Source organism: Papio anubis, chromosome 6 (assembly GCF_008728515.1).
Source record: "Papio anubis isolate 15944 chromosome 6, Panubis1.0, whole genome shotgun sequence".
Classification (NCBI taxonomy): Eukaryota; Metazoa; Chordata; class Mammalia; order Primates; family Cercopithecidae; genus Papio; species Papio anubis.
In genome coordinates this window covers 95,159,886-95,304,064 of record NC_044981.1, presented here as the reverse complement: position 1 = coordinate 95,304,064, position 144,179 = coordinate 95,159,886, and the positions used below count along the sequence as shown (strand labels likewise).

The window sequence follows — 144,179 nt, the reverse complement described above, 5'->3', positions numbered from 1 at the left end:
AACCGTGCTTAAAATGTCATTTTTGTTTTTAGCACCAAGTTATTGCTAGAGGTGTATTCATTAAGAGAACTCGATTCAAATGAGTTTCCCTGGTTACTATGCAATTCATAGAGTCACAATTATTTTCTAATAGAAAAATAAGGCAATGAAAGCCACAAAGATATTGCTAAGCTTAATCCAGGTGATGGTATATTATTCACCTCTATTTAAAAAGAAAATGTTGGGGAATTGGGGAAGTAATATAGGCAACTATAGTATATGCTTTCCTTGCATACAAAAAAAAAATCACAGAAAGGTTATTTCAATATGAATTCTATATATTTTACATATATTATACATATATAAGATTGATGTCCTCTTATGAAAAATGAAGAGACAAGCAACCAACTCATGTACTATTAAGGTTGTCAGATTTAGGGAGGATAGAGACAGGATGGACAGTTAAATTTTGATTACAGTGAAATATTTTAGTATTAGTATATCCCAAATATTACAAAGGACATACTTATACTGAAAAATTATTCATCCTTTATCTGAACAATCATATTTAAAATACAGAATACATATTCTGTATTTTACCTGGCCATCCTATTTACTCATTATAATAACCCTGTAAGGTAGGTTTTATCATCCTCATTTCCAAGTAAGGAAATTGAGTCTCAGACAATTTAAATAGATCAAGATCATACAACTAGGAGGTAGTAGAACCCATATTAGAATCTAAACTCCCTGGTGTGATTCCGTGCTGCATGGCCTTTCTCTGGAGCAGTAGTCATTTATCTCTGTCTGCCTTCTCTCCTACCTAAGTGCATGCCACCATCCCATGGAAGATTTGATGGACATAGACATGAGCCCCCTGAGGCCCCAGAACTATCTTTTCAATTGTGAACTAAAGACCAACAAATATTATCACTTTAAGGTGGATAATGATGAAAATGAGCGCCAGTTATCTTTAAGAACGGTCAGTTTAGGGGCTGGTGCAAAGGATAAGTTACACATTGTTGAAGCAGAGACAATGAATTATGAAGGCAGCCCAACTAAGATAACACTGGCAACTTTGAAAATGTCTGTACAGCCAACAGTTTCCTTTGGGGGCTTTGAAATAACACTACCAGTGGTCTTATAATTGAAGTGTTCAGGGTCAGTGCATATTAGTGGACAGCACTGAGTAGTTGTGGAGGAAGATGCAGAGTCAGAAGATGAAGAGGAGGAGGATGTGAAACTGTTAAGTATACCTGAAGGGCGATCTACCCCTGGGGGTGATAGCAAGTTTCCACAGAGAAAAGTAAAACTTGCTGCTGATGAATAAGATGATGATGATAATGATAAAGATGATGATGATGGTGATTTTGATGATGAGAAAACTGAAGAAAAACTCCAGTGAAGAAATCTATAGGAGATACTCCAGCCAAAAATGCCCCAAAGTCAAACCGGAATGGAAAAGACTCAAAGCCTTTTGAGTCAACACCAAGATCAAAAGGACAAAAATCAACACCAAGATCAAAAGGACAAGAATTCTTCAAAAAAACAGGAAAAAACTCCCAAAACACATAAAGGACATAGTTTTGTAGTAAACATTAAAGCAAAAATGCAAATATAGAAAAAGGTGGTTCTCTTCTCAAAGTGGAAGCCAAGTTCATCAATTATGTGAAGAATTGCTTGTGGATGACTGACCAGGAGGCTGTTCAACATCTCTGGCACTGGAGGAAGTCTCTTTAAGAAAATAGTTTAAACAATTTGTTTAAAATTTTCCATCTTATTTCATTTCTGTAACCATTGATATCTGGCTGTCTTTTTTTATAATGCAGAGTGAGAACTTCTACTGTGTTTGACAAATGTTGTCCAGGTTCCATTGCCAAGAATGTGTTGTCCAAAATGTCTGTTTTAGGGAGGGGAACATCACACACCGGGGTCTGTTGGGAGGTGCTGGGGAAGGGAAGGGAGAGCATTAGGACAAATACCTAATGCATGCGGAGCTTAAAACCTAGATGACGGGTTGATAGGTGCAGCAAATCACCATGGCACATGTATACTTATGTAACAAACCTGCATGTACAGCACATGTATCCCAGAACTTAAAGTAAAATTTTAAAAAATGCCTTTTTAGTTTTTAAAGATGGAACTCCACCATTTGGTTGGTTTTATGTATGTATGGAATATTATGATAGGACACAGTAGTAGTGGTGGTCAGACATGGAAATTGTGGGGAGACAAAAATATACATATGAAATAAAACTCAGTATTTTAATAAAGTAGCATGGTTTTTATTTTTAAAAAAAAATCTAAAACTCATGTTTCAATTCTACATTGTGTTCATATACTAACTGAAATTATATCTAATGTATTTAGCAAACATGTAGGCCAAGTTCTACATGCCTTATAAAAATTGACTTAGTTAATTGTCACTATAAACCTATGAGGTAGGCATTATTATTATTTCCTTTCTACACATGAGAAAAATGAGGCATGGTGAGGTTAAACAACTTTCTTAGGCTCACATAGCTAGTGAATGGTAGAGTCAAGTTTCAAATCCAGGCAGTTTGCCTTCAGAGTATACCCTCTTCTCTCCATCCATCCGTAGGTAGTATCACCCTAATAAAGTCTCATTTAACTTTTGAATAAAAAAAATGGACACAACCCAGCCTTAGAACACGGTTTTCAAATACACTAGAGAAACCTAGTTACAAGAACATAAGGATGTTTCAGGTCATATAAGACATCAATGGCAGGAGTAGGATAAATATATTAGTAATTTGAACTTAGATTTTTATTTATTTATTTATTTTAAGATGGAGTCTCGCTCTGTCTCCCAGGCTGGAGTGCAGTGGCGCTCTCTCGCCTCACTGCAAGCTCCGCCTCCTGGATTCACGCCATTCTCCTGCCTCAGCCTCCCAAGTAGCTGGGACTACAGGCACCCACCACCATGCCCAGCTAATTTTTTGCATTTTTAGTAGAGATGCGGTTTCACCATGTTAGCCAGGATCTCCTGACCTCGTTATCTGCTTGCCTCGGCCTCCCAAAGTGCTGGGATTACAGGTGTGAGCCACCGCGCCCAGCCTGAACTTAGATTTCTAAAAGACCAAGAAATATTAGGAGTTTAAATATATTTATTGAATTAGTTAAATATCAAGACATTGAGCTATTTTTAAAGTTCTTAAATGTAATAGATTTTGAAGATGATTTAGCATCACATCATTTCTAAGGCAAAACTTAACTTTAAGGAAAAGATTTTCCATGAGGTCATGTTTCCTTATTGGCAATAGTGTGAAGTAAGTGAACATATCTGCAGTGTCCAGTCCTTTTCCTTTTTTGCCCTAGACACAGCTCCAGTTGCCTGTGGCACCATTATTATGCCTGCACCATCTCTACCACTCTCAAAGTTCTACTCTTAGACCCTTATTAAGCAAACTTACTTAGTTCTCCCTTATAGAGCATATATATCTTAATATAAGCATTTAGAAATAATGCCTTAATGCCAAAATAACTTAATTTTAATGTTGAGAATTTTAGACATATGGGCAAGTTGTTAGGGGAGAAAATTTTTTATTAGTCCACTTTTTGGATTAGCGTTCTTAGCTTTTATGTGACATATCAGTTAAAATTATATTCAGCAGCATGTAACAGAAAGAAAAAATAACAGTAGCTTAAATAAGAGAGAAGTTCATTTTACTCTAATCTAAATGAAATACAGAGATAGAAAGTCTAGGTCTGGTTTGGCAGCACAGGAGATGCACAGGAGATGGTGAAGCATAAATATTAGGAGCCCAGGCTCCACCGTCACCTGTGCATGGTTTCCATATTCAAAGTCACTTCAAAAACCAGATAGTTACTAGAGCTTCAACTTTTATGTCTACATTCCAGGCCAGTACCTATGCTTTCAAAGATCCTTCCTGGAAGTCTCACATGCTTCTACTTACATCTCATTGCCTGGAATTTAATCATATGGCCACATAATGCTGAAAGAGAGTTTGGGAAATATGGTTGTCCTAGGTATAAGGTATACATGGGATTGGCTCCAAGACTCTCCCACCCCCAATATGAAAATCCACATATACTCTAGACCCACATTTGCCCTGCAGAATCCATGAACACAGAAAGTTAGTGCTCTCTGTACTCAGGTTTTGCATTCTGCCAATACTGTATTTTCCATCTGTGTGTAAGTGCAAGTGAGACCTGTATTGTTCAAGAGTCAACTATACAGTCTTTTAGCTGGCCACATTTTTCAAGATTATGTTATAAAGAAAAATGGGGGAAATGTACATTAGAAGGAATGAATGCATGCAGAGTGGGACCAGCTATTTTACTTCCCAGTGAAGATGAACTTCCTGTGACAATCTAAAGTCTAAGATCAACTGGGTATTTTATGTGCCCTTTCAAACCCAGATAGCTCCTGAGCTTTACTAAGATCTCCAACTATTAAAGAATAATGCAAGGTGGTCACTTAACAAAAACATATCCCTTTAGATTTTGTTATGGGAATTTGTGCATGTGTCTGTATACACAATGGAAGGTTATCTTACCGAAGCATTACTTGACAATGGCAATAGCTAAACATTCAAATGAAATTTCTCAGACTCTCTAAGAGGTTATTCTTGAGAGATGGTTAAACGTAGCACAGACATTTATTATGCTGAAGAGAATTGAGAGGATAGTGTGGGGCTAGTTGGGGCAGGGACGTGATTCAACAATGTACTTAGCTTTATCATGTTATATGTAGATTCCAAGTGAAAGACTGACATGTTTTTAAAAACAAGTTCTTTAAAACATAATATTGGATAATCAATTTTCAAAATCATACATAAAGGTGTTTACTACAGCTAATACATATTATTTTAAAACCTAGGCTCTTTGGAGATTTATCAAAACTTACAAGAGCTCTGTTGTCACTGTCATATTCTAAAATCTCAATCTAAATCTATATGTTTAACACATTTCACGTGAAATGAGCATAGAGTTGCCCTGGTTTAAAGACTTTAAATAATTGTATTTCAAGCCTGGTTTTAGTTCTCTAGGAACCACTTCTTTCTCCAATCATACTCTGATAATGATTGACATCTCAAAGGTCTAGGCCACCTGTGAACAGAGTTTTAATATCACATTTTTGAATTAAATATGCATAAAGCTCAAAATAGGTTTGGAAGGTACCTACTGAAATAGAATTAAATCAGGAAGGAAGTGTGGTGGCCACAAAACTGTGTTTATCTTTTATGTAGTAGGCAATTATCAGCATTTTTATTAGCAACAATAAATTAAAATATACACAATTAAATTCACATATTTTGTGCTATGTATATCAGTTTGTGAAATATTAATGTATGAATATCATACATTGTAACAAATAAATAAATACAAATTAAACAAAAGTAATGATCCTTGTCCTTCAGAGATGTGCAATGTGCTAATAGAGAATCATAAACATGAAGGAAATGCAAACATACAAACCGTAAGCACTTAGTTAATTTAGATCTAATTCATTCATGTTTTAAGGAAATCAAGTACAATATAATAAAATTTTTAGAAGAATGTCTTAATTTGAATTTATATTTTTATATATCATTTTTCATGTTTTCATGAGTTACTTGTTTTCATTGAATTTTATCTTAGCTTTAACATCTACTTTTATTACTTGAAATCACATTGCTTTAGTTTATAGTCATACTTTTCACATCTTTAGATAGACTCTTATCTCCTGCATGCATTCATATTTAATCAACATATATTTATTGAGCTTACTGTGTACAAGACATTGTTCTAAGGACAAAGAATAATTAACTTTTATTTTATGTTCTGTCCCGTTTGTAGGAAAAAATCCTACTGTTGAATCATTGATGAGCCATCATCACACCCCAGGAAATTTTTAAGTCATTCATTTACTTACTTCTTTTCATTCCTCAGTCTATCCTATGGCTTCAAATTTTCCCTCTAAGAAAATAATCTCTGATTCTTTTCGTCTTTGATTCAGTTCCACTTAACTTCTATTCTCTCGTTACTAAATACATACAAAACACTTCCCCTCCTGTTTTGTATGGTTAAAATAGAGATAATCAAAGCATGATTTCACAGATCACATGGTTTATTGTCATATAAAGAGATTTCTTTCGGTTCACAATGCTTAAAGAGGGGGTGAATTATGTAAACAAATTTCACAGAGAACATACTTGATAGACCAAATACATTAACCACATTGTGAGTGAGTTCCAAAATATTAAAGTCTAGGTGCTTAATTAGGATGGACGCAGGCTTCTGTGGAAAGAAAAGCCTGTGGAAATTAACGTTTGAGGTGTACCTTTATGTGGGCAGTTCTCTATGAACACATAAGTTTCCTGTATGCTAGAGGGCAGTGCCAGTACTAGAGGGCAATGCTTTGGAGGTTAGTTCAGAGGCTAACTGGGTGTGATCCTGTCAAAGTCTGAGCTCTGGGTCTTCTTAGAGGTGCTAAGTGTAACCTGCCACAGCATAAGCTCAAAAAGTGTCTGTCAACTCGAATTTATTTGTAATTTTTTTCAAGCTTTATTTTTATTTATTTATTTATTCACTATACTTTAAGTTTTGGGATATGTGTGCAGAACGTGCAGGTTCGTTACATAGGTATACACGTGCCATGGTGGTTTGCTACACTCATCAACCCGTCATCTCCATTAGATATTTCTCCTAATGCTATCCCTTCCCTTGCCCCCCAGCCCCCGACAGGCCCCGATGTGTGATGTTCCCCTTCCTGTGCCCATATGTTCTCATTGTTCAACTCCCACTTATGAGTGAAAACATTCAGTGTGTGGTTTTCTGTTACTGTGTTAGTTTGTTGAGAATGATGGTTTCCAGCTTCATCCATGTCCCTGCAAAAGACATGAATTCATTTTTTATTATGGCTGCATAATATTCCATGCCACATTTTCTTTATCCAGTCTACCATTGATGGGCCTTTGGGTTGGTTCCAAGTCTTTGCTATTGTGAGTGGTGCTGCAACAAGCATTCGTGTGCATGTGTCTTTATAGTAGAATGATTTATAATCCTTTCGGTATAGCCCAGTAATGGGATTGCTAGGTCAAATGGTATTTCTGGTTCTAGATCCTTGAGTAATCACCACATTGTCTTCCACAATGGTTGAACTAATTTACACTCCCACCAACAGTGTAAAAGTGTTCCTATTTCTCCACATCCTCTCCAGCATCTGTTGTTTCCTGACTTTTTACTGATCACCAGTCTAACTGATGTGAGATGGTATCTCACTGTGGTTTTGATTTGCATTTCTCTAGTGACCAGTGATGATGAGCATTTTTTCATATGTTTGTAGGCCACATAAATGTCTTCTTTTGAGATGTGTCTGTTCATATCCTTTGCCCAATTTTTGATGGGGTTGTTTGTTTTTTTCTTGTAAATTTGTTTAAGTTCCTTTTAGATTCTGGATATTAGCCCTTTATCAGATAAAATTGATTGCAAAATTTTTTTTCCATTCTGTGGGTTGCCTGTTCACTTTGATGATAGCTTCTTTTGCTATGCAGTAGCTCTTTAGTTTAATTATATTCCAGTTGTCAATTTTGGTTTTTGTTACTGTTGCTTTTGGTGTTCTGGTCATGAAGTCTTTGCCCATGCCTGTGTCCTGAATGGTACGGCCTAGGTTTTCTTCTAGAGTTTTTATGGTTTTACGTCTTACTTTTAAGTCTTTAACCCATCTTGAATTAATTTTTGTATAAGGCATAAGAAAGCGATCCAGCTTCAGTTTTCTGCATATGGCTAGCCAGTCTTCCCAACACCATTTATTAAATAGGGAATCCTTTCCCCTTTTCTTGTTTTTATCAGGTTTGTCAAAGATGAGATGGTTGTAAGTGTGTGGTGTTATTTCTGAGGGCTCTGTTATGTTCCATTGGTCTATATCTCTGTTTTGGTACCAGTACCATGCTGTTTTAGTTACTGTAGCCTTGTAATATAGTTTGAAGTCAGGTAGCGTGATGCCTCCAGCTTTGTTCTTTTAGCTTGGGATTGTCTTGGCAATGTGGGCTCTTTTTTGGTTCCACATGAACTTTAAAGTAGTTTTTTCTAATTCTGTGATGAAAGTCAATGGTAGCTTGATGGGGAAAGTATTGAATCTATAAATTACTTAGGACAGTATGTCCATTTTCATGATATTGATTCTTCCTATCCATGAGCATGGAATGTCCATTTGTTTGTGTCCTCTCTTATTTCCTTGAGCAGTGGTTTGTAGTTCTCCTTGAAGAGGTCCCTCACATCCTTTGTAAATTGTTTTCCTAGGTATTTTATTCTCTTTGTAGCAATTGTGAATGGGAGTTCACTCATGATTTGGCTCTCTGCTTGTCTATTATTGGTATATAGGAATACTTGTGATTTTTGCACATTGATTTGTATCCTGAGACTTTGTTGAAGTTGCTTATCAGTTAAGGGAGGTTTGGGGCTGAGACAATGGAGTTTTCTAAATATACAATCACGTCATCTGCAAACAGAGAGAATTTGACTTCCTCGCTTCCTATTTGAACACTCTTTATTTACTTCTCTTGCCTGATTGCCCTGGCCAGAACTTCCAATACTATGTTGAATAGGAGTGGTGAGAGAGGGCATCCTTGCCTTGTGCCAGTTTTCAAACGGAATGCTTCCAGTTTTTGTCCATTCAGTATGATATTAGCTATGGGTTTGTCATAAATAGCTCTTATTATTTTGAGATATGTTTCATCAATACCTAATTTATTGAGTGTTTTTAGCATGAAGAGGTGTTGAATTTTATCAAAGGCCTTTACTGGACCTATTGAGATAATCATGTGGTTTTTGACATTGGTTCTGTTTATGTGATGGATTACATTTGATGATTTGCATATGTTGAACCAGTCGTGCATCCCAGGGATGAAGCCAACTTGACTGTGGTGGATAAGCTTTTTAATGTGCTGCTGTATCAGTTTGCCAGTATTTTATTGAGGATTTTCACACCAATGTTCATCAGGGATATTGGCCTGAAATTTTCTTTTTTGTTGTACCTCTGCCTGGTTTTCGTATCAGAATGATGCTGGCCTCATAAAATGAGTTATGGAGGAGTCCCGCTTTTTCTATTATTGGGAATAGTTTCAGAAGGAATGTTACCAGTTACTCTTTGTACCTCTGATAGAATTTGGCTGTGAATCCATCTGGTCCTGGGCTGCCTCAATTTTAGAACTTTTTATTGGTCTATTCAGGGATTCAACTTCCTCCTTGTTTAGTCTTGGGAGGGTGTATGTGTCCAGGAATGTATCCATTTCTTCTAGATTTTCTAGTTTAGCTGCATAGAGGTGTTTATAGTATTCTCTGATGGTAGTTTGTATTTCTGTGGGACTAGTGGAGATATCCTCTTTATCATTTTTTATTGAATCTATTTAATTCTTCTCTCTTTTCTTCTTTAGTAGTCTGGCTAGTGGTCAATCTATTTTGTTATTGTTTAAAAAAAAAAAAAAAAAAAACCAGCTCCTGGATTCATTGATTTTTTTAAGGGTTTTGTGTGTTTTTATCTCCTTCAGTTCTGCTCTGATCTTAGTTATTTCTTGTCTTCTGCTAGCTTTTGAATTTGTTTGCTCTTGCTTCTCTAGTTCTTTTTGGTTTGTTTGTTTGTTTGTTTGTTTTGTTTTGGTTTGGTTTGGTTTGGTTTTCGACAGAGTCTCACTCTGTCACCAGGCTGGAGTGCAGTGGCACAATCCCAGCTCACTGCAACCTCCTCCTCCCAGGTTCAAGTGATTCTCCTGCCTCAGCCGCCCGAGTAGCTGGGACCACAGGCGTCTGCCACCACATCCAGCTAATTTTTTCTATTTTTAGTAGAGATGGAGTTTCACCATGTTGACCAGAATGGTCTCAATCTCTTGACCTTGTGATCCATCCACCTCGGCCTCCCAAAGGGTTGAGATTACAGGTATGAACCACCAAGCCCAGTTGCTTCTCTAGTTCTTTTAATTGTGATGTTAGGGTGTCAATTTTAGATCTTTTCCACTTTCTCATGTGGGCATTTAGTGCTATAAATTTCCCTCTAAACACTGCTTTAACTGTGTCCCAGAGATTCTGACACATTGTGTCTTTGTTCTCATTGGTTTCAATGAACTCATTTATTTCTGCCTTAATTTCATTATTTACCCAGTAGTCATTCAGCAGGAGGTTGTTCAGTTTCCATACAAATGTGTGGTTTTTGAGTGAGTTTCTTAACAGTGAGATCTAATTTGATTGCACTATCATCTGAGAGACTTTTTTTTTTTTAATACTTTAAGTTCTAGGGTACACGTGCACAACATGCAGGTTTGTTACATATATATACATGTGGATGTTGGTGTGCTGCACCCATTAACTTATCATTGACATTAGGTATATCTCCTAATGCTATCCTTCCCCCCCCACCCCTCCCCACATAGGACCTGGTGTGTGATGTTCAACTTCCCATGTCCAAGTGATCTTATAGTTCAATTCCCACCTACTAGTGAGAACATGCGGTATTTGGTTTTCTGTTCTTGCAATAGTTTGCTGAGAATGATGGTTTCCAGCTGCATCCATGTGCCTACAAAGGACACAAACTCATCCTTTTCTATGGCTGCATAGTATTCCATGGTGTATATGTGCCACTTTTCTTAATCCAGTCTGTCACTGATGGATATTTGGGTTGATTCCAAGTCTTTGCTATTGTGAATAGTGCCACAATAAACATACATGTGCGTGTTTCTTTTATTATTATTATTATTATTATACTTTAAGTTCTTGGGTACATGTGCATAACATGCAGGTTTGTTACATATGTATACTTGTGCCATGTTGCTGTGCTGCACCCATCAACTCGTCAGCACCCATCAACTCGTCATTTACATCAAGTATAACTCCCAGTGCAATCTCTCCACCCTCCCCCCTCCCCATGATAGGCCCCGGTGTGTGATGTTCCCCTTCCCGAGTCCAAGTGATCTCATTGTTCAGTTCCCACCTATGAATGAGAACATGCAGTGTTTGGTTTTCTGTTCTTGTGATAGTTTGCTAAGAATGATGGTTTCCAGCTGCATCCATGTCCCTATAAAGGACACAAACTCATCCTTTTTTATGGCTGCATAGTATTCCATGGTGTATATGTGCCACATTTTCTTAATCCAGTCTGTCACTGATGGACATTTGGGGTGATTCCAAGTCTTTGCTATTGTGAATAGTACCGCAATAAACATACGTGTGCATGTGTCTTTATAGCAGCATGATTTATAATCCTTTGGGTATATACCCAGTAATGGGATGGCTGGGTCATATGGTACATCTAGTTCTAGATCCTTGAGGAATCGCCATACTGTTTTCCATAATGGTTGAACTAGTTTACAATCCCACCAACAGTGTAAAAGTGTTCCTATTTCTCCACATCCTCTCCAGCACCTGTTGTTTCCTGATTTTCTAATGGTTGCCATTCTAACTGGTGTGAGATGGTATCTCATTGTGGTTTTGAATTGCATTTCTCCAATAGAGAGTGATGATGACATTTTTTCATATGTCTGTTGGCTGTATGAATGTCTTCTTTTGAGAAGTGTCTGTTCATATCCTTTGCCTACTTTTTGATAGGGTTGTTTGTTTTTTTCTTGTAAATTGGATTGAATTCTTTATAGGTTCTGGATATTAGCCCTTTGTCAGATGAGTAGATTGCAAAAATTTTCTCCCATTCTGTAGGTTGCCTGTTCACTCTGATGGTAGTTTCTTTTGCAGTGCAGAAACTCTTTAGTTTAATTATATCCCATTTGTCAATTTTGGCTTTTGTTGCCTTTGCTTTAGGTGTTTTAGACATGAAGTCCTTGCCCATGCCTATGTCCTGAATGGTATTACTTAGGTTTTCTTCTAGGGATTTTATGGTTTTAGGTCTAACATTTAAGTCTCTAATCCATCTTGAATTAATTTTCGTATAAGGAGTAAGGAAAGATTCCAGTTACAGCTTTCTACTTGTGGCTAGGCAATTTTCCCAGCACCATTTATTAAATAGGGAATCCTTTCCCCGTTTCTTGTTTTTCTCAGGTTTATCAAAGATCAGATGGCTGTAGATGTGTGGTATTGTTTCTGAGAATTCTGTTCTGTTCCATTGGTCTATATCTCTGTTTTGGTACCAGTACCCTGGTGTTTTGGTTACTGTAGCCTTGTAGTATAGTTTGAAGTCAGGTAGTATGATGCCTCCAGCTTTGTTCTTTTGACTTAGGATTGTCTTGGCGATGCGGGCTCTTATTTGGTTCCATATGAACTTTAAAGTAGTTTTTTCCAGTTCTGTGAAGAAAGTCATTGGTAGCTTAATGGGGATGGCATTGAATCTATAAATTACCTTGGGCAGTATGGCCATTTTCACAATATGGATTCTTCCTATCCATGAGCATGGTATGTTCTTCCATTTGATTGTGTCCTCTTTTATTTCACTGAGCAGTGGTTTCTAGTTCTCCTTGAAGAGGTCCTTTACATCCCTTGTAAGTTGGATTCCTAGGTTTTTATTCTCTTTGAAGCTATTGTGAATGGGAGTTCATTCATGATTTGGCTCTCTGTTTGTCTGTCACTGGTATATAAGAATGCTTGTGATTTTTGCACCTTGATTTTGTATCCTGAGACTTTGCTGAAGTTGCTTATCAGCTTAAGGAGATTTTGGGCTGAGACAACGGGGTTTTCTAAATATACAATCATGTCATCTGCAAACAGGGACAATTTGACTTCTTCTTTTCCTAACTGAATACCCTTGATTTCTTTCTCTTGCCTAATTGCCCTAGCCAGAACTTCCAACACTATGTTGAATAGGAGTGGTGAGAGAGGGCATCCCTGTCTTGTGCCAGTTTTCAAAGGGAATGTTCCAGTTTTTGCCGATTCAGTATGATATTGGCTGCAGGTTTGTCACAAATAGCTTGTATTATTTTGAGATACATTCCATCAATACCGAATTTATTGAGAGTTTTTAGCATGAAGGGCTGTTGAATTTTGTCAAAGGCCTTTTCTGCATCTATTGAGATAATCATGTGGTTTTTGTCTTTGGTTCTGTTATATGCTGGATTATGTTTATTGATTTGTGTATGTTGCACCAGCCTTGCATCCCAGGGATGAAGCCCACTTGATCATGGTGGATAAGCTTTTCGATATACTGCTGGATTCAGTTTGCCAGTATTTTATTGAGGATTTTTGCATCGATGTTCATCAGGGATATGGGTCTAAAATTCTCTTTTTTTGTTGTATCTCTGCCAGGCTTTGGTATCAGGATGATGTTGGCCTCATAAAATGAGTTAGGGAGGATTCCCTCTTTTTCTATTGATTGGAATAGTTTCAGAAGGAATGGTACCAACTCCTCCTTGTACCTTTGGTAGAATTTGGCTGTGAATCCATCTGGTCCTGGACTTTTTTTGGTTGGTAGGCTATTAATTATTGCCTCAATTTCAGAGCCTGCTATTGGTCTATTCAGGGATTCAACTTTTTCCTGGTTTAGTCTTGGGAAAGTGTAAGTGTCCAGGAAATTATCCATTTCTTCTAGGTTTTCTAGTTTATTTGTGTAGAGGTGTTTATAGTATTCTCTGATGGTAGTTTGTATTTCTGTGGGTTCGGTGGTGATATCCCCTTTATCATTTTTTATTGCATCTATTTGAGCCTTCTCTCTTTTCTTCCATATTAGTCTTGCTAATAGTCTATCAATTTTGTTGACCTTTTCAAAAAACCAGCTCCTGGCTTCATTCATTTTTGGGGGGGGGGGGGTTGTGTCTTTATCGCCTTCAGTTCTGCTCTGGATCTTTGTTATTTCTTGCCTTCTACTAGCTTTGGAATTTGTTTGCTCTTGCTTCTCTAGTTCTTTTAATTGTGATGTTAGGGTGTCAATTTTAGATCTTTCCTGCTTTCTCTTGTGGGCATTTAGTGCTATAAATCTCCCTCTATACACTGCTTTAAATGTGTCCTAGATATTCTGGTATGTTGTATCTTTGTTCTCATTGATTTCAAAGAACATCTTTATTTCTGCCTTCATTTTGTTATATACCCAGTAGTCATTCAGGAGCAGGTTGTTCTGTTTCCATGTCATTGAGCGGTTTTGATTGAGTTTCTTAGTCCTGAGTTCTAGTTTGATTGCACTGTGATCTGAGAGACAGTTTGTTATAATTTCTGTTCTTTTACATTTGCTGAGGAGTGCTTTACTTTCAACTATGTGGTCAATTTTGGAATAAGTGCAATGTGGTGCTGAGGAGAATGTATATTCTGTTGATTTGGAGTGGAGAGTTCTGTAGATGTCTATTAGGTCTGCTTGGTGCAGAGTTGAGTTCAATTCCTGGATATCCTTGTTGACTTTCTGTCTCATTGATCTGCCTAATGTTGACAGTGGGGTGTTAAAGTCTCCCAGTATTATTGTATGGGAGTCTAAGTCTCTTTGTAAATCTCTAAGGACTTGCTTTATGAATCTGGGTGCTCCTGTATTGGGTGCATATATATTTAGGATAGTTAACTCTTCCTGATGAATTGATCCCTTTACCATTATGTAACGGCTTTCTTTGTCTCTTTTGATCTTTGATGGTTTAAAGTCTGTTTTATCAGAGACTAGTATTGCAACCCCTGCTTTTTTTTTTTTTTTTTCCATTTGCTTGGTAGATCTTCCTCCATCCCTTTATTTTGAGCCTATGTGTGTCTCTGCATGTGAGATGGGTCTCCTGAATACAGCAAACTGATGGGTCTTGACTCTTTATCCAATTTGCCAGTCTGTGTCTTTTAATTTGACCATTTAGTCCATTTACATTTAAGCTTAATATTGTTATGTAAACTTGATCCTGTCATTATGATATTAGCTGGTTATTTTGCTCGTTAGTTGATGCAGTTTCTTCCTAGTATCAATGGACTTTACATTTTGACATGTTTTTGCAATGGCTGGTACCTGTTGTTCCTTTCCATGTTTAGTGCTTCCTTCAGCATCTCTTGTAGGGAGGCCTACAAGATCTAGGCATTTGCTTGTCTGTAAAGGATTTTATTTCTCCTTCACTTATGAAACTTAGTTTGGCTGGATATGAAATTCTGGGTTGAAAATTCTTTTCTTTAAGAATGTTGAATCTTGGCCCCCACCTTCTTCTACTGTGGAGAGTTTCTGCTGAGAGATCTGCTGTTAGTCTGATGGGTTTCCCTTTGTGTATAACTCGACCTTTCTCTCTGGCTGCCCTTAACATTTTTTCCTTCATTTCAACTTTGGTGAATCTGACAATTATGTGTCTTGGACTTGCTCCTCTCGAGGAGTATGTTTGTGGCGTTCTCTGTATTTCCTGGCTTTGAATGTTGGCCTGCCTTACTAGGTTGGGGAAGTTCTCCTGAATGATATCCTGCAGAGTGTTTTCCAATTTGGTTCCATTTCCCCCCTCACTTTCAGGCACCCCAATCAGATGTAGATTTGGTCTTTTCACATAATCCTATACTGCTTGAAGGCTTTGTTCATTTCTTTTTCCTCTTTTTTCTTTAGACGTCTCTTCTAGCTTCATGTCATTCATTTGATCCTCAATCGCTGATACTCTTTCTTCCAGTTGATCGAGTCAGTTACGGAAGCTTGTGTATTTGTCACGTACTTCTTGTGTCATGGTTTTTATCTCTGTCAGTTCATTTATGGCCTTCTCTGCATTGATTATTCTAGTTATCCATTCATCCATTCTTTTTTCAAGATTTTTAATTTCTTTGCACTAGGTATGTAGTTCCTCCTTTAGCTCTGAGAAGTTTGATTGACTGAAGCCTTCTTCTCTCAACTCGTCAAAGTCATTCTCCATCCAGGTTTGTTCTGTTGCTGGCAATGAGCTGCGTTCCTTTGGAGGGGGAGATGCACCCTGATTTTTTGAATTTCCAGCTTTTCTGCACTGCTTTTTCCCCATCTTTGTGGTTTTATCTGCCTTTGCTCTTTGATGATGGTGATGTACTGATGGGGTTTTGGTATGGGTGTCCTTTCTGTTTGTTAGTTTTCCTTCTAACAGTCAGGACCCTCAGCTGTAGGTCTGTTGGAGTTTGCTTGAGGTTCACTCCAGACACTGTTTGCCTGGGTATCAGCAGCGGAGGCTGCAGAAGATAGAATATTGCTGCACAGCGAGTGTTGCAGTCTGATTCTTGCTCTGGAAGCTTCCTCTCAGGGGTGTACCCCACCAAGTGAGGTGTGAGGTGTTGGTCTGCACCTAGTGGGAGATATCTCCCAGTTAGGCTACTCAGGGTTCAGGGACACACTTGAGCAGACAGTCTGTCCATTCTCAGATCTCAGCCTCCATGCTGGGAGATCCACCGCTCTCTTCAACACTGTCAGACAGGGGCATTTACCTCTGTGGAAGTTTCTGCTGCTTTTTGTTTAGCTATGCCCTGTCCCCAGAGGAGGATTCTACAGAGGCAGGCCAGCCTCCTTGAAATGCGGTGGGCTTCACTCAATTTGAGCTTCCCATGGCTTTGTTTACCTACTTAAGCCTCCGCAATGGTGGGCGCCCCTTCCCCAGCCTCGCCACCACCTTGCAGTTAGATCTCAGACTGCTGTCCTAGCAATGAGGCAGGTTCCGTGGGTGTGGGACCCTCTGGGCCAGGTGTGGGATATAATCTCCTGGTGTGCCGTTTGCTAAGACCCTTGGTAAAGTGCAGTATTAGGGTTGGAGTTACCTGATTTTCCAGGTGTTGTGTGTCTCAATTTCCTTTGACTAGGAAAAGGAATTCCCTTCCCCCTTGCACTTCCCAGGTGAGGCGATGCCTCACCCTGCTTCAGCTCTGGCTGGTCGGGCTGCACCCATGGACCAGTTCCAATTGTCCGACACGACCCAGTGAGATGAACCTGGTACCTCAGTTGAAAATGCAGAAATCACCCATCTTCTGTGTCACTCACGCTGGGAGCTGGAGGCTGCAGCTGTTCCTATTTGGCCATCTTTGAGACTGCTTTTTACTATTTCCATTCTTTTGCATTTGCTGTGGAGTATTTTACTTCCAATTATGTGGTCAATTTAGAATAAGTGTGATGTGGTGCTGAGAAGAATGTACATTCTGTTGATTTGGGGTGGAGAGTTCTGTAGATGTCTATTAGGTCAGCTTTGTCCAGAACTGAGTTCAAGTCCTGAATATCTTTGTTAATTTTCTGTCTCATTGATCTATCTAATATTGACAGTGGGGTGTTAAAGTCTTCCATTATTACTGTGTGGCAGTCTAAGTCTCTTCTTAGGTCTCTAAGAACTTGCTTTATGAATCTGGGTGTTCCTGCATTGGGTGCATATATATTTAGTATAGTTCACTCTTATTGCATTGATCCTTTGATCCCCCTACCATTATAAAATGCTCTCCTTTGTCTTTTTTGCTTTTTGTTGGTTTAAAGTCTGTTTTATGAGAGACTAGGATTGCTATCCCTGCTTTTGTTGTTTGTTTGTTTTTTTGCTTTCCATTTCCTTGGTAAATCTTCCTCCATCCCTTTATTTTGAGCCTATGTGTGCACATGAGATAGGTCTCCTGAATACAGCACACCAATGGGTCTTGACTCTTTATCCAATTTGCCAGTCTGTGTCTTTTAATTGAGGAATTTAGTTGAGGAATTTAATTTAATTTAGTTTGAAGAATTTAATTTAGTTGAGAAATTTAATTGAGTAATTTAGCCCATTTACATTTAAGGTTAATATTGTTATGTGTAAATGTGATCCTGTCATTATGATACTAGCTGGTTATTTTTCCCATTAGTTGATGCAGTTTCCTCATAGTGTCAATGGTCTTTACATTTTGGTATGTTTTTGCAGTGGCTGTTACCAGTTTTTCCTTTCCCTATAAAGTGCTTCCTTCTGAAGCTCATGTAAGGCAGACCTGGTGGTGATAAAATCCCTCAGCATTTGCTTGTCTGTAAAGGATTTTATTTCTACTTCACTTATAAAGCTTACTTTGACTGGATATGAAATTCTGGGTTGAAAATTCTTTTCTTTAAGAATGTTGAATACTGGCCGCCCATGCTTTTCTGGCTTGTCGGGTTTGTGCAGAGAGATCTGTTAATCTGATGGGTTTCCCTTTGTGGATAACCCGACCTTTCTCTCTGGCTGCCCTTAACATTTTTTCCTTCATTTCAACCTTGTTGAATCTGATGATTATGTTTCTTTGCGTTGCTCTTCTTGAGGAGTATCTTTGTGGTGTTCTCTGTATTTCCTGAATTTGAATGTTGGCCTGCCTTGCTAGGTTGGGAAAGTTCTCCTGGATATATCCTGAACTGTGTTTTCCAACTTGGTTCCATTCTCCCAATCACTTTCAGGTACACCAATCAAATGTAGGTTTGGTCTTTTCACATAGTCCCTTATTTCTTGGAGGCTCTGTTCATTCCTCTTCATTCTTTTTTCTCTGATCTTGTCTTCATGGCTTATTTCATTAAGTTGATCTCCAATCTCTGATGTCCTTTTTACCACTTGATTAATTAGGCTATTGATACAAGGGTATGCCTCACATTTCCTTCCTCTACTGCCCTAGCAGAACTCCTCCATGAAGGCCCCACCTCTGCAGCAAACTCCTGCCTGGACATCCATACTTTTTCATACACCCTTTTAAATCTAGGTAGAGGTTCCCAAACCTCAATTCTTGACTTCTGTGCACCCGCAGGCTCAACACCACATGGAAACGGCCTATGCTTGGAGCTTGCATCCTCTGAAGCAATGGCCTAAGCTGTACTTTGGCCCCTATTAACCACAGCTGGAGCAGCTTGGATGCAGAGCACCAAGTACCGAGGCTGCACATAACAGGGGGACCCATTAAACCATTTTTCCTCCTAGACCTCTGGGCCCATGTTGAGAGAGGCTGCTGTGAAGGTTTCTGACATGCCCTGGAGACATTTTTCCTACTCTTTTGGTGATTAACATTCAGCTCCTTGTTACTTATGCAAATTTCTGCAGCAGGCTTGAATTTCTCCTCAGAAAACGGGTTTTTCTTTTCTATTACATCCTCAGGCTGCACATTTTATAAACTTTTATGTTCTGCTTTCTCTTGAATACTTTGCTGCTTAGAAACTTCTTCAGCCTGATACAAAAAAAAAAAAAATCTTTCTCAAGTTCAAAGTTCTACAGATCTCTAGAGCAGGGGCAAAATGCCACCAGTCTATGTGCATAGCAAGAGTGACATTTACTCCAGTTCCCAAAAAGTTCCTCATCTCCATCTGAGACCACCTCAGCCTGGACTTTATTGTCCATATCACTATTAGAATTTTGGTCAAGGCTTTCCAACAAGTATGTAGTGAGTTCCAAAGTTGCCCACATCCTTCTGTCTTCTGAGCCCTCCAAGTCTCTAGGAAGTTCCAAAGTTTCCCACATCTTTGTGTCTTCTGTGCCATCCAAGTCTCTAGGAAGTTCCAAAGTTTCCCACATTCTTTCCATCTTCTTCTGAGCCCTCCAAACTGTTCCATCCTCTGCCCGTTACCCAGTTCCAAAGTTGTTCCCACATTTTTCGGTATCCTTATAGCTGCACCCCACTCCTGGTACCAATTTACTGTATTGGTTCCATCTCATGCTGCTAATGAAGACATACCCGAGACTGGGTAATTTATAAAGAAAAGACGTTTAATTGATTAACAGTTCCACATGACTGGGGGGTGCCCTCAGGAAACTTATAATCATGGCCAAAGGGAAAGCAAACACGTCGTTCTTCACATGGTGGCAGCAAGTAGAAGTGCTGAGTGAAGGGTGGGGAAGCCCCTTATAAAATCATCAGATCTCATGAGAACTCACTCACTCTCATGATGCCAGGATCAGGGAAACTGCCCCCATGATTCAGTTATCTCCATCAGGTCCCTCCCATGACACATGAGGATTATGGGAGCTGTAATTCAAGATGAGATTTGGGTGGGGACACAGCCAGCCATATCAGTCGGTGAGGAATCTATTGGAAAACTCCAGGAAAAGATGATGGTGTAGCACAAAGGTGCAGCAGGGAGGTTTTACAAGATGAAGAGAGCAGAAATGACTTGCCTTCCAGGCTTAATTTAGAATCTGAGCTCTTAACCACTGTCTGCTGCCTCCCACTGAGACCACTTTAAGCTCAAAAAATATCTAAGGAAGTAGGTATAAACTGCCTTTAAAATGGCTGATCATTTCATGAAGTGAAGCTTCAGATTGTTAAAGAAAAAACTACTTTCATAGCCAAATTTTAAGTCCTTCCCACCCTTCAAAGCCTTTACCAAGTTTGAAGAGTTATTCTGGCTCTAACTTGAAATCCTGTTACATTATATTTAATACTGCATGGTCTCTTTCACATCTTTGTGTAAGTTTTATAATTCCTCAACTGTATTATGAACCCTTTAAGGCAGAAAACAAGATTGCATTTATTCCCAACATTGCCTGAAATATATAGATGCCCTAAAGTAAAACAGATGTACTGAAATTTTTAAAGATTGTCTGATTGGTTGATTTTCACTGAAATCTCACCTAGAAAGTGGCTTACAAATAATGCAGATGTAAAGTTATTTTTAAATTTTGATGTAGAAAGAAAAGAAGAAAACAAAATATTTGTGCTATATGTGTAAATACATGCAGAACAATAGGAAGAGGAAATAACATGATTTTTTAAAAAAGAATTTATTATAAAAGCAAAATTCTTCATATTTATATAGCACATTGTTGTTTACTTAGTCCTTTTACTCAATTTATTTAATTTTATCAACTCCCCATGATTTTATTCTCATATTGTTTTTTTTGAAAAGATCAAAATTATCTGATGAAAGATGCATAACGTATCGAGGGAAAAATCGATACATGTATTTAAATTTCATGCACTGTACCTTTAGGATTTATATTTTATATGAACTAGTGAAAAGCAGAAAACATAATTAAGCAAGAGTGCATTCTGCTAACCTGAAAGTAGTGTTAGTTCTACTATAAGTATTTTTACTTTTTTCAGATATGTTCCATGTAAAGGTCTGCACACATTGCTTCTCACAGGTGAATTAAGCACATCCTTAAAGATGTCCTATCTGTCCTTCTTCAGGATCTCACCATTTGGTGTTGGTTTTAAATGTAATTTACTAGTATATCCTTTTTTTCCTCAGCCACACAAAGACCACTAATTATGCTCATCTGTGTGCAACATTGCACAGTGTCATATTAACTCCCATGCATGTCTGTAGCTCCAATGGCTCTCGGATAGAATTACCACATCTAGGGTCTCAACACTTCTTTAGCTTTTCACCATGCATCCCTTCCACTGAACTCTTAATACCTTAATACAGTTCTCTCTCTATTATCTGTGCTAATGGCACAGCAGGGTAAGTGACAGCCACAGAAAACTTGTAACCTCAATTTAGCCTTTGATCCTCCCCCTTACTGCCCTTTACATGAGTTGCTAATGAGCAGTGAAGTTGACAGATTGAAATGTCACCCCTTTCTGCCCTCTGATACAAGTGTTAATAAGAATGAATATGACAAGGGTTTAACAGGACATTAGGAAGAGGAAAGCAAAGTCCTGGCTGACCTATATGACTGTCAGCTCTCCTTCATAATTAAGTTTATTTTAGATATTTCCTTTACAAATTATCCCCTAAGTTGGGGTTGAATATTGCACTCTTCCTATTTCTGACTCTGTGACCGAATAAGTCATTGAGTACTTCCAAATTACAGATTTTTCATCTATTCAGATCAGTCAACTAAAATATTCATGGCAATTTCATGACTCAAAGTATAGGACATGGCTTTCCATTTCAGATTTGTTCTCTTCCAATTTCTCACTAATAGATTCATAAAAACACAAAAAAGGATTGCAAGTCATAACAGAAAATCATGACTCAAAGCCATCTTATTGCCAGGAAATGAGAGGATTTTCTACTAACTGCATGATCAATGGAGCTGACTTCAGAATCCCACATGGTTGCTTATGCATATTTTGCTGCCATAAGTGGAACATGTCTACCAGGTTAAAGACAAACAAAGGGAAATGTTGTACCCTCGTAACTCCCAAAATCCTTTACAGAGACTCAGAGGATATTGCAACAGGAAATTCAGCAGCTATTCTTCAGAACAGGATACTTTTGGAAGCAACCCACTTCCCTAATGCCTCTTTTTCTACTTCTCTTCAGAGACTAACCTGGAAACCAACACAACAGGAAATATGAAATAAAGAGAGCTAACAATGATTTACGCCACATTAGAGATCTAGCATTTTACTTCTTTGAGTCATAACAACACACGGTAGAAACAGACTCTGGAAACAATGTATATTTATATGTCCCTCTCAGGAGAAAATACCACTAAATTCAGAGCTATTCTAAAGTGATGCCTGTTGGAGCATGGAATTTGAAGAGAAACTGTAAAATATCAACCAGTCTTCCAGTTGAAGATCTGAGAAGGTCCAAGTAGCCAGGAAGCCAGATGGGGAAGAAACCACTCACTCTGTTTATTGGTAAATATCAGGATTGGAGACAACTCATGCCATTTCAGCATGAGTAAATGAAAATAACATGGAATTCTGAAAATATGGAGCAACAGAAGAATGGGAAGGTCATCCTGAAAATTTAGAGTAAAAGATACTTTTCAAAATAATTTACTACCATAACCAGAGAACATTTTTTAAAAGAATAGTATTATCAAAAGAGGCTATAAGATTTTACAATTTCATTTATGAAAGAAAATCATGAAGAAAGAACATGTCGATTGAAGACAACACAATAAGTTATAAAGACAATATGCTGAGGTATATTGTCTGATCTGAGTGAAATAAGGATTAAAAGGAATTAAAAATGCAAAATGAGAAAGAAGATGATGCTAAGAAGCGGAGACAATAGAGATTTGGTCCTCAAGTGATAGGTATTCTCAAGGGAGAAATCAAGATATTAATGAGGAGGGAATCCCTAAAACTGAAAAAGCCTTGTCTAAATGTGTCAATTTAAATCATTTATCTTATTTCTTGAAACGTTATTGAGAATAGACCCATATTTAGATACATGTGTTACTTAAATGTTTTAAATACAATATTTCAAGTGTACAAAAAAATAAAATTATTATAGTGAATACCCTAGTACCCACTATGCAGATTTAGCAAAAGCAAACATTTTGCTATACTTGCACAAACACTTTTCTTTAAGAAGCAGAGCTTTATGTGTACTATTAAAGCTTCCCAAGCTTATTTCCTTCCTCCTCAGAAATAACAACTATCCTAAAGTTGATATGTATCCATGTTTTATAATGTCCTATAACTATATGAATTCACAAATTATACATAGGACTGATTTTTATATTTTAACATTACATAAATATCATCTGTGTGGTCCTTGTAGATTATTGTAAGAATTTTGTTTTTCATGTTGAATGAGACAAGAAAACATTGGAGGGCTTTGGGCAAAGGAATAGCATGCTCTCACTCAGTTTTAAAAAGATTCTCTGACAAACTAGGAAGCTAAGGGTAGAGGTGGATGAGATTAGCTTGGACCAAGAGTGATACAAGAGTAAGAGTAAGAAGTGAATATATTCTGAACCTATTTTCAAGATAGTGCCAAAAGCATCATTTCTAGCCTATTCATACTTGTATCCCCAGTGCCCATCACAAGGTATCGTACATAGTAGGCTTGAAGTGTGTTTTCAATCAATACTCCTTCTATGCTACCCCAAATTTTCATCCTGCATGTGGTAGGAAGGATTAGCAGGAGGCGAGAACTGCTAACTGTAATGTAGTCTATATCATACTCTGATGTAGATGAACTTTCTCTTAATTATAGTCCACATAACAGTGATACTATCAGATTATATTGATTAATTATTTTGTGGAAAAGCTGACCATTTAAATTAGATAAATTAGAATATTCAAAATATACTTTATGTAGACTCAATTATCAATGATACCTGTATAGGTTAGCTGGCTGCAGTTTATCCTGGCCCTTAGGCTCTTGGAAATGTTTTCTGTAGTCTTGATACTTGAAGCTTGATACTTGAGCTTGGCTGAATATATAATGTCATTCATACTTTTCTTGAGTGTTTTGAAAAGGCTGCTTCATTGTTTGTTGCCTTATTTTGATTTTGAGAGGTCAAATACAGTATATTATCTTGCCCTTATAAATTACTTACTTATTTATTTATTTTTTTGGCCTGGAGATGCTCAGGACATTTTTAAAATCTAATAATTATATTAGAATATGTCTCAGTGCTGATCTCTGCAGGTCAATTTTCCCTGATACTGGGCCTTGTTTTGTTTTGTTTCAAAACAGGTCCCACTCTGTCACCCAGGCTGGAGTGAAGTGATGCCACCTTGGCTCACTGCAGCCTCGGCCTCTAGGGCTCAAGCAATCCTCCCACATCAGCCTACCAAGTAGCTAGGAGCCCAGGCACATGCCACCATGCCCAGCTAAGTTTTTTTGTTTTGTTTTGTTTTGTTTTGTTTTGTTTTGTTTTTTGTTTTGTTTGTAGAGATGGGGTTTTGCTATATTGCCCAGGTTGGCCTTGAACTCCTGGACTAAAGTGATCCACCTGCCTTAGCCTCCCAAAGAGCTGGTATTACTGGCATGAGCCACTGTGCCTGGCCACTTTTCTCTTTCATAAAATGGAAACAAAGATCAGTTTGTAACTTCAGATCTTTAAGGAGAAAATCACAAAATTCATTCACAGAAAAGAGCAGTGACAAGAAAGTGTTGGGAATGAGCATTGACTGTTTTCTGGACAAGACCAGTCCATGAGTGAAACATGGCTCTGAAATGAGGCAGCATCTTGGAAGAGCAATTACTGAGAAAATGGAAGTTCCTGTCATTAGAAAAGAGAAAAAAATGCTAATTTTTTATTCAGACTTAACATTTTCTTTCCAAAACCACAAAGTCCTGCCTACTTAGCATAATTGGGTTTATCACATCTTATATTTTAACACCAAATTTAGAAAACTCATATGTATTTGAAAAAGTAAAAACCATCATAAAGACCAAGATAGAAAATCCTCTAATGTCTTGTTTAATAAAGTTTATGGCACATAATTTTTAAACATTTTTTCAAGTTCAAAGAAATTCTTGGGTATAATATCTAATTTGTGGTGCCTTTTTAAAAAATCTAGTGAGATAATTGATACCTTTAAGATAAATAGTGGATTTTTCTGCATTTTTAAGTACTTTAGGTTTGTTGCTGTATTTATTAGGTTCTTTTCCTAGCATTGCCAATGCCAAATAGTTACTTAAAATATGTAACTCTCCCCAGTAAACTATGCTTAGTCTTTTTTATTGTGGTAAAATATACATTACATAAAATATACCATTTTAACCATTTTTAAGTGTACAGTTCACTGGCATCAAGTAAATTCGCATTGTTCCATGGTCATCACTGCCATTCATCTCCAGAACTTTTCATCTTCCCCAACTGAAGCTCTGTACCAATTAAACACTAACTTCTCATTCTCCCCTCCTCCAGTGCCTGGCAACCACCATTCCATCCTGTCTATGAATTTGACTGCTCTAGGTATCTCATAAAAGTGATATCATACAGTATTTGTCTTTCTGTGACTGGTTTATTAACTTAGCATTATGACTTCAAGATTCATCAATGTTATAGCATATGTCAGAATTTCCTTCTTTTTAAAGGCTGAATAACCTTTCATTGTATGTGTATATCACATTATATTTGTCCATTCATCCACTGATGGACACGTGGGTTGGTTCTGCCATTTAGCTATTGTGAGTAATAATACTATGTACACGGATATGCAGATATCTGTTTGAGCCCTTGCTTTCGATTCCTTTGAGCATATACCCAGAAGTGGAATTGCTTAATTGTGTAATACTTCTGTTTAACTTTTCTGAGGAATCATCATACTGTTTTCCATGCAGCTGCACCACTTTATATTCCCACTAGCAATTCACAAGGGTTTCAGTTTTTCTACATTCTCACCAATATTTGCCATTTTCTGGTTATTTTCCTTAACAGTCATCCTAATGGGTATGAAGTGGTTAGTCTTATATTTCAAATGTCATTAGCAGTCATTAATATATCTATTCAATGAGTTTACATGTAATCAAAAATTCTACCAAAATAGCTGACAAAATTTTTTTGATTTATGGAATTGTATTATTAACTGTAATTGAAATTTGCTCAACATTGAATCACATATACTCCAGCACACTGCTATTCCAGATCTACCAACGACATTGCTGAAGACGAAGCAGACAAAAATAATTACTTACGTTTTTCAGATAGCAAGGTTACTGAGGCATCAGTGCCAGAATTCTTGCTTTGTTAATTTAATTCAATAGGCAAAATATACTCAGGGTAAAATGAAGCCAATTAAATCCTAATGTTTCCTTTCTGTGACATGAGAGTATTCCCACTTTAATCCTAGTGAGTATATTTATTAAGACATTTCCGCTCTTGCTATCATTATTTATTTTATATTCTTTTCTCAAACTCTTTCCAAAGACCAAGTCTCAAAATTGGCCAGACTTTGCCTTATTTCCACCTTAAGCCCAAATTGTTTTTTAACTAGAGAAAGAACGCCTGTCAAAGCTGAGTTAAGGAATAGGCCTTTAAGGTGAACTAAAACATCACCTAAAGAAATTAAAATTATGCTCTCACATCACATAGTTTCTTCATTCACTTTCTTATATAAAGCTGACAAATTGTAAATTGGTTCCTTTCCTACCAAAGTATGTGGCGCTCTTGAGTTGGGGAGGGAAGATAGTGGCTCTAAACTCTCTCTGCTGAATACTCAATTTGATACTTGCTAAAGTCAATAGCTGCAGTCAATTGAAATTCTGAAACCAAATAATGCATGACATAAACCTGTTTACTGGTGATTCAGTGGGTTATTTGTTATATAAATTAAAATTTAAAAGCCTTTATTACCCTTCCTTAGAAGTTTCCTGGTTTCACAAAAGAAACTGAAGAGATTAAGAGACACAAAATATACAAAATGTTTTGCACACATGGAAGCCAGAGAAAATATGATTTAGACGTGAACTTGATTTGAAAATGACTTTGTAACTAAGGTTATGAAAGACACTATATCAGTTAAAGACCATCAGGAAAGAGACTGCACACTCAAACTGGGTAACTGAAAAGGATTTAATAGAGGGAATATCTACAAGTTTGGGTAAGATTTAGGGAAGCCAATAAGAGATTTTGCCATCCAGCAAGGCATCATCACTCCTAGGCCTGCATGGGCAATGAAAGAGTGTTTTCCAAAAACCAGGGCAAGGATGAAGCCCCTCTGCAGCAATCAGCAGGGAGTAATCTAAGGGAACAGGTACCCCAATTTTTCCTCTTGGTCTCCCATTAGCTGTTGATGCTTCCTGTTGTCTGAATCTAATTGGAAGCCAGAGGACAAAGTAGCCCATGGATGTAGTCCATTAGCTTCCTGTAGCAAAGAGCAAGGGGTAGAATGGCGGTGAGTGTATCCAGCAGAGCTGCCTCTGTTTTCAGAGATTGTGTGTAATTAACACTATTCAGTTATAAGTAATAATTGAGAAATAACTACTGAGAAAAAAGATTATCAAAATAAGTTAAAATATATTTTATATTCCATGGCTACTATACATTTTTAATGCTCAATACAAAGAGATATGTAACTTCTATCACATAAAAAATACATTTTTTTCTCCCACTGGTAAACAAATGTAGAACCAATATCTAAGAATGGGAATTAGAAACAGTCCCAGTTATCATTCTGCCTGAGACACTCATCTACTGAAATCCAGTTCTGGTTGGGCTGATCTAAAAACAATTGGATGGTCCTTCTACTTACTTCTGATAAATGTAGGTACATTATTTTAGCACCTTTGATGTAGTAAGGTGAATATTTTTCATAAATGTTTGTTAACAGTAACTCCATTTTGATAGGCCAACAACAATATTTCTTCATTCTTAGCCTATAATAAAGTTTCACCTAGACATTGTGGTTTGCATCTCTAGATGTTTAATTGGTCTCTTCTCTGTATCTTCTGTCTCCACTTAAATTTTTAAACACATAGAATACAATTAAAATAGCTTTCAATGTACTTGTTGGCTAATTCTAACATCTGTGTCAGGTCTGATTTGGTTTCAAATTGATTGGTTATTCTCAATATGGGTTTTATATTCAAATATGTATACCACTACTTTTTTGCATGCTAATAATTTTTTATTGGATGCGAGAATTTGTGGATTGTACCTTTGGGGTGCTGAATACTCTTATACTCCTATAAATATTCTTGAGCTTTGATGTAGGATATAATTAATTTACTTGGAAACAGTTTGATCCATTCAGATCTTGCTTTTCAGCTTTATTAGGTAGGAACAGAGCAGTTTTTAATTTTGATCTAATTTTGCCCCACTACTGAGGAAAAACTCTTCTTAGTATCCTACACAATGTTTGATTTATGAGGTTTTCTACTCTGGCTGGTGGGAAAACAGGAATTATTCCTGGTCCTGTGAAATCTCTAAAGATAATTACTTGTAGTTCTTTCCAGTGGTTTATGTCCCAGCCTTGGTGTTTTTCTCACAAGTGTGTGATAGTCAGTCTTCAGATGAAGATTCAGAGACCCTCTGCAGCTCTCCAGGGTGCTCTCCTGTGCAGCTCTCTCCTTTCAACTACTCCACAAACTCCGACTACCTTGGCCTGCCTGCAGTCCCAGCTCCATCTCCCAGTCCCAGGGATACTGCTGGGCTCCACCTGGGTCCCCCATCCCTGAACCATGGCCTGGAAACTCTCTTGGAGAGGGGTAGTAAGCTGGGGCAATCATGCCTCATTAATTTCCTATCTCTTTGTGATTACTGTTCTTCATTGCCAGATGTCTAAATTCTTGAAAAATAATTGTTTCACATTTTTCCCAATTTTCTAGTTATTTTAGGTGTAAGAATAAATTTAGTCCCTGCTACTTCATGTTAGCTAAAGGTGGAATTTCTTGCTACTGCTACGCACTGCTTTTATTTTGATTAAAAGAGGATTTTTAATGTAATTATCAATATTTCTTTAGGCTTCATATTTTTAAAATATAATACAAATTACTTTTCCCATGGATGACTTTGAAACTACAGAAAACAAGTACTAGTAGCCATTATTATTGGATTTCAAGTCTTTTTTATATAAACGTCAATCTGAGGACATTAACTTTTTTCTGATACGTACAAGAAAATTATGCTGCTTCCATCTCCAATATTTTAGAACATTTAATTCAAGCGGTATTTTTGAACCCAAAGGAGAAATTTTGAAATAGGTGCCTTTCATCCTTGTGCCTTGACCACAGCCTTCAGCTTCGCCAACATCACTTTTATTTATCTTAAAGATAAATTGTCTTCTGGTTTGTGATGCCTGCTTCCACTACAAGTAAAAATTAGAGCTCTCACAGTCTTTTCCAAGGCTATCAGATGACACTAGCTACAACTGTAACCAAAGGACAGTTTAATGCTTCAAAGTAATGCCAACTAATTACATCATGGGCTAGCCAGCATTCAAACATTCCATGCATCCTTTCTTCTCTAACATTCCAATGTGTACTGGGACTTAGAAAGTATAGATGTGGTCTGTCCCTGGAAAATGATATACATTATTCAAGAATAAGCAATCTTTACATGAACACTGATTCTAAATGATGCTTAAGTACCTGCTGTGGTCAATAAACACAGGATGTGCTGTATATATATTAGAATCACATCCATAATCAAAATTCTTTAGTTATGTCTACTATAGTATTAAAGATTTTGCCTTTTAATCTAGAATTCTGAGATTATCAGGGATTCGTCAGGAAAATCTACTTATTTTAACCAACACATGGCATTAATTAGGATTAAACTATTGAAGATGATTTGAAAATAAAACAATACATTTTTGTACTAAAAAGTATACATTATTCTGTTAAATTTCTCCTTTCTATATTGATGGAATCATAAGAAATGAAAAAATATTCAGTTTTGCAATAAGCAATAGATAAGGGGTGACTGGATCTCTTCTTTGGTAACTATTGAAAAAATAAACAGGAGAATCCAAATTGTCCAATTCTTTAAAATGGGGCCTGTTTAATTTCCTTATTTGCTTATACTCTAAACAGAATTTTTTACATGTAATAAAATCTGTATTTTACATTTGCATGGAGTAGGCAACTATCTTGCAAAATAAGAAAACAAGTGAGGACACAAGATAATCATTAATGTATGTTTTGAAATTCCAATAAATAATGTTTGCTAAATGCTTTAAAATAAGACAGATGGAAAAATGATTATTTCTCTGAAAAAGGGAGAAAATGGTATCGGAATCTATCAATCATGGCTTTTCATCCGGGAAATTTCTATCAGAGGTTCCTTCCTTCCTGCTGGGACAGACCAGGCCTTCCTGCCACGTGATGTGTGTTCTGACCCCTACATCACATTCCCTTCCTTCCCTCTGCACTCAGCCTCCCAGTGAGCTTCCTAGTCTCAAGAAGTCTGAACTGACACAGCCTCCACCCCTCTTCCTGGCTGAATGGGCTAGTATTCCCAGTTTGCTTGATTCATTCTCCCTTTTTCCTCCCTTTAGTGCAGTAGTCAAATGTAGAATTTTCATAATCCTGGCCCACCACCTCACCCCCTCAACTATTCCACCAGTACATCACTCACTACTCTGTCACCTATTGTCCATTGGCAATTAATGCCTTCAGAACTTTTTTCATTGTTCAGTTTCCCAGGGTATATGTAGATTTTTCCCTTCATAAAAATCTCACCCAAATTCCACCATTGCAGTTGTAATAAATTCAGAAATATACAAGTGAGACCAGAATGCAAGAGTCAGGGATGTCCCGATTTATGCAACTCAAAGGTTGTCAGACTATAGGCCTCTTGAGGACTTAAGTCAGTGTCCAATGACAGCTGTTGAATTATGCAATTAAAGCCAATAATTTAATACTTTAATTTTCATCTGGTTACTGACATCATGTAAACACTGAATTAGATTGATGTAATAAAATGTTATAAAACTCTAGTTAAAGTCTAACATCTAAAATAGCTTAAGCTAATTAAAACAATACATTTCAAAATCTCTAAAGACATTTGTGCACTGTAGGAAATAACTGGAGACTGGAACAATGCTATGTATAAGTCAGTCTGTAGTTAAGACAAAGATTAATTTGTACTTATTAAATATAGCATTTTTCCCAAGTAACATAGAGAACATTTTTTTGGATTAATCTCCTCTACCTCAGTTCTTTGACCTCTTCATTACCTGGCATTTCCAGGCTCTAGTGTCTATATTCAATAAATTATTACACTCTGTAGAGTGTCATCTATTCATTTTGTTTTTCATAGTACTATTTTTTACATCATTAGAATTAGTATTCTATTTTTTCAATCTAGCTAAGATAATTTCTCTTTTAAATTGATCCTATATGGCTTCTATATACTATGTTAGCTGTTAACTTCCTATTAAACTTTTCATAAAAGTAGCAATAACCTTCCATGTGTCTTGGTTCTCAAAAGCACCTATGACATAGTACACACCTCACTCCAGCCTTACTTGCATCCTAGCTTATAAATGATTCCTAAGCGGTGCTAGGATTGCTGCAGGTCAGCCTGGACTCGGGGTTTCCATGTCAAATTATTTATCTGTAACCAACCCAGTGCCGTGCATTTTCTATACTTTTCAATCAATGTCTGCTAACTGAATTAAAGGGAAATACAAGAATTTCTCTCATAAAGCAATATGCAGAATTAGGCAATATGCAGAAATTTATCAAAGCCATATGCAAAAATGTGTAGTGTAAAATGTGCTTGTTTCTTAGGGCATTAAAGAATACTGCCTTACTAGTTAATTAAGGAGAGTGGAAAACTTTGAAAATGTAATTTTTATTATGTTGATGTTTAAATTCAAGATACTTTCTGAAAAAATATGAAAAGTAAGTGTATCAATGTCGAGCTTTTGACTATGTACTTTCCTGGAGGTGTGACGTATCTATAAAGCATTGTTCTGTGAATGTATAACTTGGGATATATAAAGAGTTTTCAAATGTACCCAACACTGCTTAAATGGTTTATGTGCAATAATGTTTTTTATATACATGTTGCTCTGCCTAAATGATTTCTATTATAAATGTTCAGATCTCAAAAAAAGTCATTAGTAAAAATAAACTGTTGACATTGTAATTAATAGTAATAGTCTGCTATAAATCATTAGCTTATATTACTAAAGTTAAAATCACAGATTTTATTATTATGGGTTATTCTAGTAAAACTGCCCAAACTACCTAGAGCAGAGTAGGTGGCCTGTAACTCCAGCACAGCCCCTCCAGACCACAGGCAGGCAGGAGATATGCCTTCAATCTCCACAGCTGACGTTTGAGATTTTTCTCATCTCAAGAGTTTCTAATTTATTTATTTTTATTTTTTAATTTTTAATTTTTGTGGGTACATTTTATATATATAACACATACATATAAATATCCTACGTACTACATATATTTTTTGATACAGGCATATGATGTGTAATAATCACATCAGGGTAGGTGGGGTATCCATCACCTGAAGCATCTTTTCTTTACAAAAATCCAAATGTACCATTTTAGTTATTTTTAAATTCATAATAAATTATTGTTGACAGTAGTCATCCTGTTGTGCTATCAAATACTAGATCTTATTCATTCTATCTAACTATATTTTTCTACCCTCTAATGAGCACCATTTCCCCACCATCCACTACCCTTCCCACCCTCTGGTAACCATCATTTTACTCTCTATCTCCATGAGGTCTATGTTTTTAATTTTTAGTTCCCACAAATAAGTAAGAACATGTGAAGTTAGTTTGCCTTTCTGTGCCTGTCTTATTTCACTTAACATAATATGTCCCAGTTCCATTCATATTGTTGCAAATGACATTATCTTATTGTTTTTTATGGCAGAATAGTACTCCATTGTGTTTATGTAACACATCTTCTTTATTCATTTATCTATTGATGGACATTTAGATTGTTTCAAAATATTGGCTGCTGTTAATAGTGCTGCAATAAACATGTAAGGGAAGACATATCTTCTACATTCTCATTTCCTTTCTTTTGGGATATACCTAGCAGGGGATTGCTGGATCATACAGTAGCTTTTTGAGGAACCTCCAAACTGTTCTCCATAGTGGCTTTACTAATTTACATTCCTACCTCCAATTCCCTTTTCTCCATATCCTCACCAGCATTCATTATTCCTCTTTTTTGAATAAAAGCCATTTTAACTGGGGCAAGGTGATATCTCATTGTAGTTTTGATTTGCATTTCTCTGATGATCAATGATGTTGAGCACCTTTTCATATACCTGTTTGCCATTTCTATGTCTTCTTTTGAGAAATGTCTATTCAGATCTTTTGCCCATTTTAAAATCAGATTATTAGGTTTTTTTCCTATAGAGTTTTTTTGAGCTCCTTATATATTCTAGTTATTGTTCCTTTGTCAGATGGGTAGTTTGCAAATATTTTCTCCCATTACATAAGTTGTCTCTTCACTTTGTTGACTGTTTCTTTAGCTGCACAGAAGATTTTTAACATGATGTGATCCCATTTGTCTATTTTTGCTTTGGTTGCCTGTGCTTATAGGGTATTTACTCAAGAATTCTTTGCCTAGACCAATGTTCTGGAGAGTTTCCCCAAAGTTTCCTGTAGTAGTTTCATAGTTTGAGGTCTTAGATTTAAGTATTTAGTCCATTTTGATTTTTTTTATACGGTGAGAGATAGGGGTCTAGCTCCATTCTTCTGCATATGGATATCCAGTTTTTCAAGAACCATTTATTGAAGGGATTGATTGTCTTTTCCCCAGTGTATGTTCTTGGCACCTTTGTCGAAAATGAGTTCCCTGTAGATATATGAATTTATATCTGAGTTCTCTATTCTGTTCCATTGGTCTAGGTGTTTGTGTTTATGCCAGTCCCATGCTGTTTTGGTTACTATAGCTCTGTAGTATAATTTGAAGTCAGATAATGTGATTCCTCCAGTTTTGTTCCTTTTGTTTAGGCTATCTTTCACTATTCTGAGTCTTTTGTGATTCCATATAAATTTTAGGATTATTTTTTCTATTTCTACGAAGGAGGTCATTGATGTATCTTTGTATGGTTTGGGTATCAGAGTAAAATTGGCCTTGTAAAATGAGTTTGGAAGTATACCCTCCTCCACTATTTTTCAGAATAGTTTGAGTAGGATTGATATTAGTTCTTCTTTAAATGTTGAGTAGAATTCAGTAGGCCCCAGGCTTTTCTTTGCTGGGAGACTTCTTATTATGGCTTCTATCTCATTACATGCTCTTTGTTCAGGTTTTGGATTTCTTCAGGGTTCAATTTTGGTAGTTTTATGTGTCTAAGCATTTATCTATTTCTTCTAGATTTTCCAATTTGTTGGCATATGGTTGCTCATATTAGCTTATAATGATCCTTTAAACTTCTGTGGTATCAACGGTAATCTGTACTTTTTCATCTCTAGTTTTGTTTGGGCCTTCTCTCTTTTTTTCTTAGTCTGGCTAAAGTTTGGTCAATTGTGTTTATCTTTTCAAAAAAAAACAACTTTCCATTTTATTGATTTTTTTATTGTTTTCTTTGTTTCAATATCATTTATTTATGCTTTGATCTTTATTCTTTCTTTTACTAATTTTAGGTTTGATTTGCTGTTGCTTTTTCAGTTCTTTAGATGCATCATCAGGTTGTTTATTTGAAGTTCTTCTACTTTCTTAATGTAGGTGCTTATTGCTATAAACTTTCCTTAGTATTGCATTTGCTGTATACAATAGGTTTTGGTGCATTGTTTTTCCATTATCACTTTTTTCAAGAAATTTTTCCTTCTTAATTTCTTCATTGACCCACTGGTCATTCAGGAGCATATTGTTTAATTTCCATGTGTTTGTATAGATTCCAAGGTGTTTCTCCTTCATGATTGAGGGATATTTTTTCCAGATATATTATTCTTGTGTAAAAAAATTTTCCTTCAGCACTTTAAATACGTCATGCCACTCTCTCCTGGCCTGTAAAGTTTCCACTGAAAAGCCGGCTGCCAGACATATTAGAGTTCCATTGTATGTTATTTGTTTCTTTTCTTTTGCTGCTTTTAGGATCTTTCTTTATCCTTGACATTTAGAAGTTTGATTATTAAATGCCTTGAGGTAGTCTTATTTGGGTTAAATCTGCTTGGTGTCCTATAACATTCTTCTACTCGAATATCAGTATCTTTCTCTAGCTTTGGGAAGTTATTCATTATTATCCCTTTGAATAAACTTCTTACCTCTCTGTCTTTCTTTACTTCGTTTTTAAGGCCAACAACTCATAGGTTTGCCCTTTTGAGGCTATTTTCTAGTTCTTGTAGGCATGCTTCATAGTTTTTATTCTTTTTTCTTTTGTCCCCTCCAAATGTGTGTTTTGAAATAGCCTGTCTTCAAGTTCACTAATTCTTTCTTCTGCTTGATCAGTTCTGCTGTTAAGGTACTCTGATGCATTCTTCAGTATGCCTAGTGTAATTTTCAGTTCCAGAATTTCTGCTTGATTCTTTTTAATTATTTCAATATCTTTGTTAAATTTAACTAATAGGATTCTGAATTCCTTCTCTACGTTATCTTGAATTTCATTGAGCATCCTCAAACAGCTTTTGAGTCATCTGTCTGAAAGGTCACATATCTGTCTCTCCAGGATCAGTTACTGGTGCTTTATTGAGTTCATGTGGTGAGGTCATGGTTTCCTGGATGGTTTCCATGCTTGTGAATGTTTATCAGTGTCTGAGCATCAAAGAGTTATTGGAAAGTTATATTATTAAAGGACTTCAGGGAAAAGAAGTTTTTGTTTAGTAATTCCATGGGAGAAAATTGGATTCGAAGAAACCTAGAAAAAATGTAGGATCCAGTTCAGTCTACAGGTAGATAATAAAACTTGAAAACATAACATGTTTCAGACTATAAGCCAATAATAAGTATATTGTATTCATCTCAATTTTTGCCAAATGTAATCAGATTAAGACTAATTTGCTCTAAATAAATTTAATTTTACTAGATTTGGTCTTATAGTTTACATAAGTATAATAATAATAGTGATTAGATTTCATATTGGACTTAGAAAAATTTTCAAAGCTAGGAAGACAAATCAAGCTGGGCTTTAGGTTTTATCTGTAGTACCTATAAACTGTTTTTTGTTTTTTAAAAATCTTTTTTGTGATTATAATTTACATACCATAAAATTAACTGGTTTCAAGTATACAATTCCATAGCACAATATCTACAAACAACCTTAAATACAACAACCTAGTTAAATCTTGCCACTATTTTAAATTATATATTGTTATAAAGAAAATATTTATATTGAACTTATGTAAATAAATATATGGTTATAAAATAAATATAGCCACAAATAGTTTTTGAATTTTGAAGGGACCAGATAGAGAGAAAAAGCAAATATTTTAATTCTGTTCACAGTATATGTTACCAAATTGTTGTACACTGGAGGAACCTTATGAGTTTCCTCAAATCTAAAAAATAAAGAACCATAATTCATTAAAGAACCATAAATATTTTAAATGAACATTATAAAATCATATTACTTTATCAGTTTAGTCCATATAATTAATTCTTGCTTTGTCTGATCTTGGTTAGCAGTTTCATGAATTCCTCAATGTTTTTTAATAAGCGTTGGACATTTTTACTTTTTGGACAATTTTGGACATTTTTACTTCATGCATTGATTTTAAAGTCATCAGAAACTGTATTCAAAAGTACTTGTTAGAGTATTTTCTATGAATCTGATTGGAGATGTCTTTACAGAAAAATCAAAACTGTAAATGACAAAAACTTAAAATAGCCACAGTTAAAAATCTGATGAGAATTCTTTGTAGCTAACACAAAGAAATTGGGTCACTTCTACCGTATTTTAAGATGGCCAGAATTATGATTGACAGTGTCACAGAAGGACTATCAGACCTTTATAAATATTAAATAATTTTTAAAACATCAACATGTCTGCATAAATAAATTTTAAGAAAGATTTAGCATCACTAATTAGAGATGATTCAATTTTTCTAAGTAATCAAAAACCTAATAAGGACAGCAGAAAGCGCAAGAAAAGCACAAGAAACTATATGAATAAAACAAAAAAAATCCTGTTTCTTAGGCTTATTACTTAAAACATTAAAAAGCAACCACACACACACACACACACACACACACACACACACACACACACAGATCTCCTGCAGTATTAGTGCTTCTCTGTATTGGAAGCCCATTTACATAACCTTGAAGTGGAAGGCTGTTGAAAAGGTACTTCAATTAAATTGGACACTGAAAGAGTATATGTCCATGATTATCAGTGTATACCATATTATAAAATAACAGTGTAAACAAGAGAACCGTTACCTTGAGCAGGGGAATCTATAGCTTTCAGAAAAAGTAAAAGCAGGTAAAATTGTCTGGTTACCTAGAACAATTTAGAGGCATCAAGAAAAGCAAAGAGTGTAGAATCAAGTTATAACGGAAAAAATATTGTTTTCTTAGTCCTTTAAGACAAACTTTCTCAGTGTTAGGCCACAATAGCACAAAAGCTACAGAAATGGATGAAAAAGCTAAGGAAGACAGTAACCACTCTAGTTAAGCAAACTATGTACCTTTTCAAGGAGATAAGGAAGAAAAGCAGAAAGCAATGACACATGACCTGTGAATCACATGTAGTGAGATGCAAACCCTAGGCATGTGAATCTGAAGGGCTTTAAGACGAAAAGTCTACTCAAAAAATGTAATTATCATTTTAAGTGAAAACAGCACTTCCAACTTGAAATTAGGTAGAAGCTGTAAAACAAGAAAAGCTGTAGGTCAGAAGATTGTTGAAAATTTAAAGAAATGGATTTGAGATTAAAATCCAAACCTCTTGCAATTTATTTTTTACTAAGAGTAGATCAACATTCTAGGAAAACCTTGTTGCTTCAAACACAGAGAATCAGATTCTGGTCCTGTATCAGTGCACCCCTGACATTAATGCTCAGTTCTTAGAAAAACGTATAATCAATTCCCTTCTAATCCCAGCCAACCCAATTACACACAAAATTCTCTTTACAAGATTTATAAACCCCCCATGACTTGTTTATACTTTTCATTATTCTCTTAAACCCCAATCTTTGTCCTATACTGTAACAGTTCATAAATTAGAACTGTATAGGTCTAGAAGATTTCTTAGTAAAAAGAAAATATTTTCTCTTACCTATCAGAATGGCCAAACCGCAAGCTCATGGGAGAAATTCAATCAGCGGTATTCTTAGGACTCACCTGATTCTAAAACTCTGGTAGTGACTTACTGGGTACTCCCATAAAGACAGAGTTTCAGATGAAATGTCCATATACTTTTGGACTTTTTGGTAGAGTATAAGTAGTGTGAAAGGAAAAAAACTTGGGACCCCAATTCACTATGCCAAAAGGAAAGAATTAAGCCAAAAGCTGTCACACAAAAAAACTGCCTTTCCTATTGTTCCTAAGCAGAGAGCTACAGATAAAAGGTTAAATATCTCCACCAGCAGCTACTCTATGTTCACCTTATCTTATGTAAAGTGCCGATTTACTGAGCTTGAGACTATCACATAATTCACAATTCCCCTATCTGCTTCTTTTCTCTTACAACATGTGGATTCCTGTACCACTCCTCTTTTCTCTCCAGCCTGCTTTTCCTCTTTAAATACTGAAGCCCTCAGAATCATCTTTGGAGAAAGGCACAAACCACAGACTGTTTCTGTGATGTCATGTTCTTTTCTTCCAGGCATGTCCTTAACCTTGGCAAAATAAACTTCTAAATTGATTGAGACCTGTCTCAGATACTTTTTGGTTTAGAACAGACAGGCATTTATTAACACTTCCACCTTGTTTCTGAGTTATTCCCAAACAAAGCCACCAATAGAGTTAGAACAGCTAAAAAGGTTTTTAGTGACTTTTTGTTTCACATGTGTATAAGGTGAGGCTCAGAGTCACAAGAATTTTGGTGCCAGAGTCATCCTGGAAGTAAGTGGAGCAGGACCCCTCAGGGGAGCCAGGAGATTTAAGGTGATAGCACTTCTTGCCAACTTGGTCCCCAAACATTTAATTAATCTAAAACATGGTAGTCACTACAGTCTTACAACTAAAGGATTTGGCCTTTGTTATTAAAAATCAGAATAAATGATGGAGATATCTAAAAGGAAAGGTGCAGACAAAATAACATTTATCAGTTCCATTATCAAAAAAAGAAAAAAAAGATCTGAGTGTTTGAAATTGTAGATTACAAGTCAGCCCACTTTCTTTTGCACAGCATTACTTCTTTTCCTAAATGACAACATTTCATCTGTAAGACACCCTTAGGTCTCTCAATTGCTCATTACAATATAAAGCCTCTGTGGTGTAAGAGACAGTACATTCTGAACTGAGAGATACTCCACTTTGTCACTTTGCCTGCTCCCAGTAATCTCTGGTCTGCCTCAGCTCCACATGTGAATGACAGGAAAGACAAAGGCAAGCCAGGGGATTGAATGGGAAGTACAGCTAAATAGTTATGTTATTCATCTTCACTTTATGTCCAGGGTTAACAGAAAATGTAGCTGTCCTATGTCTTGGATTTAACTCTTTTCACAACTGAAGTGCTCCTTCACTCCATAATCCACTTTCCTACACTGACTTATTTATCCTTCTGTCCCCTTTGATGACAACGCAGCTCAGAGGAGAATGGTCAAGAGTGCTCTGAAGGAAAACAGTCAAGAATACCCTGGAGGAAAATGGTTGAGATCTTTCTAAGGTGGAAGTAGGATCAGCTACAAGTAATACTGGCTCCTCCACAACTGGCTGAAGGTGAAAAAGAGAAACTACCCAATAAGATTCACAGGTGTACTTTGGGAGGCTGAGGCGGGCGGATCACCTGAGGTCAGGAGTTCAAGACCAGCCTGGCCAACATGGTGAAACCCCATCTGTACAAAAAATACAAAAATTAGCTGGGCGTGGTGGTGGGCACCTGTAATCCCAGCTACACAGGAGGCTGAGGTAGGAGAATCGCTTGAACCTAGGAGGTAGATGTTGCAGTGAGCTGAGATCACACCACTGCACTCCAGCCTGGGCAACAGAGCAAGACTCCATCTCAAAAAAAAAAAGATTCATGGGTAGAGGATGGCAGAGGAGTGGAGGAAGCTCTTGTGTGTATTGGTTGTGATGGGCTGAATAGCTGGCACATTCTAACTTTCTGTAGGTAGGCAACATAGTCCAAGAGGTGCCCACCTACTGAGTTAGACAAAGCAGCAGGTTCCTCTAGCCCCTAGCTGTGTGAAAAACAAGCAATCTCATGATTCATGATGGTTCAGTGATTTGGTAGTTTGGACCCACATTCGGGCCACACAGTGGCTAGCATGAAGAAAACAAATCCAGCCCGGGGAGGGAACCAACCAATTAGTAGGCAAGATCAGATCTGAACCTAGGCCTTGAAAAACTCCAGGAGCACTATCCAAATTATACTCTTTGCAAATGAGCTCACATCAGCCAAACAGAGATCGAACCTAATGAAGAAGAGCAGACCAAAGGACTGGAAAGCATAGGAGAGATGGGTTCTTGGTATTCTCTTATTCAGACATACAGGATACCAGACTTAAGACTATTTTTGGAGACTACTGGGTCCTTTGTTGATCTAGAAAATTGAATTCAATATAAGGACTTATCAAAGTTAATAAAAAATAAGTAGGACATTCATATAATAGAGTATTAAAAATATATCATCTTATATTTCATTAGTGACTTTCATTAATTCAACACACATTTATTTACCATTTACTATGGTTCCAAGAACTGTCCTAGACAATAAGATACAGGAGGAAGAAGAAAGATAAGGTCTTCTCCCACCAGAAGCTTCTATTTTAGTGGGGAGACACCAAAATAAAAGGAAATAAGATTATTTTAGATACCAAATGCTATGAACAAAACTAAACAGATTAGTAGTATAGAGAGTGGCATTGATCAGAAGAAAAATGAAATTGAGTAGTTAGGGAAAAGTTATTTGAGGAAGCAACATTTGAGTTGAGACCTGAATGAGAAGAGGATATCAGCAATTTAAGATCTGAAGGAAGAGCATTCTAAGCAGAGAAAACAGCAAGTGTAAATCTGAGATTAGAGTAAACCTGCTGAATTTGAGGCATAGAAAGAATTCAGGGGTATCTGTAGTGTAGTCAGAGAAAGGGTAGGTGGCAGCCACAGAGGTCAGAGAAGTTAACATCTCATTATATAGCTTCCTGTCCAATTTAATTAAGAAGTTATAATTTATCCTAAATTCTTAGCAGAAAATTTTAAGCAAAGATGTAACATAGTCTGATTTATGTTTTGAAAATATCACTCTGTCTATAGCATAGATAATAAAGTCATTAGGAACCATTATAAGAATCCAAAAATGACTTAGAAGGGATTTATTAGTCCATGTTACTGAAAGTTCAAAGGAAGAAAGGGCTTTAGGCATGGTTTAGTTGGGGATTTTACTCCACTTCTCTGAGATTCCAATGGCTTTGCCTCCTACTTGGTGGCTTCTATCTCAGGCTATCTGGGCAAAATGGCTACCAGTCTGCATACCACATCATGCTTTCTCCTTCATATCCAGAAGCAGAGAACAAGACGGCTCCCTCTGTCCATTTGACAAATGCCCTAAGATTTGCACAATTGAACTACCTTGAACCAATCCTTTGGCCAGATAAATATCAGGAGCTGCTTGGGTTAGTCCTGGGCTGTCTGAACCGAGTGCTACAACAACAGCACATGGATTTTCCTGATAGGCTTTAAGTCATCAGGGTACTCCCTAGAGATGGTAGTGGGGTCAATCCCACACAACCCACACAGCTGCCACAATACAAAGAGTTGACTGGAGGCTGTCAACACAATCACCATGTGTACAGGGAGAAATGGCAAAAAAAAAAAAAAAAAAAAAAAAGGCAGAATCAGATAAAATACTTTTTTTTTTTTTTTTTTTTGAGACGGAGTCTCGCTCTGTCGCCCAGGCTGGAGTGCAGTGGCCGGATCTCAGCTCACTGCAAGCTCCGCCTCCCGGGTTCACGCCATTCTCCTGCCTCAGCCTCCCGAGTAGCCGGGACTACAGGCGCCCGCCATCTCGCCCGGCTATTTTTTGTATTTCTTAGTAGAGACGGGGTTTCACTGTGTTCGCCAGGATGGTCTCGATCTCCTGACCTCGTGATCCGCCCATCTCGGCCTCCCAAAGTGCTGGGATTACAGGCTTGAGCCACCGCGCCCGGCCATAAAATACTTTTGACACAGTTGTCCATTTACAAGATAAGAGTGGGCCAGGCACGGTGGCTCATACCTGCATTCCCAGCACTTTGGGAGGCCGAGGCAGGTGGATCACCTGAGGTCAGGGGTTCAAGACCAGCCTGGCCAACATAGCAAAAACCCATCTCTACTAAAAACACAAAAAATTAGCCAGGCATGGTGGCAGGCACCTGTAATCCCAGCTACTTGGGGAGCTGAGGCAGGAGAATTGCTTGAACCTGGGAGCTAGAGGTTGCAGTGAGCAGAGATCACACCGTTGCATTCTAGCCTGGGTGACAGAGCAAGACTCTGTATCAAAAAAAAAAAAAAAGTAAAAAAAAAATGACTTGACCTGGGATGGTGGCAGTGGAGGTGGAAGAAGTGAATAGACAATATATTTTGAAGGCAGAGACAAGAAGACTTACTGCTAGATTGGGACTTGGGAGTTTATGCTACATTTTTAAGTATGATAAAACAGGTTAGAAAACACTGTATCTCTCCCACATCTACTCCAGTTCCTCTTTCAGAGCAAATAAAGATCAGGAGAGCAATGAATGGCAAGCCTAGGTTCCAGTCTACTGACACCAGAGAACAAGCGTCTGCACTTGCCAGCCTAAGTCCCTTCTAGGCAGCAGTGTAAACAGACAAGTCAGGCATGAAAAACTTAACAATTGGCACTTGTATCTTTAAAACAAAGGAAAAATAGAATGTGGGTTTTACTCAGATATTCTTGATCAAGCAGCCTCAATTCAGCCCTATTACACACAGCACAGGTTATTTTCCTCATGACCTAGGTCTCTGTCTGAGCCACAGACTCCTTTGATTTTTCTCCTCCAGCCCCATCTCACTATGTTACCATTACAAGACTGAAGCCTGAATGAATTAATTACATTCCACATGCCAAGCTCCTTGCTGGAGTTTTCATACATTGTCTCATCAATTTGAATATTGCCTCTATAAGTGTTATTTCCTTTCCAAAAACGAGGAAATTCAAGGTGTGTGGGCTGTCCATTTTGAGCAAAGTAAACTATTTTCTAAAAGCCCCCTGTGTATTGCTTCACACATTCTATGTTACACAACTGACTAACAATACTAAGGTTGTTACACAAATAAGAAAAATAAGACTTGAAAAGATTCAGTATTGTGTACCACACACCAAATTAAATATTGATATGGTTTGGCTCTGTGTCCTCACCCAAATCTCATATTGAACTGTAGTCTCCAATGTTAGGGGAGGGAGCCGGTGGGAGGTGACTGGATCATGAGGGTAGATTTCCTTGTTGCTGTTCTCGTGCTAGCCAGTGAGTTCTCAAGAGATCTGATTGTTTGAAAGTGTGTAGCACCTCCCCCTTCACTCTCTTTCTTCCTCCTGCTCAAGCCATGTAGAACGTGCTTCCCTCCTCTTCGCTTTCTGCCATGGATTGTGTTTCCTGGGGCCTCCCTGCCCATGCCTCCTATACAGCTGGTGAAACTGTGAGCCCATTAAACTTCTTTTCTTTATAAATTACCCAGTCTCAGGTATGTCTTTATAGCAGCATGAGAACGGACTAACACAAAGGTGGAGTCAAAATTCCAGCCCTGCTGTTTTATTTGTTTTTGGAGTCTTTCCACCACCTCATAATGTTTTCTGGGTGGGGATGCACACCACTAAGTTGGACAGGAAAATACTGAACTGGGCTTTGGTGGATGTAGAGAGAGTGAGAAAACTCCTTTAAGTAGCCAATAGAGCAGCCCTCTTTCCTGACTTCAAAGTGTTCCAGGCCACTCCTGGGAGATGTTCTGACCCTAGTGAATAAACTTTCATCCTTTCTCCATCCAGGGATGTGAGTCATATACAAACATATGAGCTGAAGAGGCAGGTAATAGTAGTAACAACACATTTTTTTTTACTTTCATACACATTCATTTTCTCATTTGATTTTTCAGCAACTCTGAGGGATAAACATAGTGAATATTTTTACTCATTCTCTACTTATGAGGAAACTAAATCTCATAGAGGTGAAGGGACTGATTCAACACTGTTTGGTGCCAGAAGGGATACATTTTATCTAAATGTATGAAAATATATGCTACAGTAAGACTTCCGCATAAACAAATAAATTGAGTAATTTTAATTTTTTTCCTCCTCTAACAACAGTATAATAGGTTAGGTAGTTACTTCATGAGCAGTGCTTTAGAGAAAGATGCACATGTAAGTGGCATTATAATTATCATAAAAACCATCTAAAAATGCCCAGATTTCCCGTCTGCAGATGACATTGGAGGAGGCAACGATTTGGTGTGGATGGCTCTGAATGCTAATGTAGTTATTGTTTTCTACTCCTGTGTACATCCTGGGACCCACCAGCCCAGCACGGATGTGCTGGGGGTGCTGTGTGAGCCGCACACTCCCGCTGTCTTTCAAGGGCAGCCTTAAGGTCACAGTATTCTCCCTCAGGCTGGCACAGCTTTTCTTCTCACCCTGCAGGGCCCCACACTGTCATCTGTCAAGAGTTTCCTCCACATTTCAATGCAGATGAAATTCACTCAGACCATGTGTGACATCAATCTGAAAATAGCAATATGCATGGAACAAATTTGAGTTCAGTTGTGCGAAAGGCATTTATTGAGTGCCTACCATTTTCTGTACAAATTCTGAAAGAAGACTTAAGGCCATGGATAATGAATCATTTATAATAGTATCATATATATATGTATATAACATATATATATAATATTTAATATATACCAAAAGGTGGAAAGTGAAAGAACATGTATCAGCATGTTTCTCTTATTTATACTATTACAAAACATCTTCCAAAGCAGGAGCCATATTTGCTATCTTTTCTTTATCTATTCTCAGCACCTAGTAACTGCTATTCATTGAGTCAATACAACAAATCAGTCTGTTTTAATGAAAGGAGAATCGATTTGGATTGGTGCCTATGCCTGCTTTATTCCCTGCCCCCCCCCCACAAAAAAATGCAGAGTTAATTTGCTAGTAAGAGTGTATAGAAAAATGGAATAAAATTTAAAATACCTCTTTATCACCCTATTTTGTTGTTTATTAGCACAAATGAAAATTAACACGTGGTAGCAGGTCATTTAACTTTAAATGTACTCACATATAACGTATGTGGAAAACCTAAATTAAAATCATGCCTTAAATGTGTAAAATATTTCTTTTCAAATGTAGTTATTGTGCTTCAGAAATTGCTTGATGGAAATTTTACCTAATATTTTTGAGAAGTAGTAATTATCAATGAATTCTAAATGATTACTTCTTCAGTGAAATGGCTGGATTTTTTCCTTGACTATATGGAAAGGAGCCCCTAAGTCTTGTATGTTAAATGAAATCTCTCCTCATTCTCTGACTAGCATTTTTGCCTAAAAGCCCATCTCCTTAAATCATCCTTGTCTAGTAAAAGAGAACTTGGCCATATGTTCTTAATTCACTTTATAACATTTGAAAAACTAAAGAGTAGACAAAAGGCCAGTCTGCAAGATTTGTCGAAAAAGCCAGGGATGTGAAAAATGAACAATAGAAGGCAGGGACTGTTCTAGATTAAAAGAGATAAAAGAGACACAGACAAATGCAGTGCCTGAAACTTCATTGGATACAGGTTTAAAGCAGCTAAAATAATATCTGGGGGACAATCAGGAAAACTTAAGTGCATGTTTGACAGTATAAAATTATTAATTTTCTGAAGTGAAAGAAACATGGTTGTTACCTATATTCTTCTTTCAATTTTTTGTTAGATTTTAAAAGCTTCAAAAGAACAATATTGAGGCTATAGGAACCCCAAAAGGAGGGAGCAGCTGTGAGAGATGGATGAGGCGCTCCGCTCTGCACCTGGGTTTCCACGATGCAGCACCTGTTTAGGGTTCACCTAGGTGTTAAAGGCCCACATGCTGCTGACAGGAAAAGCATTCATGTCAAGCTTTGCTACTGCTTACCTTTCATTAGCAGCAGCACCATTGAACACTCTGCAGGACAAAACGTACATTCATTTATTCATCCCTTCAATAAACCTGTATTAAATATCCCCATGCTAGATAATGAAGGTACCACAATGAATAAGAAACTGTTGCCTGTCTGCAGGCTGCTCAAGGATATCTATATGTTAAGTGACCACAGAATTTATCCACGTGAAAGCATGTTTGAGAGTGAAAGAGAATATGCTAACACAATCATGAAAACACATATAATTAAAATATTTATTGAGCAACAAATTGTAGTTTTACTATATTGGTCCTATTGTATTACATTGGTAGTTCTATTAAAAACTTTTAAAAAATAAAATTACTTCTAAAAATTGAAAATAACATACATTCTTGCACCTTAAATAATTTTTAGAATTATTTTGTTATATTGACTACCTGAATGCTTTAAAAATGAAATAAACAAAACAATGACTGTAGTGCATATTCGGTTGCTTAGCTGCATCTGTCTCTGTTACTAGTATTTTCTTGAAGAGTGCATTTTTTCCAATAAGCATCTTATTATTTTTGTTCATCAAATTGTAATGTGCAAAGTGTTATTTTGGTGGTTAATATATTTGAAATTGTTGACACCCGAAATTGACACTTCTCTACTTTTTTTTATTGGATAATATGTTCTCCCCACAGGCACTGAGGTTCCTGGCAAACTCAGAGCCAGTTATGAAGAATAGTCTCAATTCTAATTTCTTTTAATTGAGATGTATGAATGTTTTACCCCAATACTGTCACAAGCAATGCTTTTTGCTTTCCTTCAGAGTACAATTTCTTTGACAAATTATTTCGTATGAAAAAAGAACTTGTGAAAAAACATAGCCTGAATTTATATACTTTTGAATTTTTTGCCAAATATAAATCCTGCAAAATCTAAGCGTTCTCAATATCTTTCAATTCCAGATGTCAATATAAATTATCCAATTAAAAATTGGCACTCCATCAAAATATTCTTTCTACAAGCCAAGATACTCAAAATTGATTCCTGTGCACACTGTTTGAGTTCCCCATAATTTCTTCAGTTTCTCCTTGGTTTTGTAGAAATAAGAAGTTTTTTGGTTTTTGTTTTTGAGACAGGGTCTCACTCTGTCACCCAGCCTGGAATGCAGTGATGTGACGTAGGCTCGCTGCAGCCTTGACCTCCCAGGCTCAAGTGATCCTCCCACCTTAGCTGCCTGAATAGCTGGGACCACAGGTGTGCACCACCACGCCTGGGTAATTTTTAAAATTTTTTGGTAGAGATGGCATCTCCCTATGTTGCTCAGGTTGGTCTCCAACTCCTGGGCTCACGTGATCCTTTCACCTTGGCCTCCCAAAATTCTGGGATTAATACATTTAACATTTTCCATATTATAGGCTTTCTTTTTTAAACCAACTTTTTCTTTTAGAATAATTTTAGAGTTACAAAAAAACTTTAAAAGTAGTGCGGAGAATTCCTGTATATCCTTGACCCTGTTTCTCCTTTTGTTAACATCATGCTTTAACCATGGTACACTTTTCATAACTAAGAAATCGACTTTGGTACGTTGCTATTAACTAAACTCCACCCTTTATTCTAATTTCATTAGTTTTTCCCTAATGTCATTTTTCTGTTCCAGGGTCTCATCCAGGATACCTCATTACATTTAGTCGTCATATCTCCTTAGTCTCATCTTAGTCTGTGTCTTTGTTTTGTTTTTGACGACCTTGATAGTTTTGAAGAGTACTGGTCAGATATGTTATAAAATGTTCTTCAGTTTTTGTTTGATGTTTTTCCTGTGATGCACTGGAGTTATGGGTTTGGGAGAATACCACAAAAGTGAAATGCCTTTCTCATCACAGGATGTCAACATACCGTAGCACTAGTGATGTTAACCACGATCACTTGCTAAAGGTAGTGTTTGCCAGGTTTCTCTACAATAAAGTTATTATTTTTCTTCCTTTTCATGCTCTATTTTTAGAAGAAAATCACGAAGCCCAGTCCATACTCAAGGAGGAGGGAATTATACTTCCATTCCAGGGGAATTGTATATATATATTCAGTGCAGATTCATGTATAATCATACTATGCTTTCAGTTATAATCCAACATTATTATTATTTTGTTTTTCAAATTATTCCAATGTGGCCACTGGGAGCTCTTTCAGGTTGGCTCTTTTGTCCCTTCGGCGTGCCTTTATCCTTTGTTTAAGGGGTTCTTCCTTGCTTCCTGGGGCTACAAATGCTTCAAGCTCATCTTATATTTTCCGTGTTCCAGTCCTAACTGAAACTGAGAGTTGCTGACATCAACCATTCTCAAAGGATCCCTGGTTGCTTTTATTGGAGAATGATGTTTAGAAAAGCAACATCTGGGATCTGGGTGCAGGCTTTCTTTATAATAATTTCAACTCAGTAAATGCTGCCAAAGCTGACTTTTTGACATTACATTCACAGAACGGTTTAATGATTGATAGATTTACAGGTGACTTTTTAATATACTAAAAGGTTAAAAAGCTCATTTACAAAAAGTTGAACGCTGTTGTAGAGCATTAACATCTATTTGCAAAGTAGTTCTTCAAAGGCTAAAACACTTGTAAAATTCAATTGATGATGGGAAGAAAAGAGATAAAATGCAATTTGCCATGTCAAAGCTTGTTTTATGATTCAACATCAACTTCATCGCAAATATTTTATGACATTAACCATGTGAGATATGTTAAATTCTTTAAACTGCAACAACTACAGATTGTATTTTAACAGATATGATATCATGGTTTGTTTGAATACAATTATGGTTTATCTGTACACGACAAACAGCTTTGAATTTATTTCTTCTCCATAGATGTTTATGTTAATACAAATGTTATATTTACCACAAAGCCTTGCTCCACCAAAATTTAAATTCACATCATTACCACAAAACAGATAGTTTCTCTTTAATATTAAACATTTTATCTAAGTTTCCAGTAGCTTCAGAAAGTTGTCATTTGTTTCACTTTTTCAGAATGCATTTCCAAAACTTTATGCTTAGGAGTTTATGCTGAATAATATGAAAAACCAAAAATGAATTTAAGCAAATCACATCTTCCTGTTTGAAATTCCCTCTTGCAGGAGTTTGGAGAATTGGTTTGTTGGGAGAAGGAATGAGCAACTTATTCAGTAATTTATGGGGGAAAATGAAGACAGCCTGAGCTAAGGCAGTGGTTATGGAGATGGAGAAGTGAGCTATCTCAGTAGATGTAAAGGTACTACATTTAACTGAATTTGGTGCCTACACAGATTTGTGAAGTGAGAGAGAGGAAGGAGTAAAGCATGACTTCTAGGTTTCCAGTTTGATAACTAGGTGGTTAACAGAACCATTAATGAGATGAAGAATAAAGGAGGAGAAGACTTGGTAAAAGACTGTAATCTCAGCACTTTGGGAGGCCGAGGTGGGCAGATCACTTGAGGCCAGGAGTTCGAGACCAGCCTGGCCAACATGACAAAACCCCATCTCTACAAAAAAATACAAAAGTTAGCAGGGTGTAGTGGGGCACTCCTGTAATCCCAGCTACTCGGGAGGCTGAGGCACGAGGATCACTTGAACCCAGGAGGCAGAGGTTGCAGTGAGCTGAGATCATGCCACTGCACTCCAGCCTGGGCAACAGAGTGAGTAAAAAAATAAAATAAAATAAAAAATTTGGTAGAAGACATGAAGGAATGAGGAGTTCAGGTTTAGACAAGCTGTCTGAAGATATTGTTTTGGGAGTATATTCTTTAGTATATAATTGATAATTGAAGCCATAAAAGAGATCACATGGGGTTGTATAGAGAGAAAAGAAATCTAAGGAAGAATTCCAGCAACACTTAAAGGGTTGTTAAAGGAGCCTGGGAAAGAATGGGCCAACACACAGAGAGGAAACATCTCTGAATAAGAAAAAAAAAAGAAGGTATTTGTGTCCCATCTGAATGCCTGCCAAAGGGTAACCTCTGCAGAGGAGAATTTTAATAATCAAGTAGATAGAATGAGCTGTCCTGTGGATACCAGTCAGTTTCTTTCTTTCCTGCCACTTTTGTCATTGGCCAATGGTGTCATTAACAAAGTGGTCCTGATGACAGAGATGGTGGTTATGCATGAGCTCCGCAACATGGACTTCTACTCACGAAAGTCAACTTGGATATGGCCACAGTTGAGTGCCCAATCTGCCAGCAGCAGAAACCAACACTGAACACCAACATGACACCATTCCCCATGGTTATCATCTAGCTACCTGGTGGCAAGTTGATTACACTGAACTACTTCCATCATGGAAGGGGCAGTGTTTTGTCCATACTAAAATAGAAACTTACTTTGGATACAAACTTGCCTTTCTTGCATGCAATGCTTCTCTGCCAAAGCTGTCATCTGTGGATTTACAGAATGCCTTATCCATCATCATGGTTTTCCACACAGCATTGTTTCTGATCAAGAAACTCACTTTACAGCAAAAGAGGTGCAGCAACGAGCCTATGCCCTCACCAATGCAGGTGGACATTATCCCATTCATTGAGGGTTTGCACAGAACAAATAAGTGGACTAATGGTGAATTCACTCTCCCCATTTGAGTTGGGGCATTTGTCTTCTCCTGCCCCTGGACATTGGAGCTCCTGGTTCTCTGGCCTTAGGAATTAGAACAGGAGTTACACCACCAGTTCTCCTGGTTCCCAGCTTGCAGATGCCAGACTGTGGGACTTTTCGGTCTCCACAGTCATCATATAAGCCAATTTCTATTATAAGTCTTTATCTCTATATCTATCTATCTCTAATCTATCTAATCTATATATCTACCGTCTACATTCTATTCATTCTGTTTCTCAGGAGAACCCTAATACAGAAGGGTTGCAGGATGGGCTATTGAATCTGGAAAACAGGAAGAAAGAGAAGGGCTCAAGAGACTGTGATCTCTGAGAAATCACACCTTTGCGATAACAGCAAAGAGGGAGAGATAGATGCTTGTGGTCAGAGAACAGAGTTTAAGATTTATGAGGTGGAGAAGTTCAGGATAATAACCAGTTCTGGGATAGGACCTGGATTATGTTTGACCTATGTGTGATGTCAAGGTAGAGATTATTAAAAGACACTGAGGAAATTGCCATTATTCACCTTTTTAGGTGTAACCTAACTGGGGGCCTAACCTAATGTCATAAATCAGGGTAAGAAATTTATTTTAAAATTCTTATATAGCCTCTTTGTCAGTAAGCAAAGTTTACCTTAGCCCATGTGATTTACCAGAAACCCCTTGTAGGTTCTAAAATTTGAATAGAAGTTGGGAATCACATGCTTGTGTGCACGCTAATGGCTTGAGCTGGCACTTAGTTGGCACTGCCACCAAGTGGCCAGTAGGGAGAACTGCATTTGATGCTACGCTGGTTCTCAATGAGGTATTTGCCGTTCTGAGATCCAACTCTTCAAGCTCCGGAGCTACCAACTCTCCAGGGGAATATTTGTGTGACAGCTTTCCAGTGAAATGTGCAATCTGTCAATCCTTTAGATGAGAAAGTACTTAAAGGATGTAGCTTGATGGATGAGCTACTCTAGCATAGTCACAGTGTTTTCTTTGACAATTTGGGAAAACGTTGTTTTCAGAATAACTGAACACTTATAAAAACAGAGACTCCAAACATTGAAAAACAGAAAAAGTATGCATATTTGATGATATCATTTCTATATACAGACTTGAGGCTTCAGATCCTTGCAAATTTCTCAATAGGGAAGGACATTGCAGCATGGCAGACCACGTGAATATACACAGGGAAGCATCATGAGCATGGCCTGTCCATTGCCTTTTGCCTTTGTCTTGTGTAACGGTGCCATTTTTACTATATATATGAGGACACTGTGTACCTTTGAAACACATATTTGAAAGACAAAAAGGTGAAATTGGTCAGAATTGAGAAGCAAAGAGTAAACCAGTGGACCCTGTCCAATATCTCCTTGACTTTATGGTGGCTCTTGATTAAAATTAAGAAAAAAAAAAAAATGGTGATTGGGAGATGAATAGCTACCTTCATTTACTAAACAAATTCCACAACTATTAATATTTATTGAGTACTTACCATCTATGTAAGATAACGTCCATAGTGCTTACCATGTTCTAAGTGACGGAGACACAGTAATAAACAAAAGAGGCCAAAGGCCCTTGTAAAGCTGACATTCCAGCAGACTGAGGTAGATATTATTGCCCCTGCACCACAGATAAAGAAGCTGAAGCTCAGAAATGTAGCAAGTAATTGACCGAATGAGGTATTAGGCACTGGTCTGTTCTACAACAAAATCTGTGCTTGTTATTTTTATAGGAGCAAGGAGGTGTAATCTCTGACCCTTTGTTACACCTGAGAACTGTGCCATAATGATTATTACAGAAGGCTTTCTGACATACACAATATCATTGACACCTGAAATCTTTCTTTAAACTTACCTTATGAGAGTCAGGTTTACTAAGTGTCTCCACATTCTTCTGTGACTTTTTTAAAAATTACACTGTTTATTACATTATATTGAAATTAACTTGTGTATGTCTATCTCTCTCATTGGATTGTGGGCTCCCTAGAGCAGAATCATATCTTATTTATCTTTATAACCAAATCAAGTTCAGGCACTGGCAGGAGTCAAAACCCAGTGGTGCAGAGTAATTCTTGACAAATTCTTGTTGGCTTGAACTTGTTTGAGCTTTAGTCTGTATAGGGGGAATGGAATTGCCAATGGAAAGAGAGATAGACTAAGAAATCTCACCTTTTAAGTGGATATATTTTCTTCTGTGAGTATAATACCTCTAAACAGCCTGAAGGACAGTGCTCTCTGCTACCACTTATGATCACATAGTACTTTACATTTGGTAAGTTATTTTACACTCATCACATTTGTTTGCCTTATGAAGTGGGTGGGGCAAGTTTTACTTTCCTCATTTTAGCCATAATGAAGTTGAGGCTCCCAAACAATAAATTACTTCCCTCAAAGCACACAACTTACACAAGGGGCCTTTAGACTTGATTCCAATCCATACCTAGACCCATTACATAGATCTGTCTTCCCTACAGTGCTGCTACTATGAATTTTATCAATTCCACTATAAACATGCTTTATAATCTGGAATTTGTCACAGTACGTCTTTGTTATTAGATAGTGGAGCTATTTTTACTCAATACACAAGGACACAATGTATCTGAAATAAAGAGATGAAATTCACCAACATTGAGAAACAGCAAACCAGTGAGTTCTTTTCAATTTCCCATTGAATTTATGGCAGTGCTACACTAAAATTGAGTAAATTAGATCATTTTTCTGAATAGCTATTACAGTAAAATGAAGGACATTTATAAATTATTTATAAATCATATAATTCAAAAATTATTCAAAAAGCATAAATGTAAATATTAAATGTAGGCATTTAAACATTTCACTCGCAAAGAATGAATGCATGGGAGGTGAAGGATATGACGCTAATTCGATGGGGACATGAAATGTTAAAACCTTAGAATTCTGAGCTACTGCCCCCCAAGAAAGACATTAATGTGCACACAGGAAGTTTCATGGCACCCACATTTCTGCTCTGTTTTCAGCTCTTATCTCAAAGACAAAGGGAGCAGACTATAACACTCCCATCCCTTTCCCACAGGGTGAGCAGGACAAATAGGTGGTTGCCCCATTAATCCATTACACTGGCATAAGATGCAACTAATAGTCACATCAGAACAGTAGGCATTAATTGGGATTGTCTCAGATAAACTGAGATATATGGTAACCCTTGTAATAAGAGCATGCATTTCCCAGAGCATTTGGGGAGGCAATTATCCCTACAAACTCTGAAGCCAAAGTGAAACTTGTGCAAATTAATTGAGACTGAAAACCAGCCCTGGCATTTCTACCTTAGCCCAAAAAGCACTGGAGACATAGCAGAGGGTTACGGAACCTGATGCAGCAGGAGAAATACAGAGTGGATTAAGCCAAAGACAGTTCATTGAAATTTGTTTCCTCAAAGTTTCTCATAATTCCTAAGGATGGAGTTGGATATTAACATCCACTTTCTCTTTTTATATTATATATAGCTTATTATCTATAACTAGCCTTAGGGCAACTGTTTAGTAGAGTACGTAGTTCTCATTCCAAATATTAAAGATGGTAGTTCACAGTGAATCCTGGCGATTGTCTGTCTTAGAACCCAAGGTAAAGCACCCTTCATGTTTTTTCAAAGAATAAAAACTAGGCTGTATACCTCAACTCACTAACCCATCAAAATTCTGCTACCCAACATGAGCAAACTCATAAAAATGACTTCCTTTAAGAATACTCAATTAACATGTCTTACTTCTATCTTACGAATGGATATCATACTTTCATTTCATTTGCACTGTATCTATTCATGTGTTTATTTTCACCACAAGATTGCAAGGTCCTCATTGGCGGGGATGATATCATCTTTGTACCCCTAGTATCTGGAATAATACTCCAAGCATTTTATTATTGGGAATAAATGTCTTTTAAAAGTACCACTTTTAAAATAAAAGATTTTTAAAATGAAATAATTTTACTGACACATTAGTTAATAGATAGCACCGTACCATAGACCAGCCAGTCAGGGGCTAATATAGTGGGAAGAAAGAAGTCCACCTAGAGTAAGGAAAAAGTATAAAAGGTCAACTGATTTTTCACTTTGTTTTGAGACATTCCAGGTCATAATGTTTTATGCTTACTGAGACAGCTTACATGATAAGCTGTGACCATTCCTCAGGAAGTTGGAAAGAAATAAATTCTTGTACAAACATCACTCCCAATGGTAGTTGTTCAACATGAGCACATGTATTTGAAATGAAAGCATAGGCCAAGGCCCCTTAGGGAATATAAACATATCAACAATGATTCATAGTTACCAAATTAAATGAAAAAGGAGGTGTTTTCTATATGTTTCCTGCAACCCCTGTGTTTTCTTTTGTGCTTGAAAGCAGTTCCAAGCCTTGGCATTGTGACTAAGCTTAAAAAAGAGTTCTCCTGAAAGTGCTCCCCATTTCTCAATAACTAAGAGAAAAAGAGATCAGCCAGTATTTTAGGTTATTCATTCTCATTTTTAACACCAACATAGCTGCTAAGCAACTTTAATGGCAAATATTAGATTTGTTATTTGAAAAAATGAATTTAATTAAAATGAATCAATATAATTCATTGGTCATTTATTTAAAAATGAATGTTCTTTATACTGATTATAAAATCATTCTGAAATTTGGCTAGCACTAGAAGTGGAAAATAATTTTTAATCATTTAGAAATTTAGAGTCGTACCAGACAAGTCACTGATGTGAAATTTAGCAGCCGTGAGAAAGTAAATGGGAATTTACTAATAAGCAAACTTTTTGAATCTGATGGATTGGTAAGGCTTGAAAATCATTGTCAATTGTTCTAAGAGTTTATCCAGGTTTCTTAATAACAAGTTTAGGACTTAGGCAAAACTGCTCTTTTTTTAAAAAAAAAATCCAAAGTGCATATTTTATATGATATTATTATAATATAAAGGTAAAAAATGAAATGAGTTTGGGAAGTAATGAATTAATGCAGTCCTTCTCAGAGCCTTTAATATATTAATGTGGGCTATGACTCTGAGAAGAGGGAGTTATATGTGGCCCAAACTCTTTTGACTATTTTATTAGTTATCTACTGCCACAATAATTCCAGATGGTAAACCACACCAAAACTCAGTGTCTCCGAACAATCATCATTTATTCTTACAGAGCTGAAGTTTGACTGGAACACTTCTGGTTCAAGCAGCAGGCCTGGGAATTTGTGTTTTCTATGCTTCTCTTATCCTCCCTGGCTTAGCAGGCTAACCAGGACATGTTCTTCTTGGACAATGCCAGAGGTACAAAAGAGGCAGTGAAAAGGCAGTAAGTTTCTTAAGTCCTACTGCTAAAATTGTCATACTGTTTCTGTAATCCCTATTCAACTAGACAAAGCAAGTCACATAGCCAAGCCCAAAGTCAAGGAGTGATGAAATATGCTCCATCTGTGATGAGGCCATTGCAAGGAGCGGATCCAAGGAGGGGTTAAAGAGCTAGGACCAACAATTCTCTCACAACAAAACCCTTTGTTTATGGATCATCTCATGGAACTAGTGCTCCACAGGACACACTTTCGGAAACACTGCAATATCTCACTGCTTTTTATGCAATGCTTATGTTAGTGGGCACAAAATGACATCTGACTAACTTCCTGAGAATTTCTTAATTCAGGCTAATTTCCTGAGATGCTGCAGCCTGAGAGACATTTTAAAACATTATAATCTAAATGGAACCCACTACTAGATTCCTAGCAGAAATTCTTCATGTTAATTGGTCTTTAAAATCCCTTCTGTTGTCAAAACTCAATGAAAATTCAGTTCATAGAATCAATATGGACACAGTGGGTTCAGTTTAGAGAGAAATCATTTTCCTAGAGAACCTCAGTCAGGATTCTGTAAAGGATTTTGGAGGGAATCAGATCCTTTGATAGGAGTGGATGATTAAGACTAAGTTCTCAGAGACTGTACTTCGAGGAAGTGCAGAGCCAAAGACCAAGCTGGGTAGCAGATGATTGCAGAGACAAGTAATATCCCAGCCCAGGCTAGTGAGGAGCTCAGGAACAGCCTGGGTCCTCAGAAGAAAGCCATGCCAAGTCAGCACAGAGATGTTCCTGAACAATCCCTTAATGAGAAGGAATAGAGATCAGAACCCACTGCGGGCACTCTGCAGTCTATGGTATATATACGTGTGGAACACAATAAGCCTCATCCTCATCAGCATGTGGGGTCAGTCATTGCATCAATCTCTTTTATTTTCATAAAACCATAATTAATGAGACTCACCAAAAATCCTTGAACCAAATGAAAGTTTTTCTGATAAGCATAGTCAGAAGTCTGTAGCCATAGTAGGACAAAACCAGGTCAGCAGGAGCTCTGCCCACAAAGCCACCTCCCAACACATAAATTGCCAGTAAACTGAAGTGCTTTGTCTGACAAACTTCCCAGTTTCCAGCTGAGAAAAAAAGGCAGGGACTTTACAGAGGTGGGATTTTAACTGGGCATTCTGGCTCCCCTACCGTTATCTAAACCATGTGACCTCATCAGAAAGCTCAAGGTCCTGCGTGAGAATTGGGTGGGATTCTATTTCCGGTTCAGCCTCTGTTTCACTGTCTATGGTTTACTGTAACTTTTAACCTCAGTTTCTTTATTAGTAAAATGGGATAACACCCATCTTGTGTACCTTCCAATTATTATAAAAATAAAGAATGTAATGATACTTTTTAAAGTATACATAAAAAGTGGCACTAAAATGTAAGATGAGGCCACATATCCTCCATTGACATCAATGGAAATTGACAAACATAAGCAAGGATGCGATTAGGCCTCATATGCTAATGTTTTCCTAAATAGTGATCTCTAGCACAGGCTTTCTAGCCACCAGTGCCCTATAAAACACAATACAATATATTGGGCTAGGAAAAAAAATGTATTCTTCACTTTTCAATTTGGCAACAACAACAAAACGATATTTATTCATCCTTCATTGAGAGTACATAATTAGATAGAATTTGTCAACATCATCATCCTCATCATTATCAATCACTGGAACAAAGAATTGAAGCAGCAAAAATTGGCATTACCAATATCCCTGTCTTTTTTTAAAATAGATTGCCTACAAGTGAGAACTTCAAGACAAGCCACTCTGAGTTTTCTTTGAAATGACTTAACATTTGGTCACGGATAGAAAAGTTGAACAGGAAAATATACTTCAAGATTTTAACTTGGAAAAAACATGAGGTGTATAAACTCATAGTGGGCTGAATTTTTATATTATCGGAGAACTTGAAAAAGGCTTTTCCACAAGGGTATTGTAGAGGGGGTTTAGATAATCAGACTGATAAATGGGTCAGGTGTTTCTTCTTGTTTTTCTTTCCGAAGAGATGGTTTGAAATCTCCCACTTTGAAATCCAAATTCTCTTTGAATTTAATCTCCCATACTCATATCTCCTTGGTTTTTCTGAGATATTTTAGAGATGATGTCTTTTTGCACAAACGCTAACTCTAAGGCGACTTCCAGTTCTGAAATCTATAATCATTAACTCTACACTTGCTTTAAAAATTTTGAAATTTTAACCAATGTCACTAACCTTTCAAGTTTTTCTCGTTTTCCTAACTTAATGTGAAATACAGGACATTTTGCCATGCCACTCTGACTACTCACACTATAGATGAAGGAAGGATTCTGAAAGGTGCTATAATGACTATAATTATCATAGGACCACATATTGAGCACTAACTACATGCCAGGCCTGATTTGAGGGCTTTTGCATATGTCAAGCCAGTGAAGCCTCTTAGCATCCCTGGGAGGGAAGTTTTACAATTCTGGTAGTACCAAATGAGCAACTGAGGATTAGAAACATTAAAGAATCTGCCCAAGGTCATATACCTAACAGTAAAGGATAAAGCTGGGATGGAATGCGGGGCGGGCTGCCTGTCTCCAAAATCGTATGAGGCTCCCTTGGGTGGGAAGTGATCCAACTCCAGCTTCGTCCTTGTCACCTTATTTGCTAAGTAGCCACTAAGGACAGCAGATTTGATCAGGGTGCAAGCATGAAGCTCAAGATCATTATAGCAGTTGTACTGGGTGGATTAAAACTTCGTGAAAACAAAACAAGTTCCTTGGTGGTATTATAGGTTTCTTCTTTCCTCTTTCCTTTCCCCCTGCCCTTCCTTTAAACCTTTGGTACATCAATAAACATTTGATCATATAAAAAGAAGGTCGGGTTTCTATTACTGCTTAGCTGAAAACACCTACAAATGTTCACAGGAACTTTAGAGACTACCGAAGTCAAGAAAAAATAATTTTGAAAAAAAATATTGAAAATAAGAAAAAAAAGCAAGCTCCGCGAGAGCAGAGATGCCTTCAGATTTTATTCGCGAAGGCACCCCACGCTCCTAGAAAAGAGCATGATGCACCCGATGCTCGGATTGGATGAAGTGACAAGGTAGCCCCGCTGGTTCGGGCGTTTGGCTGTTCCTGTGTCTTGACTCCCGCTTTGGAAATAGAGGTAGGGCTGGCTCCCAATCGGTCCCAGAGACCCTCCCACTCCTCCCCCACCTTCCCGCAGCTGGGACCCGCTTCGAGCTGTTTTTGGCCACGCGCGCTTATCGGATAGACCTGCAGTCCCGCAGAAAGGAAGGGCGCCCGGGCCGCCCGCCGCGCGGAGAGGACGCCAGCACCCAGGTGACGTCCCGCGGGCCGCCGCGAGGGGGGCCGGGCTCGGGCGTGGGCGCGCCCCAGGGCCCGTAGGCTGCGCGGCGGAAACGGCCTGGCGCCAGCTCCACCAGTCGCCCCTCCCCGGGGCTGGCTCGCCGGTAGTGTCTGATTATTGGGGGATCCCTCTCCATCCCAGAAGGTACAAAGTTTGGCTCTGTGGAGGCACCTCCGCCACGGAGCGGGGCGGGTGGGTGGCCGGCTAGTTTCGTACTCGGCAAAGAAAATGGAAACACAGGTGGGAAAAGAAAGAGGGAGTGGCTTTCCGGGAAGCAGCCGCCCGGACCGAGACCGCTGGAGCGCGCGGGGCTAGTTCATCCCGGCTCTCCATGGGGACTAAAGAGGCTGAACTAAAGTGGTGAAGGAGAGGAGGCGATCACTGGCTTGTTTGCTAAGAGTTCGGGAAGGCTTTTTTGAACTACAAAAGACAAATTTAGTTCTTCCTCCAGGTAGATCCCCGTGTCTCCTGTACGCGCCTCCGGACAGACTTCTGTGAAGCCCCCCTTCCCACTTAGTTAACTTAGTTAATATTACTCCTCTGTCACAGGACTCCTGCATGGTCAGGTCATCTGCACTCCTCAATGGCCCTAGGGAAGTTAGCTGTCAGAGAACTGGGGAGGGGGGCAGGAGGTAGCCTAGGCCCTTGCAACTCAGCTGCGGTTTCTGACAGCCTTTGAAAAACTCTTTCTAAAAATGTGCTTCTTGTATTTTTTTAATGAGGCTTTGCCCCAAAGCCTAATATCTTTGTTTGAGGTGGAATCTTCTTGTTAAAATGGTCCTGAAGCTACCACTAAAGAATCAGGCATGAACATAAAATCGTCTGGATTTTAGAAATGTGCAGGTATTTCATAGAACTTAGCTCAGCGCAAATGCGGAGGCGGTCTGTTTTCAATGAATGTTTTCTAACTTCTTAATATTGCATTTTTCTACTTAAATAATAACCTGTTTGTTAGTATAACTTAGTGGGTAGAGATGAGGGGGGAATACTGACTGGCTGGAAATGACTGAATTTGGTTGGTAACCCATTATATGTGTTTCATTTGGATCACAACATCTGTTTAAGGTCACAATTGAATTGGCCTTTTGCAGAGCAGACACGCCCTCACTTATTGTCTCATGGCTGTGACAAGATAATTACAAGGGCAATGTTATTCGACTCTTAGCCTAACACAGACTATTAGACTGCACAAAGCATTCCAATTCCAAGAAAAAAGTTTTTCAAGCCTGGGGAATAAAGTACCACCAATGTACAGGCCACTGAATGTTTCTGAAATATTAATGTAGATAGTTAGACAGAGATTGAATAGGGAAGGAAAAGCCACCAGGCACTTTAAAGAGGAGCCAGGAACAATCCTACAGGTCCAAGATGCTGTGAGAGAACCAGTTTCATTTTTAGTGTCAGCCTGGCTCTCCTCAAAAACTAGAAATAGATTTTGAGGGGAGGTCTGTTATGTATACTGCTAAGTCCAGTGTCTATTTTGAGAGGCGAGCCTGTAGATTTAACCCAAGTCGTGGGCTAAATGCACAAGAGGCAGCAATTATCCTACCAGACACCCAAACTCCCCAGCCTAGCACTTTAGTCCTAGAGTTGGGTGGGCAGGGTGGGGAGCCTCCTCCTTCACAGGACCTTTGAATGCCCATTAGACCTATGGTCCAGGACTGTCCAGTCAGAGGTCCTAGATGCCCTGCAAGGGACAGTCACAGCTTCTACTCCACAGGGATGGAAAATGCCCCTGTGCCCTCAAGATGCCGGGATGCCTCTGCCTTCCGCAGTGACACCCCCTCACCCAGCATGACTTCTCTTCCTTCAACCCAGCCGGAAGAAACCCAAGCCATCACTTATTCAGTCTCCAATTTACTCATCTCCAATCCCTTATGTATTTATTTTTAACATTCTGATTCTAAAACGTGAAATGAAATAAATACCGGTGGGGAAAATAGAGCAAAGTTGGAAATGAGAAGAAGAACCTTCTTCATGCCTCAGGGCTGAAGAAAAGAAAAACACTTTTGTCAAGAGCCTGCTCTGTTTTAGGCAATGTTCGGATGCTTCATTTCATTAAATCCTCACAATAACTGTGTAGAGAGTATTATTCCCACCTCACCTATGGGGAGACTGAGGCTCAGACAGGTTGGTGACTACCTAAAGTCACACTGCTAAAAATGACAGAGCTAAGATTAGGCCTAAATTTGTCAAATTCTTCTAGGAAGGCAAGTATGCTTTGCTGGTGAGGGCTGTCAGGGAAAGCCCAAGCAGCTCTGTCCTCCAGCTCCATCTGTCTTCCAGCTTCCCTGAGGAGGATGAGCTGAGGCTGAATCTGCCAGAAGCTGTGCCTGGAGAGCATGTGTTCACCGCTAAGGTCTCCTACGGAGATCCTGGGCCCCACAGGTTGCTCTGCTCCCCTCTTTTCCCCACTCTTTATCTCCATGCCTGCACCTTCTCACTCCTCTGACCCCAAACTGTTTGATGCTACAATTCCAGAATCATTGGCATATGCCCTTTCTCTCCCTAAGGTTACCACCCTTTCACCACATGCCTGGGTCTCTCCTTTCTGTCCCATCCCAACATTATTGGGAATGTCATAAAGACGCCTCCAAATAAAGCAGGAGATGCATATCTAAGGACATGCTAGATGTGGCTCCAAGGTGTGAAGAACCGAGGGCCTGGAGCTTCCAAGCCGCTGATGCCCTGATCAGGGTGGGAAGGAGGAGAGGTGAATGCTGAGGCCTTGGGCAGGGCCCAGTATTGGGGCTCCTCTATCTTGGTGAAGGGCAGGAAGATAAGGAAAAAAAATGTAGAGAGACAGAGAGAAGAGGAGACAGAATTATGCAAATGGCTTTTATCCAGGGAAAAGTTTATGATTATAGAAAAGTTTTTAAAAATTAGATTGATTGTGTAAAATTAATGCTGATGAAATGACAGTCTTTTGTAAATTCTGTATGACTTACAGCTAACTGCCATGCAGCTCAGTAACAATTGTGTATTTCATTAAATACAGTTCCAAATAAGTTCACCGTACATTTTACTTAATTAACATACATTTTTAAATCTTTCTATACTCTCAGGACTAATAAAGTTTCTCTTGAATACTAGCTTCTGGCATGATTATCAGATCATCATTGAGGTAAATAAATACACGCACACACATACAGGGTAAATAATGTGTTTATCCTATGACTCTAACATTCAGAGAGACATAGATGGAAATCACATTTTATGAGAAAAAGTTTTATCTTTGGGATTTGTATTAAGCATGTAAAATATTGGCAAAGTTTTTACTGTGCTGAACTCAAGTCTGATACATTTAGTAGCTCATTACTCCAATTTTAATGTAGGGTTGCAGAACACTGAAGTCTCATAACCTGGGTCCTACCTTGTTCTAAATATACCTGACATCCCACACCTTCTAAATAATTGAGCTAATTCATTTACAATGCTCTGCTCAATTTCAGTAAGATGGAATTTAGTTTTTGTTTTGTTGTTTAAAGCCAATGAACTTGCAAATGTACTTGGTTGAAAATGCCTTTTAATCTTAGAAATGAAAAAAAAGAATATGTATTGCTACTTAAAAAATCTAGGTGAATTTTTTTCTCCAACTAAAATTCTTCAGAAATTTAAAAGAAGCTGCTGTCTTTGAGGGAGATTATTTCACAGAACACACATAAAAACATTTTTTAAATAAAAATGTTATAAAATTGTGAACTATTAAGGCATTTATTCCATAAATTCTGCCTAAAATATTTTATATTTCCAAAAAGTGGAAGGAGAGTACAGTTTGTTCTTTATAGAGAGCCTCTATATCAGAGACATATGTAATGTTCTCGAAATATTTCTTGATTCTTTCAAGCAGCAGCTACAAGGTCTATGTAGCTCTACAGGAGCAGTTTGGGACCCTAAAGAGAGAGGAAACATTTCAGGGGGACCATTGTTCCCATTGTCTTCTCAGGGTAGAGGTCAAAGGTCAAAACATAATTTTAGAGCCTGACACAACTGGGTTTAATTTTTGGCCCTACCACTCACTTACAGAGGAACCTGAGCAATATCCTCACCCTCTTAGCCTCAGTATTTTCTTTGGCAAAATGAAGATAATACTAGTATTTGCCTTTGATCTGACTGTGAATTTTGAGTGAGGTAATGTACATAAGGTACTTAATACAGTATCTGGCACATTATAAACATTCTATAAATCTTGCTTAAAATTGGCACTTTACCTCTTTATCTTGGTTTTAATGTCTTCCTTCATGAAAATCTAGGCAATATTTTTTTAATTTGATATTTTTTTAAATTTAATTTTGATTTGATTTTAATTTAATATTTTTTAATTTGATTTGATTAATAATTTTTTAATTTATTTTTTTAATTTAATATTTTTTTTTAAATCTGAGGCTCAAGTGATCCTCCTGGTGGGTAGTAATTTTAAACCTGCGGTGTATTTCATATGATCTTAGACCCTCTTTCAGCCATTTGAAATGCTTTTTTTTAACCTGTGTTTAATATTTATTTTTCTCGTAGGAGTCATAGGTGTTTTCATGAATATGACTATCTACATGCATGTGGGTAAACATCCATTTAGCTCATGGAGACATTCAAGCTGGTCTCTTAATTGACTCATAAAGGCCTTGAGAAGCTAACATTAGTCATAAATAAATACTACCTGATGGCCATTCTGGAAGAGAAACCTAGTGTGCCATTCATTATATGGAAAAAGGTATACGCCTGCTGGTAGCAACGTATCCCCAATAACAATCAACTGTTAGAAGATGCATGTAAAAAAGATGGACTGATGTGTCTTCTCATCCTCCATAGTATTTAAGAATGTTCAAAAGTGAGAGGTAGAGGGTAAAAGGAAGGTCTTTCTGTTCTATTTCTACCTATGACAAATGTTGTTGGTTGATAATCTCATTTTTCCTTGCCTTGAATTTGGGTGGCTCTGAGCTTCAGGCAAGTCTGTGTCCATTTCTAGCCCCATGGGGGAGGATGAATTGAGATTACTTTAGACCAATTACTGTAATTGCAGTCCTCCTACCAATGCAATGATTGGTGTGGCAGAGAGCATGTGACACAATTCCAGCCATGATACTTGTGGGCCAGTGTGCAAAACAGCTGCTGGGAAAGGATTGCACTTTCTCTAAAATGTCCACAAAGAAGGGATGGTCCTTTCTGGCTTTTATTGTGCTTACATGACAATGAGCATGAGCTGCTGTAATCATCTGGTATCCCTGTGGGGACCATCCTTGGAAAATATTTGTGTGCTGAGGATAGCTGCAGTGGAAAAGAATGAAAAGACCTGGACTCTGATGTCACTATTAGGCCACTGAAATAAGCAATCTTGAAAGTACCACCCTATCTTCCCCTGTGAAAGTCTACCCTATGGACTTCACTGTTACGTTTAAGCTATTTAGGGCTGGTCTTCTGTAACTGACAGCTGAAGACAACCCAAATGATTTACACGCCAGCCACAGAGAACCAAATCAGAAAACTCTTGCAATGAATCCATCCCTTGGGACATCAAATGAGTTAAATATTCTGCTGAAGTCTATGGCTGCCTTAGTTCCAGAGATGCAAATAATCCCTAATGATTTTTAACTTAGCCTCCTGTTTTAATGCCTTTTTGAAGAAATGATTAACCCTCTATAGACTTGTTGGTCTCTTGTTTCCTTTTCTTTTCTTTCAATATTGGCCTGCCAATCTTATCAATAAAAAAAAATAACCTTTTGTGCCCACATGAAAAATTTTAAAACAGTGTTTATTTTGGGGTGCTAATGAAGTGAATTCAGTCTCTTTTATGTGTTTATCCATTTATTTCAATTTTTATTGTTTCTTTTTAACTCTTAATTTCTTATATTTTGCTTACTTTTTCTGTGTACTGTCTTGATCTCTTTTGCTTTCAGTGTAGTTTTAAGTGTATGTGTGTATGTGTGTGTATGTAGACTTTTGGAAGAAGCATAATGTAGTGGAAAAAGCATGGAATGTTGTGTCAAACTTTGGTTTAAATCCTGACTCTGTTACCTAATTTTTGTATAGTTTTTGACAAATTCCTTAACCCAAAGTAAAAAGAATGGTGGCGAGCATGGAATGTATTTAATTGTAGAACTAATCCTAAAGCAAGGGTGGGGATTTGGATGGCATATTATATGCTGTGAAAAATTTTAATTACCTAACCAAATAAATTGGTTTAAATACCTAACCAAAACTGGAAGAGGAAGAGGGAAAGAAGGTGAAAGGTAGAGTAAATTCACTTATGGCCTTGTGTAATATGTCTGAGTCAAAGGATATACTGACAAAACAAGCATTTAAAGTATAAGGATTAGCCGGGTGCAGTGGCATGGGCCTGTAATCCAAGCTACTCAGGAGGCTGAGGTAGGAGAATCGCTTAAACCCAGGAGGTGGAGGCTGTGGTGAGCTGAGATCACGCCACTGCACTCCAGCCTGGGCAACAGAGCAAGACTCCCTCTCAAAAAATAAATCAATATTGTGATGTTAACACAATACAATACAATACAATACAATACAATACAATACAATACAATACACTACAATACAATGCAAACACAATACAGTATAAGATGTACAAAGCTAAAACTAAAAATATATTATGTTGACCAAAATTCAGCAGTGGAGGGCCAGAGGAAAAAAGCAAGGAAGGGGAAATATGCCAATGTTATCATTTCCTTTTTTTATTTTTATATATTTAGGGGTCCATGCAGTTATGTTACGTGGATATATTTCATAGTGGTGAAGTCTGGGGCTATTAGTGTACCCATCACCCAAATAGGATATATTGTACCCAATAGGAATTATTTCATCCCTCACCTATCTCCCACCTTCCCACCTATTAGAATCTCCATGTCTATTATTCTTCTCTGTATGTCCAGGTGTACCCATTGTTTAGCTCCCACTTATAAGTGAGACTATGTGGTTTTTGACTTTCTGTTTCAAGTCATTTCAATTAGAATAATGGATTCCAGTTCCATCTATGTTGCCATAAAAGACATTATTTCATTATCTTTTGTGACTGAGTAGGATTCCATAGTATACATATATACCACATTTTCTTTATCTGCCCATCAGTTGATGGACACTTAGGTTGACTGCATGACTTTGCTAATGTAAATAGCATTAGATAAACATGCAAGTGTAGGTGTCTTTTTGATACTTGATTTCTTTTGGGGCGAGGGGTAGATACCCAGTGGTGGGATTGCTATATCAAAGGGTAGTTCTTTTTTTAACTCCTTGAGAAATCTTCATACTGTTTTCTGCAAGGTTGTACTAATTTACATTTCCACTAACAATGTATAAGTATTTCTTTTCTCTGCATCCTTCCCAATATCTGTTGGTTTTTGACTTTTTAACAATATTCATTCTGGCTGGTGTAAGATGGTATCTCATTACGGTTTTAATTTGCATTTTTCTGATGATTAGTGATATTGAGCATTTTTTTCATATGTTTTTTTGCCATTTGTATGTCTTCCCTTGAAAAATGTCTGTTCATGTCCATTGCTTGCTTTTTAATAGGGTTATTTTTGTTTTTTGTTTTTTGTTTTCCTGTTGATTTGTTTCAGTTCCTTGTAGATTCTGAATATTAACCCTTTGCCAGATGCAATGTTTGCAAATATTTTCTCCTATTCTGTAGGTTGTCTGTTTACTCTGTTGATTATTTCTTTCGATGTACAAAAGCTTTTTAGTTTGATTAAATCCCATTTGCCTATTGTTTTTGTTGCATTTCTTTTTGAGGACTTAGTCATAAATTCTTTGCCTAGGATAGTCCAGGATAGTTTTACCTAGGTTTTCTTCTAGGATTTTTGTAGTTTCAGGTCTTACACTTAAGTCTAACCAATTTTGCATTAACTTTTGTATATGCTGAGAGATATGGGTCCAATTCCATTCTTCTGCATATGATTATTCAATTTTCCCGGTACCACTTATTTAATAGAGTGTACTTCCCTAGTGTATGTTTTTGTCAGCTTTGTCAAAGATTATTGATTGTCGAGGTATGTGGTTTTACTTCTGGGTTCTCTGTTCTGTTCCATTGATCTGTGTGTCTGTTTTTATGCCCATATCATGCTGTTTTGGTTACTATAGCCACAGTATAATTTGAAGTCAAGTAACGTGATATCTCTAGATTTATTCTTTTTTGTTTAGTATTACTTTGGCTATTCAGACTCTTTTTTGGTTTCTTATGAATGTTAGCATTGCTTTCTCTAATTCTCTGAAGAATGATACTGGTAATTTGACAGAAATTTCATTTAATCTGTAGATTGCTTTGGGCAGTTTGGTCATTTTAATGATACTGGTTCTTCCAATTCATAAGCATAGGATGCTTTTCCATTTGTTTGTATTATCTCTAATTTCTTTCATCAGTGTTTTGTAGTTATTTTTGTAGAGATCTTTTTAACTCCTTGGTGAAATCTATTCCTAGGTATTTTATTTTATTTTGGTAGCTATTGTAAATGGGATTGAGTTCTTGATTTGGTTCTCAACTTGATCATTATTGGTATAGAAATGCTACTAATTTTTGCACATTGATTATGTATTCTGAAACTTTACTGAAGTCATTTATCAGATCTAGGAGTCTCTTCAAGGAGTCCTTAGGGTTTTCTAGGCATAAGATCATATCATCAACAAACAGAAATAATTCAACTTATTTTTTTCTGATTGGATGACTTTTCTTTCTTTCTCTTGACCGCTTGCCCCAGCTAGGACTTTCAGTACTAAGTTCGAATAGTAGTGGTTAAAGTGGGCATCCTTGTATTGTCCCAGTTCTAAGGGGGAATGCTTTTAACCTTTCCACATTCACTATGATGTTAGCTATGGGTTGCCATATGTAACTTTTATTATTTTGAGGTAAGTTCCTTCTAAGTCTAGTTTTTTGAGGGTTTTTATCATGAAGTGATGCTAGATTTTACTGAATGCTTTTTCTGCATCTATTGAGATTATCACAGGGTTTTTAAAAATTCTGTGTATGTGGTGAGTTACATATGAAAGAACTAAAAGATAATATCTAAACAATTAAAGTCTAAAAGTAGCATGTAAAATTAAACAAAGGTAACCTATAAAACAAAAATATACATTTTCCTAAACATTGTTAAAAAACAAAAAGACACCATGAAAAATGTAGAGAAATGAATGTTTCTCTTTCATGTATAAGTGTGTATATATATGTATATGTATACATGTGTATGTGCATGCATGTGTGTATAACAAGACAAAATATGAAATATTTCTGGACGTCTTTATTATGGCAAGATAATGAATACCCTTTATGTTTAAGCCATTTGTATAGAGTTTTTTGAAACTAGCAAAGACATCCCAAATGATTCACCTGCCAGCTAAAGGATACCTAATCAGAAGCCCCTTGTAAAGAGTCCAATCCTTCCTTCCAGAGCTAAAAACAAACATATCTGTTATTATGATAGATGCAAAGGAGTTAAATTCTATCTCTATTATTGGAAAAAGAACTTCAAATTGGTTTATAATGGAATATCCAACCCTATGCTGTAGATAAGAAACATCCCTTAAATAAAGCAGTTCAGAAAGGTTGAAAAATAAAAATATAGGCAAAGGTGTATCAGATAAATGCAAACGTAGGCACACTTTTTAAATAACAGATGAGCATCGTGTCAAGGAAGTCAAGAGAAGAGAGTGTTTCAAGGAAGACATTTGCAGTGATGTTGGATGTTGCCAGGAAACCAACTAAAATAAGGACAAAGAAGAATTACTTGGATTTAGCCAACAGTAAGATTGGGTAACCTTGAAAACGATGGTTTTATTAGAGTGGTGAGACAAAAGCTTGAATGTGATGATTTCAAATTCTTTTTGGGGGAACAATTAGGATCAGGCTTGCTTCAGAAAGTTCAGAGTAGTGGGCAGGTCCATTTAATGAAATAGTATGTATAGGGCCTAGTAAAGGAAAGATAATTGACATGCATATTCTGCTAGCTCAGATGACCTTTTGAGACCTAATTCTACTTGTGACATCCTCTATAGACAAACATCTAAGTATGAGGACTCAGGAGTGAAAACAGTTCTTTTCCAAGAGTTGTTGCTAACCCCATGGCAGGGACTGGGCACGGTGACTCGCACCTGTAATCCCAGCACTTTGGGAGGCCAAGGATGGAGGATCACTTGAGCCCAGGAGTTTGAGACCAACCTGGACAACATGGTAAAACCCTGTCTCTATAAAAATACCAAAAAAAAAAAAAAATTAGCTGGGCATGGTGGTGCACTCCTGTAGTCCCAGCTCCTCAGGAGTCTGAGGTGAGAGGATTACTTGAGCCTGGGAAGTTGAGGCTTCAGTAAGCCATGATCGCACCACTGCACTCCAGCCAGGGCAGCAGAGCAAGACCCTGTCTCTAATAATAATAAGATAAAACAAAACAAAACAAAAAAACCAAAAACATCATGGCTGGCACCAGCCACATATACCTTAAGAAAGACCAGTCTCACCAAGACAGTGCTCTGTCTTGAGTCCGAAAGGGAGAAAGGGAGCATCTAGTGTCACTTTTCATTTGTCTCAGCATCTAATAAGTAACTTCTTTCCCTAACATCTAATGTTTGAGTGCTCAGTTTGATCAGCCTGCGTCAGAGGTTTAGGGAGAAAGGAAAAAGCCACTTCCCCATCAAAAGTTCATCGTCCAAATCATGGCACCCATAATAGCACCCCAATTAAAATTAGGTTTTTTTTTTTTTTTCCTGGAGAGTAGGTCTCAATCTGTTGCCGAGGCTGGAGTGCAGTGGTGCAATCTCAGCTCACTGCAACCTCCACCTCCCGGGCTCAAGCGATCCTCCTGTCTCAGCCTCCTGAGTAGCTGAGACTACAGATGGGCACCACCACACCTGGCTAATTTTTTTTTTTTTTTTTTTTTTGTAGAGACAGGGTTTTGCCATATTGCCCAGGCTGGTCTCGAACTCCTGACCTCAAGTGTTCTGGCTGCCTCAGCCTCCCAGAGGACTGGGATTATAGGCATGAGCCACTGTGCCCGGCCCCAGTTAAAATTGTTTTATACATCAATGTTAGATTTCTGAACAGCCATCCTGAGTAGGGTTGGGGAAGGTGGGTTGATGTGAGTCATTAACTGAGGCTTAATTTAGGAGGCGATTTGAAATGGACCACGAAAGACTGAAAAGGAATTTTGTCAAAGTGGGAGACAAGGCTGCCATAACTGCAGTGAGAACTAATGAAGGAAGCAGTGAAGCTGTGAGGAGGAAAACCTGAAATTCCATCTGAATAGAACAGAGACAGGTAGGGAGCAGAGGGTTTAGGGAGATGTGAAATCAGAATCTAGAATATGGAATTAGATACAAGATATATGGGAAGTTGTCGGGAGGGATAAAGTCGACAAGCATTGTGTTGAGCTTACACCATGTGTTTACAGTAGCTAGCAGTTTTGGGGAAGTGCATGTAAACACACAACTAATAATTATGAGGTATGTGTAAAACCTGAGAGTATATAGAAAGGGGAGACTCACAGAGCTGGAATTAATCACCGACTGTTTCTTAGAGGTGAGCCATTTCTGAAAAGAAGAGCTTTCCACATCAACAAGGAAGGAAAGAGACTTTCATGCAGAGAGAACTTGAGAGAAAGCACAGCTATGAAATGAATAGTAACAGCAGTGATAACCAACACATTTCCTAGTTGTCGCGTGCCAAGTGCCTTACATCTCATTTCCTCGCAACAGCCTCATGCAATGAGTTATATTATTCCCATTAAACAGATAGGAAACTGAGTTCACAAAATAGGTTAATGAATTTGACACTGTTCTCAATCCTTGTAGCGTAGAACCTGGATTCATCCCCAACATCTCCATGTTTAACCACACATACCACTTGCCAGATCCCCACAGAGAAAGAAGATTTTCCCAGAGGCCAGACTCCAGTTTTCAGGAAAACAGCTCCAGTCACAAGCCAATGTCCAGTAGTGAAACATGTTTTTTCTTATGGCCACCCTCTTCTTTGTGCTTGAAACTCTTATCCCACAGGGAAGTGTTTAGCAGAAAAGTACCAGTCAGTTTTATCTCAACTCTAATAAGACATTTTTGTTTTTTGCCTTCAATCTAGAATGTTACATGATAGACATAGGATTGCTAAGTACATGCTTGGACCACAGCGTAGGACAATCTGTACTTTTAAAGTAAAAATAGTAACAATAATAATAATAAATTAATAAGCAAAAGGACTGACAGCTAGAAAAACCTCTAGGTGCTTATTTTTACTATGGTTGATTTCTGATTGTCAAAGTAAAATGTCTCTTATTTTATAAGCATTTGACCTATTTGAAAGATATGAAGATTATCTAAGGATTTTTCTTTTGTTAAATTTGCAACCCTGCTTTGACATCCACTCAAATATGTAATAACTTTTTATCATAAAACCTGAAGCAGAAATGAATGCTAATATTTTCATGCAATCCTTCTGGGATTGCAGTGTCTGAATGGATATATCTTTTCTTTGATGCTTTTGGAGCTAGTTTCATGTAATCAGTACCTGTCAGTGGAGCACTGAATATTGGCAGAATAAAAAATTATTCCCCTTTCTCATTGCTATTAAAGGCCTCACTCCCAGTTTTAAGTCATCCATAATTTGATTCAGCAGTGAAGATCCCAATACAGAGGGTATTTTATGTCGATGGTAGATCTGGTCCTTGGAAAGGTTATATCTCGAAAATTATGTTTCTCTGTCTCTGTCACTCTCCTCTCTTTCACTCACTCTCGCGCACTTGTGTGCATGTGCGTGAGCGCGCGCACACACACACACACACACACATGCTTTCACATTGAAGTTTTTCAAGTCCATCCCATTGACTATGTGGGCAGCTCTTCCCTGCCTCTCAGAAGGCTAGTGGATGAACCATAGTTCTATAGAACTATCTTGACCTCCGAAAGCTTCCCCCAGGCTCTCAGAACTGGATCCGACCAGGACATTAGCAGAAACAACTTCAGTCTCAGCTTGCCCTGACTTGGCAACCAGATGGTCCCAAGTAAAATTATTTTTCCTTAAAGTGAGCTTAGTCCAGATTCAGTGGAGCACATTGCCTTCTTTTAAAACATCTCACTCATCCCCATAGGTGAGACTGTGATGCTGGGAAAATTTATATGTGTACCTGAGAATTAGTGTTTAACAAGGGCCCATAGCGGGTCGAGTAAAGTGTGCTAGTGTGCTTTTAGAATGTTTACTTTCTCATTAATTTATAGAAAAACTACAAAACAGAATAATCATCTTGTAAGTTGAAATGATCAAATTAAACAAAGATCTTTAACAAGAATGTGTCACCAAGTTCATATGAGAGTACTTTAATGCTAGCAAATTTCAACAACAAACAACTCACTTCACAAAATAAAGGCTTGTAGATCAGTTGAGCAAAGTGCGAAGTCATTGAAACATTTTTTTTCTTCTTAATTTAACTGTCTCTGCAAAGGAGCATACATTTTTCAAAAATTTTCTTCTTTAAACCTATTAAAAGATCCCTCCTCATGGAATTCTTAAAAGCGATATAAGGTAAATCAGAATTAGATTAATTAAAGGATATTAAATTAGCAACAATGTAAATAATCACTGTATGAATTGTTGTCAAGGATATTCTCTGTAGTCAGCTTTCCCAGGCAGCTTTGCCCAAGACAAGTAGGAGGCACAAATACAAATCACATATGTAATCTTAAATTTTTTAGTAGCCACATTTAAAAGTAAAAAGAAACAGGTGAAATTAATTTTAATAATACATTTAATTTACCCTATTCTAGTAAAAATTTTATTTCCATGTGTAATCAATATAAAGTAATTATTAAGGATTTATTTTACATTTTTTACACTTAGTCTTCAAAATCAAGTGCGTATTTTATACTTACTGCACACCTCAATTCAGACAAGCCACACTGCAAGAGCTCAATAGCTACATGTGGCTAGTGGCTACTGTGGTTGTAGGGAAGTTCAATGGAACATGCATACTGTGCTGCTATCTTAGGTGATAGGAAAAAAGAAAGATGAATAAAACATGACTCCTGCCCTCAGTGAGGGCGAAGTACAGGGATTCTTTCAGGCTGGGACAGTTTCTTTCCTTGGGTGTACAGTGCTGCGTCTATGGACCTTTCTGCCAATTAGAGACTCTCTGTGTTCCCAAGTCACCGGACTCCCATAATGTCAGAAAATGGGCAAAATGTGCTGATTTTATTAAAACAAGACGCTCTACCACTATCAACTGAAAAACTGTTTTAATAAATACACCAACCTATAATGTCTGTGAAGTAAATGATATTCCCCATCCAACCCACCTCCCTCCGTCCCACCTCCCACCACTTGGATGTGGCACCTTTGAGCAGTGCACAACCTGCATCGCCATACCAGAAGACCTGCTTATTCCCTTTGCCTAGTACTGGCCATGGCACCTTTTCATTTCCCCAGTTCTTCCCCTGCCTGTACTCCAACCAACATCAGAACAGGGCTGTCTAATTAAAAGCCCACTAACGATCTCACACTGACTGCGGCACAAACTGTGAAGCAGGGTACATTTTTTTGGTGTCCTAGCCTTTTGTAGCCACCCCCAATGTGCTATCATCCTCTTTCAGGGAGGGCCAACGGATGAGCTGTTCTCCTAAAGAACTGTCTTGACCTCCCATAGCCTCTTCCAGAATCTGTAAGATGGGCAAGTCTAGGAAATGTCCTCTTAACACAACCTGCTTTCAGAGGAGAGTCAGATGGCAGTCCTTAATTCTATATCATGCATTGAATACAATACTTAATCATTCTCAGGGGTTTTCACATTATAAGCACCATTTGTACTATGGAGATGAAAGTCTACATTCTCAGTTAAATTAATGTCAGATAAGTAAGAGGTGGGGCATCTCCCTGGAGCTGCTGAAATGCTGCTAATCAAGTGGAAACTTACCTTGCCTCTGATTGTGGCCCTGCCAGAGAGGCCCATCAGCTGCACTTTCTTCCTTTGCGTTCCTCTATACCTTTGCCACATGATGTTGGGATCCCTGTTTATATTGATTCTTAAAGTGTTTTTTCCCCTTGCCTGCTCAGTTCGTGGGTATAATTTTTGAGTTTACCTCATATTCGAAGTATTTATGTTGTTTGTACTAGTTTCCAGAAAAGCAGTGATATGGTCAAAGATTGAATATTAACATCATAAATTACACTTATTATCTAGCAAACTTTATTATGGTTGAATTAGCTAGCAGTAGCCTTTTTTTTTTTTTAAGTTTTAGGGTACATGTGCATAACGTGCAGGTTTGTTACATATATATACATGTGCCATGTTGGTGTGCTGCACCCATTAACTCATCGTTTACATTAGGTATATCTCCTAATGCTATCCCTCCCCCATCCCCACAATAGGACCCGGTGTGTGATGATCCCCTTCCTGTGTCCAAGTGATCTCATTGTTCAATTCCCACCAATGAGTGAGAACATGCGGTATTTGGTTTTCTGTTCTTGCGATAGTTTGCTGAGAATGATGGTTTCCAGCTGCATCCATGTGCCTACAAAGGACACAAACTCATCCTTTTTTATGGCTGCACAGTATTCCTGGTGCATATGTGCCACATTTTCTTAATCCAGTCTGTCACTGATGGACATTTGGGTTGATTCCAAGTCTTTGCTATCGTGAATAGTGCCGCAATAAACATACGTGTGCATGCGTCTTTATAGCAGCATGACTTGTAATCCTTTGGGTATATCCCCAGTAATGGGATGGCTGGGTCAAATGGTATTTCTAGTTCTAGATCCTTGAGGAATCACCACACTAATTTCCACGACGGCTGAACTAGTTTACAATCCCACCAACAGTGTAAAAGTGTTCCTATTTCTCCACATCCTCTCCAGCACCTGTTGTTTCCTGATTTTTTAATGATTGCCATTCTAACTGGTGTGAGATGGTATCTCGTTGTGGTTTTGATTTGCACTTCTCTGATGGCAAGTGATGATGAGCATTTTTTCATGTGTCTGTTGGCTGTATGAATGTCTTCTTTTGGAAAGTGTCTATTCATATCCTTTGCCCACTTTTTGATGGGGTTGTTTGTTTTTTTCTTGTAAATTTGATTGAGTTTTTTATAGGTTCTGGATATTAGCCCTTAGTCAGATGAGTAGGTTGCAAAAAGTTTATCCCATTCTGTCGGTTGCGTGTTCACTCTGATGATAGTTTCTTTTGCTGTGCAGAAGTTCTTTAGTTTAATTAGATCCCATTTGTTAATTTTGGCTTTTGTTGTCATTGCTTTTGGTGTTTTAGACATGAAGTCCTTGCCATGCCTATGTCCTGACGGGTATTACCTAGGCTTTCTCCTAGGGTTTTAATGGTTTTAGATCTAACATTTAAGTCTCTAATCCATCTTGAATTAATTTTCTTATAAGAAGTAAGGAAAGGATCCAGTTTCAGCTTTCTACTTATGGCTAGCCAATTTTCCCAGCACCATTTATTAAATAGGGAATCCTTTCCCCATTTCTTGTTTTTGTCAGGTTTGTCAAAGATCAGAGGGCTGTAGATGTGTGGTGTTATTTCTGAGGGCTCTGTTCTGTTCCATTGGTCTATATCTCTGTTTTGGTACCAGTACCATGCTGTTTTGGTTACTGTAGGCTTGTAGTATAGTTTGAAGTCAGGTAGCGTGATGCCTCCAGCTTTGTTCTTTTGGCTTAGGATTTTCTTGGCATTGCGGGGTCTTTTTTGGTTTCATATGAACTTTAAAGTAGTTTTTTCCAGTTCTGTGAAGAAAGTCATTGGTAGCTTAATGGGGATGACATTGAATCTATAAATTACCTTGGGCAGTATGGCCATTTTCACAATATTGATTATTCCTATCCATGAGCATGGTATGTTCTTCCATTTGTTTGTGTCCTCTTTTATTTCACTGAGCAGTGGTTTGTAGTTCTCCTTGAAGAGGTCCTTTATATCCCTTGTAAGTTGGATTCCTAGGTATTTTATTCTCTTTGAAGCTATTGTGCATGGACGTTCATTCATGATTTGGCTCTCTGTTTGTCTGTTACTGGTGTATAAGAATGCTTGTGATTTTTGCACATTGATTTTGTATCCTGAGACTTTGCTGAAGTTGCTTATCAGCTTAAGGAGATTTTGGGCTGAGACAACGGGGTTTTCTAAATATACAATCATGTCATCTGCAAACAGGGACAATTTGACTTCTTCTTTTCCTAACTGAATACCCTTTATTTCTTTCTCTTGCCTGATTGCCCTAGGCAGAACTTCCAACACAGTGTTGAATAGGAGTGGTGAGAGAGGGCATTCCTGTCTTGTGCCACTTTTCAAAGGGAATGCTTCCAGTTTTTGCCCATTCAGTATGATATTGGCTGTGGGTTTGTCATAAATAGCTCTTATTATTTTGAGATATGTTCCATCAATACCGAATTTATTGAGAGTTTTTAGCATGAAGGGCTGTTGAATTTTGTCAAAGGCCTTTTCTGCATCTGTTGAGATAATCATGTAGTTTTTGTCTTTGGTTCTGTTTATGTGCTGGATTACGTTTACTGATTTGTGTATGTTGAACCAGCCTTGCATCCCAGGGATGAAGCCCACTTGATCATGGTGGATAAGCTTTTTGATGTGCTGCTGGATTCAGTTTGCCAGTATTTTATTGAGGATTTTCGCATCGATGTTCATCAGGGATATTGGTCTAAATTTCTCTTTTTTTGTTGTATCTCTCTCAGACTTTGATATCAGGATGATAATGGCCTCACAAAATGAGTTAGGGAGGATTCCCTCTTGTTCTATTGATTGGAATGGTTTCAGAAGGAATGGTACCAACTCCTCCTTGTACTTCTGGTAGAACTCGGCTGTGAATACATCTGGTCCTTTCCTTTTTTTGGTTGGTAGGCTATTAATTATTGCCTCAATTTCAGAGCCTGCTATTGGTTGATTCAGGGATTCAACTTCTTCCTGGTTTAGTCTTGGGAGAGTGTAAGTGTCCAGGAAATTATCCATTTCTTCTAGGTTTTCTAGTTGATTTGCATAGAGGTGTTTATAGTATTCTCTGATGGTAGTTTGTATTTCTGTGGGTTCAGTGGTGATATTCCCTTTATCATTTTTTATTGCATCTATTTGATTCTTCTCTCTTTTCTTCTTTATTAGTCTTGCTAGTGGTCTATCAATTTTGTTGATCTTTTCAAAATACCAGCTCCTGGATTCACTGATTTTTTGGAGGGTTTTTTGTGTCTCTATCTTCTTCAGGTCTGCTCTGATCTTAGTTATTTCTTGCCTTCTGCTAGCTTTTGAATGTGTTTGCTCTTGCTTCTCTAGTTCTTTTCATTGTGATGTTAGGGTGTCAATTTTAGATCTTTCCTGCTTTCTCTTGTGGGCATTTAGTGCTATACATTTCCCTCTACACACTGCTTTAAATGTGTCCCAGAGATTCTGGTATGTTGTATCTTTGTTCCCATTGGTTTCAAAGAACATCTTTATTTCTGCCTTCATTTTGTTATGTACCCAGTAGTCATTCAGGAGCAAGTTCTTCAGTTTCCATGTAGTTGAGCGGTTTTGATTGAGTTTCTTAGTCCTAAGTTCTAGTTTGATTGCACTGTGATCTGAGAGACAGTTTATTATAATTTCTGTTCTTTTACATTTGCTGAGGAGTGCTTTACTTCCAACTATGTGATCAATTTTGGAATAAGTGTGATGTGGTGCTGAGAAGATTGTATATTCTGTTGATTTGGGGTAGAAAGTTCTGCAGATGTCTATTAGGTCCGGTTGGTGCAGAGCTGAATTCAATTCCTGGATATCCTTGTTAACTTTCTGTCTCGTTGATCTGTCTAATGTTGACAGTAGGGTGTTAAAGTCTCCCATTATTATTGTATGGGAGTCTAAGTCTCTTTGTAAGTCTCTAAGGACTTGCTTTATGAATCTGGGTGCTCCTGTATTGGGTGCATATATATTTAAGACAGTTAGCTCTTCCTGTTGAATTGATCCCTTTACCATTATGTAATGGCCTTCTTTGTCTCTTTTGATCTTTGATGGTTTAAAGTCTGTTCTATCAGAGACTAGCATTGCAACTCCTGCTTTTTTTTGTTCTCCATTTGCTTGGTAGACCTTCCTCCATCCCTTTATTGTGAGCCTATGTGTGTCTCTGCATGTGAGATGGGTCTCCTGAATACAGCAAATGATGGGTCTTGACTCTTTATCTAATTTGCCAGTCTGTGTCTTTTAATTGGACCATTTAGTCCATTTACATTTAAGGTTAATATTGTTATGTGTGAACTTGATCCTGTCATCATGACATTAGCTGGTTATTTTGCTTGCTAGTTGATGCAGTTTCTTCCTAGCATCGATGGACTTTACATTTTGACATGTTTTTGCAATGGCTGGTACCTGTTCCTTTCCATGTTTAGTGCTTCCTTCAGGATCTCTTGTAGGCAGGCCTGGTCATGACAAAATCTCTAAGCATTTGCTTGTCTGTAAAGGATTTTAATTATCCTTCACTTATGAAACTTATTTTGACTGGATATGAAATTCTGGGTTGAAAATTCTTTAAGAATGTTGAATCTTGGCCCCCACTCTCTTCTGGCTTGGAGAGTTTCTGCCGAGAGATCTGCTGTTAGTCTGATGGGCTTCCCTTTGTGTGTAACTCGACCTTTCTCTCTGGCTGCCCTTAACATTTTTTCCTTCATTTCAACTTTGGTGAATCTAACAATTACGTGTCTTGGAGTTGCTCTTCTCGAGGAGTATCTTTGTGGCACTCTCTGTATTTCCTGAATTTGAATGTTGCCCTGCCTTACTTGGTTGGGGAAGTTCTCCTGGATGATATCCTGCAGAGTGTTTTCCAACTTGGTTCCATTTTCCCTGTCACTTTCAGGCACCCCAGTCAGACGTAGATTTGGTCTTTTCACATAATGCCATATTTCTTGGAGGCTTTGTTCATTTGTTTTTACTCTTTTTTCTCTATACTTCTCTTCTCGCTTCATTTCTTTCATTTGATCTTCAATTGATGATACTCTTTCTTCCAGATGATCGAGTCGGTTACTGAAGCTTGTGCATTTGTCACGTAGTTCTCGTGTTATGGTTTTCATCTCTATCAGTTCTTTTAAGGTCTTCTCTGCATTAATTATTCTAGTTATCCATTCATCCATTCTTTTTTCAAGGTTTTGAGTTTCTTTGCTCTGGTTACGTAGTTCCTCCTTTAGCTCTGAGAAGTTTGATTGACTGAAGCCTTCTTCTCTCAACTCGTCAAAGTCATTCATCCAGCTTTGTTCCGTTTCTGGCAATGAACTGCATTCCTTTGGAGGGGGAGATGCACTCTGATTTTTTGAATTTCCAACTTTTCTGCACTGCTTTTTCCCCATCTTTGTGGTTTTATCTGCCTTTGGTCTTTGATGATGGTGAATACTGATGGGGTTTTGGTGTGGGTGTCCTTTCTGTTTGTTAGTTTTCCTTCTAACAGTCAGGACCCTCAGCTGTAGGTCTGTTGGAGTTTGCTTGAGGTCCACTCCAGACCCTGTTTGTCTGGGCATCAGCAGCGGAAGCTGCAGAAGATAGAATATTGCTGAACAGCGAGTGTTGTTGCCTGATTCTTGCTCTGGAAGCTTCCTCTCAGGGGTGTACCCCGCCATGTGAGGTGTGAGGTGTCGGTCTGCACCTAGTGGGAGATGTCTCCCAGTTAGGCTACTCAGGGGTCAGGGACCCACTTGAGCAGACAGTCTGTCCATTCTCAGATCTCAACCTCCATGCTGGGAGATCCACTGCTCTCTTCAAAGCTGTCAGATAGGGGCATTTACCTCTGTGGAGGTTTCTGCTGCTTTTTGTTTAGCTATGTCCTGTCCCCAGAGGAGGAGTCTACAGAGGCAGGCCAGCCTCCTTGAGCTGTGGTGGGCTCCACCCAATTCAAGCTTCCCAGCGGCTGTTTACACCTACTTAAGCCTCAGCAATGGCGGGCGCCCCTCCCCCAGCCTCACTGCCACCTTGCAGTTAGAGCTCAGACTGCTGTGCTAGCAATGAGTGAGGCTCCGTGGGTGTGGGACCCTCTGGGCCAGGTGTGGGATGTAATCTCCTGGTGCACCATTTGGTAAGACTCTTGGTAAAGCGCAGTATTAGGGTGGGAGTTACCCGATTTTCCAGCTGTTGTGTGTCTCACTTTCCTTTGGCTAGGAAAAGGAATTCCCTTCCCCTTTGCACTTCCCAGGTGAGGCAATGCCTTGCCCTGCTTCAGCTCTGGCTGGTCGGGCTGCACCCACGGACCAGCGCCAACTGTCCAACATGCCCCAGTGAGATGAACCTGGTACCTCAGTTGAAAATGCAGAAATCACCTGTCTTCTGTGTCGCTCGCGCTGGGAACTGGAGGCTGGAGCTGTTCCTATTTGGCCATCTTGGGCGTGCCCCCAGACGACTGTTCACCTTGTTTTTAAGTAGATGAGTCTTCTTAATTCTGAAGCTGAGGAAATAGCATGACATTTCAAGTTTTTAATTTAAAACTTTGCTACATTTTCTTAAAGGATAAGAATAAGAGGAACTGACTTATCCACTAGGCATAGTAGCCATTATGCCCAGGACCCATAGGACCTCTAGGGACCAATGGAAATGTTTACATTTCTTTTATATTCAGAAGGGAAAAAAATAAATGTACTGCAAACTGGAGTACATTTGCCTTTATACCGATGCAATGGTAAATATGATTTTTTTTTTCTTTGTAGAGGAAGGGACTCACAAAGACAAAAGTGTCTAGAGCCCATGAAAGTAATGAAGCAGCCCTACTCTGTATGGTATCACAACTCCTGTGAACAGTCTCAGGAGCAGGGTACATTTTCTTCTGTTCTTCCTAAGCAGAGTAAATTTTCTTCAAAATTTGTCTCCCACTAAATGTAAAAACTTATCTAGCAAAATGATGAACTGGAGTTTTCCTAAGAATCTAATATGTCTTAGAAGGCATAAAACTTGAGTCTGAGCTCCCTAACTTCTTTTCAAATCCTCAAAGAACATTCCCTTCCAGCTAATACAGTTCAAGGTCAAAGGAGATTTTGAACATGCTAATTAAAATGTTAGATACTGCTTGAACAGAAGAAAATTAACTGTTATGCACACATTTTGAGAGTGATTCATGAATGAGTAGGATAACATGTCAGACTACATCTCAGACCCCAGTTGCTTATCAAAAGCTAAGTATTAACTTACACCAAACCAAATTCACTAAAATATAACTTTGTTATAAAAATGAAGTCAAAAGAAAATCAACAGGTCAGGTAAATATTGGCATTCTGGCCTCCATATGCCTAAGGTAGCTTTGGATGCTCTGGAATGTATGAGTTGCTGACAAAGAAATATCTGTGGCAAGGAGCCAGCAAGTGTGTGAGGCAAGAATGGCAGCAAAGGATGCCAATTTCTTAAAGGAAAAATTGGAATTTGAGCAGTAGGCCCTGGTTCCTAGTCAGCAAGCCTTACCTTAGCCTTAGACAGTCCCTATGCAGGGCTGGATGGGGACGGTACAAAAGCAGGTCTCAGAAGGTGAACTGAAGTAGGAAACAGGGTTTTGAAGATGCCTGGAGGTCAGGTGGGTGCATTGGTAAAGATGAGGTAGCTGGAGAGTGCTATAAAAAAGCCCCAGGTGGTGCTCCGTCAAAGTAGACAGATGCAGCTAACTTGCAGCAGCCACACCTGGAGTAGCTTGACCAAAAGGCATATATAGATGGTGGATTGAAAGACGAGCTGTGGCGCAACTGTGGCTACACAACCAGAGCCTACAGCAGTCCTGCTCCTTCACACCATCAGTAACCATCCATGGCTTCATCTGCTAGGACATTAATGCCATCTGGAGATGCTCCAAACCTGCACATAATTGGTACCCACCAGATTATGGCTGGTTTTCATATAGGCTGAAAATGCTCAGACATAAAACGGTTGAGACTTATGCAAAAATCACATAGTTTCCTAAGGCTATAGATTCTGAACTGTGAAATGGATGTTATATCATCATTGTCATTTGAAGAGATAACTAAAGATTATGCAACCCAAACTTGTAGAAGAAAGATAGAGGTTTGTTAGGCAGTTAATCAAAATATTATATTATTTTCCTGGATTTTATGTTTGGGATATTTTTAACTTTTTAAAATTTGTAATGTGCTGTCATATCTTTCTTGCCCTTAAATTTGTGTTTGTAAATTTGTGTTTTTCCTAAAGACCTTCCCCTAGTTGTATAAGCTGAAAGATCCACAAATCCTGCACCTGCTCCTGACTGTCTGCATACCCACCCTCAAACCGTGATTTTATTTTATTTTATTTTTATTTATTTTCTTTTTTTTTTTCTTTTTGAGATGGAGTCTTGCTCTGTCACCCAGGCTGGAGTGCAGGGGCCGGATCTCAGCTCACTGCAAGCTCCGCCTCCCGGGTTCATGCCATTATCCTGCCTCAGCCTCCCAAGTAGCTAGGACTACAGGGGCCCACCACCTCGCCCGGCTAGTTTTTTGTATTTTTTTTTTAGTAGAGACGGGGTTTCACTGTGTTAGCCGGGATGGTCTCGATCTCCTGACCTCGTGATCCGCCCGTCTCGGCCTCCCAAAGTGCTGGGATTACAGGCTTGAGCCACCGCGCCCGGCCCCAAACCGTGATTTTAATTCCTGCATCATTCCAGTGAACAGAAATTTCTCTCTGGTCACTTAGTAAAAGAATTCAAATGAAGGATGCTACGAATGTTTGCAATTGAAAAGTGAAATGCCTGTCAGTCAGTCAAGAATTATTACAAAGTTCAGTTGTTTCAGCTATATTGATTTAAGTGTTTAGCCACTACTTATCCTAGGGAGGTGGGTAAGAGGCAGAAATGAAGTAGTATGTTTAAAATACACTCCCAGCCAATAAGACTGTAATATTACATCATGATCACCAACTCATGGTGTATTCCTCATTAAGATAAACTCCATTAGTCTTTTCTGTCTAGCTTCTCCTTGTCACTTAGAGATATGTGGGCAACTGAGAAGTGAGAGGTGGAATGACCCCTAGCTTGCTTTCTAGCTATGAGAGGTGACCAAGCCTAATTTCCCCATATCTAAATCCAGTCACTCTAGCTGCTGTCTAAACAATATCAATATATAGAAATGGGATCATGGGAATGATCCACTTTCCTGTGGTTCTCTTCACTGTTTGAAGTGTTTTGAACTAAAAGCTGGTGCTATGTTTCTAAACCCATTCCCTGTAGATTAAGGACTAAAACCTGAGAGCCTTAACCTCAGCCCTGTCTTGGTTCACAACTCATTCCTACAGTTCTTACCACCTCCTCTCCATCCCAGGGTTCCATACCCCTAGTAAACAAAATCGAGTGCATAATGATGATCATGATGATTATTGTAATAACTGATATTACATGAACACTTACTAGAACACATTATTCTCAATACCTTTTTTGGATTATCACATTAATCATCACAACCTCACTATGAGATAGGTACTATTTTTTTACCAACGGGGAACCTGAGACTGAGAGAGATTACTAAACCAAATTCTTTGCTATAGGCACTAGAATGTGTGTTAAGTGAATGAATGACATAAAATAGAGTATGCCTGCAGATCATTGAAATAGAGATTTCACAAATAAAGTCTGAATAGAATGTAAGGAGATGGGTGGATCAGGTGAAAAATGAGATCCTCCAGTTAGTTGGGACATAACTTAGAGAGCAAATGTATAAAACTTGGATCCATAGGTGTGTATGGAGGGGGGATTGTTGACAGGTAAATGTAATTGTGAACATTGTGGCTATTGACATGTCTTCGGTGGTTTTCCTAGTTATTCGCAGTAGGTATTTTTCCCCATATGATTTTTTTCCCCTGATATTTAACTTGAAAATAGTAACAAAACAAGTGGCCAAAAGCTGGCTCACCAGTTCACTTAATCTCATCATCATGACTGTTTACTGAAATAAGTTGAAGATAATTATTTTAGGGTTTATGTTTAAAAAATAACCAAAACTATGAAATTATCACTACAGTGTAAATAAGCTCATCATCTGTTAGTTCTCGATTTAATCTCTGCATCATATTCCTCTTTGCCATGTATTTTTATTATCACTTTTCAGACTTCTTAACACTGGCTTTTTGCTTTAAAAAGCCTAATGTTCTTTAAATGCATTTCCCCTTTTGCTTGTCCTAGTCATCATGAATAAATTGTGTATGTATGAAGATGTCAGTGTATATAGATGAACGATGTGAATCAGAATATATTAAACTGACACTGTCAGTCTTCTTTCAACACCAACCTCACAAGCATACATTTCTCTCTTTTTTTTTTCCTTTAAGAAAAACAATCTTGCTACCAAAAGGCTCAACTGTTTAAGACCTGTTTTCTGGGGTCATATTTCAAGTAAGTGTCAAAACTTGCAATTTAAGGAATGAGAAAAAGGTTCATACTTTGAAAAGTATCAAGAAAAAAAGTACTTTTTTCTTTAATATTCAGGGTGATTGGGTTCAACCCAAAGGTACCACATGAGCACAGATGAAGAGACAGTGCAAGGGGGTTTTTGCAAAGGGGTTTTTATGCAGTTAATCTTATTTAGCATTGGCTTTCATTATAAAATTAGGGAGAGTTTTCCTGGATGAAAATGGCCCCTAGATATAATGAAATCATACTGAAGAATTGAGAGATTCTTTATACAAAAGATTCTTTAAAATAACCTTTTGATTAAATATTAACAATAATTAAAATGAACATAATTTAAATACTAATTCTTAAACTTTTTCAACAGCTAATATTTAATAACCATCAGTGAATTAATATTTTGTTTCTGTATATTTAACTAATGAAACAGTCTATTAAAAACACAAAGATAAGAATATGGTACTTGCTGAATCTGTGAAGTACCAAATATTGTTGGGCATTCACTCTTCAAGTTTAGCAGCCATGCACCTGGAGGGAAGGCAGCCTGCTACCTGCCACAGTTCACAAAACAAGATGAAAGACAAGTAGGTTATTTTTCTTGACACGGATTTATTATTTGATTTGGAGAGTTTCCCAGTTTGAAATTATATTAAGTTAATAAAGCAACGAATTTCTTACAAATATGACAAGGATTCACAAAATTCTACTTATGACGAATTTCCATTGGTACACTAATTTGCCTTTACTTTAAACTCCAGCATTTACAGGAGATGGTAAACATGAAGTTTTAATTGACACTGAAGAAAAACAGTGACAGCTAAGGTAAATGAGCTCTACTTTTTCAGGTATTTAAGGATAAAAAGGTTACAGTTTACTTTCAAAGTCCTTTCCACACACAGTATTATTTAGCATATTTCTTTCTTTTCTACTCTTTGAAGCTCCCATCTTCCTCAAAGGACTTGAGAGCTGGAAAATAAATAAAGCAAGTTGTATAGAGAGGTGGAAGGGTGAGGCTACAAAGCTTTGGGCTGAGATTTCATTAACCTGGGAGTTGTCAATAACAAGTAAGTCTTCTGACTGCAATTCTTTTTGGTTAAGCATTAAAAGAAATTAATATGTAGCCAAATAGATTATACTCCCAAATCTTATGACGTGAAGCCATTAGTCTTAGAAACACATGTGGGGAGCTATCTTCCTGTAGATTATATTTGGAGAAGAGATATTGAAATTCATAAATGATTTGTGAGATCATAAAAAATTGCTATCCATAATTCATTGGAAAAAGTTTGCCTATGGCTTAAACTTAAGTAATCATTTTCAAAAATGCATATGGCTCCCAAACCTATTCATTTGCATATATAATCTATATTTTCTTTTTTAAACTTATAGAAGTGCTTAAAAGGCAAGTGTCATAAAAGTTAACTTTCTCTATTTATCTTACATTTTATAATTACAAAACACTAGATTTTTGTGTATCCTAAATCTCTCTTAACACTAATATTTCATTATCTAAAAATGAAATGAAAATTAAAATAAATTAATCATTTTGGCTTTTTAAAAGAGCCACATCAGTTATTTTTAAAACAACATGAGGTAACTAACTGAATATGTTTCTCCATACAAATTTCTTCAATGAATTCAGCCAGTCAGTCATATTTATTGGTGTTCCCTGAAAATAGCTGTTTTGCTACATTTTTGTAAACACTTTGGCATTAAATTTTCGTATAACAGAACCACAATCAAAGTTAACATCATATTAGATGATTTTTAAAATTTGAAATAATCAATTTGGAAAGTAAAACAGAGCAGTGGCAGAAAATTAAGACTAAGCATTAATAAAGGAGAGAACAGAGAGTTAGATTATTGCCTTGGAACCGTATGGTCAGATGTTAGACTGGTTTTTTAACAATACTTTTACTGTTATTATAACCTGCAGAACCATACAGAAAACACTGGCTATCAAGGACAAGAAAGCCAGAACGTTTTTGGCTCATCAGGGTCCCTCTGAACCACTTACCAATCACAAGTTGCTCTCTCTTCAGAGGTGGCCAACAATCTGACATTTGCAGTTATCACTTCTTTGCTTTTCTTTATATTTTTACCATCATTATATGTATCCCTATAATATAAATTCATTTTGCCTTGTTTTTTATTCTATAAAAATGGAATCATACATATGAATTTCTGCTTTTTGCCCTTCCTTATGATTTTAGATCCATCCATGTTGCTGTGTGTACCTAGAATCTGTTCCCATCGGTGCTATATAGTATTTCATTGTGTGAATATATCACAATCCATTCCATTGTAAATGGACATTTGGTTAATTTCAGTTATATAATTTGGCTGTATCCCACCCAAAATCTCGTCTTGAGTTGTAATCTCCATAATCCCCATGTGCCAAGGGCCAGAACAAGGGTGGAAGTAATTGAGTCATAGGGGCAGTTTTCCCCATGCTGTTCTCATGATAGTGAGTGAGTCTCAGGAGGTCTGATGGTTTTATAAGCATGTGGCATTTCTCCTGCTTGTTCTCACTCCGTCCTGCTACCCTGTGAAGAAGATGCCTGCTTCTCCTTTGCCTTCTGCTATGACTGTAAGTTTCCTGAGGCTTCCTCAGCAATGCAGAATTGTGAGTCAACTAAACCTCTTTCCTTTATAAATTACCCAGTTTGGGGCATTTCTTCATAGCATTGTGATAACAGACTAATACATTCAGTTTAAGGCATTTTAAATGAATATTTCTGTAAACATTCTGGAGCACATATCCTGGTACATATAAACTTGTGTATCTTTAGGTATATCCCACCTAAGGGGAAGATTCTGGGTCATGCAGCAATATGTAGCTACTCAACTTCAATAATGCCTCCTTGTTTTCCAGAGTGATATATCCATTTATACTGCCACCAGTGGTGGGAGTTTCTGTGGCTGCAACACTTAGAACTGTTAGACATGAATATTTTTACCAATCTGATAGTTAAGCAAAGGTATCCACTTGTGCTTTTAATTTGCCTTTTCCCTATCTTCAATGAAATTAAATACCTTTTAAATATGTTTATTCACCAGCCGGATACCTATTTTATAAATGCCTACTGAAGTCACTTGCCATTTTTCTGTAGGCTTCCTATCTTTTTTTATAGATTCATATAGATAGTTTATATATTTTGATCAAGAGCCTTTTGTTGGTTATATGTCTTAGAAATATCTTCACTCTGAGACTTGACTTTTGGCTTTCTTAATGGTGTCTTTTTTTTAATTCCCATGTTATTTTTTATTTTTTGCAAACATAGTTTACCAATAGGACATTGAATGGAATATTCCACCTAGAACATGAACCACTAAACGCTGCATCATTTCTCAAACATTCATTTTTGTCCTCTACATGCATTTCTTATTATGATTAAAAAGAAAACTATAACATGATAACCACCCCCAAACAAACTGATAAATGAACAGTACAGTATTAGGAACTATAAACACAGTATTTTACAGCAAAGACCTAAACTGTTTTCACTTTGCATGATTGAAACTTTATACTTATTCAACAATTCTCCATTTCCTCATCCTCCAGCCCCTGGCAACCACCATTCTACTTTTGGCTTCAATAAGTTTGATTAATTTAGATACTTCATGCAAGTGAAATCATATGGCATCTTTCCTTCTGTGACTGACTGACTTCACTCATTATCATGCCCTCAAGGTTCATTCATATTGTGGCATATGACAGAATTCCCTTAATTTTATGGCTGAATAATATTCCATTGTATGTGTAAACTTTGTTTATACATTTATCTATCAGTGTTCATTAAGGTGGTTTCTATCTGTTGACTTGAGGAACCTCCACACTGTTTTCCATAGTGGCTACGCTATTTTACATTCCTACCAACAGTACACAAGAGTTCCAATTTTTCCACATCCTCAATACTTATTTTCTGGGTTTTTTGTTTTGTCACTTTTTTAAATTGTCATTTGTATGTTTTTATTGTTTGTTAGTAATGGTCATCCTAACAGGGATGAGGTGATAGCTCATTGTGGTTTTTATTTGTATTTCCCTGATTAGTGACATTGAGCATCTTTTCCTGTATCTGTTGGCCATTTCTATGTCTTCTTTGGATAAATGTCTGTTCAGGTTACTTGCCCATTTTTTAAATTGAGTTATTTGCTTATTTGCTATCCATATTAAGTTATAGGAGTTCCTTCTATATTTTGGATATTAACCATTTATCAGAATTGTGGTTTGCAAATTTTTCTCCCAGTCTGTCAGATGTAGTTAGACTCTGTTGTTTCCTTTGCTGTTCAGAAGCTTTTTAGTTCAAGGTAGACTCGTTATCTATTTTTGCTTTTCTTACCTGTGTTTTTGATGTCACATCCAAGAAATTATTGTCAAAACCAATGTCATGAAGATTTCCCCTATGTTTTCTTCTAGGAGTTTTACCATTTCTGGTCATACATTTAAGTCTTTAAACTATTTTGAGTTAATTTTTGTGTGTAGTGAAAGATAAGGGTCCAATTTCATTCCTTTGCATGTAGATACCCAGATTTTTCAACATCATTTGTTGAAAAGTCTATCCTCTTCCCATTGTATACTTTGGTACCCTTGTTGAAGATCAGTTGACCATACACTATCCCTTCCTTATCTGTGGTTTCACTTTTCAAGATTTTAGTTACCTGTGGTCAACCACAGTTAGAAACTAATAAATAGAAATTTCCAAAATAAACAATATGTAAGTTTTAAATTGAGCACCATTACTGGAACACAGTGAAATCTCATACTATCTAACTTCATTTCTCCCAAGACATGATTAATCCCTTTGTCTACCATAACCTCGCTGCATATGCTACCTGCCTGCTAGTCACTTAGTAGCTGTCTCAGTTATCAGACTAACTGTCACAGTATAGCAGTCCTTGTGTTCAAGCAATCCTTATTTTACTTAACAACAGACCCAAAGCACAAGACTAGTAATGCTGGCAATTTGGATATGCCAAAGCAAAGCTATAAAGTGCTTTAAGTGAAAAGGTAAAAGATTTTTACTTAATAAAGAAATTTTAAAAATCATATGCTGAGTTTGATATGATATACCATGAGAAAAAAATCTCTCTGTGAAATTGTGAGGAAGAAAAAATAAATTCATGCTAGTTTTCCTGTCATAGATTTCATTCCATTGTGGTTGGAAAAGATACTTGACATGATTTTCCTAATTTTTTTGTTATTATACTTTAAGTTCTAGGGTACATGTGTACAATGTGCAGGTTTGTTACATAGGTATGCATATGCCATGTTGGTTTGCTGCACCCATCAACTCGACATTTACATTAGGTATTTCTCCTCATGCTATCCCTCCCCCAGCCCCCAGCCCCCAACAGGCCCTGGTGTGTGATGTCCCCCACCCTGTGTCCTTGTGTTCTCACTGTTCAACTCCCACCTATGAATGAGAACATGCAGTGTTTAGTTTTCTGGCCTTGTGATGGTTTGCTGAGAATGATGGTTTCCAGCTTCATCCATGTCCCCACAAAGGACATGAACTTATCCTTTTTTATGGCTGCATAGTATTCTATGGTATATATGTGCCACAGTTCTTAATCTAGTCTATCCTTGATGGACATTTGGGTTAGTTCCAAGTCTTTGCTATTGTGAATAGTGCCGCAGTAAACATACATGTGCATGTGTCTTCATAGTAGAATGATTTATAATCCTTTAGGTGTATACCCAGTAATGGGATCACTGGGTCAAATGGTATTTCTAGTTCTAGATCCTTGAAGAATCACCACACTGTCTTCCACAATGGTTGAACTAATTAACATTCCCGCAAAAAGTGGAAGAGCATTCCTAAAACACTTTTTTGAAAAAAAAAAGCATTCCTAAAACACTTTTATTTTCTTCTTTTGAGAAGTGTATGTTCATATCCTTTGCCCACTTTTTGATGGGGTTGTTGTTTTTTCTTGTAAAATTGTTTAAGTTCTTTGTAGATTCTGTATATTAGCCCTTTGTCAGATGGGTAGATTGCAAAAATTTTCTCCCATTCTGTAGGTTGCCTGTTCACACTGATGATAGTTTCTTTTGCTGTGCAGAAGCTCGTTAGTTTAATTAGATCCCATTTGTCAATTTTGGCTTTTGTTGCCATTGCTTTTGGTGTTTTAGTCACGAAGTTTTTGCCCATGTCTGTGTCCTGAATGATATCGCCTAGGTTTTCTTCCAGGGTTTTATGGTTTTAGGTCTTATGTTTAAGTCTTTAATCCATCTTGAGTTAATTTTTGTATAAGGTGTAAGGAAGGGGTCCAGTTTCAGTTTTCTGCATATGGCCAGTTTTCCCACCACCATTTATTAAATAGAGAATCCTTTCCCCATTGCTTGTTTTTGTCGGGTTTGTTATAGATCAGATGGTTGTAGAGGTGTGGCATTATTTTTGAGGCCTCTGTTGTGTTCCATTGGTCTATATCTCTGTTTTGGTACCAGTACCATGTTTTGGTTACTGTAGCCTTGTAGTATAATTTGAAGTCAGGTAGCATGATGCCTCCAGCTTTGTTCTTTTGGTTTAGGATTGTCTTGGTAATGCAGGCTCTTTTTTGGTTCCATATGAACTTTAAAGTAGTTTTTTCCAATTCTGTGAAGATAGTCATTGGTAGCTTGATGGGGATGGCATTGAATCTATAAATTACCTTGGGCAGTATGGCCATTTTCACGATATTGATTCTTCCTATCCATGAGCATGGAATGTTCTTCCATTTGTTTGTGCCCTCTTTTATTTTGTTGAGCAGTGGTTTGTAGTTCTCCTTGAAGAGCTTTTGTTTTCTGAAAAACTCTTTATCTCTCTTTAATTTTCAAAGAATATTTTTGCTGGACGTAGTAGTCTTGGTTGCCAGTTTTTTCTTTCAGCACTGTGACTATATCATCCCACTCTCTCCTGGCTTTCAAGATTTCTGCTGAGAAATCCCCTAACAGATGTATTGGAAGTCCCTTGTACACAGTGAATCATTTTTCTCTTGCTGCTTTTGAAATTTTCTCTTGCCTTTGTGGACTTCTTTGGATGTAGCCTATTTGAGGTAGGCTGGTCTTCTTGAATCTGGGTGTTCATTTCCCTTCCCATATTTAGGGAGATTTCAACCATTATTTCTTTAAATAAGCTTTCTGTCCCTTTCTTTCTCTTCTTTTTCTGAGATTCCCATAACATGTATATGGATCCTTTCAATGGTGTCCAGTAGCCTTTTAGGCCATTTTTACCCTTCATTATTATTATTATTGTGTCTTTTTGCTCCTCTGCCTATTTTATTTCAAATCACTTGTCTTCAAATTTTCTGATTCTCTCTCTTGCTTGATCAAATCTGCTGTTGAAACTTTATAGTGAATTCCTCATTTCAATTTTTGAATTTCTCAGCTCCAAAATCTGTTTGGTTCTTTTTTATATTTTCTATCCCTTTGCTGAAATTCTCATTTTGTTCCTGTATTGTTTTGATGAGTTTATCAATCACCTTTATGGTGGTTATTTTGAACTATTTGTCAGGCAATTAGTATCTAACTGTTTCTTTAGTATCAATTTCTGAAAACTTGCTTGGCTTATTTGATTGGGCCAATTTTCTCTGCTTCTTTGTGTTCCTTGTAATTTTGCATTAGTATCTACACATTTTAACAATATAGCTACCTCTCCCAGTCTTTGTAGACTGGCTCCAAACAGGGAAACATCTTCACCAAGCAGCATAGCTACAGATTCAGGGGACATCGCAAACATTTTCTGTGGATGTGTCTCCTCTGGATGTCTGTGTCTAGGTTCCTAATTAGAGAGATTTACCAATTTTTTTTCCTGGAACTCGTAATTTCTTTCTCCATTGCTATCTATCTTTTGTACCACAGGTTCTCCAAAGTAGCAGCATGCCACCCGACTCTTTTTGTGTTCCCAGTGGCCTTCCAGGCATCCAGAGTACATGAGGTCTCATCAGTGCCCCAATTTGGACTACATAGAAACCAGTACCTCTGGAAACCCCCCAAAAGCCAGAACACTGCATATATGCTCCACTCTTCTCTCCTTGAAGGAAGAGACTGCCAAGCAGCATTGACCTCTGTCAGCTATACCACAGGTCCTCTGGAGCAGCAGCACACTGCCCAGCTCTTTTTTTCTGAGGAGCCCCCAGCTATCCAGAATATGCCATTTCCTGCCAATACGCTGAGATAGATAAGACAAAAGCCTGTCCCCAAAGAAGCCCCTTGAAAGTCAGAAAAATGGACATATGCTCCAGTTTCCTCTCTCTCCCCAGGGAGAAGCCAGGAGCTGGAAGTTTCCCCGCAATCACATGGCACTGTGCCAGAGAGATATACTATGGCAAGAGGGTGCCACAGGTTCTTCTACTGGCTTTGATGTAGCTGGCTTCCCCTTTGCCTAGGATGCAAAAGTTTCTTAACTGGTTTCTGGGTTTCTCACAAAAGGAATTGTTCCATGTATGGCTGTTGAATCAGTGTTGCCATGGGAGAAAGAGGGTCTGAAATTTCCTATTTTACTGTCTTAATGGTGTCTTTTAATGAACAGATTTTTTTTCATTGTAATCAAATTTTTCAGGTTTTTATTAAACATCTGTGTTTTCTGTGTCTTGTTTATGAAATTTTTTACTCCAAGGACATAAAGATATTCTATATTCACTTCTAAAAGCCTCTTACATTTGTTTTTAAGCCACATGGAGTTTATTTTTATGTATGTATAGATTTTAAATCAATGCGCATATAAGTGTAAGTAAGCATATATGAATTCATATATATGTGTGTATAATATATATTTATATAGGTGAGATTGTTTTTTTTCTATTTAGATAGGCAGTTGTCCCAGCATCATTTATGGAAGAGTCCATTCTTTCCTCACTTCTCTAAAGTGACATCTTTTCATGTATCAAGTGTAATGTATATGTGTGGGGGCTCTCTTTAATGTTCTCTTTAATGTTCCCTTGATCTATTTGTCTATCCCTATTCAAATATCACACTATGTAGATTACTGTATCTTTATAATTTGTCTTAGTATCAAATAAATTAAGTCCTTCTATCTGGTTCTCTTTTTTCAAGAGTTTACTTACTATTCTTAGTCTTTTATGTCAGAAGTAGTATGTTATCATCTTTCACAGACAATAAAACTTGGAATTTTATTGGAATTGCATTGAATCTATAAGTCAATCTGGGGGAAATTGACATCTATAGAATAATGAGTCTTCAAATTCATTAACTTGGTATTTTTCTCCATTTACAAATGTTCTTTAACATCAGTTAAATGTTATAACTTTTCCAGTAGAGTTCTTACATATTTTTGCTGGGTTTAGCATTAGGTATATATATTTTTAACAGTTAAATGTTAACTCTTTTAAACCTTCTTTTTCTAATGGTTTGTAGAAAATATATGGAAATGCAATTTTTTTGGCTTGTTTTCATATCCAGCAAACTTACTAAATTCTCTTATAGCTGCACAATAATAACACTGAGACTTTCTTACTCTCCAAGTCTCATACATCCTATTTTTTTTCCCTCATTGTGCTAGAGAAGTCCAATATTGAAGACAAGTGGTAATAGTGGACATTCTTTCATGTTTTGAAAGGGAAATGTTCAGCATTTCATAATTAAAGTTTTCTTCAGGAGAGATTCAATTATCAAAGTAACGTGACAGACATGAAAAAGAACCAAATGAAAATGAAGAACATTTTTTAAAAATCACATCACTCTCTCAATTGATGGAAAAACCATCTTTAATATTAAACTAATAACCTGCTGATGAACTGGGAATAGAAGGGAACTTTCTTAATCTGACCAAATATAATACACTTAATCATGAAGCCCCTGAGGCTCCAGCTCAGAGGAGTGTATCTCCTGTAAGATTCCCCAGCCTCAGTAGGCCCTGGACCCTAATTTTTCTCTGGACTTCTTGTAGACATGGAACCAGACTTCAAATGCTATGTCATCCCTAAATGTCTTCTAAATCAAGATAGCATTGGTGCTTCAATATTCCACTTACCTTTCAAGATCTCATTCAAAACCCAGCCAGGGAAGGCCTATTGATTTTTCAGACCTTGAATATTTTTAAGTTGCTGTATACACACACATGGACATACATAAATATAAATACACACACACATATTTTGTCCAGCATATTTTATTTTCAGTGGGAAGATTAATCTGAGTAATCCAATTTATCATTACCAAACACCAGACTTAGATGGCATTTTTAAAATGTCTTTTATCAAAACAGATGATCAAGCAAATAATTTTCTAGTTCTATTTGGCTTTATTTACTTGTTTATTTTTTGGCAGTGAGCATTTCTCCTTGAATACTTCTTTGCACATGGTGCCTCCACTGGCTACAACACTTTTCCCTTCCCACAACTCTACTTTGCTCAGCTAACTCTTCCTCATGCTTCAGGATAGTCCAATAATCACATCAGGAAGTCTTATCCATTCCATTTCTAAACAATCTGAGTTCAGTAGATCCCATGCATTTTATAGCAGACAGAGAGGATATATTTAACAACATAAGTGTTACAAGAATACTAGCCAATATGAACAGACCTACAGGCCAATAAGAATACCAGCGATCTGTAAACAACCAACCAGTATATACTAGGTAAATATCACCTATGCTCAAAGCATATAGTACAGTAAGATGTCGTAAGATACCAAGATTATCATGGTGCTTCTCATGTTGTTCTGTAACTTGCTGTTTACCTGTCTCTTATGGTAATCTGTGAGATTACTATGAACAGGGACAAATCATACTCAACCTGGAATCCTGTGTTCCATGGAATCTTGGTTTAAAAAAATAGGTCCCAAAAAATATTATTTGAATTAGGTAAAGGAAGTTATATTGAGAGAATGTTCACTAAATAAATCACTTCCTATTACTTGACAGCTTTAATCCCTGGAAGTCCATGAACAATGAATCCATTTCACTCATCTTGTTGGAACACCTCTGCCGAACTTTCAAACAAATCCTGGAATAAAGAGTTTGCTTATCAAACTGCCAGTGTTGTAGATACAGTCATCCTCCCTTCCATGATTGGGATTATCTGTTCAACAGGACTGGTTGGCAACATCCTCATTGTATTCACTATAATAAGGTAAGTGCTCCTTTTTTTTTCCTTCTGTACTTTAGGAAACTACAGTCAAAGCTCCCTAAATGAATCCTTTCCCCTGTAGCATTTTGCTTAATGAAATGCAATTTCTTAAATATTTGCTTAAGATAATTAAGATAATTAATGAAGATTCTACAGATACTTTCATCATGCATTAGGTAACATCTCAGTTGGAAATCTCAACATGCTAAGACCTAGGCCAATGCTTACTGCTGGGTCAGTGAATTTTTAGGGCAATGACTCTCAGTCTTAGCTGCATATTAGAATCACCTGGGGAGTTTTAAAAACTCCTGATATGTAGTTTCACCCCAGACCCATTAACTCAGAATCTCTAAGGGTAGGGTCCAGGTAAGATTTGAAACTGCAATGCAACATTTTATTTTCCAGCAATAAGAATTATCCTAAAAAGCTGACCTGTTTAGGCAGGTGAAAGAGATTCTTTTACTCACTTGGGCAAAAGAGAGACTTTATCTGATCACCAGAAGATGCAGGGAGTCATAAGTAGTGGGCTGTTCCCTTTTGTGTAGACCAGCCTATATAGACCAAACTGAGAGACATTTGCCCCCCAGTACCTCCTGCATGGGCACCACGTATCTCACCTAATTCAGGTAATTCCCTCCTCTCAAGTAGAGACTAAAGTTTTACTTGGAGAATAAGAACTGATTATTTGTTTTCTAGGGACTTGATAAAATGGATTCAGAATTAGTGCACACAAGCCCTATGACTACTTGGTATATTTGCTATCTTGATTTTCACATATAAGTTTTGCTAGTTTTAATAACTATAGGATGTTAACTTTTTTTCCTAGTTTCTGATTATACTTAAAATTGCCATTTTTAAAATGTTTGTGCATATTCATATGTTATAAAAGATATCCTAGACTGCAGGTTTAATATCCCTTATCCAAAATGCTTGGGACCAGAAGTGGTTCAGATTTCAGATTTTTCTGGATTTTGCACTGTTTGTATATGCATAATGAGATATCCTGGAGAAGGGACCAAGTCTAAACACAAAATTCATTATGTCTCATTTACACCTTATACACAAAGCCTGAAAGTAACTTTATGTAATAATTTTAATAATTTTATGCATGAGACAAATTTTTGTAAACCAAACCATCAGATAGTAAAGTCATCACTCTCTCTGCCACCCATGTGGACATCTGTGGTTGTCTGGCATCACCATCATTCCTGACTCCAGATTTACATCTAACCAATGAACAATCACTTTCTTAAACTTATTCACACAACGGTACTTAGCAGTAAAAAATATGGCCATTAATACCACTAATACAGTGAAAAATAATGTGTTCAGGGCAACTAAGCAGCCCAGTAACATCACCAGAACACCGGCACCAGCTGCGAAACAACAGCAGCTGAAGGGGGCTGGGAGGGTCATTTTTCCCTTGGAAATGCTGTGTGTTGTGCAGCAGCATTTTGACTGCAACCCATCACATGAGGTCAGGTGTGGAATGTTCCACTTGAAGAGTCATGTTATTCCTCAAAAACTTTCAGATTTTAGAGCATTTCAGATTTTGGATTTCCAAGTTAGGGATGCCCAACCTGTACTACCTAATAGGTGTTTTCAGCATCATATTAACACATAACCGCAAAAAACTTTTGTGGAACATACTACACTAAAAAGCACAGCAGTACTATTATTATACTAGTACTATATAGCATTATATAGTACTTATATATATAGTACATATATACACTATATATAGTACATTATATATAGTACATTATATAGTACTATATATGTAGCAGTACTATTATATATACAGTACTATATATTTAAGAAAAGAGGCTCAGATGAGTAAATAACTGGTCCAGCATCACAGAGCTAGTAAGTAGCAATCCTGGCAATTGAACTCAGATCTTATTCCAAATTCTAGGCTATTTCCTCCACAGCTAATGAAAACAAAGAGGTCATCAAAATTATAGAGACAGTTGTTGGATTTGCCATAAAGATAAAAGAATCCTCACAGCCTTAATTGAGAGCAAGAGGAGCCCTCAGGATGGTCATGCAGATGGTGCTCATCACTCCAAGAAGACTCATAACTTGTCACTTCTCCGGGTGGCGTCTCATCAGCCAGCCCTCTCTCAAACTTTCATTTTCGCTCTCTCTGCAGTTAGAACTAGAGGATCAATGGTATTTTTTATACCAGTCACAGCTGAAGATTTATTTAGTACATAGGGATTCTACTCTTAATAAATTCAGGCATTCCTTATTGTGTCCTGTAAAGCCATTTGTGAATATCAAGCATTTTAAACTTTTCTTTAAGTGCTAGAAGAATGTCCATTCAATATATATTAGTAAATACCTATTGCATGCCCTGCATTGCCCTAGGGTGTATGAAAATATCAAAAAAAAAAAAGCAGCATCTGTTTAAAAAGTTCATATTCTAGTGGAGAAGATGAGATTTAAATTCATGGAATAATTTGAAAAATAATACAAGAAAGACAATAAAAACAATCAATTGCGGGGGGAAAAAGATGGCTCAGATGAGTTCCAGGAAAGAAAATGGAAGTAATCAAATATTCTTAGGGAGCCTCAAAGAGGCAATAGTGCTGAGTAGAGAGTTAATAGCCAGATACTTGAGAATATTTCTAGCTCCCTCCTGTTGGCCTGTTGGACCTGCCCAGTTCTCCTTCCATCTCTCCCTCATGGCCTCCAGTATTTCTGCCCTGCTCTTCTACAGATACATATAGTGTGTCCTACACCCAAAAGCCTTGGTACCACCATTGAAAAACCAAGTCCTTATTAGGTCTTAGCCCTTCTGAAATGTTTGCATTTTCACAGGTGGCTTTTATATGCAAAACCTTTGCAGTGTGGGATTCCAGGCCTTGTGACAAGCTGTTGAAGAGATGTTTTGAGCCAGAGAAATTTCTTGGACCCCTCAATTTATACCAGTAGATAACAGCTTAATCCCGTCTACTTATACAGAGACAAAGTTGAAAAAAAGGAAGACATGTGCAATGTGAACTCTTCTAAAAGTAAATTCTGAGCTATGATTTATGGAAACAGATTTTCAACATGAAGTCAACCATCATTTAACTGGGGAAAAAAACACTTGAGCCATTATATGGACCAATTTGTTTGCATTATTGTGAAAAATCTATCATTTCTTCATATTATCATTTTATACATAACGTGAGAATATACATTAGATAAAGAAATGCTAATGGAGCTTTTAAAATAAATATTTTAATCTTTCAAAAAGTATAGGGAACAACTTTTAATTAAAACAACAGTTTTAATTTTTTTGCTAAGATTTTAACACTTTTCCTTGCAAATTGCTCGCCAAAACTTTATTAATCTTTCAAAAGTCATTTAAAAGCAACTTACATTTATTTATTTAGTTAGTTGGCTAGGAATGTATCAACATTTTGCAAATTGCTCTCTAAATATTTTAAGGCAATTTGTATTAATGTTTTCACCCTGCTTTGCCATGATCTTTTGTTACTTTCTGAACAGACAGGTGAATTAAATAAAATATTAAGACTACAGTAACAATAAGGAGAAATAAATAACATTTAAACAAGATTTAATGACTTTTCCTTTTATGGTAGTAATTGTATCAAAACCAGTGTTCATCAATAGAACTAAGAGTCATAAGCAAGCAATGAACCAATTTCTGACTTTGCCAAATGAAGACTAGAAACATATATAAAATAAATATGTTTAAGGAAGGTGGAGCTTCAATAATAAGATGTTCTATGTGCCTTTTGTAAAAGCAAGAAGCAACTTGTGTATTAGGAGGGTGACTTTAAAATAATGAGGCCAGATCATCACTAGTCTGTTGTACATTAAATTTGTAGCAGGTCAAAAGAAGCCAGTTTAGAAAAGGTAGGCAGAAAATTGAGCCAATTATAATATTTTCCTCTTGTGTTCCCAGGAGACCGATTAATGAACTCAACCCCATTACTCAACTATTCTCCACAGGCACAGCAGGCCCTGGGAATCACCTGTCCTTCAATAAAGGCACTGACTTTTTTTTTTATCAGACCCCCACATCCACCTTCTGAACACATCTTCCTTCTGTTTACTGATAGATTCCCTTCAAGTGGGCAGAGTCTCTATAAAAGGTGCCCTATCCTCCAAAAATAAAGAGTTCCCATTTTGTCACTTCCTGCCTTCATCTGCCTGTCAGGTCAACTAATTAATACTAAGTCATGAAATCATGAAACAGAGGTTACAAACAGAGGTTAATAAATGTATTAACCTAGAGGAATACTGTCTAATGGCAGAATTCCAGTTGCTGACAGGGATGGGAAATGTTTTAGAACACAGGTCTCTTTTTTCCCAACCCAGATTAAATAATAACTAACAGCTCCCTCTGACCCAGCCCTCTACCATTCCAAATGTCAGCCATACACAGACTTTTGTTGGAATTGACCCATACCCTTGGCTGCACAGATATGTTTTAGATGCCAGAGTACCTTGCAACCACATTTGTTCAGATCTGTGGTCCAGTTGGCCAATATGCTAAGCCGGCTTGGGAATCTAAAGAAGTTGAGTGGCTTGCCTAACGACACAATGAGTGAGGGCATAGAAATGAAAATAAAATTCCCAATTAAGTTGTCTTTCCACTATATCACTCTATCTGTGTAGGGAAGGGTTGGCAAATATGTGACTCTACTGTAAACTCTCTCACCCTTAGCAGTCATCTCTAATCACACAGGTCTGTCCTGTGTAGCATCTGTTTTGTATAGGTCTGTCCTGTGTGAGGACTCAGAATTCTTCTCAGCAAAGTGCTTCAGGAAATGACTACTAATCCATTGGCATTGGCTCATGATAGCAATTTAATTCAACTAGAGTTAAATGCCAGACAGGATGGTGAGGCAACCCAGAGATTAACAAGAGCAGGAAGCCAGTTCTACACCCTACCCCATCCCTCACCCCAACACCACCTTCCTCTCCCTGCCCCAAGCTGGAGGGAGAAAGGGAGAAAGAGGTTTTACAGCCCTCCGCAGTCTGGGCTGCCTGGTGGGAGCTGGAGCCCCACTGGTATCTTGGATCATGGAGTGAGGGCTACATTCTGGCTTCTCTTCTCCTCCTTACTCTCCAGTTCCCACCAGTGCTTCTGATTGGCCAAACCTAATCAGAAGCCAGTTGGCAAAGGGGCCTGAGGACAGGCTAGCGAATGACAAGCACAGCAGCCTACATGCATAGTGTTGTGTTTTGTTAGTTTTACTGAATCCATATCATATGTTGTTATTTCTGATTGCAAAAGGTAAGCATGGTTTTAATAGAAATTTTGAAAAATTGTCAGAAAATGCAAACAGTAAAGTAAAAAAATCAGTCATACTACTACCAAATAGATGATCACTGTGATCACTTGACATATTGTTCCTGCAAATTTTTTAACAAATGTTTAAATAAATTTAGAGTCATGCTCTACACGAGTATTCTTTCTTTTTTTCCCAATGTGATTAAATATTCTTTCAAACTATGACTTATAACAGCTATATCCTATTGAGTGTGGTAGTGTAGAATACCATAATTTATTTTGTCATTCCTCAAATTAATGAGCATTAGATATGACCACTTTAACCATATGGAACACATGTTAGCCAAAATTATCACAAGTCTTTGTATTTTATTTTAAATGTTTGCATCATAAGAAACATAAATCTCATGAAGTCTGACATCAGGAAATCTGAAGATAAATTAGACCTAAAATGGGATATAATTTATATAGTTAGAAATTTTACAATTTCTATTTGTTTTTAATTTCGATGCTGTTGCTTTCAGTAAAGAAGACAATAATAAATATAATGTGTTATTTATATTGCCCTAGTAACTTATGTCCAGATAAATTTATCAATTGCTTCAGAATTCTCTTTGTACTATTCAGAATATCGACACACTTTTATTTAATTCTTTTTAATTGGCAGTTAATGGCCTGCACTGTCTCCACAATATAATTACCATAATTCATTATCAGTAAATGATGGGTACCCCTCTAGAGAAAAACAAGGGCCATGGATCTAATTGCTGCAATTGAGACCTAAGCAACTGCTTATGGTTTATATCCCAATTCACATGCAAATAACGTCTATTTATAGACCAAGATTTACGATTTTTTTTTTGTCTTTTTTTTTTTTTTAGTTTGGAGCTCTTTCTATCTGACTGCTAATATCTGTCCCTCTTCTCTATCCCCTCTCCATTTCCCACTCTAATGGCCTGGAGAGGACAGGGGATGAGAGACCAAGGACAGTCAGCTGGCTGGTCTTTTGTTTGACATGATCTTTTCTTCATGTCATCTCTCCCTCTTGGTCATTCTGGTGTGAGGCACTAAGTTCCTGAGAGCAAGGAACCAACCTGTTTTTTTAGTGGCAGCAACAATGCATACAGTATGGTTGCTGAATGAGGACTCCATGGCAGTAACTGCCCCACATAGTGGGTGCTGCCAAGGCCTGGAGAAGAGACGGCCTCACCCAATCTGATGTTTCACATGAGAATCTGACAGCTGAGAAATGAAGCTCACAGGTTATAGAAGTTGTAGCCAATGAATAATAAAGACACACACGAGCTTCCAAACAGCAGAGCATTAGCCCTGAAATAGGAGCATATACACCATGGAATACTATGCAGCCATAAAAAAGGATGAGTTTGTGTCCTTTGTAGGGACATGGATGCAGCTGGAAACCATCATTCTTAGCAAACTATCACAAGAACAGAAAACCAAACACCGCATGTTCTCACTCATAGGTGGGAACTGAACAATGAGATCACCTGGACTCGGGAAGGGGAACATCACACACCGGGGCCTATCATGGGGAGGGGGGAGGGGGGAGGGATTGCATTGGGAGTTATACCTGATGTAAATGACGAGTTGATGGGTGCTGACGAGTTGATGGGTGCAGCACAGCAACATGGCACAAGTATACATATGTAACACACCTGCACGATATGCACATGTACCCTAGAACTTAAAGTATAATAATAATAATAAATAAATTTAAAAAAAAAGAAATAGGAGAAAACTAGCAATTGTGGCATAATCTTAGGACTGGTTCTTATATGCTCTTTAAATTCTTATTTGTCCACATCTGCCAAGAAACCTGTCTTGACTGTGCCCAAGAAAAAGGAGAGGGCCCCTTCTTTGTGCTTCTTGACCTTGTACTTGTCTCTAGTTTTCTCTCATCAAATTGTAGTGTGATCATTTATTTATGCAAGTCTAGACTATAAGCTCCTTGATGACAGGGTTTATACATGGTTTAGCTTTACAGCCTTAGAGCACAGTATTATGCCTGCCATGTAATTGGTGCTCAACAAAATGTTTGTTGAATTAATAAACAGCATCTCCCAGATAAAGATGATACCTGTTTATTATTGAATGTGCCAGCTCCTTGAAAGAGGAACCAACTGAATTTTAAATTTCTGCTCTCAGAAATGTATTTCACCTGCTGATGAGAAGGCCACTTCTAGATAGCACTGAATTCACTTCTCCCACCCCCAGCTCCCCACAGGAGACATGACATCATTCTCAGTGCCATCTACCAGCTCCCTCTTTTCAGATGACTCTCTCTGTCTGGATCTCAGGGTCTTTATTAATAGTCTTTGCTATTTGTTAGATTTTACTGGAATATTTCTAAGTCATTGTTGAAATCTTAACAATGGCCTAAGCTACAACAGGAAAAAAAAAAAAGCATTAGACAACAGAAATCATTTATTTTCAGTCTTCAGCTGTTTTAAATACTAGGAATGAGTAAAGACTAAATCTTTTGTCTGAGTGTATTTAAAGTTGGTATAACTTGTTGCTGCATTAAAAAATTACCCCAAACATACCGGATTGAAACAATAAACGTTTACTGTCTCATGTGTGTCCAGTGGTCATGGATTCAGCAGCAGCTTAGCTGGTTGGTTCTGGCTCATGAGCTGTCATAAAGTTGCCATCAAGCTGTCTTCCAGGGTTACAGTCATCTGAAGGCTTGGCTGCAGCTGGAGGATCTACTTCCAAGGTAGCTCATTCCCATACCTCGAAAGCTGGTACTGACTGGTTGTTGACTGGAGCTTCAGCTCCTCTCAACGTGGACCTCTCCATAGTGTTGCTTGAGTATCCTCACAAGATGGCAACAGGCTTCCACCAGGGAGAGCAATCCAATAGAGAGCAAAGAGAAAACCCTACAATAACTTTGTGACCCAATTTCAAAGTCATACACTGTGACTTCTGCCATATTCTCATTGTTAGAAGCAAGTTAATAAGGTCAACACTCAAAGAGAGGGAATTGAAAAAAAAAGAGAGAGAGGGAATTAGGCTACACCTATTGAAAGGAATATCAAAGATTTTGTGGACATATTTTTAAACCACCACAGTAAGTTATCAAATAAATAGTTCAAAATGCTTAAATATACACAAGACTAGGCATTTCCTCTATGCATTTGTGTAGGTTTCCTTTAACATTTTAAAATGCATTATGGCAATTAAAAATTGTATCAGGTAGCATATATTGAATAGTCTGTATACATTCAATGTCAAACCTCAGTTTCCTCTATCTCTTTCAGGTCCAGAAAAAAAACAGTCCCTGACATCTATATCTGCAACCTGGCTGTGGCTGATTTGGTCCACATCGTTGGAATGCCTTTTCTTATTCACCAGTGGGCCCGAGGGGGAGAGTGGGTATTTGGGGGGCCTCTCTGCACCATCATCACATCCCTGGATACTTGTAACCAATTTGCCTGTAGTGCCATCATGACTGTAATGAGTGTGGACAGGTAAGTGAAGGACTTTGAAATATCTTAATATAATTCAGAGGTGCCTGCGCTTCCCCAAGCTCATTCCAATTCCAACATCAGTTTTGGTTTATAACAGCAAAGCTTTTCTTCCTTTGCTTGTTTCATTGTAGGATTGATTACTTAAGAATATTTTGTTCAACTTTCACAGAGGTCTATTTTTAATGGAAAACATAAAACACAAAAATCTCCTTTTTTCTAATCATTCTTTTCAACTCAGTTTTATTTGCAATTCACTGCATGAAAAAAAATCACAAAACCGTGAAATATTAGAAACCAGAATGAATTCCCCCCATCAATTTCACAGTAAGGAAGCTGAGGCCCAAAGAGGTGAGGAGATCTGCTAGAAGCACATAGAGAATTAGCAGCAGAGCCAAGAATTAAAGTAGGTTTCCTTAGTCTCTGTCCAAGGCTATTTCTGATATGTCCACTGTCTCATACACTTGTTATTGCCTCATAGCTCTAAGGAATCAGTGGAGTAAATAGAGGTTCTTATATGACCATGAAGCAATTTCCCAGTGCCAAGAAGATCATCTTTCACAAACATTATTGTGATTGGTTAATACAAATGCTGTCATTTTATATTATTAGAAATGTATACTACTATGTCCTGGAATGTGCCATAGCCCCTTTCACCATCCATGTAAGCTAATGTTATTTGAGGAGATGATGGTGATAGTGAGTACTTATTGAGCCCATAAGTGATAGAATCCAGTTCAGACCCAAATCATCTGACTCTAGAGATGGCAGGTAGTTGTAACTGCTTCAATCTCTGGCCTGTCTAGGAAGCATGCAAGCTAGGATGTGCCCTGCATTATCCAGATGCCAGAATGTCCACACCAGGTCCTAACAGCTCACCTCAAACAGAAACAGGGCCTAAAGACAACCATAGTACTTCCAACAGTGTTACTCTGTCTTTCAGAACAACCCACTTAAAATCTCCATCTGCCTTCTTCCCAACCCAACCCCAGCCCAACACATTTAATCCTCCTTTCTCTGATCTACTGTCTTTTTCCTTTGATTCAAATATATTACATAAATCACGTGTGTGTGTGTGCGTGTGTGTGTGTGTGTGTGATTTATTGTCTAGTTCCCTTGCACCTCAAATGTAAATTCCCCAAAGGCAGGTCTTTGTCCATCAATATATCATAAATGTGTGTGTAACACTGCCTGGCACTCAGGTGCTAAAAAAATATTGATGAATGAATGAATGAATGTCTTGAAGGGTATGTTAAATTTCCCCGGGTCCATCCAGAAATCTTCCTGAACCCTGCCTCTTTCACCCTTCCAAATGGGACTCTTGGGTGGGGAAGTGATGAGCCATTCTTTAGATGAACAAAAAAAGAATGACAAGGTTCATATAAATCATTCACTCTGACAAAAATGAATAATAATGGTAAAATCTTAAATATACTTTTATTTTTTTGCAAGAGAATTTTCAAAATATAGACTTTCCTTCTCAACTTATAATTCACACATTTTTAAATCAATATACTGCATAGGTCTAGTTAGCTCAGCTGATGCCAGCCACTGTGACTGTGTCATAAGAAAAGCCCCATAAACATGTCAGGGTTCCAATACCAGGAAGAGGGCCTTGAACAGGCCAGGCTCTCTATGGAAAAGCAACCTAAGGTATAGACCATACCACTAGTAATCCCATTCTTGGGGATAATACAAGCTTCTTTATACACTGTGCCTTGGATGCAGGAGAATATTGCCTTTTTTTGAAAAAAAAAAAAAAAAAAAAGAGGGGTATACTCCTGTAAATCTTTTACTGTAAATGAAGTGAATGGGCATTTTCTGCCTTGGAACAGACAAACTGTGTATATTTTTTAATATTGACAGATTTTTCTCTGTATGTATAACATGTACACACATGCATGCGTGTGTATCTTACTCGTAGTCTTTTGTTTTGTTTGGTTTTAATCCAATTGACATAGTATGCTAAAATTTCATTTCACATTTAAGACATCTGCCCTTTCCTTCCCCTCGCTCTGGAAAATCAGGTGGTAAGAAACAAATGAAGAGGCTATAAAACTGAACCATTACCTTCCTCACATTTCTTGTAATTCTAACTCTACTAAAATCATTAAAGTTTAACAAAATCTGCAATTTTGTAAGAGAGAAATGAGGCTTGCTTTGTAAGATCATAACTAAATGTCGGTGCCATCAGTATGCTTTAGTGTTTACATATTTAAATCATTTTAATTGCCAATTTAATGGATCATACATTTCAAGTGTTTCCAATAACTCATTTTGCTTTCCCTAATTAGTGATAACTGCAAGTGTGTAGAATATCTAGTAGTCGGCTCCTACCTCCATAGCCATACAAAAACAATATATAAACACCCAAAATGTCAAAAATGTTTGCTTTCAAATGAAAGCTACCTAGACTTTCATTAGTGGCTACTTTTATAAATAAATTCTCTAAAACATCAGGAGTCAGTAAGTAGGAGCCAAAATTTGCAATTTATTCATTCATTTATTCAAAAAATATTTATTGAGCATGAACCATATGCCAGAGATTGTTGGACACAGGGGATACAGTGGCCTTAAACTAATAGTCAAGGCTCCTGCCCTCGTGGGGCTTTCATTCTAGTGACATAGACAGACATTAAGTGAAGAGTCCCACAAGTAAATGTTTATTTCCACATAGTGATAACACACTAGGAAGGAAAAATAAGAGTCTCCTTATAATATTCTTTTACAGTCATGGTCCCTTGTATAGAATGGGTGGTCAAACAGGTCTTCCCTAAGAGGGAGATAGTTAAATAGGGTCTTGAAGGAAGAGCAGGAAGAAGCAGAAGCAGATCCTGCCAGGCAGGTAGCACAGCATATACCTGACCTTGAAAGGGGAAGAGCTTGAGGAAGTCAAGGGAGAGACTGGCACAGGCTCCAGCTTGAGCAGCAGGCAGAACCAGGTGGGAAAAAAAGACCTGTGGAACATGGGAGGAATTCTGAGAATTTATAGAAAACCATTGAAAGGTTTTCAGCTGGGGAGGGATGCTATCAGAGAAGATTCCTTAATTGCTTGATCCCATGACTTCATCATCCTATAATTCCAGTAAAACTGATGGCTGGGCTGCTATGCAGTCACTACGGCATCCACTTCCCCAGCAGGGAGAAAAGAGGCCCTTCTCTCCTTAGCCACAGGGAATGCATGTGCAGTGTGCAGAGGATGGGTAGCTGAGGAACCCTGGCCAGAAACCACTCTCTGCAACCAAAGGCCCCTTAACTGAATACAAATGTCCTGCTTCTGGTGCAAAATTGAAAGGGCAAAAGAAGAGGAAATTTTTTTATTTTTGTGAGTCTTCATTAAGTAGCTTTACAAAAACTTGGAGAAATTTAAGTGACCATAAAAACCATTTTTACATTTGTTTAATTTCTGCTGATACTATCCTCCACCACCCCCCAGCCCCCAGCAAAGCTGTGCTTTTTCAAATAGGCCTTCCTTCTGAATCTGAGCTCTTGTTTCTCATTCTTCAGTTTTCATTTTGCTCTGAAAAATTCTTTGGATTTGCTGGAGGACTAAATATATTAGATATGTCAGAATTTCAAGTTTGATTAATGATTACCGCTTTTTTCCTGGCTGTAAAATGAAAAGAAAAAAAATAAAGAAAAATGCTTCCCCATGAAATTAGCCCATTTCTTCCCTCTGGCTCCTAGCCTAAGTTCCTTAAGGAATTTGCATTGTCTATACTAGTCACACTTGTTCATCCTCACTGTGACTTCTGTGAGCTGAAACTCCATGAGCGTGGTGACTTTAGTATAAAGCCATCGGGGCAAAATGTTTGTTCTATGTTCCTGAATCCCTTTCTGCTGAGAGATTCTCTTAGCCCCGCATTTTCCTCCTTCCTGCCTCTGTGTCAGTAAATCTTGCTGGGAAAAGGGTCATTTCCTCCTGGAGGAAATCCGTATTCAGAGACAAAGTTTTCCAGAGTCTCATTTACAGGAAAAGCGCCTTTGTAAAGAGTGCACTGCAGAATTTTGCCATTATCAGTGTGTTCATAGAAGGAACAGCTATTTCAGTGAGTGGATTATTCAGACTTGCAGGGTCAAGAATTGTTTTCTCTACAGATACCAGGCAGCTCTTAAAAAATATAACTTTCTTTTACCCTGATAGAGGTGTGCTTCAGAGAGGACAATAATGCTAATAATTTACTCTCGTCATGAACTTTCATCCTTGGAGCTCAATGTTTTTATTGATTGTTCCAAAACTCTTCCTGACTGCTTTTGCAGGTACTTTGCCCTCGTCCAACCATTTCGACTGACAAGTTGGAGAACAAGGTACAAGACCATCCGAATCAATTTGGGCGTTTGGGCAGCTTCCTTTATCCTGGCATTGCCTGTCTGGATCTACTCGAAGGTCATCAAATTTAAAGACGGTGTCGAGAGTTGTGCTTTTGATTTGACATCCCCTGACGATGTACTCTGGTAAGTTGTTAAAACTTAAGAAAAATGAGTTGAATTAAGTTGTGAATTACTTCATTCTCCTTGTCAACATGTGAGCAGCCTCAAAGAGTATCCTTGTGGATCCTCTTCTCACCAGTATCTCCACTTAGGTCTCTCCACACATGCAATCAAGGTGATAGTTTGATTTTTAAGGAGAGGGTAACCTTTAGAAAAAGATTTTGAATTCAATCATGTAACCTCAGTGGACACAAATATATTTAAATAGGATTTTAACGATTCATAGCAGCCAGATGCAGTGGGAATGCAGCAATCAAGGGAGGTAAGGAATTTCCAGAGTCACTCAAACTCAAACCTCATCAGTATGCAATTGCAGTTTGCTTAAATTGTGTCCCCTATAAAGATATGTTCAAGTCCTACACCAGCTCCCTCCTGCCATACCTGTGAATGTGACCTTATTTGGAAATAGGGTTTTTTCAGATGTAATCAAGCTAAGTTAAGGTCTTGCTGGATTAAGGTGGGCCCAATGACTATTGTCCTGATAAGGAGAAGCAGATTTTAAGAAATACGGAGACACACAGAAAAGAGACATGTGAAGACAGAGGCAGAGATTGGAGTGATGTATCTGTAAGCTAAGGAACACCAAGGATTGCCAGAAACCAGCAGAGAGGGTAGGAGGGGGCATAGAGCAGATTCTCCTTCAGAGTTTCTAAAGAACCAAACTTGCCAGCACCTTGATTTCAGATGCCTAGATTTCAGAGCTGTGAGCGAATAAATTTCTATTGTTTTAAGCTATCCAGTTTGTGCTAATTTCTTACAGCAGTCCTAGGAAACTAATGCAACTACCATAGCCATTTTATGCATTTTAATTTAAAAGGAAATTAAAAGTCTTCAATGTGAAATTTGAACATAGAATTGGAGTTCATGATTAAATTCTTTGAGCAACTACCAATGGCCAATAACTGTGTTAGATATTTTTACATATGCTATCTCAAGTCAGTCCGGCAGATCCCTTTCTCTGACTCTATAACTTGTCAAATAGATGAGTCATTTCTGCATTATGTGGACACAGCCAAAGAAGGATGGCAGTAAAGGACCTGCAAATCCACTAATCCAGTAAAAAATAAAATTCATATACATGCATGTTTTGTTCAGTTTAGTATAAAAAAGTACTATAGACTAGGTGGCTTGTAAACAATAGAAATTTATTTTTCACAGTTCTAGAAGCTGGAAATCCAAGATGAAAGTGCCAGCATGATCAAGTTCTGATGACAGCCCTCTTCCAGGTTGCAGTCTGCCAACTTTTCATTCTATCCTTATGTGGCAAAAGAGAGAGACAGGAAGCAAGCTCTCTTGTGTCTCTTCTTATAAGGACACTATTCCCATTCATGAAGGCTCCACTCTCATGACTTAATTACTTCCCAAGGACCCCACTTCCTCATACCATTATATCGGGGGTTAGGTTTTCAACATAGCAATTTTGAGGGAACACAAACATTTAGAACATAATAGTGCAACATAGATAGGACTGGACTTCCAGTTCCAAAATGGCAGCATAGAAGCAAGCTGACTGAATGCCCCCCTGAGCCCTCAGAAAATCAAAAACAAATATACAGCACCAACGTTAGCATTAGCAATATCCCAGAACTCCAGAACTCAAATATGAGGATGAGATGGTTCCTCAGGCTTCAGAGAAGTGAAAAAAAATATGAAAAAGCCTCCAAGCCGACTGTAATAGAATCAGATTTCCACATCCATGACACCCTTCTCCCCCATTCTGCTTGACACCAAACACATGAAAAATTTCCCCCCAACTCAGTTTCTACACTGAAGAAAACACGATCAAGGTAGACAACCAGCTTTCCCACCACCTTGGGTTCCCTGACAAAATACCTGTCTCTGCCTTAACCTATGGGAAGTATCACAAGTGCTGGAAGGGAGAAATATCCCTGAGAACAGGCAGAGACAAAGTAGGGAGGTGGGACAGTTACTCTGTAGCTCAGCCAAAGGAGACACTAAATCAGAGTGGCTATTCCATACCACTACACTGCAGGAGGTACATTCAGCAGGTCCCCTGGACAAACCCCTAGCCAGGCTTCCCACACATCTGGGATATCTCCTTTGGGAGCTCCCCATTCAGGACAGCCAGTGACTGATGGGTTACTAGACCGAAAGCAAATCTGGGCTTAAGGCGCAACCTAGAGCCAAAAGGAGACAACAACCTAGCGATAAAGACTCTCTAAGAAAATATATGCAATAAAAACCAAAACAAGTCAGACAGAGAAGACTGGAATAAATAGCAAATCCTCAATGCAAAGACATAGTTGTACATCCACAAGAAGCAACAGCAAACAGCAAACCATGATCTCTCCAAATAGACAAAGCAAGGAACCAGTAACTGACCCTAATGAGACAGCAATATGTGAGCTCTCTGGCCGATAATTCAAAATAGTAGTTTTTAGGAAACTCAGTGATCTCCAAGATAACACAGAAAAGCAATTCAGAAATATATTAGAGAAATTTAACAAAGAGATGAAAATAATTTAAAAATTAAAAAAGAAATATTGGAATTGAGAAAGACGTTTGCTGAACTGAAAAAGTTACTAAAAATTCTCAACAGCAGAATGGGTCAAACAAAGGAAAGAATTAGTGAGCTCAAAGACAGGTTATTTGAAAATACACAATCAGAAAAAAAAAAGGAATGAAAAGAAATGAAGACTGTATACAAGATATAGAAAAAATTACTTCAAAAGACAAAACCTAAGACTTAACAGTGTTCAAGAGGGAGTTGAGCAAGAGCAAGAAGTAGAAAGCTTATTCAAAGAAATAATAACAGAAAATTTCCCAAAAATTGAGAAAGATGTAAATATCCAGATATGGGAAGATCAGAGAACATCAAACAAAATCAACCCAAATAAGACTCTACCCCAAGGCAGATAATAAACTTTCAAAAGTCAAAGACAAAGATAGAACTCTAAAATCAGTGAAAGAAAAGAAGCAAATAACGTGTAAAGGAGCTCTAATTCATCTGGATATGGACTTCTTACTAGAAACCATATAGGCCAAGAGGGAGTAAAATGACATTTTCAAACTGGTAAAGAAAAAAAACTAAAACAAAAACAAAAAAACCTGCCATCCAAGATATTGCATCTATCCTTTGACTGTGAAGAAGACATAAAGTGTTTCCCAGACAGGCAGAAGCTGAAGGAATTTACCACCATCAGATCTGTCTTACAAGAAATGCTAAAGGGAGTTCTTCCGTTGGAAGGAAAAAAAAAACACTAATGTGCAAAAAGAAAACATTTGAAGGTATGAAACCCCTGGATAAAATTAAATACATTAACAAGCCCAGAATGCTCTAATACTGTAATTTTGGTACATAATCCCCTCATAATTATAGCATGAAGCCCAAAGACAAATCTATCAAAAATGATAACAGCTGTAGCAACCTGTTAAGAGACAGATAATATGAAAATATGTAAATTGAGACAACTAAAAGTTAAAATGTAGGGGAATGGAGTTAAAGTGTAGTTTTTTTCCACTTGTTTCTTTGTTTCTATTATTTTCTTTGATGTAAGATAAATAATCATCTCTTTGGAATAACTTGTAATATATATGTTTTTTGTCAACATCATTGTAACCACATTGCAAAAATCCATAACAGATTTTAAAAATAAAAAGTAATGAACTAAGACATTCCATCGAAGAAAATCACTTTTCCACAAAGGAAGATGGTAAGAAAAGAAGAAAGGAAGAGAAAAGTTGCAGAACCAGAAAACAAGCAACAAGATGGCAGTAGTAAGTCTTTACTTATCAATAATAATACTGAATGTAAATAGTCTCAATTTTCCAATTAAAATGCAGTGAGTGGCTTGATAAAGAAACAAGACTCAACTCTATGCAGCCTGCAAGAAACCCACTTCACCTCTAAAGACACACATAGCCTGAGAGTGAAGGGATGGGAAAAGGCATTCCATACAACTGGAGATCAAAAATAGCAAGAGTAGCTATATTTAGATAAAATACACTACAAATCAATGACTGTAAAAGAAGACAAAGAAGGTCACTATATAATGATAAAGGGGTCAATTCAGCAAAAGGATATAACAATTTTAAGTATCTCTGCACCCAACACTGGGGCTCCCAAATATGTAGAGCAAACACTAATAGATCTGAAGGGAGAGAGGGGCTGCAATGCAATAATAGTAAGAGACTTTAACACACCATTCTCTGTAATTGACAGATCATCCAGACAGAAAATCAACAAAGAAACGGCAGAGTTAAACTACACGCTAGACCTAATAGGCCTGACATTTACAGAACATTTCACCCAACTGTTGCAGAATGCAAATTCTTTTCAACAGCATATAGAACATTCCCCAGAATAATCCTATCAGGCCACAAGACACACCTGATCAAATTTAAAAAAGTAGAAGTTATAGCAAGTGTCTTTGACCACAGTGAACTAAAACTAGAACTCAATAACAAGAGAAACCTTGGAAACTACACGAATATATGTAAATTAAACAACATGCTCCTGAATTATCAGTCAGTGAAGATATCAAGAAGGAAATTTAAACATTTTTGAAACAAATGAAAGTTGAAATACAGCATACCAAAATCTATGGGATATAGCAGAAGCAGTACTAACAAGGAATTTTATAGCAATAAATGCCGATATCAAAAAAGTAGAAAGACTTTAAAAATAAGTCTTTTAAAGGCTGGGCGCGGTGGCTCAAGCCTGTAATCCCAGCACTTTGGGAGGCCGAGATGGGCGGATCACAAGGTCAGGAGATCGAGACCATCCTGCCTAACCTGGTGAAACCCCGTCTCTACTAAAAAACACAAAAAACTAGCCGGGCGAGGTGGCGGGCACCTGTAGTCCCAGCTACTCAGGAGGCTGAGGCAGGAGAATGGCGTGAACCCAAAAGGCAGAGCTTGCAGTGAGCTGAGATCCGGCCACTGCACTCCAGCCTGGGCGACAGAGCGAGACTCCGTCTCAAAAAAATAAATAAATAAAAATAAATAAAAATAAACAACCCACGAACGTACCTCAAAGAATTAGAAAGGCAAGAACAAACCAAACCCAAAATTAGTAGCAGGAAAAAGGTAATGAAGATTAGAGCAGAAATAAATAAAATTGAGACTTAAAAAACTACAGACGATCAACAAAATGAAAAGTTGGCTTTTCAAAAAGATATGCAAAACCAACAAACCTTTAGCTAGACTGAGAAAAACAGAGAGAAGATCCAAATAAACAAAATCAGAAACAAAAATGGAAACATAACAACTGAAACCTCAGAAATACAAAGAGTCATTAGAAACTGTAATGCATCACTAAATGCCAACAAACTGGGAAATATAGAGGAAATAAATAAATTCCTGGACACATACAGCCTGCCAAGATTGAACTATGAAGAAATAAACAACCTCAACAAACCAACAGCAAATAAGGAGACTGACGCTGAAAGAGTCTTTCACCAAAGGAAAGTCCAGGATCTGATAGCTTCACTGCTGAATTCTACCAAACATTTAAATAATATCAATTCTCTTCAAACTTCAAAAAAAAAAAAAAATGAAGAGGAAGGAATACTTCCAAACTCATTCTACAAAGCCAGCATTACTCTGATACCAAAACCAACCAGAGACACACACAAAAAGAAAACTACAGACCAATATTACTGATGAACATAGATGCAAAAATCCTCAATAAAATATTAGCAAACAGAATACAACACTTTAAAAAGATCATATATCTTAAGCAAGTAGGACTCATCCAAGGAATGTGAGGATGGTTCAACATACGCAAATCAATAAAGTTGATACATCACATTTACAGCACCAAGAACAAAAACCGTATGACTATTTCAATAAATGCCAAAAAATCATTCAATAAAATTCAGCATCCCTTTCTGATAAAACCCTCATCAAACTGGTTATAAAAGGAATATACCTCAAAATAACAAAAGGCATACATGACATGCCTACAGCTAATTTTGCACCGAATGGGGAAGAATTGAAGGCCTTTTCTCTAAGATCTGGAACAAGACAAGGATACCCACCTTCACCACTTTTATTCAACATAATATCAGAAATTCTAGAGCAATTAGGCAAGAGAAAGAAATGAAGGGCATTCAAATTGGAAAGGAAAAAGTCAAATAGCCTTGTTCACAGATGGCATGATATTATGTTTAGAAAAATCTAAAGACTCCACCAAAAAACTATCAAAGCTGATAAATGAATTCAGTAAAGTTGCAGGACACAAAATGAACATAAAAAATCAATAGCATTTATATATGCAGTAATAAGCAATCTGACAAAGAAATCAAAAATGCAATTGCCTTCAAAATAGCTACCAAGAATATAAAATACCTAGTATTCAATTCAACAAAAGAAGTAATATATCTATACAAGGAAAGCTATAAAACCCTGATTTAAAAAAATACACACATACATAGATACCTGATGAAAGAAATAGGATACAAAAAAAAAGGATATTCCATGCTCATTAATTGGAAAACTTAATATTGTTAAAATGACACTACTAGCCAAAGCAATGTACAGATTCAATGCAATCTCTCTCAAAATACCAATAACAGTTTTCACAGAAACAGAAAAAAAATTCTAAAATTTATGTGGAACCACAAAAGACCCTGAATAGCTAAAGCAATCCTAAGGTAAAAGAACAAAGCTAGATGCATCATGCTACCTGACTTCAAAATTTACTAGAAAGCTATAGTAACCAAAGCAGCCTGGTATTGGCATAAAAAGACACATTGACCAATGGAACAGAGTGGAGTACCCAGATACAAATCCACACATTTACAGCCAACTCATCTTCAACAAAAGAGCCAAGAACATACAATGGAGAAAGGACAGTCTTTTCAATAAATGGTGCTGGGAAAACTGGAACACTATATGCAGAAGAATGAAAATAGACCCCTACCTCTCACCGTACACAAAAATCAAATCACAATGAATTAAATACTTAAATCTAAGACTTGAACCTATGAAAACTACAAGAAGAAAACATAGGAAATGCTCCAGGACATTGGTCTGGGCAAAGACTTTTTGTGTAAGACCTCAAAAGCACAGGTAACCTAAGCAAAAGTGGGCAAATAGGATTACCTCAAACTAAAAAGCTTCTGCACAGCAAAGAAAACAACAAAGTGAAGAGACAACCCATAGAATGGAAGAAAATATTTGCAAACCATCCATCTGACAAGTGATTAGTAACCAGAATATATAAGGAGCTCAAACAACTCAATAGCAAAAAACCCCAAATAATCCAATGTAAAAAATGGGCACAAATCCGAACAGATATTTCTCAAAATAAGACATACAAAAGGTCAATGGGTAAACAAAAAGTGCTATCACTAATCATCAGAGAAATGCAAATCAAAACCACAAGGAGGTATCATCTCACCCCAATTAAAGTGGCTTTTACCAAAAAGGCAGGCAATAATGGATGCTGACAAGGATGTGAACAAAGGGGAACATTCGTACATTGTTGGTGGGAATATATATTATTACAACCACTATAAAGGCTCCTTGAAAAACTAAAAGTAGAGCTACCATATGATCCAACAATTCCAGTTCTGGGTTTATATCCAAAAGAAACTATATTAATATATCAAAGATATATCTGTACTACCATGTTTATTGCTGTACTGTTCATAATAACCAAAATATGTAATTAATCTAAATGCCTATCAATAGGTGAATGGACAAAGAAAATGTGGTATATATACACAATAGAATAGCATTCATCCATAAAAAACAATGAAATCCTGTCATTTTTAGCAGCATGAATAGAACTGAAGGCTATTATGTTAAGTGAAACGAGCCAAGTACAGAAAGACAAATATCACATGTTCTCACTTATATGTGGGAGCCAAAAAAGTGAATCTCATAAGGATAGTAGATTGGTGGTTACCAGAGGCCAGGAAAGGTAGAGGAAGTGGGTAAGGAAGAGAAGTTGATTAAGTGGATACAAAGATACACTTTACTAGAAGAATTAAGACCTAGTGTTTGATGAATCAGTAGGATGACTATAGTTTAAAATATCCTATTGTACATTTCAAAATAGCTAGAAGAGAATAATTTTGATGTTTCTAGCATTTTAAAAAAGTCAGATAGTTAAGATGATAGATAAATACCGAGTACTCTGATTTGATTTTTACAAATTATATGAATGTATTAAGCTATCACATATACCCTGAAACGATGTACATCTATTATGCATCAGCAAAAATTGTTTAAAAGAAACATAGATAAGATTGTTTATTCATTACTTCTCCCACCAGCATTGGCTATCCTGGGTTCAAATTTTACCTCTTTCAGTTACTGCTTGGGTAATCTTGGGCAAGCCACTTAATCCCTCTGTGCCTCAGTTTCTTCTTCTACAATGTAAGGGCACTAATGGCATCATACTCATGGGGTTTCACAGATTCAGTGGGTAAAGATATTTTTAAAATGCTTAGAACAGTGCCTACTATATAATAAACGTTACGTACTGTTGCCTGTCATTGTTAAACACTTAAGATTGGTGATAGGTAGCCTCACCTATACCGCACTCAGTACAGCTGGGTTTGGCTAGAGAAAAGACAAGCATTGTTATTGGTGAACAGTGAAGATCAGGGCTTCTCTACAATAAAGCAACCAAAGATCCACAAGGACTTTTATCCTGGACCCTGAAAAATGAAAGAATCATGCCTCAGAAACTGCAAAAGCCAATTCCTAATCCAATTAATGTAATGATGTTGTTCTCTCTCTTCTCTCCCCCCGCTCTCCCTCTCTCATTTTACAGGTATACACTTTATTTGACAATAACAACTTTTTTTTTCCCTCTACCCTTGATTTTGGTGTGCTATATTTTAATTTTATGCTATACTTGGGAGATGTATCAACAGAATAAGGATGCCAGATGGTAAGTGTTTGCCATATTTTGCTTTATTTGTTAAAAGAACAGTTTAGATAGTCTAAGACATCTACAATAGAAACTTAGGCAACAGTGACTTGAAACATACCACACTTAGACATGTCGACATTGATATATGTCTATAGAAAGAACTTTCGGAAAATAAGACATGTACTAAATGAACTGCTTAAGAATCTCTCAGTGACAAATGTTAAAAATCACTGATGTAATGGTTTCATTAAAATGCATACAGAACTCAAGATTCTATTTAAAGAATAATTTTATTTTTGTTATTAACAGTTATTTAACTGTTTTCATTGCACATTTTGCAGAGTTGCATGCGTATGTAAATATCTTAAATGTTATGTGCAACCTTTTAATTTTTGTGTTTCAATTTTTTTTAATTTAGAGGAGAAAAGTCTCATTAATATTTGAATTTTAAAAGATGGGTTTTTATTAATATTAAAAGATTATTTAGGAGCAAATAAAACCAAAGACTTAACCTAAAGTCAATAAACTTGAGAAGGACCTGTGAAGATACTTGTCTCTAAAACTGCGTAAATAAATCTAAATTATTTTCACCTTGCAATTGTGTATTCCACAATCTACTTGTTCAAATGAATAAGTCAGTAATTATATAACCTGTTGGGTAAAAACACACTTACATTCATTAAACATTATATTGTAAATATATTTTAGTGTTTCTTTTGGAAAGGCAAGTTTGCTGGGTTTCCCTGCACACTACAAATTTACAAATTTTACAAATTTTTTGTTTAAAAAAATGTGAACAATTTAACCACCATTCCTCAAAAATTGTGGCAAACCCTTGAACCAAAGGTTTGTAAGTAGTCTGTTGGCTCACAACTTTTTTTTTACCACCTAGTTACTTGGAATTCTTTGAAAGTCTTACACTTGTAAAGTATGGTCCATTTGGGAAGAAAAAGGAAGTAGCCACAGTTACAGAAAAAAACATAACTTATAAATGTATCCCAGGGAGCTGAGTTGGTGAGAAGGTTAAAGTGAAATCATATGGAATATTAAAGATACCAACAGCTGGAGAGAATGCTTGAGCCTTTTTAAAACAGTTCTCCAAATCAGATCATTTTGCTCCTGACATTTTTCTCAGAAATGCTAAAGAGGATCTGATGAAACAAATCTCATACACGTCAAAATGCAAGAAATTGGAGGAATGATAGGGCCTACTCTGATAAACTGCAGGGGAATCAAATGATTTTTAGCTCCCATGCTTTTAAAATTATTTCCAAGTTTTGTTCATCTGTTACCCTCATGTCCCAGGGAAATTTTCATTAAATGCCTAAATATGACATAACATGATTAAATGTATGAGTTTTAAAATATGTTTTATTTTAAAATAATTTGCATTTCTTAAAAAAGTTGATAGTAAAAATATAGTATAGATAATACAGAGATAGTATAGAGGTTTCCCAACTACCCCTCACTCAGTTTTCCCATAGTTAACATCTTACATTACCTAAGACATTTGTCAAAACAAAGAAAATTTCTGTACATTACTGTTAACTAAATTCCATTCTTTATTGGACTTCACTAGTTTTTCCATTAAAGTCCTAAATCTATTCCAGATTCAATCCAGAATAGCACATTGCATTTAGTTATCACGTCTTCCCAGTATCCTCTGATTTGTGAATTTCTCACTCTTTCCTTATTTTTCACGACCTTCGTAGTCTTGAGCACTGGCCAGGTATCCTGTAGAATGTTCCCAATCTGGGTTTGTCTGATATTGTATTATCATTACTAAACTGTACTTACATGTTTTTATTTTAAAAAATCAACTCTTCTCATCACAGCATATCAGGGGTCACATGATGGCTACATTACATCACTGTTGATTCTAGCCTTGATTACCTGGTTAAGGTGGTGTTTGCTAAGTTTCTCCACCATGAAACTGTTTATCCCTTTCACTATTCTATTCTTTGGAAATGAGTTACTAAACATAGCCTACCTTCAAGGGGGAAGCAGAAAGGTGGGAATTAAGCTCCATCTTCTGAAAGGGGAGTATCTATATAAGAATCCCCATATTATTTGGAATTATTCTGTAAAGAAGGTCTGGCTCTTCTCTCCTCATTTTATTCAATATTATTTGTATTACTATAGACTGATATAGTTATTTCATACATTGAGTCATAATTTAATACTTTGTTATTTATTTGGTCTTTCAAAATGTTCCAACTTTGGACCTTACATGCCAGGAGAGAGTGGCATAACGTATTTAAACACTGAAGGAAAAAAAAGTATACCCTAGAGTAGCATATCCAGCAAAAATACCCTTCAAACATGAAGGAGATATAAAGACTTTCCCAGATGAACTAAAGTTGAGGAATTTCATGAACACAAGACCTATTTTACAATAAATTCTAAAGGGAGTACTCCAATCAGAAAGAAAAGGACATTAATGAGCAATAAGTAATCACTTGAAGGTACAAAACTCACTGGTAATAGTAAGTACCAAGAAAAACATAGAATATTATAACAATGTAACTGTGATATGTAAACCACTCTTGCCATAAGTTGAAAGACTAAACAATGAACCAATCAAAAATAATAACTACAACAACTTTTTAAGACATAGATAATACAATAAGATATAAATTTAAACAATAAAAAGTTAAAAATTGGGGGGACAAAGTTAAGGTGTATAATTTTTACTAGTTTTCTTTTTGCTTGTTTATGCAGTGTTAAGTTGTTATCAGGTTAAAATAATGGCTTATAAGATAGTGTTTGTAAGACTTATGGCAACCTCAACTCAGAAAACATACAGTGGATAAACAAAAAATAAAAAGCAAGAAACTAAATCGTATTACCGAGAAAATCATCTTCACTAAAGGAAGACAGGAAGGAAAGAAAAAAGGAAGGGAACACCACAAAACAACCAGAAAACAAATTTTAAAATGGCAGGAGTAAGTCCTTACTCATCGATAACAACATTGAATGTAAATGGACTAAACTCTTTAATCAAAAGACAAAGAGTGGCTGACTGAGTGAAAAAACAAGACCTGTTGATCTATTGCCTTCAAGAAACACACTTCAACTATAAAGACAGACATAGACTGAAAAAAAAAAGGAATGGAAAAATATATACCATACCAATGGAAACCAAAAAAAGCAGGAGTAGTCTTATCAGACAAAATAGATTTCAATCCAAAAACTTTAACAAGAGACAAGATCACCATATAATGATAAAAAGGGGTCAATTTAGCAAGAGGATGTAATAATTTAAAATATATATGCACCCAACACTGGAGCATCCGGATATATAAAGCGAATATTATTAGAATTAAAGAGAGAGATAGGCCCCAATATAATAGTAGCTGGAGACTTCAATAACCTACTTTCTTTTTTTTTTTTTTTTTTTTTTTTTTTGAGACGGAGTCTGGCTCTGTCGCCCGGCCTGCAGTGCAGTGGCGCAATCTCGGCTCACTGCAAGCTCCGCCTCCCGGGTTCCCGCCATTCTCCTGCCTCAGCCTCCCGAGTAGCTGGGACTACAGGCGCCGGCCACCTCACCCGGCTAGTTTTTTCGTATTTTTTAGTAGAGACGGGGTTTCACCGTGTTAGCCAGGATGGTCTCGATCTCCTGACCTCGTGATCCGCCCGTCTCGGCCTCCCAAAGTGCTGGGATTACAGGCTTGAGCCACCGCGCCCGGCCAATAACCTACTTTCAGCATTGAACAAATCTTCCAGCCAGAAAATCGACAAACATTGGACTTAATGTGCACTGTAGACCAAATGGATCTAATATATATTTACAGAACATTTCATCCAATGACAGCAGAATATACATTATTTTCCTTAGCACATGGATCATTCTCAAGGATAAAACATATGTTAGGTCACAAAACAAGTCTTTAAAAATTCGAATAATTGAAATAATACCAGACATCTTCTCTGACCACAATGGAATAAAACTGTGAATCAATAACAAGAGGAATTTTGGAAACTATACAAACACATGGAAATTACAAAATATGCTCCTGAATGACCAGTGGGTAAATGAAGAAATTAAGACAGTTGAAAAATTTCTTGAAACAAATGATAATGGAAACACAACATACCAAAACCTATGGGATACAGCAAAGCAGTACTAAATGGAAATTTTATAGCTCTAGGTGCCTACATCAAAAAAGATGAAAAATGTCAAACAGTCTAATAATGTACCTTAAAGAACTAGAAAAGGAAGAGCAAACCAAACCCAAAATTGGTAGAAGGAAAGAAACAATAAAGATCACAGCAAAAATGAATGAAATTAAAATGAAGAAAACAATACAAGAGATCAATGAAACGAAAATCTGGTTTTTTTGAAAGTTAAACAAAATTGACAAACCTTATAGTTTGACTAACTGAGAAAAAAGAGAGAAAGTCTAAATAAATAAATTCAGAAATGGAAAAGTAGACATTACAACTGATACTGCAGAAATTCAAAGGATAATTAGAGGCTACCATGAGCAACTATATGCCATTAAATTGGAAAATCCAGAAGAAATGGACAAATTCCTATACATATATAACCTACCAAGATTGAACCAGGAAGAAATCCAAAATCTGAACAGATCCCTGACAAGTAATGAGATCAAAGCCATAATAAAAAGTCTCCCAAGAAACAAAAACCCAGGACCCAATGGCTTCACTGAATCCTACCAAACATTTAAAGAACTGATACAAATTCTACTCAAATTATCCTGAAATATGGAAGAGCATGGAATAATTTGAGCTCATTACAGCACCAGTATTACTGGTGCAAATCAGACAGGAGACTACAACAAAAAAAGAAAACTCTGGACAGTCTCTGCAATAAAATATTTCTGCAAGGATTCTACAAGCAAGTAACAGCAAATTCCGATTCAGCATTATGTTCAGAATCATTCATTCATTGAAGTTTGTCCCGGGGGTGCAGGATGGAGTTCTAAGCATGTCACTCTGATAGTCAGTGTAATGCATCATCAGCAGATGAGGGATGCAAAAATCTTGATCGACTTTGAGTTCAATATAGTGAAATATCAAATGCTCTTTGAAAGTATTGTGAATAATTTAACATCTCTATTAGCATGGGTAAAACCCTTCATGTGGTGACAAAGCTCAAACCTGTAATCCCCAGCAGCAACACTGGGGCTGAGGGTGGATCAGGGTCAGGAGATCGAGACCAAGCCCGCAGCTAAGCAGGGTGAGCAGGTCTCTACTAAAAGGCCAAAAAAAAACCTTGAAGGTGGTGAGGCGCCCTGTAAGTCAGCTACACTGCAGGAGGCTGAGACAGGAGGAATAAGTAGACCACAGAGAGGCAGGGCTGCAGGTGAGCCAAGGATGCACTGCACTCCAACTCCCTAAGAACCTAATGAGAACTCTGTCTCAAAAAGATAAAACCTTCAAAAACTAGGGAGGTATATAGGCAGTAGCAGGTGTCAAGCCTGTAATCCCAGCACTTGGGAGGTGAGGCAGATTGAGATCTGGGGTCAGGGATGAGACTATCCCACAAGCTGCTGCATAAGATGGCTGTCTCATGCAAAAAAAAAAACAGGCCCTTGATGTGGTGCCCATGATCCTTCACTTCAGGAGGCTGGTGGAAAGTAAAATTGTTCAGGTGGGGCTTCACAGTGGCTTGAGAATCCCAGCGCCTGCCTCAACCCTGGGAGACCCTAGTGAGACTCAAGTCTCAAAAACTGAGGTACTCTGAGAGACTTAACCTCAAACATTAAAAAGCTCTGCCATGAGGGCTCAGCTAGTGCATCATACTAAATAGGGAAAAAACTGAGACTCTCCAAGTTTATGAATGTGACGAAGTGCTCTGCTCATTCTCAACAGCTGGTTTTTAGAGTTAGTAAAGCTGATCAGACAAGAAATGGGGACATCAAATTGGAGAATTAAACCAAATTATCCTTGTTTACAGATGACATGATTTTATATTTGGAAAACTCTAAAGACTCCGCAAAAAAAAAAAAAAAAAGATTAGAACTAATAAACATCAACAGATCAATAGATAAAGATAATGTGGTATGTATACACAATGGAGTGCTATTCAGCCATAAAAAAGAAAGAGATACTGTCATTTGCAAGAACATGGATGGAACTGAAAGTCATTATGTTAAGTGAAATAAACCAGGCACAGAAAGACAAGCATCACATATTCTCACACATTTGTGAGATCTAAAAATAAAAACAATTGTACTCATGTACATAGAGCATAGAAAGATGGTTACCAGAGGCTTGAAAGGATAGTAGGGGCCTGAGGGTGAGGTGAGGAAGGTTAATGGGTATTTAAAAATAGTTCAAAAGAATGAATAAGGCCTAGCATTTAATAGCACAACAAGGTGACTATAGTCAATAATAATTACACATTTAAAAATAACTAAAACAGTGTAATTGGATTGTTTGTAATACAAAGTATAAATGCTTGAAGGGACGGACACCCGATTCTCCATGATGTGATTATTACACATTGCATGCCTGTATCAAAACATCTGATTTACCCCATAAATATATACACCTACTATGTACCCACAAAAAAATTTAAAAAAAAAATAACAACAAAAAATTGTTCCAGCTTTGGAAACTTTGGAAAGTTTTCAACAATAATAAAAAAGAATATATCACAATGCACTAAGTAGGAATATAATAATGAGGTTCATATTTCATTGCAAAGCCATTATGAACTGTCCAAAAGATTCTAGGAACACATTGCCCCATGATTTCTATGGTTGTTTATACCCTGTCTATCTGAATGTTTCCTTTGCAGCTGCAATCCCAGCGTACCAAAACAGAGAGTGATGAAGTTGACAAAGATGGTGCTGGTGCTGGTGGCAGTCTTTATCCTAAGTGCTGCCCCTTATCATGTGATACAACTGGTGAACTTACAGATGGAACAGCCCACACTGGCCTTCTATGTGGGTTATTACCTCTCCATCTGTCTCAGCTATGCCAGCAGCAGCATTAACCCTTTTCTCTACATCCTGCTGAGTGGAAATTTCCAGAAACGTCTGCCTCAAATCCAAAGGAGAGTGACTGACAAGGAAATCAAAAATATGGGAAACATTCTGAAATCACACTTTTAGGAAAGTACATGGATCACCATGAGTCTAGACATGATTATCTTACTGGTATTATTAGAAAGGGCAGGTGTACCAATATGTTTATGCCCATTTTTCTTGTGTACTTGTGACTCTTAGCAGCATGGAACAGAAGTGTAACCATGCAAAGGCAATGAGTTTAATATGCTAACTTTAGCAAGATGTAAAATGTTAATCTATATTGTGGGTAGGGAATGGGATAGTCTAAGATACCCAAGCTTCATGATGGCGTATATTATTCCAGCATGTTATAAACTAGTCACTAATGCAAATGGCCATCCATGACCATTGACTCGAAACTCACCAAGGAACCTGACCTTGCCCTCCACACTGTGGCCTCACTGTAACAGTTTCCTCAAGGTTCCTAGGAGGGTATCACCTCACAGTGAAGTCTGAAATTTGGCTATTTTTTATCTACAAAAATGTGGTCCAATCTAATACCTTCAACAACTAAGCCCTACCTTTCAGAATAACAGTTACCATTTATTGCACACATGCAATGTGTAAGATTACATGTAACAAACCTGTGAAATAAGTATTATTACCTTTGTTTACTAAGGCTCAGGAAGGAGATATGCTAGGCCTAATGCTGCAACAGCTATCTAAGAGCCAGGCTAATAATGTTCAGCTCTGCCTGTTTCTTTTCTACTGCACCACTTTGGCAACCTTTACTTATTATACTGGAGAACTCAGTAACTTGGAGTTTCTTTTGCTTTCTCCTATAGCCCTGCAAGGGGAGAACTAAAGTCTGATAGAAACGAGTTGATGTTTAAGTATCCTTTTGGATTACCTTTGTTCTCACACCTGCAAACTGTAGAAACTGGTATCTGCACTTTAATAATAATACTTTACTTCTGGACTTTAAGCTTCATTAAGAAACATTCCTGGCCGGGCTCAGTGGCTCATGCCTGTAATCCTAGCACTTCGGGAGGTGGAGGCGGGTGGATCACAAGGTCGCGAGTTCAAGACCAATCTGGCCAACATAGTGAGATCCTGTATCTACTAAAAATACAAAAAAATTAACCGAGCATAGTGGTGCGTGCCTGTAGTCCCAGCTACTCAGGAGGCTGAGGCAGGAGAATCGCTTGAATCCGGGAGGTGGAGGTTACAGTGAGCCAAGATCACGCCACTGCACTCCAGCTTGGGCAACAGAGTGAGACTTCATCTCAAAAAACAAACAAAAAAACCAAGAAACTTTCCCTTTAGGTTACAGTATACATGTTTGTTCTAAGGTACAAAAAGTAATTAGCCCTTAAATTTTCATAGGTATTCATTATATCTATATTTTCCTCTTTAGACTTACATATAGTTAGGCAAGCAAACAATGCATTTAATGCCTGGGTTCTACACTAAGACAAATATTGTTATTTTGTTTGTGGATAAAGTCTGTAAACCCACCTTCTTCATCTAAATACATTAAATTTGTTTACTCCATAAACATCTGAAACCAATTTTCAATCAGCCCTTTTTAGAAAAAGACTTAACCATTTTTATATCTGATCTCCATTTTTATATCTCAATTGTGTTTGGATAAACTTGTATTTGAATCAACCCAGACGTGATTTTTAACCCTATTTATTTTACTCTAGAATTTTTAGGCACAATTTCAGAACTAGATAGTATCTAAATGCATATCTGGATGAATGGCTCCGTAAACATGAGAACTACACACTGAGACAGGTAGCATCTGAAACATTTTATTTCCATAGCTGAGGTCTAGAGACCTACATACACAGCTGGATGCTCCTGTAAAATGTCAATGAGAAGCTGTGTCATGGCCACAATTTCAGGGGTCTTCATTCTCACTTTTCTAAGGTGCAACAGTTCAGACTCAGTGAATAATACTGACTTCTGAAGACCCAGCACAATGGGTCAGAAATATCTTATTATGTGATAATTGAAAAGCAATTGTTTACTTTCATTGTCTTTTTTAATACAGAAAAATATTATGATTTTAAAGACTCAGTTTTAAACCACAGACCTTTTTCTAGTAGCATTCCCAATAGTCCTCAAACAATTGGTCAGTGAATTATTTTAAATTATGTTTACTAAGAGTCATAAGGAGCTTTAGTTTAATCAAAGTAGAAAATAAAAAGGGTGACTAATAAATTTATCTTTGTCCCTTTATATAGCCTTTCTATGCATAAGCATATTTATATGCAGATTTACAGAGGTGGTTTGATAGAGACTCTTTATGTGTTTTATATGTTTGGCCATGATATGTATACAGGTTTACTTTCAAATGAAGTTAATAGTGATAGTTGGGTATTTGTCACTCAGTCAAATAATAATTGTATCCTTATTCTATTCTTACTCAATTGTAGGTGCCTCGTTTAAACTTTGATCATCAACTAATAAAAATGAATGAATAAGAATTGCTTGTATATTAATTTACCTCTGGCTTGCAGCTTCTACTTTTAAGATTTTCTATAAGGGATTTTATATTCTCTTAATGGAAATCGTTTCTCCTGAACAAAGACCAAATGTTTCAGAATTAGTAAAATGTATCTTAAATATGGCCAGCAGTTTGAAGGCACTCGTTATCATACCAAATTGTCAGAAACCTAGACTCTTGTATTATGTCCCAGAAATTACTGCTTTTGTGGGTTATAATGTCACAGGCTCATGGAACCTTGAATCTGAAAGATACTTTAGAGACTATCAAGTGTTAAAGGTGAGAAAAATGAGCCACAATTAAACCAAATTGTTTTTAACACAGTTCATTGTGTGTCTAGAGACCTACACCTAAAAAGCAGCTACAAACCAGCCCTGAGTCCTTTCTACCAAACCATAGTCCCTGTGGAACACTGATACAGTTGATAATAGCTATAACAAATACTTAAAAGTTTACTGAGTAAATCAAGATTGTATAATTATGCTCTAAAAGTTGTCAAATTTTAAAGAAATACCTGATTCAGAATTTACTTGGATTACTTGTCAGAATGGCAGACATTAATTATCCATTCTCTTCACAGAGCTCTACGGAATCAGCCCAAAGCAAAATAGAGAAATTAACAAGATTTTCTTTACTGCCCCCAACTTTTTGTTGACAGCTCTCTACACCAATAATTTAGTTTATTCTACAAAACGCCTCCTATCTCACCTAAAGTTAAGAACAGCGCTACACTCCGTACAGTTACAATTCCTTTATGACATCACCCTAGCAGGGGTAGCATCAGATTTTTCCATTTGCCATTTTAGCAATTAGTTTAGATGTAGCTATAGTCCACTCAAAAGACTATACTTAATTGGTATCTTGATTTCTTGTGTTTGTAAATTCATCATTTAACACATATTTACAGAATACTCTATCTCCAAGGCACTGTGCTGAGCTCCACTGAGAATAAATTTTTTTAATGCCTAAGACATTACCTCATCTCAAGAACTGAAAATCCAGTGTCTCCTATGATTCCTGTAGATCAACTGTACTCACTTAGGTGTCCCAGAGAACAATCTACAGTGGTTTCTTGATTCTAAAATACAATTCATAAAATATACCATTAATTTAATGACTGCTTTGGGGAGTAAAAACACAACATTCACATTAATAGATATACCCTCAGAAACACACATGGAACGCACATCACAGAATTAAGGAAAAAAACTGTGTTGACATTTTCTTCTAAGACTAAATGTACTCATCTCATCAGTTTATGAAAGGATTCTTCATTAAGTGATTTCATTGCTACTAATGTCTGAATTTAAAGACAAAAGTGAATCATATCACAGGGTCATAATTGATTAAATATCTCACAAAAAAATGTTTACCTTTTTCATGTAAGAATTGAGAAAATGGGAATAATTTTGAATTAAATGTATTGCAATAGCAGCAAAACCACAAGAACTTGTTACCTTAACAACAGAAAAACTTAACATTGCATTATGAAAATAGAGCTTTGAGCTTCTTGAGGATAAATAGCTACCTCTGGCCCATCACACCATCACTGGGAGTGTAATTCTGGGATGCTACTTCAAGGGTATTCTCTTCTATCAGAAACCTATTTGAAAGTATAAAGTAGCCCTTTAATCAAAAGTGGGGGGAAAAAGCATTTCTAAAACACTGTATGATTTTTACTGAGACTACAGGTGGTTCCTGTAGCTTACTAAATGTGTTGTTCATCCTAATTTATAAAACTGAATACATTTGCTATTTCTCTGAAAAACATTCAAGGCAAATATACTAGACACTTTTTAATAACAGCTATCTAAAATATCATATGTAAGTCTATTCCCAAGCAATTGACAAAATTATTCCAGGAATAAGAAATAAGGAATGAGTTTCCTCTCCTCAATTTTCAATGTTGTGTTGACTGGGCTTTGGAATTCCTAGTGTCAGTGGACTTGGTTTAAGTTCCACCCTGGTCAATTACTAGATGTAAGACCCTTGTAAAGGACATGAACAGACACCTCTCAAAAGAAGACATTCACGCAAGCCAAACATATGAAAAAAAGTTCAACTGATCATTAAAGAAATGCAAATCAAAACCACAATGAGATACCATCTCATGCCAGTCAGAATGGCAATTATTAAAAAGTCAAGAAACAACAGATGCTAATGAGGTTGCAGAGAAAAAGGAATACTTTTACACTGTTGGTGGGAATGTAAATTAGTTCAACCATTGTGGAAAACAGTGTGGTGATACCTCAAAGACCTAGAAGCAGAAATACCATTTGACCCAGCAATCCTATTACTGGGTATGTACCCAAAGGAATATAAATCATTCTATGATAAAGATACATGCATGCGTATGTCCATTGCAGCACTGTTCACAATAGCAGAGACATGGAATCAACCCAAATGCCCATCAATGATAGACTGGATAAAGAAAATGTGGTACATATACACCATAGAATACTATGCAGCCATGAAAAATAATGAGATCCCATCCTTTGCAGGGACATGGATGGAGCTAGAAACTGTTACCCTCAGCAAACTAATGCAGGAACAGAAAACGAAACACTGCATGTTCTCACTTATAAGTGGGAGCTGAACAATGTGAACACATGGACACATTGGGAAGAACAAAACATACTGAGGCCTGTCAGCGGGTTGAGGGGAGTGAGGGCATCAGGAAGAATAGCTAATGGATGCTGGGCTTAATACCTAGGTGATGGGTTGATCTGTGCAGCAAACCACCACAGCACATATTTACCTATGTAACAAACCTGCACGTCTTATGCAGAAGAAAATATTTTTTTAAAAATCTGTTGACTAAACTCCTTAATTTATAGATTTGGAAAATGGAGCCCAAAGAGGGTAAAGTAATAACTCAAAATCACTAAACTTTTTGTTGCCAGAACAAGAGCAACATTTTGAAGCTCCTGACTCTTAGGCCTTCCCTAGTTTCCACCATATCTTTCTTTCTCAGGCTGTACTCGGAAAGTAGGGGGCTGTGGATTCCATGCCAAGAAGTTGGTTTATAAATGCAGTGAGATGCCTTGAAACTTTTTGAGGAGGGCAGGATCACAATCAAATCTGTGCTCTTAGAAATAGCTAGCACTAGAGTGTGTGATGAAAAGAACGGGAAGAGCCTGAGGCTGAAAATCATAGTAAGTTATCACAATGGTCCAGGAAATGTCTCAACCAGCACAATGACAATAAAGGTGTGTACATATACCTACCATTTGCTGAGTGCATACAGTGTACCAGGCATTGTGCATAATCTCATATAATCCTCACACAGCCCTCAAAGCTACATACCATATTGTCTACATCTTATACATGAAGAATCCAGGGCTTGGGAAGGTTAAGTAACCGGCCTAAGGTTACTCGGCTAGCAACCCCAGGCTGATGCTCTTATCCACTATGCTTCTCAACCTTCACAGTGGATGCATGTCCCTTGGAGATATTGTTAAAATGCAGATTCTGATTTGGTGCAATCTGAGATTATGCATTTTTAACAAGCTCCCAAGTGATGCTGATACTGTTGTTCCATAGAACACACTTTAAGCTGAAAAAAGTTGTGTCCAATAGAAATGCAAGGGAGGAAAGACATAGGAGAAACCTTCAAAAATAAATTTGGTTATGTGGAATGAGGAAGAGAGAAGATGACGAAATGATTTTGAGATTTCTAGCCAATGGGAAAGCTACTGATTAACGTAAGAACCCAGGAGAAGGACCAGCTGCAATCTGTATTCATTAAATGGAGTTTCTGTCCATCTGTTTCTAGATCAATCTTAAAAAGAAAAAGAATGTAACATACTTTTTTGGCAATTATCAACACCAGGCTACCAATAGAAATTAACAGTGTGTACATATCTACATGCTCATTCAACCATATTGTTTATTAGCAACCCAGTCATACAATAATTTTTCTAGTTTTATAATCTCATTATTAATCCTTTAGAGTTTTGTATCATTCCTTAAAATCAAGATTGATGTTGACATGGAAAAGTATAATACAGACACCAGGGATTAATTATTGCATAAAGAATATGGAGAAGTGGGAGAAGAGAGAAAAACCACAGGTTATAAAGTCAGTAGACCTAGGTTTGCATCCCTAAGTTGCTACTTAGTCCCTGCAAGACCTTGAGCAAGTTCAATAACTACTCTAACTCTCAGTTCCTTATCTGCAAATTGAAGATGATAACATCACCCATTTCAAACTGTTGTTATGAGACATGGATCCTTAAGGTACTTTAAACACTGCTTAGATAGTGCAAATACTCAATACGTTTAGTGTCCTTATCATTACCCTCATCATCTTCATTATCATGATTATCAACATCATCACTTAAAAATACTTAATTGAAAAAACAGTCACAGTATTTTGCAATTTCTCCCATTGAGAAGTAGTCTATTTTCAATCTAGACTGCCTTGAAACTTCCTTTTACCAATAGAATATGGCAGTAGTGATACCATGTAAATTCCAAAGCCTAGGTAGGCCTCAAAGGCCTTGAACCTTCTACTTTTGCCCTCTTGAACCTGCTTGAAACATTACATAATGAAGCCAGTCTAGCCTACTGGAGGTTGAGAGGCCACATGAAGGAGAACCAAGGTACCCGAGATGGTAGCCAGCACCAACTGTCAGACATGTGGGTGATACCCTCTGGACCCGCTGACTCTCCAGCATTCACAGCCATGAGAGTGACTCAGATGTAACCAAAAAATGAGTCATCCACCAATCCACAAAACAGTAAGAAATAATAAATTGTTCTTGTTTTGTAAGCCATAAGTTTTGGGGTGATTTGTATTATAGTATAGGTTACCAAAATAGCATCCATGTAAGTAAAAATTAGTAAAATAGTCCCTGTGATTAAAAAAATCGTGAACCTCTAAAGCATGCAGTTATTATGAATCTTGATTCATTCACTCATTCATTTATTCCATTTGAATATGCTAGCTGCTCCATAAATATCTATAGCATGAATATAAAATATGTTTCAGATATAAAATATGTTTTTTCAGCTTGGCGAAAAAACATTTTCCTGCCCTTACGGAGTTTTTAGTCCAGTTAGCATTAAAAGTGCTAACACACAAGTCTATACATTGTAATAGGTGCCTACAGGAGAGGACAACAAAGAGAAACCCAAGCTGCACTGGGCAGTTTTTCATCAGTACTTAGCAGCTGTGAAACAAATTCACTTCCAGCAATTTTATTCTAAAAGAAATAGCTATAGCATCGAACAGAAAATGCCTGAAGTATGAGGAAGCTGTTGTTCTATTCCTTTTCTATTTAAAAGGGTAGATATAAATAAACTGCCTACAGAGATGGGGAAAACAGATGGATTTGAAAATTCAAACTCACACTGAATGTAATTAACTTGAAAAAGGAGAGAAACCAATGACGTCTGACATCATAAGTGCCCAGGAGACAGGCAAAGGGCTAACTTATTTTTAACACCACAGTAGTCTCAGCAGTAAGGAAAATTCAAACTCGATTACAGTCTCTGAAGAGGTGAAAGAGCAAACAAAGAGAGAAAAAAAAATGTGGCTGTTGGAGAGTAATTAACATTTTGACCCAGTTGCCAGCCTGAGTAGGTATTTTCTGCTTTTTAACAGAGTTTGGGATTCCCAGATCATTGCAAATGAGAAGGTCTCCTGAAAGCACTGTGAGTACTGTTTACTATTTGATTCTGGAAAAGGTACACCTGAAGAGAAAAATGGACTTACTTACAGCACTTCTTCAGCAAGAATGGAGGGTTGCCTTCTGCACAGTGGGGTACTGATTATATATCTACAAGGAGCACTCTGTGATAACTGGAACAGAAGAACAACAAGATGATCCTTGGCCTTGAGACAAAGCACACTTAGGGGCTTGATCACAGTCATGCTCCAGGTCAATGGAATTGAGGCTTCAATGTAGTCTAATGTGCAAAGCCTTTCACAGTTGAGCCACGGTGACCATTCACCTCTACTCATCCTGTAGATTGGTCAGTCATACACGTGGGGTATACATTCACAAATCTAGGGGGCTTTTTCCCCTTCACCTAACAAACCTGTACTCATTACACCAAATTTAAATATTATTTCCTTCCATTCCTACCCCCAAAGCAAGCCAAGTTAGCCATCCTCTTGTTAGTACTTACATACTTTGTAACTCCCTCTATTGTAGTATAACCAGTGATATTACTTGCGTAATTATCTTATCCATTACATTGTAAGCTTCTCAAATCCAGAATGCATCTGACTCATCTTAGTATCTGTGGTACCTCAGTATCTGTTACATAATAAGTATTCAGGAAACAGGTAATGAAATAAACAAAGGAATGAATTAATGAGAAAGGAAGACAGACAAAGAATACGCTCAGGAATATTGAGGAGTGTTTGCGTGCAGGCGTTGTGCATATATTTATATTCATATTTATATGCATGTTCATAGTTACACATGGATGTGGAAAGATATCTATCTAGATGTTAACAAATAGAAAGATGTGTCAAATAAACTGAGAAAGCACGTTTATCATTCAGGTACCTTACAAATTTCTTTAAACCTCCTCTTTTTATTTCTTTATTCTAAATGTAGTGATAAAGCACTGACATATCACTTATATATTAAAATCCTTGCAGACATTTTGCCTTTATTTGAGTTTAGGATTTTCTAAAAGACGACCAATTTGCATTCCTTAAGATTTCATATGAAAAAATATAAATAAATGAGATAAAAAGATTTAATATGGCTTCAAATGCCTTACTGTGAATCTATGAAAAAGGTATTTAATAAATAATACAAGCACTTAACTTAAAGCCTGCACCTCTGTAAACCAATTTCTGAACTTCAAAAATGCCTAGCACATTTTAAGAATGTCTGAAAGTTCAAAGAATAACCTTTTCAAAATTGTAAAATTAGATTAGGTATCAAGTGGAAAATGCTCAGTTCTGTCTTCTTTTTCAATGAATCAAATTCCTGTAAATGTTATCAAGCTAAATAACTACAGATTCTAAAGACAGCTGGTTCTATAATACCAGGTGTCTTCTCTACATGAATACTTTCTATCTTGCTTTCATATAATTATTATAATATAACAGCATCATTTGAAAAACAATTTAAATATATTCTTGTAGTCCGGATGTGGGTTTTAAAGATAACATTTATTTTTTATCTCTGAACTTATAAAATGTATAAGAATATGCTCACTATAGAGAATTTGGAAAACAAGTAATAGAGCCACTGTGGAGAACAGTTTGCAGGTTCCACAAAAACTAAAAATAGAACTACATATGATCCAGCAATCCCACTACTGGGCCACAGCTAAAGAAATCAGTATATCAAAGAGACATCTGCACTCTTACGTTTATTGCAGCACTATGCTTAATAGCCAACATGTGCAATCAACCTACATGTCCAGCAGAAGAAGAATGGATAAAGAAAATGTGGCATATATACGCAATGGAATACTATTCAGCCATTAAAAAGAGTGAAATACTGTCATTTTCAGCAACAAGGATGAAACTGGAGGACATTATGTTAGGTGAAATAATCCAGCAACAGAAAATTAAACACTGCATGTTCTTACGCATATGTGGAAACTAAAAGAAATTGATCTCACAGAAGCAAAAAGTAGAACAAAGGATATAGAAGTTGAACAGGGCATGGGGAAGGGAGAGATAGGGAGATATTTGTTAAAAGATACAAAACTACATCTAGATAGGAGAAATAAGTTCTAGTGTTCTACATCACTGTAAGATGACTATAGTTAACAATAGTATATTACATAGTTTCCAACAGCTAGAAGGAGTGTGTTGAATGTTTCCAACACAAAGAAATGACAGGCGTTTAAGATAATGGATATGCCAATTACCCTGATGATCACTATTATATGTACCAAAACATCACTATGTACCCCATTTACATGTACAGTTGCTATGTGTCAATTTTGTAAAAAGACAACTCAAAAAAAGAAAAGAAAGAAAAATCATCCCTAATTCAGAAACCAGAGATAATAATAACATTTCATTACATCATATATAAGAGAGAACATATTATGTTTTTGTTTCTCTGGTTGGCTTATTTCACTTAACATGACCTCTAGTTTTATCCGTGTTGCAGCAAATGACAGGATTTCATTTATTATGGCTGAAAAACATTCCATTGTGTATAAATGCCGTATTTTCTTTACCCATTCATCCATTGATGGCCACTTGGGTTGACTCCGCATTTTGGTTATTGTGAATAGTGCTGCAATAAACTTGGGAGTGCAGGTATCTCTTTGATACATTGATTTCCTTTCTTTTGGATATATATGCAATAGTGAATTGCTGGATCATATGGTAGTTCTATTTTTAGTTTTTTAAGGAACCTACCTACTGTTCTCCATAGTGGCTGTACCAATTTATATTCTCACCACAATGTGTGAGGTTTCACCTTTCTCTACATCTTTTCCAGCATTCATTATTGCCTGTCTCTTTTATTAAAGCCATTTTAACTGGGATGAGATGGGACGAGATGATATCTCACTGTACTTTTGGCTTGCATTTCTCTGATGACTCGTGATGTTGGGGTTTTTTAAATATGCCTTTTGGCCATTTGTTTATCTTATTTCAAGAAATATCTATTCAGATCTTTTGTCCATTTTTTAATCAGATCTTTTTTTGAGTTGTTTGAACTCCTTATATATTCTGATTATTAATCCCTTGTCAAGTGAATAGTTTGTAAATTTTTTTCACTAGACTTTTATTTTATTTTATTTATTTTTGTGTGTACATAGTAGGGGGGGTGTGTGTATGTGTGTGTGTATATATACGTGTGTGTGTGTGTATATATATATATATAGGTTACATGAGATGTTTTCATACAGGCATGCAATGTGAAATAAGCATATCATGACGAATGGGGTATCTATCATCCCCTCAAGTAGTTTGCACATATTTTCTCCCCCGTTCTGCGGGTTGTCTCTTCACTTTGTTGATTGTTTCCTTTGCTGTGCAGCAGTTTTTTAGTCTGACAAAATTCCATTTATCTATTTTTGCTTAGGTTGCCTGTGCTTTTGAGTTCTTATTTTAAAGAGTATTTGCCCAGACCAGTGTCCTAAAGCATTTCCTCAATATTTTATTCTAGTAATTTTATGGTTTGGGGTCTTTGATACTTTCAGGAATTGTTTCTATTGCTCGTTACAAGGATTCTTAATCTGGGGTGAATCCTCTAAGCCTGTAAAATTCAGTGTGCACTGTTCTGGGCAGGATCCAAAAGCATCTGTGATTCCAAAATGATTAAGAACCATTAGAGATTCTTCAAAGAATGTTCATGCCTGATGTTATCTGGATTCCCTAATATTTAAACGTTAATAATTTTTCTGCAAATGTAGAGCTTGACACCCCAGAAAAAGGAAGAAGAAAACGGCTAAAGAATAGTGACTGAAGTTTTTAAACTGAAGAACAAATTCAGCACAAGCTTTTCTGAAGTTGCTACCATACTGAACCCAGACTTTGCAAATGATAACTTAGAATATTGGGTGCCATTCCATGTGCCTGTCACTGAAAATTCAATAGATCTGAAAGCTAAATATGACAACCTTTTCACACAATTTAATCTCATAGAATTTCTCAGTTGGCTGAGACCTCACAAGCTATCTAATTCTACATTACTGTCCTTCCCAAAGTGTCTCAAACAAGTAGTCAGCAAGCCTATGATTAAATACATCTAGAGATGGGGAACCCTTTCCTTCTTAAGACAATTCATTGCAGAATTTCTCCCTTAAGCCCCTATTTCATGAAGATCTAAGTTTTCCATTTATCTTACTGAATCAGTGGAGCACAGATAATCAGACACACCTGCAGGAAATCTGCTGAAACAACCTTTCAGGCCTTTTAAATAAATGAGCTGAGACATAATCAAAACAGCATGTCACTGCCCTATACAGATTTGTGCTGAAAGGTTTATGAAACAGTGTGAGATTTTGAATACCGAGTGCTCTTAAAAAATGAAACCAGAATTTAAGTTATAAAAATCATATCGTGCAGTATGAGCTATACGGATTTTATTTTGTTTTTTGAAACAGGGTCTCAGTTTGTCACCCAGGCCAAAGTGCAGTGGCATGATCTCAGCTCACTACAACCTCCACCTCCCAGATTCCAGTGATTCTCATGCCTCAGCCTCCCAAGTAGCTGGGACTACAGGCGTGTGCCACCACACCCGGCTAACTTTTGTATTTTTAGTAGAGACGGGGGGTTACCATGTTAGCCATACTAGTCTTGAACTCCTGGTCTCAAGTGATCTGCCCACCTCAGCCTCCCAAAGTGCTAGGACTATAGGCGAGAGCCACCATGCCTGGCCTATACTGATTTTTAGAACTCCTAAGTTGAGGAAACAGGGACAGTAGTTAATTTCTGTATAGGTGATTATTAAAGTATAAGGTCAGGCTATTTCAACAAAACTGGCCAGTCATTTTGAAAAAGTGAAAGCAAATGTGCAGAAATATTCTCCATTTTGACTTGAGGAAATGTCCCAATGCCAACACAAACAAATGTCTGAATGGCCTCTGGTGATTCCCAATGCTGGATGGTGACAGAAAACAGACTGTCATCTAGATTTCTGTAGAACAATGGAAGAAAGACTAGAACTAAGTGTGTAGTTATCGTCTAGCACAAATATGCATGTAACTGCAAAAACTCATATAAAATAACTTTAGTCTCTTTAAACACTCATTTAAATAATAATGTTATTATCTGTTAAAAGATACCATACGGACCAGGTATGGGAATTAGCCTATTAATTTCTGTATTGCTCACAGCAATAAACAGAAAAAAATTCAATCAGAAACCTCAGGGGGGAGTCAGTGCTCAATTAGGGCGAACTCAGAAGCAGCTTGTTATAGGCTTTTACCGCCCCCGCCAGGTCCCTGAAGAAAACGACTTTGGCCTAGTTAAACAATTACCTGATTCCTGCGCTTTGAGTTCCTGCTTTGAATAATTTTGACACAGGGTTTTGGCATAGATATTTCTAAATGCTTATCTGCTTACTTAGGATATGTACTAGTAGTGTTTTTTAAGCTACAAGTTGCAACCAGAAAGCCATGAAACCAATTTAGTGGCTCAACCAGTTGTTTTACCTCCTTTCCCCCCTCTTAATCAATAGAACAGAGCAGAGCTGTGTATACAATATACGTTCCCAGGTGTGGTGTGCATACATGCACACACTAGTATGTGATATAAGAGATATTTCTTACTCCAGGTTAAAAATCAAATACATGTGAAAGACATCCCTCTGGGGAAGAGAGATTAGAGAGATAGAGAGATGAATAGATAGACAGCCAGATTCTAATTTATTTAGGAAAAGATTACATCCCTATCACCAAAATCTAGATATAATAATATTTTTCTAAAAAGGCTTTTCTACAATATGCTGTCAAAGAGTGTTTTTAAATGGCTTCATTAATCTTCACAACTCTCCTGTGTGGGAGAATTGGGCTTGTATTAAATGATTCTGTCAACTTTACCTCAAGAGAATGGATTTCTACAGATAGTAGCTGCCAATTTTTATTTGCCAAACCAAGGATTTTTCAAGAACGTAGAATAAGAGTTTAGAGTTGTGACTAAAAATGAAATGTCAGTAGTGATTTATTTCTGATGAAAACAACTTAGACCAGGTCAAAGCACAGACTCAGAAAGCATAAAACACCCTCCATGTAGCATGCCTTTTCAACTGTCTTCTCTCTACTCCTAAGTCTCAGTCACCTAGGAATACACTATCTGCATTATGAATTATTTATGTAAAACTCTCACACACACCAAGCATATACACATATTTCCCATCACCATACTCCTTTTGCCTCCTGCCTCTTTGGCTCAGACATAAGGTGCCAAACGCTTGCCTGAACCACATCTGGGAATCCAAACTTCTTGATCACCATGGCTTACTTGCCTAATTGAACCTCTGATATTAGCCAAGCCCACTATTGACCCTACCATGTGCCTATTCACCTTTAGTAAATAGCTTCTGCCAAGCGCTGCATACCCCCTTTTCCTGACTATCCTCTTTGCTTATATTACACTGTCTCACCAATAAATCCCAATGCATCAGTGCCATGCATTTGGTTTTAGAGCCACATGGTAAATTAAAAACTTCATGGAATGACTGTGAGATGAAAGTACAATAAACTGCGTTTTGCATCTTGGTCCAAATACAGTTGAAATTTTCCTTCAGTATGTGTAGGTACTCAAAATTCTTAAGAGACTTAGTGGGAGAAAAAAAGTGCTATGAGCATTTGATGGCATGAAGGTATGCTTAGGGAACAGAATTAAACATATTTGGCTCTTTTCTAAGATTTCCTCAATTGTAATAGACCCTCAAGGCCACAGTCAACCCCAGAGACTGCACAAAGGAAAAGCCTCTTAATTAGGCACATGAGAATGTGATAGCTCCTATTTTCTATAATGGTTGACCAAAAGTCTCATTCCCTCACCACCAAAGTGATGCCAAACAGATCTAGAAGTTGATAGATAGGCACTGCAATCACCCAATAGAACTTTGGAGCTGGGTAGGAGCCAGAGGAAGACACAGGCAGGACCAAATACTGGTAAAAGATATGATTGAACTTTAAAGAGTTGATAAGCTGATAGATAAATGAAAAAAATAAAGAAAATGTGGGTGCTAATGACCTGCGTTTTGAGCCAGTTTCTAAGTCTTAGGTGACTCTCTCGACAAATATTAAGCTCTTCAAAGCAATAGTTTGCAAACAGATTTTCAGTAATTCACTGATTACAATTTAAAAATACTTTTTAAGTAACAAATGTGTAGGATAAAGTTAAGTGCTGAAATGTGTGTTTTATTTAATTAACCACTCTGTTCTGTCAAACACTTGGTTAATGTGATGAAGAGAAAAAGAAGTAGTTATTTGATTTAACTGATTAGTCAACCCAATTTAAATGGCTGATTCCTTTGTTCTACATAGAGCCGCCTCTCAACCACCTTCAAAAAACAAGAAAGCTAGTATTCAAATTACTAGTATTTTTTTCTGTTGTCAATGTATTTGGTCCAGATCCACCATAGTGTGAGCAGGGATATGTGGTGTCCACCCCAGGCTTCTGTACCAATATATTGGCTATAAAAGAGAATGGAATAGCGCAGGAAGGAGATATTTTCATAGAAAAAGATACTGGAGGCAGAGAGGACAGATCAGGGTCACCGAGGTCAGTCTCTAGGATATGTTGTGCTTTCTTCTCTCCTAAACAGTTGTAGCAAATGAAAAACAAAAACTAATTCATAGACCAGAAAATTAAGCTTTGCATTATGCGATAAGAGAGACTCAAAGAAAACAGTAGACTTCAGACATGTGAGGGGGCTTGCATTTTGTATCTAAAGGAAATACAACCACCCTATGCTGGTGAACTGGAATATATTCTGATTATATTTTCAAAATGAATTAATTTCCCAAACTCTTGAGGTGGGCTACAACATCCTTAATTCAACAATTTTCTGTAAAAATGTCTCAGTTGTTACTGACTTTACCTCCTTCCATAATCCTAGTCTGCAGCAAATACAGAGCCATTGTCCTCCAGTCCATCTTGAGATTACTCTTCCAACCCTCTCTGCATGTATCTCACCTAGAGTCTTTGGCAAATCAGCTAAAATACCTCACCTTCTCTTACCTCCTAGTGGTACCTCTGGCAGCAGCAGAAGCAGGAGTTCAGCAGCATGACTCCAACAGCAGTGGCTGCAGTGCCAGTAGCAGAGGTGACCGCCATCGCTGAGTAACATGCCCTTTTCTGAGTTGTTCCTCCATCCTTCCAACAAGTATTCAGCCACTTCCCTGCATTAATTCCTCTCTGCTTGAGATACCTGAAGTGGTTTCTATTTTCCATATTGGACCCTGACAAATACAGAAAGTACTTATTATCACTGCTCATCTTCTGCCATTTTGTTCCTTGTATTTTATTAATTTATGAGCTAAATGTTTAGTTCAAAATTATAGATTCCTATGAGATTTATAGTATCAGAGATACTTTCCTTTCCCCCGCCCTCATTATACTGTTTTCCAAACTTTTGTCCAAGAAAGGTTTGACATCTAAATACAAAAGTATCCCTATTTTATTATATGTGTATTGCTATGATTAGAAAAACTTGTTGGAGGCAAGTTAATGAATTATTCTTAATGCTGAGCTTTTTTCCTCTAAAAAGGAGGTAACTTGAGTCACTTCAAAGGGGCCACTTAGAACACAATTAGATCTTAAGCATTTGTTTCACATGACGTATCATGGTAGTTCTGACCAAAAGAGAAAAGAAGAGTGCCTACACTGAATGCTTATTGCTGAGCATCTTCTGCTCATGACGACCTGGGTGGATTCTTTTGCCAGCAGAGCAAAACTTCAGCTTTACAAACACATCTAAAAATATTTCCCTGATTATATAACCAGCCTCTTAAATACTATAAGAAACAATCACTTTTACAAGGAGATAAACTTTACCCAAACAAATTATTTCTTAGTTTTATAACTCTCCAATAGCTATTAAATGGCTCATATTGCCCACTGATACCCAAGGGGATTCAATTGATTGGTCTGAAAATCGACTAGTGTCTATTTTTATCTTTTTATGATAGGATAACCACTTAACAAAGTAAGACCTTTATTTTTACCAGTCCAATATCCTCTAAAGAACTTACAAAGGGACCAGCTGGCAGAAGGAAGCAAGAGTGTTTGAAGATTAATTCTGCTGAATCAATTCAGAGCGCTAACTTGGAAGTGCAGCAAAGGCAGAACGTGCAAGTGAACATTAAATGAAATATGGTATTAAATTATCTCTGAGACATATGTGGACCCTGAAACTATTGAAACCAAGTCTAAATGTTTTTGGAGTTTGGCATGAAAGTTTTGGTTTGGTAAATATAATGCCAAAAAAAATTTTAAGTTTGATAAAATGGCAATATTTTCCAAAGACATATTTTGGTCCATCTTGGTTTAAAATAACTAGCAACTAACAGCATTGCTGCCTGAGAAATCAGAGACTATGCTAAGTGTCTTGAGAAGCAATTACTGCCTTTCTCTGAACTGTCAAACATATTTGAAAGTAATCAGTAACAGAATCGTGATCTCATGCTCTGGAAGTGCCAGTTAGTTCCACTGTTTCATGCCAGTGGCTAATCTCAAACCCCAGCTATCCCGCAAATATATTCTACTGGTCCCATGAAAATAGAGATCAAAGAATGGTGTTTTAGAACTTCACCAGACCTGAGATATCCTTTCAAGATATTAAAAGGTTTGTCTGAAGTCCCATAACAATGAGTTAGGCAGTGAGGACAGGAACTGAATAGTCAGTTCATTCTGCCTCAGGCACATAAGTGGGGGTCCTGGGCACAGGAGTCACCACATGCAAGAAGCTATCTCAGAGCATGTCCTGCGACTGTCAGTTAATCATGCACTCTATTCATTCACCCTTCTTAGGTCTTTAAAATCTATTTCACCTTGACAACAAATTCTGAGTTGTTGCCTAAAATCAGTGTGCAAGACACTTTTGTATTTTATTTGTGAATCATTTTCAATGAGGAAATATGCCTTCAGCTATCTGTCTATTTTTAAGAAAATTTTCACAGAGTTTTTATACAGATTAAATTTACCAAAGCTAGTAATGCCATAGTAAATTAACACATACCAAAGTTGGTAAGTAAAACTAAATGTAGCTTACAACCTTAAGTGAACATAATTTTATATAACAGTGTTCTAGTAAATGTAGTTTCTTATAGCAAACATTCTAGTCTAGAGGTTATATGTCAAAAATTTGCAGAACTATTAAAAAAAAAAAAGAATCTTTCACTGCTATAGCAAAGCTCTTTGCTCTAATTAGCAAACTTTATAGTGATGGGATAACTTTATAGTGATGGAATACAAATAAATATTAATTAAACTTTGTAGTAACAATTATGCAAGTATTCACTAACGTTCTCACCTAACAGTAAGTGATGGCTAGCTGCGTGCTTGTTCTCCCAAAGCACTTGTGTCGACAGTCACCATTTGTCCAACTTTCTTCATTTACAGTCATTAAAGTTAGTAGTTTCTGCCCTAATATGTTTTCTAGACAAGGCTGAGGTAAAATATATGAGGCTTATAATTTCATGTTTTCACAAGCTCTTTTTTTTCCTATGGGTCAGGACCCTTTTAAAGAGCTCAATTGGACCAAGTTTCAAGTGGACCTCACTTGAGCTCTTGGAGTCCAGGCCCATAGGAAAAATATATATATATATTGCATGACCTCTGTTTCACGTGAACCTTTAAAAAATTCAAATATAAAGAGACAGAAAACAAGCAGTGGTTACCGGGGCAGGGGAGTGGGGTATTGGTGGGAAAAGGAGGGGCAAGGAAACATGGAGATGTAGGTCAGAGAATACAACTAGCAGATACGTAGGATGAACAAGTCTAGAGATCTACTGTACAACATGAGGACTATAGGTAATAAAATTGAACTTATATGAAATTCATGCTAAATGAGTAGATTTTAGCTTCTCTTGCTACAGAAACAAAAAATTGGTAACTATGTAAGATAATGGATATGCTGACTTGCTTCACTATAGTAACCTTTTAACTGTCTATATGTCTCCCATAACATCATGTTTTATACCTCAAGTATATACAGTAAAATGTATTTTTTAAAAAATAAAAAGAAGGACATGCAGAGCGTTCCTGAATTAGATGCTTCAAACAATACAATGCTCTCTTGTTGGCCTTCAAGGAGCAAATATCTAATCCTATGAACTGCCTATTGAAAGGGACAGCCTCTACAGCTGAGGACTTCAATTTTACAACCACAAGGAGCCAAATTCTGCCAACAAACTGATTGTGTTTGGAAGAGGACCTAGGCTTCAGATGAGAATGCCCCCTAGTTGATACCTTGGTTTCAGCCTTGTAAGCAAAAAATCCAGTTATGCCATGCTCAGGCCTAAAGATATTATGAGAAAATAAGTGAGTATTATCCTAAACCACTAAACAGCATACGTAAATAGTAAATTTTCAAGCTTG

The 144,179-nt window shown here is 37.3% G+C and overlaps 1 protein-coding gene and 1 long non-coding RNA gene across 7 annotated transcripts; one reads left to right on the top strand and one right to left on the bottom strand.

The window, feature by feature from the left end:
* The first annotated feature begins 58,940 nt into the window (after positions 1 to 58,940).
* MCHR2 (melanin concentrating hormone receptor 2) lies at positions 58,941 to 126,225 on the top strand. 5 transcript variants are annotated; one of them, XM_009205733.4, is made up of 7 exons: positions 84,912 to 85,362; positions 85,479 to 85,604; positions 95,403 to 95,610; positions 104,143 to 104,352; positions 108,610 to 108,804; positions 117,590 to 117,709; positions 124,461 to 124,944. In XM_009205733.4, exons 3-7 carry the CDS (start codon positions 95,429 to 95,431, stop codon positions 124,774 to 124,776), a joined length of 1,023 nt encoding a protein of 340 aa, XP_009203997.2. In that variant the 5' UTR covers positions 84,912 to 85,362; positions 85,479 to 85,604; positions 95,403 to 95,428; the 3' UTR covers positions 124,777 to 124,944. The 5 variants fall into 5 exon arrangements, with proteins under 5 accessions (XP_003897997.2, XP_031523181.1, XP_009203996.2 ...); XM_003897948.4 differs by lacking the exons at positions 84,912 to 85,362; positions 85,479 to 85,604 and adding an exon at positions 58,941 to 59,228 and having other exon boundaries at positions 124,461 to 126,225; XM_031667321.1 differs by lacking the exons at positions 84,912 to 85,362; positions 85,479 to 85,604 and adding an exon at positions 58,941 to 59,052.
* LOC110743134 lies at positions 102,537 to 127,783 on the bottom strand. Of its 2 annotated transcripts, XR_002521670.2 has the most exons (3): positions 127,701 to 127,783; positions 103,426 to 103,717; positions 102,537 to 102,565 (listed from the first exon to the last, which is right to left on the bottom strand). It is a non-coding gene; the product is annotated as an uncharacterized LOC110743134 (long non-coding RNA). The 2 variants fall into 2 exon arrangements; XR_002521669.2 differs by lacking the exon at positions 102,537 to 102,565 and having other exon boundaries at positions 103,289 to 103,717.
* Positions 127,784 to 144,179: the final 16,396 nt, after the last annotated feature.

What these genes read in the sequence shown, in the direction of transcription:
- MCHR2 (XM_003897948.4), top strand. Translation starts at nt 95,429, where the DNA reads ATGAATCCATTTCACTCATCTTGTTGGAACACCTCTGCCGAACTTTCA. An exon ending in ATTGTATTCACTATAATAAG is followed by an intron (nt 95,611 to 104,142) that starts GTAAGTGCTCCT and finishes TATCTCTTTCAG; the next exon opens with GTCCAGAAAAAAAACAGTCC. An exon ending in CAGAATAAGGATGCCAGATG is followed by an intron (nt 117,710 to 124,460) that starts GTAAGTGTTTGC and finishes TTTCCTTTGCAG; the next exon opens with CTGCAATCCCAGCGTACCAA.